General features: G+C 37.9%; 1 protein-coding gene and 1 pseudogene across 10 annotated transcripts; both read right to left on the bottom strand.

Moving 5' to 3' along the window:
- Nucleotides 1–27,134: 27,134 nt before the first annotated feature.
- Nucleotides 27,135–120,919, bottom strand: Cnot6l (CCR4-NOT transcription complex subunit 6 like). Of its 10 annotated transcripts, none has more exons than XM_052199570.1 (13): nucleotides 120,833–120,919; nucleotides 120,566–120,725; nucleotides 84,670–84,791; nucleotides 83,181–83,367; nucleotides 81,351–81,436; nucleotides 65,572–65,661; nucleotides 56,902–56,970; nucleotides 52,983–53,140; nucleotides 50,629–50,783; nucleotides 43,486–43,637; nucleotides 40,377–40,604; nucleotides 37,027–37,229; nucleotides 27,135–34,467 (listed from the first exon to the last, which is right to left on the bottom strand). In XM_052199570.1, the coding sequence occupies exons 3-13, from the start codon at nucleotides 84,779–84,781 to the stop codon at nucleotides 34,255–34,257; spliced, it is 1,653 nt and encodes a 550-aa protein (XP_052055530.1). In that variant the 5' UTR covers nucleotides 84,782–84,791; nucleotides 120,566–120,725; nucleotides 120,833–120,919; the 3' UTR covers nucleotides 27,135–34,254. The 10 variants fall into 10 exon arrangements, with proteins under 10 accessions (XP_052055530.1, XP_052055528.1, XP_052055529.1 ...); XM_052199568.1 differs by lacking the exon at nucleotides 120,833–120,919 and adding an exon at nucleotides 119,744–120,038 and having other exon boundaries at nucleotides 120,566–120,797; XM_052199569.1 differs by lacking the exon at nucleotides 120,833–120,919 and adding an exon at nucleotides 119,744–119,894 and having other exon boundaries at nucleotides 120,566–120,797.
- On the bottom strand, nucleotides 102,939–103,116 carry LOC127696946 (uncharacterized; annotated as a pseudogene).
- Nucleotides 120,920–144,179: the final 23,260 nt, after the last annotated feature.

Below are 144,179 nucleotides of genomic sequence, written 5' to 3'. Positions count from 1 at the left end.
AACATCTCCATGATGTCCCAAGACTGGAAAGCAATAATAGAAACACAGTGGACTGACTTAATCAGTTATGGTGTCACAAAGGAATACTTGGAAGCCGGGAGAGAAGCCCCTGATTCATGCAGCATGCCTGAAGTTCACAGATGTATTATCAGTAGAAAGAAGATAAAACTGAAAAAATGCACAATATTTGATGCTACGTAAAGGAAGCAGAAAACAGGTACTCCTGGAAGTTGGTGCCTAGGGTTGGCAACACCGCAGTTACTGCTGTGGGAAGAGGTGTGTTCCCAGTGGAGTGGACGGCTTACAAATGCTCTTCTGCTCTTGGGCCCCGGTGATTCATTGAACTTTCATGCGTTATCTACACATTTTTATAAGGTTGATGGTTTATATTCTAATAAAATGTTTACTAAAAATAAATATTTGGTGTTCCTAACCCCAAACGGTGAGTAGCTGTTATAGAGACTCTGTGCCCAAAGAAAGCAATTTTACATGAACCAGCAGTCATGCTAGTGCTGACCCATTAGCCAGGGAAGCGTAGCCTACAGTGCAAGCTGCCGAATTACGGTGCTGCTTTCCTTCCACACACTCAGAAAGCTCATTTTATTAACATTATAGTTTCCATTTTCATTTACAAAAAAAAATTGAATTTTTAGCCAGGCAGTGGTGGCGCACGCCTGTGATCCCAGCACTTGGGAGGCAGAGGCAGGCGGATTTCTGAGTTTGGGGCCAGCCTGGACTACAGAGTGAGTTCCAGGACAGCCAGAACTATACAGAGAAACCCTGTCTCAAAAAACAAAAAAATTTGAATTTTTGATCATGTATTTGTATATTAAAATTTAAAATTAGCTTATAAAGTAATGGGTTTCAATATAACATTTTTATACATGCGTGACTATATTGTGATTTGTTTTTCCTGATTCCTTTCCCAGAAAATTTCTTTTTTCTTTTTTGCTGTTGGTTTTGTTTCTGTTTTCCTTTCAGTGAGGCATGGGGTTGCCCAAGGAAGCCTGAGGAGGGCATGAGGTCCCCTGAGTCTGTAGCATTTGTAAACTGCCCAAGGTAGGTGCTGGGAACCAAGTGTCAGTCCTGTCAAAGAGCAATGAGTGCTCTGAAACAAGCCATCTCTTCAGCTCAAATAGACTTTCTTCTTTAAATTTGTTATCAATGTGTGTGTGTGTGTGTGTGTGTGTGTGTGTGTGTGTGTGTGTGTGTGTGTTTGATATGCATGTGCATGTATGGTGTGCATGTGTGTGTGATGTGCATGTGTGTGGGGTGTGTAATATGCATAGAGTATAATATATGTGTGATGTGCATGTGTGTGTGGTGTGCATGTGTGTGTGGTATGTGTGTGATATGCATAGTGTATGATATGTGTGTGATGTACATGTATGTGGTATGCATGTGTGTGATATGCATAGTGTATGATGCATTTGTGATGTGCATGTGTGCATGTGTGTGATATGTATGTGCATGTGTGTGTGGTGTGCATGTACATGTGAGATGCATTTGTGTGTGATATGCAGTGTGTGGTGTACATGTGTATGTGTGTGTGTGTGTGTGTGTGTGTAGTGTGTTGTGCATAAGTGTGCTTTCTCAGCAAGTTTATTATTGGTATATAGAAAAGCTTCTGGATTTTGTATATTGACTTTGTACTCTGCTACCTTTCTGAACATTCGTATCAGGTTTGAGCATTTTCTGGTGGAATCCTTAGAGTGTTGTAAGTACAAGATCATGTTGCCTGAAAATGTGAGTTTTTGACTTCTTCTTCCCCTGCACCCCCATGTCTTTTCTCTTATGCCCTATAAGCATTATACTCAGTGAGAGCAAGAAACCTGTATCATTCCTGATTTTAGAGGACATTCTTTCATTACCTCCCCCTACCAAGTAGTTTAATATAATATTGGCTACAGTTTGTCATACATATCTTGTCTTAGTTGAGATATGTTCCTATTTTTCCCCTGGAGCTTTTATTTTGAAAAGATGCTGAACTTTGTCAAAAGCTTCTGTTGAGATGACCATCTGATCTCTATCCTTAAGTCTATTTATGTATCAAATTACATTTATTGCTTGAAGCAAGAGGTTTTCATGCATTAGTCCTATTAACAGAAGAATGTCCCAATGTGCTAAATGATAACAATTGTGTATGAAAGTTTTCAGATGTTTCAAAGAGAAAGCTAGGGTAAGTCCAATAATAGCTCATTGTGCTCATCTGCAGGGAATCAAGGTTGGAAGTTCATTCTGACAAAAGCAAGACAGCTCTCATTATTGTGAATCCTATTAAAATTCAGTTTAGTTCCCACACTGGGGATAAATTGACTTGGCTTTTGTAGCTATACCATTTTTTTTGTTTAATGTATATAATCCTGTAATGTTTGTTTAAAATAGATTTTACTAAATTTGCAGTAGCACACCAAATAATGGCTTTCATTGTGGTATTTTTGCTTTCCACACAGATACACAGATATTTTGTTCTGTCTTGCCTCCTCCACTGCCACCCCTACAAATAGTTTATAAATGGAGCTACTTTGTAAAACTTCCAACAAAATAAAACAAATGTTACTTAACATATAAAACTACATATACCTATATAAAATTTTTATGACATTAGTTATTATTAATCAAACAGTCTCATGCCTTGATTAGGTGAATTAAGTTAGAAACTGTGCAAGAAGCAGCAGCTAATAGGCACAGCAGGGGTGCACAGGGTGTCTTTGCTGTATTTATGACATTTATTTTCTCAGAAAAGGATGGAATTATGTTAGAATTTGATAAAATCGCATGCACTGCTGCTTGTCACAGATGTATTCTGAGGATCTGGAAGTACTTTGCAATAAGAAATGTTAAGCAAGCCTTCACCTTCCATTCACTAAAGGCACTGAACAGAGGCCGAACTACATCTTTAACCCGAGTGGTCTCACATGCAGGAACCTACCGCCTTGATGCCCTGGGCAGATGGCTCTGCAGAGTGAATGCTTGTTTTGGTCTTGAACTTACTCTTTAAAGATTTTATTTTTAATCTTATGTGCATGATTGCTTCATGTATATATGTGCACTGTGTATGTGCAATGCCCATGAAAAGCCAAAGAGAGCATGGGATCCCTCTGGGTTCACTGAGTGAGCCAGCCGTCCTGGGGATGCTGGGAACTGAACCCAGGTCCTCTGAAGGAGCAACCAATGATCGTAACTGTCGAGCCATTTTTCTAGCCCCCTTGAAGAGGTTCATGTAATCTTGAGTGGATTATTTTATTATGGGTTTCAAGTCTTCCACCTGCTGAGAACTAGTCAACATAAGCTTGGATGACAAGAGATCTTAGAGACCTCTTAAAAATAGTAACTGAGCTCAGCAACTGTGGATGGCTATGCACTGGAGTTCCTGGGAGCACTGGAATGGAATTTGTTACTATTTCTAATCTACAGACCCAGAAACTGGGCATGAAGGAGGTTCAGTAGAGCTGAGATTTGAACTCACTTTCTGATCACTAAGCCCACATGTGGTCTTAACAAGACCTGAGGACTTCTGCTAGGCCGGGTTTTTTTTTTTTTTTTCCTCAACTGTTTCTTTAACTTTCATTCATTTATCAGACAAAGTCAGAAAACCTCAGTGTGTGTGCGTGTGTGTGTGTGTGTGTGTGTGTGTGTGTGTGTGTGTGTGTGAGTGTGTGTGTGTGTTCACCACTAGAAGCAGTCCTGAGGAACTTTTTGTGTCTCTCCTCCATCTTGGCTCCTTCAGAACAGTCATTCTTTAGTAATTGCAGGTCCAGCCTGCCAGCAAGCTGGCAATGCAGAGATCCTCATAGGCTCCACCCTGCTTGTAGAAAAAGGACATCAGGTGCCTCAGCCCCTCCTTTCCCGGCCTGCTAGTCCCCACATTCCTTTGAAGAGGTCAGCAGGGACCAGACTCCAGGAAGCAGAGAGAGGACCAAGACTGGTGACTGATATGAGCCCTGGGTTCATTCTGGAGAAGCACAGCGTGGTCCCCAAGAGGGCATCCACCCACCCAAACATGCTGAGTAAAACATACCCTGGACTCAAAGGATTCTGAAAGTAAAGGATGCTAGTAATGGTCACTCTAGGCTAGGGCCATAGGATGAGTCTAGAATGGTCTGAGGCAAGGCGAGGCCTCTTAAAGCAAAGACAAGCAGACTTCAGAACTGGCCTCCAGGGTCAGGGACTCCGTTAAGATTCTCAGGGAGGCTCTAGGTTCCATTAGCACCAAAAGCCTCCCTGACAGGGATGGCAAAGAAAGATTGCTAGAATGGGAGATTCACACACACACACACACACACACACACACACACACAGCTGCTGCCCACAGCAGTTTACCCCACAGTGGGTTACCCCTTACTGCCCTCCTTACCTTCTGCAACTCAAGGGGAGTTCCATCCCCTGCTCTCTTGCTCAAGTATTTCTAAAAGTTCTGTCTATAAGGACTTGACTGCTTCCAGGAAACCTTGGGTAGAAGAACGGGGTGATGTTGCCCTCTGCTGTTACCTAGAAAGCAATGAGTATCCACATGGCTGGTAAGGGCAAGGGGGCAAAGACAGAAAAGCAGAAAATCTAGCATGCAAGTGTGTTTAGTGTCTTCCTATTTAACCCTTTGAGCTTTGGAGAGCACACGCTTCAGTTCCTCACTTTTATAGGTAAGGACTCAGGCTGGATAGCTCATTTATGGTCATATAACAAGGAAGCAGGTAGAATTTTTTAACCTAAATTTTTAACCTAATTTTAACCTTTGTTGTTGCTGTTGTTGTTGCTGTTGTTGCATTTCTGTGCATGTGGCAGGAGGAGGCAGACCCTGAAATCAGTTCTCTCCTTCCACTATTTACATGGTTCCCTGGGTCCTCAGGCTTCACAGCAGGCACCTTTGCTTGATGAACCCCCTTGTCGGCTCCAAATTAAAATCTACCCAGTTGTCAAAAGTCCATGGCCTCTTTTTTTTTTCCGTATTGTTCTGTAAGCTTGTGTAAGTTTTCAAATATTCAAAACATTTGTTAGCCACAAATTTAAACTAGAAATTAAAACATAAAGGTAAATCTACTTACTCAGGAGACCTCAGCACATTTTATGTGGTGTGTATGCACCAGGACGGGACAGGCAGACCTTGGTTCATGTGTTTCAGTGATTTCTTTTACCAGTAAGGACCTCACACACCCTTCTCAAATTTTTCCTAAATTGTTTGTAAAAAAACATCTTCTTCACTGATCCCTGTGTTGCTCTCAATCTTCCTGACAGTTTCCTTGGAACAGTTTTCTTGGTTATCTTGAATTACAATCAGAGGTTCATCTGTTCGATTCCTGTCCATTTCCTTGTACAGTTGACTATCTGTGAGCTGAGACTGTCTTTCTATCATTTCAACCCTTCTGGAGCTCTTCCCACAGGGCTCCACCCTTGAGGCACATGAAGAAATTGAACTGTGACAGACACCAGCTGGTTTCCTCCCTGTAATTTGAAGGCTGGGGACAGAGCTCCAACACAGAGGGCTTGCCTAGAATGCCTTTGACTGCCAGCAGTGAGAAAGTACTAGGCAAGAGGGGGCTACAGGGCTATACTAACCATAGACAAACCAGGCTTTTGGATAGGATGGCTATTAGATGTTGTCATTTCAGTACGTTAGTCTCTTCCAACAGTATCCTTATACAGTGCGTAATGCCCTGGTAGGGTAGGAACTCTCCAATTCATATCCATACAATGCTCAAAGCATGAGACGCCAAACCATGTTCCTGGGAAGCAGGGAGGTACAATCTCTCTGGGGCTGGCATTCTCTACTTCCAGGGGTACATCTGTCTCTCTCACGCCTCCTTTCCATGTTTGTCGGTCTAGGGTTGCACCCTAGCTCCATCCACCCTCATGCAACTGAACCCTTCAGTAGACCCTTCCTGCTGTTTCCTTTTTCTAAAACACTTCAATAAGCTAGACTCAGGCGTGCAGCCTGTTTTAGGGAAATGTGACTAACCTTCTCACCTCTAATTCTGTTCCAGTTCAGCTGTCTTCCCACAGGCCATATATTAACCCTGTTTAGGCAACTCTAAATTCCTGGCATGCTCGGTTAGCAGCAGTATTCAAGGCCACACCATCTGTCAGGCGTTAAAGCCCTGGCTCACAGGACAGGCTTGGAGAAAGACGATTAGAAACTAAAGTTTGCACGTGCAGCCAAACTAGCAAGGTAAATTTCAATATCAGAATGCAAACGCTCTAGCGCACATTATCTTCACTCACAACAGGAAAACACTAGAATCAATTTAAATAAAAGCCAACTAGTATTCTAGCAAGTTGAAATGTTTTACAAGGCTTCATGTAATCCTGTTGTTTTGAAATGTATTTAGTAACCCAGAGATGTACTAATGTCCACCAGGAAAGGAACAGCCTATCTTTTCTACACATGTATTTAAAACCATGGATCTAGTTGGATCTGGTTAATGGGTGTGTGTGTGTGTGTGTGTGTGTGTGTGTGTGTACACGAAATTTTATTTCCATTTTTTATAATAAAGCTAATTTTAAAATGATTGTGAAACATAATAAAGGAAGTGTTAGTATAAAAAGCCACTGAAGGCCAACAAGACAGCTCAGCTAGTAAAGCACTTGCCAAGCACACCCTGAGTTCAAACCCTAGGACTACCACAAAGAAGAGCAACCCCACAAAATTGTTCTCTAACCCCCACATGAATGCACTCTCGCATGTGCATGCCCATGTGTACCTGATATATACATCATATACACACACAATAACAAAGTTAAAATAACATTTAAAAAATCAAGGGTATATATTTATAATAGTAACAAATACCAATATTCTAGCTCTGTTGTGGATACAGCATACTAAAAGCAAAAGCCTACAGCCAACAGGAGAAATAATCCATTTTATTCCAGTTCTTAGAACCTTTCTTCTACTGTTTATGATTCCTTTGCTCTATTATAGCAAACATGTCAGTGCGTGTGTATGTGTGCATGTGTGTGTATATGTGTGTGTATGTGTGTGCATGTGTGTGCATATGTGTGTGTGTGTGTATCTCACTCCATTCTTATATCCCCCTCCCCCTTTTTCTTTCTCAGACCCCCTCTCTTGGTACCTCTCTGGGTCACAAAGAGGAGAGTTAAGGAGTAGAACAGAGCTAATGATCCTACCCTCGGCTCTGTTGATCAAGACTTTTCTAAGGAAAAGGAAAACCAGAAAAGACACAGGACTCTGGTGGTCTGTGAGGACTTGATTCCCTGGAGAAAAACAGTTGTGATACTGTAGTTCTGGAAATGTTGTATAGTGGTTGAGTAATTCTGAAAAATGGATAAAATCTTGTAGTTGCTTTTAAAACTCACGATTCAGGGCACTCTCCAGTCTTTGGCACATATACTGAAAGGATTCCTTATCCCTCTCTTTGGCATCTGCTTTTGGGATGTGGCAAAAGTCACTGGGTTACCACATGACCCAGCATTTGTTCCTACAGACAGCTGAGTATGTCCGTGGCTGGACCACACAGTCTACTTGGAAGAGCTTCTTTGGTGTGTATTTAGACAGCAGATGTTCAAAACACTCACTCCTGGCAGACAAAGGGCTGTTTCTAGACATCCCAGGAGGATTTCAATTAAATTACACTCTTAAGCAATGAAGAAAATGGGGTGGTCATCATAGGCCATAGTTAAGCCCATATGCTGTGACTTGGAATTTGAAAAGGAGGTATAAAACTAACTATAGATGCACAGTAAGTACTTTGTTTTGCATAGTTTTTATAGTGTTAAGGCAGGAGTATTTGAGAGGAGGTTTTCTGTATTGTAGAGTGAGGGAATTTAAGAGGTCTTGGTAGGTAGACCTAGTTGACCTAGAACTCACTATTTAAACCAGACTAGCTTCAGACTTATGGGTTACCCATATGTTTCTCTGCCTTTTGGGTCATGGAGATCACAGGCATATATCACCATGCTGAGTTTCTTTATAAGTTTTCTAATTTTATGAGTTCTAATCCTTGATCATATATTACCTTCCTTATTTTACTCTCACAAACACACAAATACTCCCCCCTATCTCCCAACTATGGATTAAACTCCTAAGTATCCATAAGAAGGAAGAAGTTGAGTCTGAGAAACTGGAAACCCTAAATTATAAACTGGGTTGACTGGGCTTGAGTCTAACACTAAATTGATAGAAGCTCCTTACAAACAGTAAGTGTTAACAGCACACTATTGATTAGTAGTAACACTGGGTTTCTACCTAATAGAACGGAGGAGAAAGGTACAAGTTTTCAAGTCCTAGTCTTAGGTTCATACCTGAACATAATTTTCTGACCACAAACTAACAAATTCACATATTCAGAACACAAAGTCCTTTTCTCATAACCTCAAACTTTTCAAATTTAGGACTTTCACAAATGATTACAGACATAAGAAAAAAATTTAACAGGACTAATTTTTGGCTCAAACATGTGACACTTACAAAGAGGTTCCTTTCACACACAGAATATTTATAAATGTGAAAGTACCACAGTTTTTAAAATCATGATTTTAACAGAAATAAATATTTCAAAGGAAGAGTCAATCACCATCCTCTTTCCTAGACATATGGGGATATGTTTAGGAATTCATTTTCACAATTGTCTCTAGTCTACTAAATGTAGACAAATCATCTTGGCTATAGTTACACATTACTAATAAAAAGCAAGCTAATAGTAAGGAAAGTGTGCTGTGCTTTAGATCTCAGAATAAAAGAATATTTGAGCTAATTTTATTTTTTTAAAAATTTGCTGTTTTAACTTCAGGATTCATAAAAGATTATCTGTTATATATATATATATGTGTGTGTGTGTGTGTGTGTGTGTGTGTGTTACCAGAAATAAGCTAATATTAGATGAGATCTAAAATTCATGTTCCGACAAATGCTAACATACACTTCATACAGACAGTGAATGTTAAGAAGTGGGTTCCTTTCTTGTGCTGGTCATTTACCTGCTTCGTTTGCTTCCATCCCATCCTTCCCTAGTTTGTATCTCAGCCTCTACCATCCCCAAGCTACCTTGATGAATGACCTGTAAGTAGATCTGGCAGATGCTTCTTGGGTTGCATGGGGGATGGGGGATGAGTGTAGGAGGAGGTAGGAAAAGACAAAAGGTCAGAGTATTTTTTTGCTTTGGTGACATACAGGACATAGCTACCTCCTCTGTAACACCAGATCCCCTGAGATAATCCAATGTATTCCTATATCTCACCAAAGGAAGCTGAAGTGCTTCTAGCGTCTACTCTGGTAACTCTATGTCTTGTTCTTTCTCCCACAAGCTAAAATGGTGGTAGCGGTTTCTTAGTTTTTCTAACTTCAAATCTCCCCAGTATCTCCTTACAAGGCCTCTCAGCATTGTCTACATAATCAGTCCTCTGCACCAGGTGTCTTTTGTCTGTTGCTACTCCAGGCATTTTTGTTTTTTGAAAGGCTTCTTACTGCTCCTAAAGCTCTTCATACCAGCAATAGTCCCAGGAACAGATATTCAGCCTAGGCCCCTAAGATTGTATTATCCTCCTTTTGAATGTGATATGATTTCCTTAAAGGCATGAAGTGGAACAATAACTCATGGGGTGCAGGGGTGTCTTAGCTGTTGCAAGCCGAAGCTATGGATCCCTGAGTCATGCATGGTATGTACCTAAGAAGGCAAGGCTTTGGTGAGGTTACTGCTTCACTGACCATGATGACAGTAATCATGCTTGGTAAGGTTGAATGATCACATAAGGTAACGACTTCCGATGCTCTTGAGATTACACAAAGAAAAAGGCAAGCTTAAGGTCCTGAGCATCGTAAACTGTTTTAATTAGCATATATTAATTACATATGTATATAATTGCATTTCAATCATATTTAATCCCTATTACCTTCCCATATCCTCCTCTAACTTCTATTATTTCCATTCCTGTTTTTAAATTGCTCTCCTACTTTCAAGTCTTTGTGTGGGTGTGTGACTTATGAGTTCATTACGGTTGTTTATAGGACCATGAGTACCTTACCAGTGGTTCTGCTGTGGAAGAAAATGTCTCTCACCCTGCCCCCCAATAACCATTAACTGTTTATAAATCCTCAGGGAGACGTGGATCCCCCATGAGTCCCTCCCCCTCACTACTTCCATGACAGGATGTTGACTGTCAAAGAGTCTAATCTTGTGCAGACTGTGCACAGGTCAGTCACAGCTGCTGCGAGTTCAAGTGTACAAGAGCCCTGCCAGGGTTTAACACTTCCTTTTCCTTGTCCTTCAGTTACATCCCTTAGGCTGGGAACGAGTGATATCGCTGTCCCTTTAATAGCTTGGAATTCAGAAGTAATTTATTCTCATAACTTTGATATGTTATGTTACTGCCAACCACTTCAGAGAGAAGGTTCTCTAACCAAAGCTGACCACAGCATTCATCTCTGGCATAAACATAGCTACATGGAAAGCAATTTGAAAAGCACACCAGGCACATTTAGCAAAACAAGAGCAGTAGTTTCCTCACTAGGGCCTATGAACTCCCCAGCTTTTGATCGTGTTTACAGTATCAGACATGAATTTTCTCCTGTGGAGCAGGCCTCTAATCAAATCAAAAAGCAGCTGTTTACCCTATAACAGACCAGAACATAATCCTTTAATACATAATGAAACTATGTGGTTACATTCCAAAGCTCAGTAGCCACAGGGCAGACAGGCAGACAATTAGGCCCAAAGATTGATTGATAATACAGGTTTAAAAGTTGCTACCCCAGTGAAGTCTATTGGCTATGTTATGCTAAGTTAGGCACCCTGATTAGGAGGATTTGAATAGATCTATAGGGCCTACCCAGTTCTCTGGAACTTTCTGAGGAATGTACGGTTCTTAAGTTGTTTGTTTTGTTTTGTTTTTGTTTGTTTGTTTGTTTGAGGGTTGTTTTGTTTTGTCAATTTAGTTCCCCGTCTTCACTTTTATAAAAACCTTACCTGAACTATTTATGGCAAGTATCTTAGAAGATAATGCTTATTCTCCCAGAATCCACTTAGATAATACAGCATTGTTTCTATCCCAATAGCTGGAATCTGATCACAACACCACCCAGACTTTAGGAAAAAACATGGCCTGCTCCAATCTGAGACCATAAACACATAAGTTTGAAAAACATCTGGGCACTGTGTATTTTCTAAGATAGCTTGGAAGGATGAAGCAGATTAAAAATGGTTCATCTTATCTGGGATTCAGAGTTTAATGTGCTAGCTCAGCAGCAGTCATGGTGCTAATGATAACTGGTTAGTAAAGTAAGGACCAGACCATCTAGAGTGGGCAGAACTGGCATAGTAAAGACAGAAATATGAGACACATGTGTGACACCAAACTTCCTAGCATGTATTCTTAAACAAAGTATATTTCTTTTTTTTAAATTTTTTTATTTTTATTTATTTATTTTATGTATATGATTGCACTGTAGCTGGTTGTGATGCCATCGTGTGGAATTTGAATTCAAGACCTCTGCTTGCTCTGGTCAGCTTTGATTACTCTGGTTGGTTGGCCCAGCTTACTCTGGCCCAAAGATTTATTTATTATTATATCTAAGTACACTGTAGCTGTCTTCAGACACACCAGAAGAGGGCGTCAGATCTCTTCTATGGATGGTTGTGAGCCACCATGTGGTTGCTGGGATTTGAACTTAGGACCTCTGGAAGAGCAGTCAGTGCTCTTAACCGCTGAGCCACCTCTCCAGCCCACAAAGTATATTTCTTAATGGAGACATATTTGTGATCTCTATGGGTATGATATGGGAATTTGGTATCCGTATAGACTGTAATAAACAAGTGAGTGAAATATTTCTGCCTCTTTAAACAATAATCTTCTGTTTGTTGAGCATATCTTAATTATAATTGGTTACACTGTGGCATCTTCATATATATGATCATATTCACCCCTGATTCACCTCCAACTCCCACTGATCACCCTCCTCTTCTCAACCAGTCTCCCTTCTCCATTCATGCCTTTGTGTGATCCAATGAATCCAATTAGGTTTGCTCATTTGAACAAGGGTTATTTACAGGAGGATGGCCAACTTACCAGTGGTACACTCCTGAAGAAAATGTTGTTCCTTTGCCCAGCAAGAACTAACTGCCAATAGCTTCTTAGGATGTGTGGGGCCTAGTAAGCCCTTTCCCTACCCATGATGGATGATGGTTCAGAGTCCTAATCTTGTGGCAATAATCACAGCTGCTTTGTGGTGACCATGTTATGCCCAGACGACAACGCCCCGTAACATTGGTTCTTACATTCCTCTGGTTCTTATATTCCTTTTGGGCCCTCTTTCTATGGTGTTCCTGAGCCTTGAAGAGAGTGATGCAGATGTCTTATTTAGGTCAGATCATAAACACTTCTTCTCAGCATTTTGATTTGTTATCAGCCTATACGGTAATCAATGACCACTGCAATGAGAAGCTTCTTAGAAGTTGACAGCAACCCTGATGTACAGGCATAAACATAAACATTCAGAAAGCTGTCAGACCTCAGTCCTTTAACATATTGGAACTTTATACCTTTCAAGTCCTTTTGAAATACATCAGATACTGTTTTAGCAAAATAGTCACCCTACTGTATGTAGTACAGAGGGAAAAGTAAAACTGTCTTGTATATCCCCTACCCATTGCTCTTCCAGTCTCTAGAAATCACTATCTCATTCCATTTTTTAACTGAAACTGATTTACTAGTTTGCATAAATGAGTGTGAGCATGTACTTGTGTATTTCTGTCTTATTTCACTTTGAATAATAACTTGTAATTCCATTCACATTGCTGTAAATAATAGGATTTCATTTATTTTTGTGGCTGAATAATATTCGATTGTGAATGTATGCTACAGTTTCTTTATACACACATCTGCCAATAGGCATCTAGGCAATTCTCTGATTTGTTTATTGTGCATATGCTTTAATAAGCTTGAAAATATATCCCTGAAATACAAAAATTGATCAACATATGCAAGTAGGTGAATTTAAACCACCATAAATAAAGACAAAAATCTTCTCAAGAGATGCAGAAAAGCTTTTGACAAAATCCATCATGATAAAAGTCTTAGAGAATATAGAGCTAGAGGGAACATATGTCAACACAATACAAACTATATGTAAGAAACCCATAGCCAACATCATCCTAAATAGAGATAAGGTTGAAGTAATCCAACTGAAGTCAGATTCTAAACAAGAGATGTCCACTATTCCCTCCTTTTCAACACTGCTTGAAATACTAGCTAGCGCAATAAGACAAGAGGGGAAAATTAAAGGGAAACAAATAATGAAAGAAGTCAAACTAGACATACTTACAAATTATATGATGCTATACATTAGAGATCATAAAAATTACCAAAAAAAGTGTATAAATGATAAGCAAACTTAACAATGTGACAGGATACAGAATCATCTTGCACAATTCAATACCAACAACAAAAATGCAGAGGAGGAGATAATGGAGAGACTTCCATTAACAAATGACTCAAAGAAAATATCTAGAAATAAGCCTAACCAAAGGAGGGACTTCTACAGTGAAAATGTTAAACTTCTCAAGAAAGAGATAGGAAGAACTAGAAAATGGAAAGACATGCTCATGGATTGGTAGAATTAACATTGTGAAAATGATCATTGGACTAAAGGCTATTTACAGATTAAATGCAATCCCAAACAAAACTATCCTAAAATTCATATGAAATCACAAAAGCCCACAAAAATCCTGAGAAAGAAAGCAAACAGAAAAGCCAAAACAATGCTGGAGAGATTACAATTCCAGATCCTAAGATACATTACAAGACCATAATAATAAAAGCTATATAATATTGGCACAAAAACAGACATGTAGACAAACTGAACAAAATTGAAGATCTAAATATGAGCAAACATAACTTCATCCACTTAACATATGACAAAGATGCTAAAAACATATGCTGGAAAAAATGATAGTAATGCATTATCAACAAATGGTGCTGGGAAACTGGATGTCAGCATGCAGAAGACTGAAATTAGACCTGAATCTATCACCTTGCACAAAGACTAACTCCAAATGAATCAAAGACCGAAACCTGAAGCCCAAAACATTGAAACTGCTAGAAGAAAACATAGACAGTGCCTACATGATATAGGTGTAGGAAAGGACTTCCTGAATAGGACCCCATTTGCCCATGAATTAAGGACAACAAGAAACTTAAAAGCCTCTGCACAGCAATAGAAACAGTGAGTTGGAGAAGAGGAAGTCTACAGAATAGGAGAGAATCTTTGCCACCTACAAAACTGATAGAAGTGGTTTAATATCAAGAATATACAAACAACTAATAAAAAGAAGAGGAGGAGGAAGAGGAAAAAGAACAACAAAGACAACAGGAGAAGGAGAAAGGGGAAGAAGGGGAGGGAGTAGGTGGGAAGAGGAAGAAGGAAAAGACCCACTTGAAAATTGGACTAGAACACAAATATTTAAAAAAAAATGTTCAACATCTCCATCAATTAGGGAGAAATCAAAACAACTTTGCAGTTTCATCTTACTATAGTCAGAATGGGAAAAATCAACAGTGAACAACAAATGCTAGGCTGATTAAGAGAAATGGGAGCTGTTAGCCACTGTTGATGGGATTGCAAACCAATGTAGTCACTATGGAACAGAAAATGTGGTATATTTACACAATGGAATACTACTCAGCAATTAAAAACAATGAATTCATGAGATTTTTAGGCAAATGGTTAGAACTGGAAAATATCATCCTAAGTGAGGTAACTCAATGACAAAAGAATGCACATGGAATGCAATCTCTGATAAGTGGATATTAATTAGCCCAGAAGCTCTGAATACCCAAGGCACAATTAGCATAACAAATGACTCCCATGAAGAAGTAAGGAGAGGGCCCTGATCCTGGAAAGGCTTGATCTAGCATTGTAGGGGAGTACCAGGACAGAGAAAAAGGAGGGAGGTGATTGGAGAATGGGTGGAGAGAAGAAGGCTTATGGGACATATGGGGAGGGGGGAACTGGGAAAGGGGAAATCATTTGGAATGTAAACAAAAAAATATAGAAAAAAAAGTGAAAACTAAACCTACCATATTACCCACCTATAACTACTCCTAGCTACATGCCCAAAGGACTCATTAATACCCCAGATATTTACTTGCTTGGCCATGTTCATTGCTGTTCTATTCCCAATAGCTAGGAAGTAGAAGCAACCAAAATGTTCTTCAACTGATAAGTGGATGATGAAAATGTGGTACATATATACTATTACTGTTCAGTAATAAAACTGAAATCACGAACTTTGCAGGTGAATGGATGGAACTTGGAAAAAATCATACTGAGGGATGTAAGCCAGACCCAGAAAGACAAATAGCACAATTTCACTCTTACTGGAGGCTCTCAATTCCAAATACTTAAATATGAGTACATGGCTTGAAGTAACTACAGAAATCATGAAGATAAAACAGGACCACTGCCAGGACAGAGTGGGGAAAATAGTAAGAGGATGACAGGGAACAAATTATCTGATCAGAAAATGGGAAAGAGGGACACCTTAGGGAGGCGGAGGGAGGTAAACACAGAGGAGAGAGGTAGGTAAAATAACAGTACATATAGCTGAAAGGGATGCAAAGAATTATACTATTAACTATTCCCCAGATTCCTATAACACACATAATTCTGTATATAAATATACACACTTAGTTTTGATGAACTTTGCTCATCTGGCCTGACAGGGCTTTGTCCAAGAGCCAACAACCATCTAACAAAACCCCCAATACCAGACATGAGAAGTCCTCTTTGAGTTGTTGGCAATGGCAATCTAAGAGACTCTTAAAACCTACAGCCTATTTCTGTTGTTTTAGATTACCCCCCAGAGATAGAAGGCAAGTTCCTACTGCTGAAGACACTGTGCACTACAGAAACAGGGCCCAAAGACCCCTGAACTGGAACTGAACCAAATTCTCTGAGGACTAAGTATTATAGGAGTGGAAGGGAACATATAAGCTTCCAAAGGTGATTAGAAACTGTTAGTTCTACTGAGTTATAATGTTTATAAACTCTATCAACCATCATGGCACAATAACCCTCTGGGTGCAGGAGTAAAACACTTATCTTGGAGTTAACCAATAGCTCCTTAACACTTAGCAAGAAGGTACTGAAAACCTACCTAGCTAACCAGGGTTAGTGAAATCATGATCACTTGAGAAGAATCTACAATTATAATTTACTAAACCAGCATAATCCCTAACAACACTCTATAGACAATCATCTTTATACCCACAGCTAAGCCTACTCTTGACTCCTCACCAAGTGATCTTCTCTTGGCAACACAGACCACTCCAGAAAACTCAGCCCATTAGTATGCAGAGTTGTACAGCCTAGTATCAATGAGTACATCTACAAAGCACTCCCACACCTAAGGCTCAGGAAACATTTCAAAAGAAGAGACAAGAAGATTGTAAGAGCAGAAAATCAGGAACTTTGCTGTGAGATTGTGTCGCCTACTAACACCAGTAGCTACACCTGTTAAGTCTCCCCAATATGACTGCCCCAAAGTGAGCTAAACAAGGGCATCAATGAAAATTCCAAACTGCACAGGGAAAGGCCCCCAAGGTTTCAATCCTATACAAAGAACTAAAGGCAACTGAGTAAGGCTGGAAGGTGGAGGGTCTTTCTCAGAGAAGAACACACCGATTAGTTTCCCAAGGCCAAAAAGACAGCCTGGAAAACATACATACAAAAACATTATATGAACTCAGCAAATTATATTTATGAATATATATCTACATATAAGTATGTATGCACATGTATGTATATATGTATGCATGTATACAAGAACAAATATTGGGAAAAAAAGAGGCCATGAATTTGAAGGAGACCAAGGAGAGGTATTTGGGAGAATTTGGAGGGAGGAAGGTAAAGAAGAAAGATAATTAAAATAAAAATCTCAAAAATTAACAAAAAACCCACATTAACACTTTTTGCATATAAACATTAACATTTTCACCATAATTTCATTATTTAGATATATCCAGGAGACTGGTATAATACAATAGCTTTTAGTTTTCACCATACTGTTTTCCATAATTGTTACTCTAATTTACATTTCTACAGTGTAGAAGACTTTCTTTTCTCTGCATCTTAGCAGAGAAATCTTTTCTTTGTATGTGTGCGCATGCCCTCACATGAGCCTGTGGAAGTCAGAGGTTGACAGTGGTGTCTGATTGCTTTCCACTTTATATTTAGAGACAGGATGGCTCATCGGTTGACCTGGAGCTCATCAAGCCACTAGACTGGCTGTCCAGTGAGTGCTGTCCTTCCCAACTCCGAGTTTCTACTCCCCAGCAGTAAGGTTACAGAGACATACCACCTTACGTAGCTTCTTACATGTGTTCTGGGACTCTGATGTCAGAACCTCATGTGCGTGCAGCAAGTGCTTTTCCCACTGAGTCATCTCCCTAGCTCTATTTTCCTTTCACTGACAGCTACTCTGTGATGCAATATCTTATCACAGAGGTGAGGAGTTGATTTGCATTTCCTTAGTAACTTAGTAATGGTTTCACAAATGGTAAGATTTTGCATTTTCATATATTTATAGAATCAATCTTGTATGTCAAGAACTATCTAGTTCATTAGCCAATTATTTTTAAAGTACATTAAAGTTTTTTATTGGATATTTTCTTTATTTACGTTTCAAATGTTATTCCCTTTCCTGGTTTCCCCTCTGTAAACACTCTATGCCATTCCCCCCTTCCCCCTGCTCACCAACCCACCCACTCCCACTTCCCTGTCCTGGTATTCCCCTATACTGGGGCATCGAACCTTCTGAGGACAAAGTGCCTCTCCTCCCTTTGATGTCCAACAAAGCCATCCTCTACTACATATGTAGCTGGAGCCATGGGTCCCTTCATGTATACTCTTTGGTTGGTGGTTTAGTCCCTGGGTGCTCTGGAGGTACTGGTTGGTTCATATTGTTGTTCCTCCTATGGGGCTGTAAGCTCCTTTAGCTCCTTGGGTCCTTTCTCTAGCTTCTCCATTGGGGACCTTGTGCTCAGTCCAATGGTTGGCTGAGAGCACCCACCTCTGTATTTGTCAGGCACTGACAGAGCCTCTCAAGAGACGGCTATATCAGGCTCCTGTCAGCAAGCGCTTGTTAGCATCCACAATAGTGTCTTCGTTTGGTGAGTGTATATAGGATGGATCCCCAGGTGGTACAGTCTCTGGATGGTCTTTCTTTCTGTCTCTGCTCCACATTTTGTTTCTGCTACTGCTCCACATTTTGTTTCTGCCATGTCCTCCCATGGGTGTTTTGTTCCCCCTTCTAAGAAGAACCAAAGTATCCATACTTTGATCTTCCTTCTTCTTGAGCTTCATTTAGTCTGTGAACTGTATGTTGGGTATTCCAAGATTTTGGGCTAATATCCACTTGTCAATGAGTGCATATCGTGTGAGTTCTTTTGTGATTGGGTTAGCTTACTCAGGCTGACATTTTCTAGTTCCATCCATTTGCCTAAGAATTCCATGAATTCATTTGTTTTTAATAACTGAGTAGTATTCCATTGTGTAAATGTACCACATTTTCTGTATCCATTCCTCTGTTGAGGGACATCTGGGTTCTTTCCAGCTTCTGGCTATTATAAATAAGGCTGCTATGAACATAGTGGAGCATGTGTCCTTATTACGTGTTGGAGCATCTTCTGGGCATATGCCCAGGAGTGATATAGCTGGGTCGTGATAAAAACTGCCTGGTGTTGGTACAGTGACAGGCAATTAATCAACTGAATAAAATTGAAGACCCAGAAATGAACCCACATACCTGTGGTCAGTTGATCTTTGACAAAGGAGCTAAAACCATCCAGTAGAAAAAAGACAGCATTTTCAACAAATGGTGCTGGTTCAACTGGCAGTTAGCATGTAGAAGAATGCAAATCGATCCATTCTTATCTCCTTGTACAAAGCTCAAGTACAAGTGGATCAAGGACCTCCACATAAAACCAGATACACTGAAGCAAAGAAAGCAGGGAAGACCCTTGAGCACATGGGCACAGAGGAAAAGTTCCTGAACAGAACACCAATAGCTTATGCGCTAAGATCAAGAATTGACAAATGGGACCTCATGAAATTGGAAAGCTTCTGTATGGCAAATGGCACTGTCAATAGGACAAAATGGCAACCAACAGACTGGGAAAAGATCTTTACCAATCCTACATCCAATAGAGGACTAATATCTAATATATACAAAGAACTCAAGAAGTTAGACTCCAGAGAACCAAATAGCCCTATTAAAAATGGGGTACAGAGCTAAACAAAGAACTTTCAACTGAGGAATACTGAATGGTTGAGAAGCACCTAAAGAAATGTTCAGCATCCTTAGTCATCAGATAAATGCAAATCAAAACAACCTTGAGTATTCCACCTCACACCAGTCAGATCAGAAACTCAGATGACAACAGATGCTGGCAAGGATTGGACCTAGTATTATCATTAGCCATTTTTTTTAAATTTGATATATTTTTGATTTACATTTCAAGTGATTTCCCCTTTCCTGGATCCCCCTCCCCGAAAGTCCCATAAGCCCTCTTCCCTCCCCCTGTTCCCCCATCCACCCCCTCCCACTTCCCTGTTCTGGTATTCCCCTACACTGCTGCACTGAGCCTTTCCAGGATCAGGGACCACTCCTTCCTCCTTCTTGGGCATCATTTGATATGTGAATTGTGTCTTGGATATTCCAAGCTTCTAGGCTAATATCCATTTATCAGTGAGTGCACACCATGAGTGTTCTTTTGAAACTGGGTTACCTCACTTAGGATGTTCTCCAGTTTCATCCATTTGTCTAAGAATTTCATGAATTTATTGTTTCTAATGGCTGAATAGTACTCCGTTTTGGATATTTATCTAGTTTGATAAATAACTTAAAATATTGTCTCATTCTGTATGTTTTTAGTTTTTAATTTTCTGTTATGTGTGTGTATGGGTGTGTGTGTACTTTATAAATTCAGTTTCCTCTTTCCATATGTATCAGTGTGGGATGGATTCATATTACTAGCATATCACAAACAGGAAGTAACTTTATCTGCTGAGCTTTCTGAGCCATCTCAACAGTCTGTTAAATTGTTTAATTCTTTCTTGTACTGTGAAAAGCTTCTTAGCTTGACAGAACAACATGTCTGTTTTATGTTTGCTGCCTGTGCCTTTGATATACTCTCAAAACTCATCACGACCTCCATCAATGTTCTTAAGTGTTTCCCCTGTCAGAAATTGTCAACTCAGGTACATAATTACCACATAAACGAGTGGAATTGTATTGGGTAGCACAGCACAAAGGACTTTGGAGAATCTTAAGATATGGCAGCTTACTGAAGAGTCATATTCTGTTCAGCTACTCCAACTATATGCTTACTCAAGAGGACTGAAGAACATGCTTTTCAGACAAGTAATCATGCATTGCAGAACAAGGTTTCATCCAATTCCAGTTTATACTCCTGTACTCATAGGATAGTACTCCCTAGTGAGTTATGCTTATGCAACTACATTATATGAAGCCACGTGGTGATAAATTCAGTGAATGACACATTTCTTAGAAATTAACTCGTTAAGTGTGTATCAGCAAGGGAAGCATGTTCACACAAAGAATAATTGTATCCTATTATATACAGCAGCATTTGATTATGACTGAAGTAACACTGATTGAATTGTGAGAATGGATATTAAGTAGTAAAAACAGTCATATATACCTTCATTTGTTTGCATGCTATCATATGAATACCCCACCATTCCTTTCCTCTCAAAGGATCAAAGACTATCAGGCTTCTTTACCAATAAGTTCTGGTTAAGACCAGCCACTGGCTATCATGGAAGGAAATTAAAGAGGAGGAAAGCTAGGGGATTTTTCTTTTTTCTTTTCTTTTTAAAAAATTATTATTTTATTTATTTACAATCCAGCGGTTGCCCCACTCCCAGTCCCCCTTCCACAGTTCCTCATTCCATTCCTCCTTCCCCCTATCTCCAAGAGAATGCTTCCCCACCCCTCAGGCAGGCCTTAAGTCTCTCAAGGATTAAGCTAATCTTCTCTCACTGAGGCCTGACCAGGCAGACCTCTGCTATATTTGTGTCAAGGGCCTCAGACCAGCTCAGGTGTGATACCTGGTTGGTAACTCTGTGTCTGGGTCCTCCCAGGGGTTAGTTGAGACTGCTAGTTTTCCTATGGAGTTGACCTCCTCTTCTGCTTCTTCCATCATTCCCCTAATTCAATCATAGGGGTCCCCAACTTCAGTCCAATGGTTGGGTATAAGTATCCTTGTCTGTCTCAGTAAGCTGCTAGTTGGGCCTCTCAGAGGATAGTCATGCTAGACTCCTGTAATAACACTATAGCACCAGTAACAGTGACAGGCCTTGGTGTCTTCCCATGAGATGGATCTCCAGTTGGGCCAGTCAGTCGCTGGACCACCATAGTCTCTTCATTTTTGTTCTTATACTTCTTTTTTTTTTCTTTTTTTTTATTCGATATAATTTATTTACATTTCAAATGATTTCCCCTTTTCTAGCCCCCCCCTCCCTGAAAGTCCCGTAAGCCCCCTTCTCTTCCCCTGTCCTCCCTCCCACCCCTTCCCAGTTCCCCGTTCTGGTTTTGCCAAATACTGTTTCACTGAGTCTTTCCAGAACCAGGGACCACTCCTGCTTTCTTCTTGTATCTCATTTGATGTGTGGAGGAACACTTCTGGGTTAGAAATTTTGACTGTGGGTTGGCAACATCATCCCTCCTCTTGTGGCCCTGTTTATCTACTGGAGGTGGACTCTTCGAGTTCCTCATCCCTGCTGTTGGGCTTTTCACTCCCATTGAGTCCTGAGAGTATCTCAACTCCCAGGTTTCTGAGACTTTCTACAGGGTCTCCCTACCTCCTGCCTTCTGAAGCTGTCCCTGAATATTTCCATTCATTCTGCTGCCCCTCTGGGCTTCTCTCCTGTCCCCCATTGCATACCTGATCCTGTTCCCTGTTTCTCCTCCCCCACCTGTCTCCCACCATTCCCTCTGCCTCCTATGATTATTTTCTTCTCCCTTCTAAGTGGGATTGTTTGGTGTATATTGCTCTTATTATGTTTAGGTAAAAGCCTTGAATTCCTGGTCTCTCCAAGTGTTTTAACATAAAGAGGTGTTGCATTTTGTCAAATGCTTTTTCAGCATCTAATGAGATGATCATGTGATTTTTTTTTCTTGGAGTTTGTTTATATAGTGGATTATGTTAATGGATTTTTGTACTTTGAACCATACCTGCATCCCCGGAATGAAGTCTACTTGATCATGGTGAATGATGGTTTTGACGTGCTCTTGGATTCAGTTTGCTAGAACTGAATTATGTTTGCTTCAATATTCATAAGCAAAATTGGTCTGAAGTTCTCTTTCTTTGTTGGATCATATGGTTTTGGTCTCAGAGAAACTGTGGCTTCACTGAATGAATTATTCCTTCTGTTTCTATTGTATGGAATAGTTTGAGTAATCAACACTACTAGCTCCTCTTTGAAGGTCTCAGAAAAATCTGCATTAAAGCCATTGGCCCTTTTTTTGTTTATTGGTTGGGAGGTCTTTAACAACTTCTATTTCCTTGTGGGCCATTTTGTTCAATTTCTTTACTTGTTTGATTTTATTTTCCTGTATTTCCTTGAGGGTTTTGTTTCCTCTTTAAGGGCTTCTGCTTTAACTATTTTGCTGTTATTCCTTTAACTGAGTTATTTATATCCTCAAAGTTCTGCATTATCTTCATGAAATGAGATTTTAGGTCAGCATCATGCTTTTCAGGTGTGTTGGGGTATCTAGAGCTTGCTGTGTTAAAAGAGATGGGTTCTGATGGTGTCAAAGGCTTCCGTGTCTCTGCCTACCTGATGTGGGTTGCAGCAGATCTCTTGGGAGATATATGGTCCTAGCTAAAGCATATTTTCTAGATTTGTAGACCTTGTATTGAGAGGGGCAGACACGCAGATCTGCCCCAGTGGAGGTGCAGACCAGAAGGGAAATAGGGTTCTCACACGAAGGGGAGAAGGTCCTGTATCCACTGAGCTCTTCAGGGGTGCTAGCTGCTTCAGTTATTTGTGTGGGTGTTCTGTTACTCTGGCTGCTACAGATGCCCTGGGAGACCTGTAGTCTTGTATTGAGGGAAAGGTTAGACATGCTGGTCTATCCTGGCACAGGTGCAGACCAGAATGGGGATTTTTTCTTGTTCTTTAGTGCCTCAGGTATCACTTCCAATCAGCTCTGGGTCTTCTCTAAGATCAACCCCTACAGAGTTCTCTCCCTCTCAGCCACAGTCTCCTCTGGGAAGGTTCTTTCATGGTTCTACCTGCATGGCTCTAGGTAAATTCAACTTCTTGGAACTGATAAACCTCTCCCCAATTTCCAAGTTTAACCAAGTTTAAAAAATGGTTGTATCTTCTAAATGTTACGAATCTGTTTCTCTAACTGGTCTTACCACTATGACTTCATGCATATTGTTGCCTCAAAGTAAGCACACTAGTGTGGTGACTTTAATGAGAATGCCCCCATAGACTTATGTATTTGAATATTTGGTCCACAGTTGGTGAAACAAGTTAAGGAGGACTAGTGGCATCATCAAATCTGAGCTCTGAGGTTTTAGAAATCCACATCACTTCCCTTCCCTTCTCTCCCTCTCTCCAGCATACACCATGTCTGTGCCTTGATTATGGACTTCAATCCTCTGGAACTGCGAGCCCCCAAATTAAGTGCTTTTAAAAGTTGCCATGGTCACAGTGTCTTATCCCAGTACTTGACAACCACCTAAATGCAGATTTTTGTCTTACATTCCAAGCATTATGGCTTTCTATAGTTTTTTTTTTTTAATAATCCAAATATCAAGGATCTAGTATATGAAATTTCTTTTCCCTTGACAGATAGGGTCTCCAGAAAACAACTTTTTGAGATGGAAACTGACATCCAGAAAACTTTTATTATAATTCTCAGAATTAAATTTGTGGAGGAAATGATACTGCCATACAAGTGTTAAATGTTTTCACAGGGAGCTTTGAAGCCTTCACAATTGTCCAATTCAGACAAGAGAGCTAAACCTTAACTCCACTTTTTATCAGACAATGGTTGTAAGTGATCATGATCTTAAGCAAGACAGTGTTTCCTTCTTCCGTCAACTTCCTAAGCTCCCAGAAAAATTAGTGCTTTAGTCTTGAAGGGAAAAAGACAGTACACTACAGAACTGCCTCAAACTACTCAAGTCACTTAACATGTGTATCCTCATGTATCAAACATATTATAACAGCCTATATTATATTAAAGCATTAGACCGCTACAGCTGAAGCATTAGTGCAAGAGTTCTACAGATTGCATGGCCCAATAATGAGGCCTCTTGACTATAATTTGCATGTGCTTCACAGTCCTGTTTCCTTCATGCACCTGTGCCTAAGACCAAAACTGTTTCATCTGGAAGATCACCAGGGTTATTTTGAGAATTGAATGTGAAAAGTGGTACACTGTAAGTTCTTTAAAAGAAAACTGCATTGATATTCACCATTATCAACAAATAAGGGATAGCATTATTGATGATGTACTTTTAAAAACGTGGGGCTGTGCTTGATTTCACTAAGAACTTTATCATATACTGTTACAATTGAGTCTAGTCCCTTGATTTACTTCAACAGAAAATTTAAATCCCTATTCACTCAAAATTAGAAAAGTTAAAACTTTTGTATGTGTAGGAGTTAACATCTTAAAAAAAAAAAAAGCAATCTTTGACCAATGGGGTACATTTTTGAACCCATTGTCTATTGCCAAAGCATATTATCTGAAAAGATGGTCTCTTAGGTTCTGTTATTGTAGAAACTTAAGCTACTATACTATCAGAAATAGCTGATAAATACTAAAGGCCCAAGATGGAATTCTTGTCCTAGATCTCATCAGTCTATTTGGTTGAAGATTGCAGATGATCTCAGTGGTGATGGATTTGAAATGAAGTGCAAAGTTTACTTGGGAAGGAGTAGCATTTAAACAGTAAAGGGCAGTGGGGGGGGGCGGGGGGAACAGGGCTGTCCAGTTTTCAAAGTTAACTTCAGATACCTTCTGAAAAAACCTCAGAGTAGCCAGGTATAAGTCAAGGCATATTGTGAAAGTAAGAACGTATACAAAGGTAGTATAAAGGGACTATTCCTGTAGGTATTATTTCAGCACAAATATGAAAGATTAGATTCAGAAATCACACATTTAAAAACACCCACAACAAATACTGCCTTCACTTCCAAGGTATTGCACAAAACCATAAAATCTAGGATGGGAACATTTGGTTGTGCCAGGTGGAGAAATTTCAATGTCCTAACTATCCCTAACCCTCAAAGCATCCTCTCTTCCTAGAGAAAAGAAACCACTGCATAGATTACCTAAAGAGTTCTTACTGGTAGCAGATTACTTGTAAGAGTTTTTCTTTTCTTCATCTCCTCTCACCAAAGACCGACAATTATAGTGACATCAACATACAGTTGGAATAAAGGAATGTATTAATAGTATCTACCACACAAGAAAATAGTTGACTTACCCAAGGAATTGTTAAGACTTGGGCTAACATTTTAGGAACTGAAGAAACATATAGAAGTGGACCTTCATTGGTAGACGGTCCAAATAACTGCCTTAAATAACATGGTGGTCCTCCTTGATGAATCCAGACCAATGTTTTCGCAGAGTATCAGAAGTGAGATAGGCTAACACTGGACAATGAACCCAAACTTTTCAGGGGTAGATTCCCCTTGAATGCTCAGCCTCACACCATTTTATTCTGTTGCCTCAACTACACTGTTCCATTTTCAGCAACCCCATCTCCACTTCCTTGTCATCACTACATGAGACAAGTGAATATGATACAGGCATAAACATAGATACCCAGAGTTATCTTTTGTCTCATGTAGATAAGGGAAATTCTCTTCCCTATTCCTCCTAAAGCATTTTATTCAAGTCCTCAGAGTCCTAGTAAGGTTTGCTGTGAGTCCTAGGTAAGGTTTGTTGTGCTGTTGCCCAAGAGATGAGCTCAAAAATGTCCCACTACTTTGCTTCATTTTCCCTAGTTCTCCCCAGGTCTATTCTTTCCTAAGAACACTTAACACACCGTAACTACTTCAAATATTTGCCTTGGTCCATTTTTTAAAGAATTAGTTCAGATGCTTGAAAGATGGTTCAGGTGTTAAAGTGCCTGCTACACAGAAACAAGGACTGAATCCCCAGCACATCTAACTAATCCATGAAGATTATTGCCTCAACTTTACCAATAAGCCTGCTTCGCCAGGGTCATAAAGTCCACAAGCATGCAGCAAATGACTTCAATGCCCTTCTTCTTAATGAGGCACACTTTGAAACCTGGACTTCAAGACCCATTTCTCAAGTGTTTTAAAAAGACTTTATAAAGGCTGTCCAACATAATGGCTTCTGGGAAGAACCTTGGGGTCAATCCCAGGCTTGGATTAAATCCTTGTATCAAATGCCAAGGAAGTAGGCACTAAGCTCTAATAGGGATCACTAGAGATGCCAGCAATCTGTTCCCAGATAATCTTAAGTGTTCTTTCAAATACTAAGCTTGTTAGTCCAATTTCTTCTTGTGTCATATAGAATGAGTTATTTCTTGGAGGATAAGGAGTCTATCATCTTTATATCCTCTGGAGCAGCTTGCTCATCAAAGACATAAACACTGAATAAATTTATTCTGGGTCTTGGCAGGTCTAAGGTATCAAGCTTGCTCAGTACTGTTTAACTCAGTTTGTATGATGGTTGTCTTGTAGGTCAGACTAATGACACTAAGATCTGGCAGTTGTTTCATATTTGTAGTACATTCCCAAAGCTCAGCAGGTGTCTGTTCACCCCTACTCCAGGCCCAAGGATGACAAGTTTCATCTCAGCATAAATTTCCATGATCACCAAGAAATCAAGGTAAAAATCTGCAAAATGGCATATCACATATCATCATATGCACACTCAAGAGTAATACAAGTCTCTTAGCTTGGATTTCTTCTGACAAAGCACATCACATAACTTCAAAATGTATTCTATATGAAATCCTTAAGTAATTCACCAAACAAGAAAACAAAAAATACTCACGTTGTTTGAGTTTGTAATTGTTTTATGTAAATCACTTTGGTTTTTTTTTTAGTTTACAAGGTAAATACCAACCCAAAGCACAAATAATCAAAACCCAAGACAATGTATGCGGTTGCAAAATGGCCATTTATTGCCTACAGGGAAAGGAAAAGTGGGAGAGAAGGGGAAGAGTACACAGGTGCAAGGAAACAAGCATATATTTAGCCCTATACATCATGTGTGAGCAGTACCCAATCTCCAAAATGGAAAAAAAGTATTTTGTCATCTGACATAATAGTTAAGGTTCTTAAGCACCTCCCTTCTGAGCTGCCACAAGATTTAAAAGGCAGGACTGCTTTGTTTAGTCAATGTTCACATTAATGAAAAGAATACCACCACCCAACTGTGTCCTTTTGCACACACATTTTTCTACAGTGTCCACTATGAAAACATCTCAGCTGAGCAGTTCAGTCAAGATCCAGACTTTATCAACTGTATAATAAATAGAAAAATAAAGCAGCTGGTGATTTTATCAGAGAGAATGAGAGTAGAACCATCTTCTCCAGAGATGACAAGAAAGAGTTAAATGTTGAGAATATCACAGAACCAGTCTATCAAACATTAATTAGTAAGCTACAATTACATGGCACTTCATTAAATCCTCTAAGAAAAGAAGAAAGAGAAAAGCTTAGATTGTAAATGATTAGCAGAACACAAGCTGATTTAGTGCTTGGCTTTTTCTGAGGGGGAAAAATAAAAAATACACAACCTAAAACAATAGAATCTGCTTAGAATTAATAGAAATTAACTGCTTAGAATTAATAGAAATTATCAAGTGTTCATGGGGAAAATTACTAAAACAACTTGCTTAGTTTTAGGATCATGTGCTTTGCTTTTAGACCACTGTATAGTTATAGTTACAAAAACACTATATAGGCCACAGAATGACTCAAGTGTATGCAAAACAATAAATTAATCAACGTAATGCCAGGAAACAAAAAAAAAAAATCTTTTCCCTAATCAAATGGTAAAAAGTCCATGGACAATTACTTGGCACTTATACAGTTGAAAACTAGATACGACTTAATCTCTGGTCAATATAATCAAACATCCTGGCCTTTTAAGAGAGAAAGGGTGTGTGTGTGTGTGTGTGGGTGTGTGTGTGTACGTATGTATGTATATATATATTTCTCTTTAAAACCAGAGAGAGGGGGGTGGGGAGGGAGGGAGAGGGAGAAAGAGGGAGAGAGGGAGGGGAGAGGGGGAGAGGGGAGAGAGAAAGAGAGAGAGAGAGAGAGAGAGAGAGAGAGAGAGAGAGAGAGAGAGAGAGAGAGAGAGGCAAGGCTACTCTACTTCAGATACAAGAGTTCATCATTTGCCCTCCTTGAGATACTCAAAGTACTCCTATTGAACCCAACATACCTCAGCTTCTTTTGGGTGAAAGTACTGCTGCATTTGGACAACTAACTGTATGAATGCCTGTAGTGCACTTCTCAGTGCTGCTGGTGTTTAAGAATCTGCCACTCACAACACTGGACAATTCCAGATCCAGTGTGTAGTGACAGCCATCCAAACCCCTCCTCTCTCAAGTCAGCAGAGCACCGCTCGGGAATTACACAGGTAAGGGAATATACTTTTAGCAAGTTAAGCACAGAGAAAGGACAGTAGTTTCTGAATAAAGAGCAACCCCCACATTACAGCACTTACTGCATTAAAGTTGGAACAGTAAGGAGGACACTAAGTCTGTACCATAAGCAGCAGAGCCATTGCTTGGCACACCAATACTGAGCCAATATTCTGAGTTCAAGTAACTACACACAAATTAAATGAATGGAGTACACTGAACAATGCTAAGAAATACTCTCAAATAATGAGTAAGGATCATTTTTCAGAGGGCTGCTACCATGACTCCTATGCTTTTCCGATGGACAGATAAATAGGGAAATCTAACGCAGGGATCCTGCTGAAGAAAATAATGAGTTAACAGGTGTCATTTTGAAAGGTGCACCATGCCACCATGCCAAGCATCATGGCTTCTGATGGCACACTTCTAATTTCAGTTCAGTGCTATTAATTTTATAGGGTGCACTATAAAAACCAACATTTAATAGGCATGCCCTTAATTCATATCCTTTGAAAATGAGATTATCTTACTAAGAGTACTTTCAGTCTGTCCTTTGGATCCAAAAATAAATCAAGTTTAGAATAAACCAAGTTAACCAAACTTATGCCAAAATTACTGTATTAATAAAACTTTCCCTGGAATCTGCTTCTTCCTACAGGCCTTTTACCTGAGACATTTACATGAATGCATTTGGTCAGAACAAGCATACACACTCTTCCTTATCCTCTTCCTGAGCAGGCTCCTGCCTTTCTGCTTCTCTTCCTGGTTTTCTTTCTGTGGCTCTTGCTCAGAACACATAAGGGTTTTTCTTTTATCTTTTTAAGCATTCAGGTGGCAATTACGAAAGATGCTCTTGGGACCCTATTCTTAAACTTTGGTAAATAAGCAGGTTAAAGATGTGCTAGCATTTACTCGTGTTTGAATTTTAAATTTGGGAATCATGGTGCATTTATAAGAATTAAAATCTTCCAGAGCAATCATAAGCATAAATGCTCTCTTCTGTCTACAAATTCATAACTTCAGTTTAAGTTCCTGATTTATAAAAATAAGTCTAATGTCTCTACTTAATTTATCTACTTCTAATACACAAAAGTCATACAAAAAGGATACAAACCAAATAAAAGTCGGTAAACAAATTTTTAACACATTAGAAAGGTGTTACTTTGGGTTTTATGGGGGAGGGAACAAAACAACCTTACAAACATGACAGCTCACATTTCAGTCAAAATATTTGTTACTTTGAACATGTGACTAAGAATTCTTGCTTGCTACAGGACCATTACTGAAATACAATTTGTTTTCTGTGACTGAAGCTACGAACCAGTTAGCATACTTTGCGAAACTATTAAAATATTTCAAAAAACTCAAGAATTTAAAAGATGAAATTTTAAATCAGTATTAGGCTGACATAAAATTTTAACACTAGGAAATTTAGCCTTGTGTTAGAAATGACATTCTATGTTCCTGGTCCCTTCAAGGAGCTCACTCAACCTATTGTTCCTTGGTACTTCCCCTTCCCTTTACTATTTGCTATTGAGTATACAGGTGGTATGTGTGATTCTTGCTAATTCTTGGAAGTACAATACAGACTTAAAATTTCACCTATTGACAAGACATACTCAGGAGACAGAATTTTTAACAGCACAATATTGTCCATGTTCTAGCTTTAATTGCCACACCTTCAATTTTTAACATAATCTGCCACAGATTCAAGTGATATGAGTCTTGGATAGATTTTAACTTTCTCCCTTCTCAGTGATTTATGACTTTAAGACAACAAGAAAAAAGGGGGAGGAGGAGAAGTTTCATAATTCTACAAACTATAACACTAAAACATAGTGGCTTTTAAAGTACATTCACACAGGATGCTTATCAGTAAAATTAAATATCTGCCTATGAATACCAGAAATGTAATTTGAAAAGAAAGAGATTAGAACAAGGCAAATGGGAGGGGGTAGGGAAGCTGGTCTCGGAACCCATTGTGCCATACCTGACTTTAACATGTGATATTCGAATGAATGTTCACACGCCTTACATCAAATAAATCAAACAAAAATATCAGCTATGTTGTACAAAATTTTTTTTTACATAAAACATCATAAATCTTGAACAGATTTACTGTATCTGAAGTCTAAAAAGTTGCCTATAGAATGGTGCTGGGATTCTGTTCTCTGCTTGCTTTTAGGCAGTGCTGTTGCTTAAAAGTTGACACCAGGCACAATATTGTAAAACAAAGTCAACAAGCAAGGAGCAGTAAGTGATTTGAGCCTTTTCCAGATGTCAGTCCTGAGAATGCTGCAATCTTCCCCATCAAAGTGTGTAAAGCTATGAGGATACTGATGCTTGACAGTGGGTGACTTGACATGCACTTGTATTACTTTTATAATGGCAAACAGTGCAGTTTCCCCTTTTTCAAACAACACCATTTTAATAAATTTAACACTCCAGTTCTTAAGACAATTACCAGAAATCATATTTAACATTTAAAAAAATACATAGCATAATCTAAAAATGCCCAAATTTTCTCTTATCAGATAAAATATGCAGCAGCCCAAAGGCATAAAGCTTATTAACTTATTCTGAGAACTAAAAAGTATATGAGCATATATATTTCACTTTTATTGACTATATACCATGTCATTCACCTTGTTCTTTGGGCTTCTCACTGCCAAAGTTTCAAATGGCATGCATTTAACAAGACAATGCTGAGGACAGCAGCATTTCTGATCATCTGAACTGGCAGCTCAAAACAAGATACCACTCCTTTTACAAAGGGAACAAGGGGAAACAGTGTGTGAAATTTGGGCAAGAGGTTAAAGGGAAACCGTGCACATGAAATTTGGAATACCATGCCCTAGGTGTTTGCCACCCCAAACAAAACACAATCACCTACTTCAACATAGCTACTACCAACATTTACGAAAACCACATTAAAATACACAGGATAATGAATGGTTTGAAAGAGTGCATTTGGAAGCAGAGAGACCCAATTACACACCTTCTTGCAACAGAGTGCCTCAATCATACACAAAATAAACTTAAGCTGTTTACAATGTTTCCCAATTTTTTTTATTTTCCCCTCTACATTTAACTATTAAAAAAGATTTGTATTAATAAATGGGCTCCTCTGTGGTTCATATACAATCATAAGTGAACTTTAAATTTCATTTTATACAAACATCTCAAAAATATTGGGAGTGAAGTATGGTAGGAAATATTGCTCACATTGCTAATTAACATGCGTCTATGAACAAAGAAGAATGTTCTGTTAGTGCATATACCTCCAGAGCAGAAAACCCACCCCAACAAAAGATATAAACTAAACATACAGTAGCTGATTACAGAAAAAGGTAATGTCCACAAAGTTAAGTTTTTCATGCTATTCTACTTTCCAGTACTATGCTTCAGGTAATCAGTCTTCATGGCTAGATGTTGGATGCTTGAGGTATATAAGAAGGGACACCTGAACACTGAGGAAAATCTTTCAGCAAGGGATTCTTTTGTTTGTTTATTCAGGTACTTTAACATTTTTAAAAGAATATTTTATTTACATCAAACTTTGCTGAACTACAACGACATTCCAATTACAATAGATGGCACTGCCTCTGTCACTAGGCACTTTTAAAAGGGAGTTTAGGCTTTACAGAGCTCTTCTGGATGCAGTCCTGTGTGATATTATATCACCCCACCACCCTCATCCCACTAAAATTACCCTTTGGGAAAATATTCTTTTATATAGCCTGATCAGTGAACTATGGAAGAAATTAGTATAAAATGACCATAGGAAATGTATCATTTAAGACTAATAAAACAGCCTAAGATGTCAGGTTTGGAAGAGGAGACAATTTGTATATATTTAAAACTAATTAAATAATTTAAATTTGACTTGTACTTTATATATTAGTGAGACACAAATATAGGCTATTTTCTTTTAAAATTTCATCACATAATGGAAAATTTCTTGTTTATTAAAAATATCACACTTTGATACTAGAAACAGTAAAGTGCATGAAAAGTTTAAAATATAAATTTCAGAAAACTCTTATAGCAGCAAAAAAGCAGAATAAAGAAAAACTTAAAAACACAGACACAACCTTTTCCAATGTTACTGTGCCATAATTAACACTTTCTAATTTTGCCAACTAATTTTCTCCCCACAAAATGGTGTTTACGCTCTCTGCCTCTTAAGAAAGATTTTCAAGTGGTACCTCCTGGACAACAACAACAAATGGCGGGGGATTTCCAATACATCTAGAGGCATCAAACTTTGGGAATAAAACAGTAGCTAAATTCAAATCTACACAGAATGGCAACGAAGATTAAAAGCATATGATGGCCATTTGGCAGCTAGAGTCAGAAAATAAATGATCCAAGGTTTTCAATTACTTCCCCAAATCTGTCTTTTCTTCAAAATCATCTCTACTTTTATCTTAAAATGAAACAAAAAACCAAAACAACAAACACCCATTTTACTTTAGAAAACATGTATATTATCTGGCTTTCCTTTTCTGAAACTCTAACCATGGGCTTTTCATTCAGCAATTTTCCTTACATGTAGTGGTAAAGATATAGATCATATTTTTTCTAGTACAACCAGACAGAATAAAAAAGGGTGGGCATGAAAATGAAAAATACCAGACACTAATTTTGTGGGCATCCTAAAAACACCAAATTTTACTTTCAAGATGTATGGCAGTATTATCTGCTATTTCCTTATAAATGAACTTGAGAGACAGGCTTAGAGTTGATACTTTTACAAAGACTAGGACTAATAGGCAGACAAAGTAAAGAGAAGAAATGAGAGAGAAGAAGAGAAGAGAAGAGAAGAGAAGAGAAGAGAAGAGAAGAGAAGAGAAGAGAAGAGAAGAGAAGAGAAGAGAAGAGAAGAGAAGAGAAGAGAAGAGAAAAAAAAAGAAAACGAAAAAGAAAAAGAAAAAGAAAAGGAGAAAAGTGATTCCTCAAACAAAGCAACCAGCATTTGGCCAGCAACCTGTCACAAACTATGCTTGATTTTAAAGCACATTATGCAATTATCTTTCATTTGTCAAATTGTCTTGTTATAGCTAGTGGCTATCATAGTTAATGTACAAATCAAGCAAATTTAAGTGCTTTGTTAATGTGCAAATGACTTGAGAGCCAAAATTCAGCTTGTTATGAAAGAAAACAGAAACTCAAAAGTTTTTCCTATAAGGCATACCATCATTCAATTGAAAATCTTGTATTTGGAGTTTTTAAAAATCACCGTTTACAAAAATGATTGACTTACTTGAAAACATTCAAAAGAATGTATTTGTTTTTAGAGAACAACATTGGTGTGGGGTCTCAAATTAGTGATTTATCAATTGTGAATGTTGGTTCCTAATACAATAGGAAAATAAATCCAATTTTAAAGTATATTAAGCTTTTGGATAGATAGAGACAGACAGTAATACTTTGGTTCCAGCCCTAGTGCCAAATGATATCAGTATGCACAAAAATATACAAAGTCTTATAGCAAACACATAGTGAAAGGAACCTGAAAAAGCAGCGTTAAAGATGGCCATACTTCACTCCTACATACTTTGATTTACAACTGTACAGGTCCATAGCGACAAATCCCCGTCTCTGCGGGGCTGTACTCCACTACCTCCGATTAGGCAAGTGAACACCATTGACAAGAGGCAGGAGTGGAGGGTGGAGTTCAAGTTGTGTTAACAGTGAGAAGTGGTCTGAAGGGATGTGAGGGTGCGGACACCCAGTGATGTTGTTCTCAACCAGCCATTGAGGATCTAAAGGCCCCAGGACACCAAGCACGTTCATATGAGTCTTGGAATAGAAAATGTAGTCAATCACACCCTGGAAAGAGATTAGGGATAACAGAAAGGAGAAAGAAAAATATGTTTAAAAAGAGAAAAACTCCATGAAAAGAACAATTCTTTATTTGGAAAAACTAAGAAATCTGTATTCCTGGTACCTGTTATCCTGACTGTACATTCAACAAGCCTCTAATCTTTGATGGGTTATTATATGAATAAAGGTTGCTCAGTAGAAAAACACAGCATCTTACTGCATCATAAAGTTTTACACTTGTACTTAAATTATAAAACAAAAATGCTAAATACACAAATTTATGTCTAGGCACCTCTTAGAATAGACCTTCTTGGTTTAGTAAACTCTAACATATTTTTACAGTTACATACAGTTAGCTGTCTAAATTTGCTTACTTTAAAATACCCATTTCTACAAGTTCTGGACTGAAGCAAAGTATCAATTAGCAGGAAGAGACATGCACACACAGACATACACTTGTATATATAACATCTGTTCTATTTCCCAGAGCTAGATGATTTAATTCATGTGATTAGTAAATAGCAAAACTAATGTGCCTTCACTGCCCCAAGCTGCGTAGGTTTCACTTAACCTAGTGTTGACCTATAGCAAAGAGCCCACACTCAAGTAGAAAGCATTTCTACATGTGAAATCCATGTATTTATCATTTACTATAACGAAGCCTTGTTATATTACTCAGGTGGGCTTGACTTTGAGACCCTCAACCTTCACATGCTGACATTACAGGTATGTGCTAAACACTTGACGCACTGAAGATATGTTAAAGAACATCTTAAAGTGATTTTAACCAGTTCAGAAGATCAAGGTAAATGGCTTAAGCTAATATGCCAAATTTTGTTTTTTTTATTTTATAGTTTATGGACATGTTAAAAAGTAAGATTCTAAAAAGTATGGATTTTCTCTTAAACTATTCATATACAAAGGCAATGATAACAGTATTAGTTCTTCTGGGGTACATTTACAATTATATTATTTATTATAAATATAAACATAGGATTTAAACTATATATCACTAAGTTCAGAAGAATTTCTTTGAACTTCTACAAAAAAACAGTACTATACTAGAGCTGGTAATTTCTAACCTTAACAATACCTTTCACAACAATGTGAACAAAACTATCACATTAAATTGAAAAAGTACATAATCCACAAAAAACACTAAAAATCAAGGCTTATTTACCCCCAGAAAGCTAGTTCTTAAATATTTAGCTGCACATTACCATATATGGGTGATCAAAACAATGTAAGCTATCAATGCGTAGATTTGTGTACTAGTAAAACTATATTAACTTTTAAGCAGTTTTTGTCTCATTTCTATGAAAGCTGACTAATATCAACATACAGATATTTCTTCCTCCTTTTTTGGTTTCAAAAGGAGTAAACAAACATCAAAAAATGAAAAAAGGAGGCTGAGCAGGGTGGCATCAACCTTTAACCTTTAATCCTAGCACACAGGTGGCAGAGCCAGGTTTATTTCTATGATTTCAAAGCCAGCCTGGTCTCAAAAGTCAATTCCAGGTCAGCCAGGGCTCACAGAGAAACCCACTCTCAAAAGATAAAACAAAACTAAAAAGGAAAACTGTTATTGAAGATGGGAATGAGCCTATTTAATATTTCCCCTTTGTATTATAATACAATATATATTTATCTATATGTGTATTTTTAGGATAGAAGATGTACAACTCATCCTGAAAATGACAGGAAGTCAAACAGAGGTAAAGAGAAGAGCTACAAGTACACAAAAGGATCAGGAAATGCACAGAGGGAGTAACCACGTGAGCCAGTGCTATTGGTTTATCAAGGAGTATCTTGTTCGTCCTGAACACGAACAGCAAGCAGACTCCTGTTTTTAAGACTTGCTTTTCCTTAAAAAATTGAATTGTTCCATCGATGACATGGGAATATAGTAATACAACTATGTAGATAAGACTGACATTAAGTACAACCTATAACTCTACCCCTACAAGAAACTTGAGAAATCATAAGATAAATAAGATATTCAAAAAAAACTTTTAACAGAATAGTGGATGAGTTCAATTCCAGGAAAGCTTAGCTATACCAGGTGTTTAAATTCTTGCTAAGCACAGGTGGGAACAAACAAATGAAGACTGACTGAATTTCAACAGTACCTGATACATAGTAAAAAAAAAATTAGAAATATGAGCTATTACCACTATTATCTGAAATGTGAATAAAAGTTTAAAAAGAATTTAAGTGATATCAGTTATGATCATGAAACCCAACAAAATTCCTTGTTTAGTTGTATATTTAAGCCAGACATTTTTGAAACTGGTTTTTGTTTGTTGGTTTGCTTGTTTTTGAATCTTTGCTAATTTTTCTTTTATTTTATGTCTATGAGTATTTTGCCTGCATGTATGTATGTATGTCAAACATTTGCGTGTCTAGTGCTGGCAGAGGCCAGAGTCCTACAAACTCTTTAGCAAATCCTATAGGTATGTGTCACCACAACTGGCAGTCCTGAAAACTCTTAATCATAAGGGTTAATTTTATTTACATGCTTTTATTTAAAATAGTTCAGATGCTAGTCCATAGACTGCTACTTACTTTGAAATCAAAGGTGTAATTGGTATAAGGCATCAAGTTATTTTCATAGGCGCTCTTAAGTTGGAAGCCATGTGTGATTCTCCCTTCTGAGCTTCCATTCTTTCCACTACAGCTGAAATTCATAAGACACTCATTGTACCGTAGTTCCTTGAAGTCTTTATGGTTGTCAGCTACTCCTCCATTGCTTAAATATTCCACAACACCTAGCAGAATAAAGAAAGAACACTACCCTTTAATGTTTAGAGCAAAGCTGAAGTACTACAGACACACCAAGGTTAGAGTTTGCTTAAAGCCTATGACACTCTTAGCTGGGCTTGGTGGTATAGTCTTTAATCCCAGTACCCAAGAAGCAGAAAGACAGGCTGTCTTCTCTGAGGTCCAGGACAGCTTGGTCTACACAGGAAGCTCCAGCCAAGCCTGGTCTGCATAATGAGATACCATCTCAAAAACAAAACAAAACAAAGAAAAAAATGTGTTCCTGTTGCTGGTGTTTACATTCTTAAACACTAGCAATTTCATATAACTTAACCTCATTAAAAGGCATTTTCCTATTTCAGAAGAAAGTTATCAAGATCACTAGGAATACTGTCAACTTTAATAATTCTTTAGGTTCAGATAACTTCTAGAATCTAGAGAGCATTCACCAGAAAGCTCATCTTAAGTGCTTTGGTAATATTACTCTAAACTACTATATCTTTAGCAGTACTCAAAATAATCAATCAACAACAAAAGAAAATATACAAAGAACACTTATAAAAAATATTATTTGCAATAAACAGGTTTGCCATCCTCAGCAATACAATGTCCAAGGTTAGCTTAGAAAATCACTATTTTTTTTTATTGTTATTTTGCTATTTTATGTATATGAGTGTTTCAGTTGCAAGTCTGTCTCCATAGGCCAACAGAGAGTATCAGGTTCCCTGGAATTAATACTGATTACTGATGGTTGTGAACCACCATGTGGGTGCTAGGAATCAAACCACATCCCTCTAGAAGAACAGCCAGTGCTCTTAGTCATTGAGCCATCTCTTCAACCCCTCATTTGAGTTAACATAAGTCTCTGACACCTATGAAAAACATCTTATGTCTAAGTAATATTATATGCTAGAGACCAAAAATATTAGATGTGTATAAAAAGTTGAAAGTGGTATCAGCTTCAAAAAGTTTCCAAACAAAAGTCTCTCACCCCTTTTATAATTACTTAGCAAAAGTGTTAAATTCATCTATTAATGATTAAGGATGACAAACGAATATGAAGTAAAATGAATATCAGTGTTGTGAATAACTGAAAAGAAACCACAATTTTTCAAGCATTTATATTATGCTGGGTATACAAACAATTTAATGAGGCCATTATCCATAATGAATAACACATATAGCTGCTAAAAAATAGAATCAGGGTCCAACTCTGACAGTCTGATTTGAGTCAGTGAGCTATGCTATGCTATGCTATGGTAACAGTGATAATAATAGCTATCATGAATGGTTTCAGGAAATCATGTGAAATAATATAAGAAAAACTTGTACTTTCAGAGAAACTTAAATAATTATTTTTTGTAAAGAACTAAGAAAGAGGGATGTGGAATGGAGAGACAATTTGGTCAGTAAAGTAACTGCCATGTAAGCATGAACATGAGTCCAAGCCTCGGAACCAGTGAAAACAGAGCTGATTATGGTGGCGAGTCCTGTTAACACCTGCACTGGGGTGCACAGGCAGACAATCCCTTTAATACCAGCACTAGGGTGCACAGGCAGACAATCCCTTTAATACCAGCACTAGGGTGCACAGGCAGACAATCCCTTTAATACCAGCACTAGGGTGCACAGGCAGACAATCCCTGTAACACCTGCACTGGGGTGCACAGGCAGACAACCCTTGTAACACCAGCACTAGGGTGCACAGGCAGACAATCCCTTTAATACCAGCACTAGGGTGCACAGGCAGACAATCCCTGTAACACCTGCACTGGGGTGCACAGGCAGACAATCCCTGTAACACCAGCACTAGGGTGCACAGGCAGACAATCCCTGTAACACCAGCACTAGGGTGCACAGGCAGACAATCCCTGTAACACCAGCACTAGGGTGCACAGGCAGACAATCCTTGTAACACCAGCACTGGGGTGCACAGGCAGACAATCCTTGTAACACCAGCACTGGAGTGCACAGGCAGACAATCCATGAGGCTCATTGGTCAGCTAGGTAGGCCTAACCTACTTGGTGATCCCTACGCTGGCAGGGACCCAGTCTGACAAACAAGGAAGGGCACCTAAAGACTGACTTCTGTTGAGTAGGTGAGCATACATACTTGCACATACCACGATGCATACATGGGTAGTTAGGAGGGGCAAACTGGCCTAGGGGTCAAAACCAAATATTTGCAAAAATCTCATCATTTACTTACTATGAACAAGGTATTTTCTAAATTTGGTGACTATAATTTCCAAATATAGGTATTTAAGTTATCTTATATTTGTACTATTGATGGCTAGGAATGCTTGCCTAACATGCAAAAAGCTTGCATTTGAGTAAGGTAAGGATTAAACAGTTTAATAATAATAATTAAACAGTTTAATAATAATAATAATAATAATAATATGCAATATTTGTAATATGTTTTGCTAATAGTACAAACGCTTTTGTTTTGCATTTGAAATTCAAGATCTAAGATGGAGAATTAAGTTTTACAAAGATGATGATAAAGTAGTCCAGTGGTGTGATTCTTGCTAGAATTATGATCTTTCTACTATACCTAGTAGTAAGTACAGAAAGATCGCGGAGAACCTGCCAATATTAAGTGAGACAGCTATCTGTGATGAATATTCTCTAAAGCGTGTCCATCTTTGCTTTAACTCTGTGCCTCGGGAAGCTGATTTTGCATTGATGCAAACATTTCCTTACCCCTATAGCTTCTAGCTGGACTTGGTTAATGGGCAACCCTGGCAGAAGATGGAAAGGTGAGAGCAGAGTTAGAGCATCCTCTTCCCCCAGCTCCCTTTTTATAATTTGGCAGGCACTGACCGTACAATTCAATTCCAAGTCATCACACCAATGATTGACTATCGCCTATAACTATACTTCCAACATCTGAGGACAGTTCCCACCATTCTTCCAGTTAAGAGCAAGAGTAGGAGTGGTTAAAGTACAAAAGTATTCACTGTTTTGTTTCACGTAAGCCTGAACCCTCCTTTGGAAGCAGTTTCCTTACTAATATTTTTTCAACTAGTCGCTGTCTTATCTCTCAAATTCCAACTGCTATGTTCCTTAATTTAGAAGAGCCCTTTTAGGAGCTGGATGGTCTTCCAAACAAGACTAAATGTGAAACTGAAAGCAAAGAAAAAAGTAAATACCTGACTCTGGCAATGAGTTAAGATCTGCACATAGCACCAGCGGGATGGAATTGGGATCTGCAGTTGGGCTGCCAGGCCTACTTGAGGCTTTCTCCAGAATGTTTTTAACCTCTGAGACAAACATCATGGTCTGAATCAGTTTCACATCAGAATACTCTGGGTCCCAATGCATGTGAGCATTTGCCACTATAAGCAGCTGTTTGTCTGCAGCATGAATAGGCTTCATACCTAAATTTAAACAGCATAAAAAAGATGTAGAATGTTATAATCATATTTTTGTAAAAGAGCACTTTAAATGTTTCTGAATAAGATCCATAGCTACTTCATTATTCTTTTCTATATGTACTGATTTTCATCTCATACTTATCTGAGAAGCTGAAGGGTAATTCTGGAAACCATGATACATTCATTAGTTATTCATCTTAATCATGTTAACAAATGGTAGCTGATGGAATACACTTTGTCTACCATGTATTTTTCTTTATAGCCTTGGTGAGCTAAGTTCACTTTTACATTTTCAAAGAGACTCTTTGTCCCACAGAGCCAAAAATATTTAGTATCTAGAACATTACAGACAGTGTTGCTGATTCCTACTGTATATCCTTAAGGTAGAAATTATCACATGATATAATCAATATTTGTTTGGGTTATAGTACTTTTCATCTGCTGTGTTGTTGGTTTAAACAAGCATGTTTTTTTTTTGTTTTAGGTTTCTTTTGTTTGTTTTAATTTTAAGTGATGTGTGCATGTGTACCACAGTATGGGGTTTGTGCATGAGTGTAGAGGCCAAGAAGAGGGCATTTGATCTCATGGAACTGAAGTTAAATTAAAGGTGTTGGGAACCACCCAAAGTAGGTATTGAGAACCAAATTCCTGCATCCAAATTCTGGGAAAACAATGCATGCTCTTAACTGTTGAGGCATCTCTCCAACATGAAACAAGCACTTTTAAGTGACTCTTATTTAAATAGCATAATATCTAGTGAAAGATGTTTCCAGGTGAATTAACCAATACTTAATTTCTTGCCACTGTACAACAAATCATTATTCATCTTGCATTTCACAAGCTTAATAGTAACAGTCAATAGCAAAAATCAGTAACAGTGTATGAACCTACAGAAAATGAAAATAAGGAAATTTGCTACCCAAGTAAATTCCCAAATAAAATTAATTTTAAAATGAAAATTGTGGGACTGGATAATGGCTCAGCACTTATTGCTCTTGAAGAGGACAAGGGTTTGGTTTCCAGCACTCATATCAGACTGCTCACCACTACCTGGTAACTCTACTTCCAAGGGATCCAACACACTTTCAGACTGTTATGGGTAGTAGGCGTGCATATGTGTGTGTGTGTGCGTATGTGTGTAGGCATTACTCTCAAAACAAACATTAGAAAATTGGTGCTTCAAAACTCTGGATACTTACTTTGTGTGGATTCGGTCTATTTGCCACTTAGTGTTTTTGATACTCGGGTTAATTTGAAAAAAGATAACCAGCTAGACAATTTTAAATTATTTTTTTCACTAAAATTCTGTTAAACATGGTATTTTCCTAATGTGGGCATGGTAATTAATACAATATAAAGTATAAGAAGTAAACTTAATAGGCAGTGGCAGAAAGATGACGAAAAAAACCTATCTAGTCTCATAATTTTCATTGTAAAATTAACTTTACTTGGGGTAGCAAATTTATGTCCTTATTTCATTTTCTGTAGGTTCATACACTGTTAGTGATTTTTGCTACAGAGTTTTACTATTAAGCTTGTGAAATGCAAGATGGATAAGGATTATGCAGTAGCAAGAAATGAAGTTCAAGGCAGAAAACTCAATGCTACTTAGCATTTCTAAAATGTGAACAAGAATTTCTCGTTTTTTAAAGTTTATTTACTTTTGGGCTGTTGAAGCATCAAGTGAACACTCAAAATTAAAATTTCTATTGAAATGTGCATAAAAATAGATCAGATTTTTCCATTGAAATACATACAAACTCTAAAGAAAAAGCCTACTTTCTAAGTCTAATATTTAGGTAAAATTATGTTTCCTTCTTATCTTACCAAATTGTAATTTTTTTCAATGTTGAGAAAATAAATTACAACTTTTTGTACACTGTCAAAATTTCTTGGAAGTTTTAGTGTCATTTCTGTTTATAAATGCATGTTCATTATGTTAAAAATTTAAAATGTGTCCCAAAAAACCATTTGCTCCTACCCACTAAATTTTCCTTTTATAAGGAAAGGGACATGTTTTAGGAGGTAGAAGTATGTATTATATAATTTAGAATCACTCTTCTACAAATTAAAAAGGGGTAAAACTCCAAAAAAAAGTCATCGTAATAAACAGAACAAAACCCTCCAGAAGAACAATGTAATGGGAAAAGACAAAAAATTTGAAAAGGCTAAAAAAGAAGTAAACACAAAATCTCACATTAATGATGGGCAATTTAATGATAAACTGAAGAACTGTAAGAAAAAAGAAATCTGGCACTATGTGTTGTCTGAGTAATTAAACTAGTACTCAAGACAAAGTAGCACAGGAAGAGAAGTGTACTGATGTGGGCTTATCACCTTGTTCTGCTTGAGACATTAAACATAATAGTGTTCCAAGGTAGGCAGGAGAGAGGCCAAAGAAAGACCTTGATTATGCCAAGTACACAATGAATTTCTGACTCTCTGGGAAGCTATAAATAATCTAAAAACCCTGAAAAGTATCACATAGATAAAAGATATTGTTCTTACCCTAACAAAGACTTGAGATTTAACAAAGAAATTAAAGAAAACATGCCAACTATTTAACCTTAAAAAACAAAGGGTACACACTCATGAGGCTAAAAGTATACAAGAGAGGACTAAGTATAATTCTAATTCAGCCTAACCAAACCATACCCTAGTCCAAAGAATTTTTTCAATGAATGGTATGTTAAAAGGGCAGATATTACCTGTTAAGTAAAAATGCTGACAGAAACTATAGAATAAGTCAAGAAATATGCAATACTTTATATAATTAATGCTATTTTCTTTTTCCATCTCCTTTAATAGTTCAAGACAAGAAAATAATTCTTGTAATAATACTAAGATTCTCTTCTCTTAGGAAATCTATTTACATGGCACTCACCTGTTCCAAAGAGCTCCTTGTGGACCTCTAAAACCACAGCAACGCCAATGTTATCTTTTGTCATTACTCTGTTTAGCATTGCTTCAGATCCATCTGAATTTGCCATTGCTACCTGGTTGAATTCCACTGTATGCTTCTGCACCAATGTAAATCTAAAAGACACATATATTCAGATAAGTTGGGTAGTTATACTGTCATGCTAAGACATTAAAAGTAGAGGGGGGCATGGCATGAGTATAAACACTACTTATAATCTATAGCTATAAATGGTCAAGTTATATAATTCTGGCCAGTGAGAAATAAGAAATATGGTTTCTATAAACAATTTGTGAAGGTCCATCTAACAAAGATAAAATATATATCCTCTTCATTCTTTTATGTTTTTGCCCCTTCGAGCTATCTAGTAGGGGAAATTTAGTACCTAAAGGACTAATACCAAATGTGAACTAAGCAGAAGGGTATAAGAATGGGGAAGCAACTGAGCCAGTTCTATCTAGACTGCTTCTTGTGTATAAAAACCTCATGATCTTAAGCTACTGTTCAGATTTTCCTGACATTTAAAGGTACATACAATCTTAAATGAGTGAGCAGCTTAAAAGAAAAATAAAGACTACTTGCAGATTTTTAAATACCACATCAAGATAACAGTCAAGGAAATACAGGAATGCGGTCTTTTCCCCAGCTAAAAATTATCACATTCTTGACTAGTTTTTACAGAAAGACTGTAATTAGGTGTAAGTGTTCAGACAAATAAATTATATTATATGAAAAAAATGGGTCTCTGTGATTATGGCAAATTATAGTAGAATTGTAGGATGTAATAAAAATTCATCTAATGCTAACATTTAATAATTATGAACTTGGCCAGGACACCTGTACTGGTTGTCCTGTCAGCTTGACACAAGCAAGACTTATCTGAGAAAAGGAACCCTGATCTTAAAAAAAAAAAAAAAAAAGCCTCTATCAGACTGCCTGTAGGCAAGCTGAGGTGAGAAGGCGCAGCTCGCTCCTGCAGGTGGGGCTGAGTGGTACAAGCAAGCAGACTTGGAAAGCATAGCTGGAAAACACCAGTAAGCAGCATTCCTCCAGGGCCTCTGCTTCAGATCCTGCCCTGACTTCCCTCAATGATGAAGTATCACTTCTAAGTTTAAGATGAATTAAACCTTTTCTCCAAGTTTCTTTTGATTATGGTCTTAGAGTGTTAGAGATCAAAGTAAAATACTATTGAACATCATTTACCCAATTTTATTAACTTTTTGAAATATTTACAGAGAACCAAAATAGTTCTTTGGGGTAAGCAGGACCCCCTTGACTTAAACTTGCAGCTAATTCTCTCTTCCTGCCTTTAATCCTTACAAATGAGACTAGAACATGCTCTATCAGACAGGGCTTAACATACTAATTTTTACTAGACTTTCAAAGACTTTTTTTGTTTTCATGCCACTTTATATCATTTCTAGAGTTGAAAATTAAGCCACATACATCCCTTTAAAATAGTGACTATAAAGCTCACAATGCTGTATTATACCATGCTAGATAAAATAATATTCTTCCCATCAAGTTCTTATTCCAATTTTGAATGTCTCAGATGTGCTCAGAAAATGTAAAGTGTAATGTATCTAGACACATGGCCTATTTCAAACCCAGAGTCCTTAAAGAAAGCAGTTTTCACCCTGTTCTGGTAAAGAGGTGGTCCTTAAGCTGAAAAAAGCTATCAGTGTGAATAATGAAGTTAAGAGCATTTCAAGTAAAAGTAGGGGAAAATCCCAAGACAGCAAATAGCTTTCTAAAAATACATACATACATACATACATACATACATAGGGAAGGGAGGGGTGGGAGGGAGGAAGGGAGGGAGGGAGAGAGGGAGGGAGGGAGGGAGGGAGAGAGGGAGAGAGGGAGGGAGGTACGGAGGGAGGGAGGGAGGGAGGGAGGGAGGGAGAGAGAATGAGAATGGCAGAGTAGGAAATGGTATTGGACAGAAAATAAACAGGGACAGTTAAGTAGATTATAAGTAAAGAGCCCTTGCTGCAATTCCAAATGGACAGAGCTTTGGTTTCCAGCATGCACATCAGGCAACAACACAACCAACTGTAACTCTAGCTCTACAGAACCTGATACTCTCTTCTGGTCTCCATAGATACCCACACATACATGACATACACATTAAAAATAAGAGACAGGTGCAGTGGCACATGACTTTAATCTAGGTCCTGAGAGACAGAAACAATTAGTTCTAAGTTCAAAGCTAGCCTGGTCTACACAGCCAGTTCCAGACCAGCCAATGCTACATAGTGACACTCAGTCTCTAAATAAATAAATAAAATCTTTTTATAGTCTACCAACACTAACTTAACACAGTCACTTCTCCAACTACCACATACCAAATATGTTCCATATGGCTTCTACTTTCTGTTGCAGAGTGCCATACAGGAAATTTTAAAATATACCATTCTTCCTCTATTCTATTGAAATTTTTTTCTGACTAACATGCAATGGTTTACAGTTAGTTTCCAGTTACTAATTTTAGTTAGCAATCTTTGGTAATATGTAAAATGTCAAATTTGCCATTGTTTTCAGTACTTAAGATTCACTTGGTATTTCTATTCTGGTTAGTGTAGTCTGCTTTATAAGCATCATTCCTGATGCTATTTTATCATATTTATTTCTGTACTTTTTTCTGTATGTTCACCTTTTTGAAAAATTTAAGCAGAAGCTCAAGTGGGTATATAAAGGACGTATATAATCAAGACTGATATGACTAAAAATCTGAAACTATAACAACAGCATAAAAAAACATATATTTTATATATATAAAATTATAAAGAATCTCATGTGTAGGAGAACATGTCCAAAACAAGCTTTCAAACAAAGAAGTAACAATTTCTCAACAGTATGCAGTCTAAAAGTAATTTGCTATGTTGCCATGTTGACTGCACCTAAAACTAGAGAGACAACACTGAGCAGCAACTGTGAATAACCAACAGGGACTTAAATAGTATTCATCCTCATATTTATTTACAAGTAAAAAGCACACAGAACACCATCAAGGAGATAGTAAGAGCCAGTGAGATGGCTCTGTGCCGTAAAGGTCCTTGCCATGAATAACCTGAGTCCAAACCTTGAAATCCATACTGTAGAGGAAAGCACAGGCTGCCCTCTAACTCCTATGTATAGGTTACTGGTGCATGTGCTAACATCAAGCACCCGCACATTTATACAAAGAAATGTGAAAAGAGGAAGAAGAGCAGCAGGGGAAGGAGAAAAGTAAGGTACCAAAAGTTAACCAGAGTCTTCCTTTCTGTATCATTTCTCTTAAAAACAAACCACAGAAATTTTCTTAATGTATACTCAGAATAAAATATATAAAAGATAATCTTGGATTTTATTAATCATTGGAATGTAAGAAAAAATGTTGTACATGCAAATTACAGGCTAGAAATAAATATGGAAGAAAAATAGGATTATATGATTCTGTGTCTATACAGCATTTAACTGTCTTTATTTGATTTTTGATGGGTCTCTCTTTTAGCCTTGTATTGCCTGGAACTAACTATGTAAAACAGGTTGGTCTCAAACTAACAGAGATCTGCCAGCCTCTGCCTCCTGAGTGCTAAGAACTCTGGAAGGCACTTCTACATCCTTTATCATTTCAGTCCCATAATAAACCTTAGGTAGTAAACAGATTTCATTAATTCCATTAGAAAAGTAGAAGAACTTTAGCATAAAGCCATTTTCCTGTCAACTTTAAAATAGCGTAAAGATGAGATGTAATAAATCTTTAAATAAATATTTTTTTAAAATTTATGTACGTACGTACGTGTGTGTGTGTGTGTGTGTGTGTGTGCGCGCGCGCGCGCGCGCACCTGTGTGAGTTTATGTGTGCTACATGTGCACAGTGTCTATAGAGACTAGAAGACATCATCCTCTAGAACTGGTAGCTGTGAACTGCCTAATGGGTGCTGTGAAACCAACCCAGGTCCTCAGCAATAGCTGAAGACACTCTTAACATAAGCCATCTCTTCAGCCCCACATTTAACTGATAGTAACTTATCATTACAAGCCAGAAATAAAGCTCTTATTTTAAAGAATTAAAACCGCACATTACTAAATGCAATCAAAGAAAGCAGTAAGCCAGAGGCCAATGAGAAAGGATTATCACCGTATACATATACATATAGCAGTTTAAAATGGCACTACAACTTCTGAATTACTTTTCCCAAGCAGAAAATTATATTTAATAATACAAAAAAAAAAAGTACCAGGCCTTTCCTCAATAAAATATAAAGGACACCTCATTCAGAAAAAAATGCCTTGAATTTATCATTTATTAGCGATGTTCATAGAAAGTTTTCTTTGAAACAATAAGCTTGCATGTATGTGTTTTATGTTTACCTACTGTAGGACATATTTGACATAAAAGACAAACCAAAACTCACTTCTGTCATTCAATCAAAATATAATTTCACAATATCTTTAACTAAGAAAAAATGATGTTTATGATGATGCCTAAAAGGTCCTGATGAACCTGTCACAGTATGGCTCAGTGGAAGAGTGCCTACTTGAAGTGCTTGAGGCCTTAAACTCAGCAATTAGTGACCCCCCCTCCCATCTTAAAAAGAAATCACTAGAATATTTTATTATATTCTAATTCTTTACATGTCATTAATGTGTCCAAGGTTTTACAAAAAAAAATAATACTCCATCCATTCACCATATGGATAAGCATTTTGATAAAAATTACTGTCTCTTCTGATTTAAGAAACTTTGAAAGTGAAAAGGAAGTTAAAATACCTTTCTTCAGCTATCATTTTTACTTTGATAATTTTGTAAACATAAAATGTTGTTTCCTACAAGTTAAGAATAAGCAAGTAAAGGAACTAATGTGAAAAATGTTACTCAAGATTATACAGCTAATTAAATACTAAAGCTGTGATTTCCTACTCTTGATACTATTACCTCTTCCATGAGGAAAGAGAGTAAAAGTGGGGGCCCTGAAGCCTCATCCCCAGATGAAGAACTACAGTTAACTAAGGAATTAAAGAGAAGGAGAAACAGCCTTCAAAAGTAGGGACCTTGGATTGTTAGCAAATGGTTTAATGAATGTGTCACACTCAAAATTCTTCATTGTTATGGAATCGTCCATTGTTATGGATACTATACTATCTATTTAGGAAAGAAACAGCTAAGGAGGGAAAGAAAAAGAAAGCAACAAAGTATTTCCTATATACTTTAAAAAAAAAAAGTTCACTGTACTTTAATAATCCAAGAATGAATCTGCAACTATACAATGCTTAAAGATTCCTATATTGCAGTTGTAATTGTTCTTCAAAATAATAACCACGTCTACTAAATTATCAAGGAATTTAATTTCTTCTTTCAAAACTCTAAAAAGAGTTATCACACAAAAAGCCATCCACATTATCCAGAAAGTATCAGGAGGAAGTGGACCCGATGCTGTGACACACCCCAGCACCCCAGCACTTGAACAATAAGGTCAAGGCCAGAGAAAGAGACAGACAGGAGAGAAAGAGTTGGGGGGGGGGGGGGAGGTGGAGATGGAGGAAGGGAGGGAAGCAAGTAGGACAACAGCTTGATCCTAATTAAACATTTTACTGTTATCACATTTTTTTTAAAACTTACAATGCTTCAAATTAATTTTTCTATGAACACTGGTAATGTCAAATTTAAGCCAAATTTTCCAAATGAGGTAACCTTCTAAGAAGTAAAAGTAGAATCAGAGGTATAATGAAAAGCCTAAAAGATACTGTACATAGAAGTTGGTGTGAATTATGAAGTGTGACCTCATGTAGCCTTCTTCAGGGAACCTGTCTGCCTGTGTCTTGATTTCATTATCTATTTAAAAAATTAAGAAAATGCTTGTCTACCTACCTTTGAGAGTCACTTTAAAATTTAAACAAGACAAGCTGCATAATTAATTGAAAGGGCTTTTTAATCTAATAAAATAAAACTTGCAAAACAGGAAGGAACTGAGTATACTCCCCATTAAATAGTGTATAGCTCTACACTTTTATCAAGAAAAATTATTACAAATTCATGAAAAAGACATTAGATACATACAAGTGAGAAGAAGGCCAAATATTTTTTAAATTCACTGATAATGTTCACACAAATTAGTAAGCTATGATGGAACAATGTGTTATAAAAAAAACTAGCTGTTTTTATTAAAATGGGGCTTAAATAGGGAAATATTAGAAAACAGGCATAAACATGTATATAGCTATCCTGTATGTAGATAAATGTCTAGCATATCAAGTCCAAAGTATTAAGAATGAAATTCAACTTGTCACAGATCTGTGCATGTTGGCTTTTCACTATGTAGTGTGAATCTTTTCACTCCCTGCTCCCCTAAGCCCTATGCTTAGCTTCTGCTCTCTCCTTATTCTATAACTATTACTTTATGGAAATACATTAAAAACTGTTATCTTCAAATCCATCTCAAATTTTCAGAGTAATCTACCAATAACAATATGAAGAATAACACGATAAATATCTTCATTTCTTGTATACTACCTAAGAAAAACAGTATTGCAATTTCTAGCTTTACCCTTTTAGAGTCAAATGAAAGACTATTTTCAATGAAAGTCCCAGATGCCAGGAAAGCAAGAGGCTCTCAGGACCCAACAAGAAAGACATTAGCTGAAAGACCCAACAAAGGGGAGAGAGAACCTATAGAGACCATATCCAGAGGTTAGGCATGGCCCCCGGTTGAGGTATGAGGCCATCCATCAACCAACCAGAGCCCCCTAGAGCTCCCAGGGACTAAACCACCAACCAAAGAGTACATAGTGAGGGACCCATGGCTTCAGCTGCATATGTAGCAGAGGGTGGCCTTATCCATTTGAGGGGAGGCCCTTGGTTCTGTGATGCCCCAGTGTCGAGGAATGCTAGGGTGGTGAGGCTGGAGTGAGTGTATGAGTGAGTGAGTGAGTAGGTGGGTGGGTGAGCACCTTCATAAAAGTAGGGGGTAGGGGGCAGGGAGAGGGTGTTTGTGAAAGGGAAACTGGGAAGGGGCCTAACATTTGAAATGTAAATAAATAAAATAACCAATAAAAAAAATTCCAATAAAAGAAAGTTAAAAGTAATTAAGTGTACATTGCTGTGCTTTATTTCTTGACTCACTTTTCTGTTTTGAAGAATATTGCACAACCATCCACATGCTTTCTTTCCTGCTCAGACATGATTTTGGCACGTGACTTTGGAGAAAAAAATCCGTCATATCCACGATCTTTCAATGCTGGCAGAAAGAGAGTAAAGTATTGCTCTGTTTCCACTTCCTAAGATGAAGAAAAAATTGTTATCTACATGACAGAATGAAAATAGTTAAGACATAAAAATATTCCATAATGAGTAAGAACTGATTACAACAAAGCACTTTATGTAACATATTATCCAGCAATCTTATCACAAGCAGTTGTGTTTGACATGTGCAGTATTTTAAACATGAAGGCACAAGAAAGGTGGCATGACTTTCTCATGTTCACTGTACTGGTTAATAACAGGAGTAAGATTACATCTCAGCTTTCTTGACTTCCAAATTAGGGTTCGCACCAATATAACTCACTTCCTCCAGACTGCTAATTAAACAAATTATATTTGACAGGTTAAGTGATAGGAAATAGTGAATCATTCCTGTAAAAAGAAAAATGATTATTCTTTAAAATTGTGGTACCAAAAAAATTGATACGTGTAGAGTGTGAAAGATACTCTTTCAACAATAACCAAAAAAATCTAAAATTTTGGAACAGTCATAAAATGGACTCTTAATTTAATAATTAGGTTGGAGATTTTATTATTTGATCCATAGAATACTTTAAATAAACCTTTCCAGAAAATGTAGATATGATATTCGCACATAAATATCATCTCAACATGTGCTCTCAACAGCATGATTTAAAAAGTCCCAAGTGACTCTTCTACAATTTAAAAATTGTATTCAGTTATTTGTATTCATCTGCTGATTGTAAGAGCTTGAGTAACATGAAAAATGAATTAAGTGGATAAAGAAAATATGCCAGTACTAGAATCTCTTTTCATTTAAAAAATTTACATTTTATTGAAAAGAACAAAAAAGTAAACAAAAAATTTCAGGTCTTTCATGTTTTCCTTGGTCATTTTTCTAATTTTTCAACTTTTCCAGAGTACTCTCTAACATACATTTCAATTACAGAGGCGGGAGCGTGTTGCTGTAATACTGAGGTCAGAGCTGGACAGTGAAGCACAGCCTAACTCCAGTTGCTTCCTTCTCCCCAATTCAGGTTGTACTTATTATGTCTCAGAAAATGCAAAATACAAAAACAAACAACTACCAAGCCATTTCATTTAAAAAAAAAAATGGTTTCCGTGCTTCTGTTTCTTTTTTGACCTGGGGCCTTGCTATGTAGCCATGGCTGGATTGGGGCATACTATGTAGCCAAAAACAAAAAACAAAACAAGACAAAAAGAAAAAGAAAAAGAAAAAAAAAAGTCATCAGTTTTCTTCCCAGGATGTACTTAAAATGTGTAAAATACTACGATGGTTTTAAAACATCCTTAAGAAATGGAAACTATTTGAGGTGATGGATATTTGAACAACCCACACCACACTGTACAAATGTATTAACATATGCTGTATTTAATTAAATAAACATAATTGCCTATTTAAATTTTTTCTAATAAAACATTTAATATGCTTTGAAATTAATAAAATTACTAACAAAAACAAAAAAACCTACTCAAAAATTTGGGCTAAGTATTTGCTTAATGTTGAAAAGATATTTCAATTTCCAAAGAATACCTATTTCTTCTTCAGTTAAATTAAATATATAGTGTTTTAAATAGAAGGCTCTAAATTCAAGTCTATGTAAGTAACTTCTACAACTGAGCCCCTTTTCTGTGAGTGGTCTACCTCCTGAGAGATCTGAACCCTTAACAAGTATTTAAACGAACTGAAAAGGAATTTTAAGACTTTAGAGAAGTCAAACAGATATAAAAATTTACCAATATAGATCTGTTTAAAAAGGAGAAACAAATTAAGACAGCTCTAAATTTTAGAAATAGTTCATCAAGTAAAATAAATTTTATGAATTAATTGTGCAGTTTTTTTTAAATGTTTAAGAAACATCTTTAAGAAAATATTTTTTTCTTCTGAACTCAACTCTAAAATTTATATTCCTGAAAGACTGGTATACTTTTTGCAATTTTCTCTTTCAGTAATTCCAATAAATTGCTCACAGGGGGAACTGTTAACATGGATAGGAAGTAAGATTTAATTTCAGAAAACAATAAATGAAAATATAAATACACGTATCATCAATCAGCAATATAGTTACACTATGGAAATTGCTATCATTTTTACTAAAATTATTGCCCTTTTAAAGGAGAAAAAATACTCTTTCAGTTTTGCTTTGAACACGGGCTTTTTCTCAGAGGTACAATTTTCTACTATTTTTTAGTTCATCTTTAAGTTAAACACAATTTAAACTCTATAGTGTTACCTGAAGACTAATGATATCTGCATCCCAGTTAACAATTTCTTCCATAATTCCCTTTTTCCTGTATTCCCAGTTTAATGCCCAGGACGGACAATAGCCATATAGCTGCCTGGTAGCATATTTATCACATAACACATTGTAACACATAACCGTGAATGATGCTAAGAAGGGGAAGAAAAAAACAGACAAAAGGAGGAAATTAGGCAACTTTTTCTTACTCAGTATCAAGAATATACATGCATAAGCACACAAAACAGTTCATATACGATTATGGCGAAATGCCAGAAGAAGCAAATTATGATAAAGTATTTTCTTTTGTTTAACTTGGAATGCAGGATTTCTCAAAAATATAGTATCTTCTATGACTTTTACGTTCACATTTCAAGTTAAAGATAATTTCACTTACAGTGCTACCTTATGATTACATTGAAGTACAATGTACCAATGTATAACAATCTAAATTTAACTATCACATTAAAAATTTTGAAGAAAATTTAATAAATTCAATTTTTGAAAATCAAAGTATTATTTGCATGTGATTTATGGGGAAAGGGTTTGGTTTAATTAAAACAAATGCAAATTTTAGTTTAATTTAGGTTAAAGGGCTCCAATTTCCTTACTTTTTATCAAAATGTTGATAGTTAACATTTTGGGGACCTATTATTATTCCTACTAATTTAAGCCAGAAAGGGTGAAGAAAATTTAGCCATAAGAGAATCCTTTCTGCCAATCTAATATCATTTCTAAAGTAGTTATTATTTTGTAAGTTGTGACTTATTAAAACAACAAAAACAATAACAACTGTAGCAAACTAATAATCCAGATTCCCTCACTACTCTAAATTATGCTCTAAGAGTCAACACCATTAATGATCATCTCAATACTTGGAAACCCACCATTTCTGGCCCCTAAGTATCTATGAAACAGAAATTAAAGTTTAACAAAACTCTGAATTGACTCAAATTAACAATTATGCTAAACAATAAAAAGGCCTAAATTTTCTCAACAATTCTCCATCTTAGGTGCCCATTTTAGTCACTGTGTAGATAGATGGTTTTCAAAAACAAAAACAACAAAAAATGTCAAACAACAACAAAGAAACCCTGATACAAAGGATATCTGTATGCTAGAACATTAGGTTTTTTGGCATACATTTTGTCAAGAAGATACCACTTAGGTATTAATAAACCTGCATGGTGAAAAACCATCAATTTCATAAATTTCTAAGGTACTTCAGTTGAAGAAACTTTGTTGAAGCTGGGTTCACTTTCAATAATTTTGTATTTGTAATTGTAATTGGCCATTTTGTATACTGAAGGCTACCTTTCAGTTGGAGTTATTTATACCCTTTGTATTTACTTTGGAAATGACCTTAAACCATTCCATAAGCCACAATACTGTGAAAGTTAGTACCCTGAGTTTAGCATGTTCTGCCTCTCCAGATTTGGAGTACCACACTCTAAAAAGGAAAAAGAGGTAGACTGTAGTTATTGGCTTTGTTAATATCAGAGACTTTTTGATGTAAGATTTTTCTAGAAAAGTCTAGGAGTGAAAATCTCTAAGACTAAATTCGGCATTAATGCAATTTTTACAAGCTTTAAAGTGAAAATTAATTAGGCTGCAGATATTATTTCTATTTTCCATTTCTATCTGGAAGATTTTTCTCTAACTGGGTCTGATTATTGCACAGTCAATGGTTGCAATAATTTCAGTATACAACAATCTTCACTACCTCAGTTATTACACACATCTCTCTATTCAGCAAAAGAAAAGGGCATTTTTCAATGTTGACACTCAATAGTCTATTCAGTCAGTACCAAACTAAGAAAAATCTTTACTAGGTTTTTCATCACAATTAACCCTAAGAATACATTACTTTAGGAATCACTGACTACTTAATATTTAGCTGTATGTACTGTTCCTTTTCTTAATAGATATGTGGCTGTGTAACAGTAGAAGCCTTTCAAGTTATGCTCACTTGTGTTCAAGAACAGATTAAAGAGCTCAAAAAAATATTCATCTTTAATGTAGAAAATTCACTTTTACACTGTTTTTAAATTTAATTAGTATCTGTTCATTGTACAAAAAATCCCAGCAAGTTTTATTCTAAAATTTTCGTACATCAGATAACTTGGTTCATAACCCACCATCTGACTAGACCCTTGTTAAATCCCTTCCTATAGGGTTGCCTTCTTCCCTCTTCCCAAAGAGTTCACTCCCTTTCTCTCTTCATATCTTCTGTGCATTTTTTCCATAAATCTAAATTTCAAATACAAAAGACAAGATATTTGTATTTCAGCATCTGGCTTAATTTCATATAACAGAAAATGAAAATCTAACCAAGGAAGAAAGAGACTTCCATTTTTCAGAAAGATGGGGGAGGGCAGAGGTGAAAGGATATAAACTACACTACAGAAAACCAATCCATCTAATTCAAGGCACTCTAAAAACCTAGTGTTTCCTTTACTTAGATCATTTAATATGTATTATGCTAAAACAAGTGTCATTTGTGGTAATTTTGAAACAATGTCTATTTAACAGGCTGTTTTCCTATAGTTGTTGTGATTTTAAAATCATAAGTCTGTGAAAGACACAGAACTATATCATGAGAGGTATTTCTCAGCACCATTAAAACACAAAGAGAAACATGAAGAAGTAATACACTGCACACAATACTGAAAATATTCTGTTCTGAATGTTCTAGAACAATCAAAATAAAAGTAAAAAGCCAGGTGTGTTGGCATACACTTTTAATATCAGCACTTGGGAGGCAGAAGAAGGTAGATTTCTGTGAGACCACCCTGGTTTACACAGTAAGTTCCAGGACAGTCAGACCTAAATAAAGAGACCCTGTCTTTAAAAACAAAATAATGACGACAACAACAACAACAACAACAACAACAACCCTAATCAAACAAACAACTCAGTAACAGAAGGGTCTATACTGTTGAAAATGTCGATAGTAACTTCTAACCCTTAAAAACCATTAAAATAGTAGTATTCAATAATTGGTCTAACCTATGAAAGTTAAAATGCTTATTTAATTTTAAAATGAAATTAAGTATCATAAAAATATTTGTGGATGTCATTTAAAAAGCACTTAAACAATAATTTAACAATTATTTAACAATAATTCACAATTTTGTTTAAAAAAAAAAAGATTTTATTTATGTGTATGCATGAATTCCTGCACGTCTGTAATACCCTAAGAAGGCCAGAAGGAGAACCAGAGCCCCTGGAACCAGAGTTACCGATGACTATGTGCTGCCACGTGGGCCCTAGGCCTTTTTCAAGAGCAACAAATGCTCTCAACCACTAAGCCATTTCTATAGCCCCTTCACAACTTATTTTAAGTAGCATTTCCAAACCTAAAATGTCTTAACATGCAGTTAAAAGTCCTACAAAAAAATAAAACTGTTACTCATCTGCAACAAGACATAATGGCTTAAATTTCACATATTACTATTTTAGATATGCCAAGTTTGTCCTTAGAGTTATGAACCATTTCTACAATCAGTTCTGCTGACATTTCCACACGCTATCTTAAACATTAAGTCTCTTGCCAATTTTCCTCTCAAGGAAGATAAAATACCTAAGAAACTCAAAACCTTTAAGAAGCAAGTTCATTATTGCTCATTAGATAATTTAAGAACCATGTAAGAGCTCTAAAAAGCTGCATCACAAGGAATAATTTTCTAGCCCAGTGTACCAATGTGAAAGACAAGAGGTGTTTACTTGTATAACAGGCCTATCTTGATGTTGTCTAAGTGTTTACTTGTGTAATAGACCTAACTTGATGTTGTTTAAATCTATCCTATCAACATTTTTGGGCACATCTAAACCCATGGTAGATAAAATGAAAGCCTGTAATCACAAGCTCAAATAAAGCTTTACTTTAAAAGTCAAAGATGAGAAAAGCTACCTGATGGCAGAATTTGGTCTCGTTCTTTTAATGTAATCCATGGCCTCGGAGGAAGCTGCTCTGGATGAACTGAAAGAAAAAGTTACAAACAAAATAATCCTCTATGTGTGTGAAATCAGTACCATTTAGCTTCTAGTACCAAATCAACCTATTTATTAAGCCCACAAGTGGGCTTAAAAATCTAAAGAATTCAACATAGATTTCAAAACTAAAAAAGATCAAAAAACAAAAAAGATATGCAGGAAGCAGTGGGTAAAAATTCCTGTTGCTCCAGCTTGAATTAATTTGATCTGCATCCTTGGAACCTATGTAAAAAGCCTTACTCTCTAGCATGTTCCAGCACTCTCCTAAGATGAGAGAGGAGGCAAGAGATAGGCTGGGAGCTCCAACCCAGCTGGCATAGAGTACACAGAGCAGTGACAGCAACAGGACACAAATGAAAGAAGTCTTCTGAAAGCTGTCCTCTGATCTCACGCAGAGCACTTACAAACACAATCAGTAAATTCATTTAATTAAATTTCTAAAAGGATCTATGCAGAGAACATAAAACTAGTATTAGAAAAGAACATTAAGAAACTCATTAATGATATTTCCACAAGTGTGATTTTATGAAAAGTGCCTTCAACTTAAAACCTTAGGCAAAATCTTTTGTTTTAATTACATAGGTAGGTTGTTGTGATTTATCTTTGTTCCCTTCTGCAAAATCTAAGCAATGTGAAAATTTAACATACTGGTAAAGCAAGTATCTTATAACAGAAAAAGGAAATGACTATATAAAAAAAGAATTTTCTAATGAGACTTTCATTACCTGCTCTTTCACTGTTTTTATGTTTTTTCAGACACAATTTCTCTGTGTAGCTCTGGTGGTCCTGGAACTAAGACTTCAAAGTAGACCAGGCTGGCCTTAAACATACCTATCTGCCTTCCTCTGCCTCTGCCTCTGTCTCTGCCTCCCATAAATGCTGGGAATAAAGGTGTGCATCACTAACTGCTGACTTCTTTCACTGTATTATAATGTCAATTCCACTCAAGAGTAGCTAGCTCATTCTCTTCAGAGTTGACAAAACAAAGACAGAAGTTGAGGTACTTCACTGGCAACTTTCTGTAATGTCCTATTCCAGAGTTCCCAAAGGTCTCTAGACATTTATCCTAAACCCGTTATCACCTTGGTTTCCAGGAAAATACAGCCTTCCAGAATATAATACACCTGCCCCCAAGACGAAGCAATTATCTATGATGTTGTGCTACATTTGTAGCAGGGCTATTCATTCCCTCAGAATTCTACTGCCATAAAGCAGTAAGGACATTTTTAAACATACCTTATTCAACCAGAACTGAGACCACTGAAATGATTAAAAAAAGAAAAAAAAAATCACTGACTTTTAGAATGAATGTACATTAAAAATAATAATAAAAAAAACCAGAAAAACAGTATTTGAAAACATGAAAATACCCTGGATAGTGGTGACACATGCCTTTAATCCCAGTAGTCGGGAGGCAGAGGCAGGCAGCTTTGTGAGTTTAAGGCCAGCCTGGTCTACAGAGCAAGTTCTAGGAGGACGGCAAGGGCTACACAAAGAAACCCTGGCTCAAAAAAGCTGAAAAATAAAAGAAATTGTGAAAATACTTATAGAATTATAAAAATGTCTAAATTCCTATCATTAATAGTCTAGAACAAAGAATATAAGGCTGAAAAGGTTTTCTAAGAGATAATGGATAAAAATTTCCATCCAACTAGGAATCAAAGAAACTAAATAAAGTCCAATAAATTTGATGAATTCCTAACTAAACTTCTGAGAACTAGAGAAATAACTTCAGAACCAAAGACCTAACAGATTACCTATAGGAAAACACCAATTTATATTACATTGGAAGCCTAAGGAAACACTACATTTTTAATGGCTACGACAAAAGAACTATCCTTTAGAAATGAAGAAGCTGGTCATTGGTGCATGCATGTAATCCTAGATACTACAAACTGTGTAGCTGAGATTAGTAGAAAGGAGGATCAAGAGGAAATAAAAGTCAGAATGTAATGAAAAACTACAAGATAGATCACTAAAAGATCTACTTTTAAAGAATGGCCCAGTGCTAAAGGAAGCTCTCCAAAGAGAAAGAAAAAACTAAAATATCATAAAAAAAAAAAAGAGTGGATAAACTAGGAGCATTAACATTACCACCTCACTATCAGTTCTTAAATAGTATTTGATGGTCAAAGAAAAAATTATAAAAACTATTATGTTACCAATAAGGATACCTAGACTTTAGTTAAATTAAAAGGCAAAATAAAAATCTTAGTAAGGTGAATAAAAAATATGACTCAACTATTATACATACCTTCAAATACAACAATATAGAAAATTAGAAAATAACTTTTCAACAACCAAGAATGGCTATGTTAATATGTGATAAAGTAGTTTTCAAAAGTAAAAAATAAAATAGAGCAGTAACAATCCTAAACATGCATGTGCCAATCAATAGCTTAAAATGTCAGAAAAAGGGGCTGCAGAGAAAGCTCAGGAGTTAAAATCATTTAGTATACTAAAACCCAAACAGTGGCTCACAACTTTCTGTAGCTCTAGTTTCAGGGTATTGGATGGCCTACTCTAGCCTCCTCAGTCATCAGGAATGCTCATGATACACATATATAACATACAAGCAAATTTTCATACACATAAAATAAAAATATATCTTGAAAAAAACACTAGAAGCAAAAGTTGACAGTAGGATAAACGAAAAAAAACATGCATGACAGCTGACGATTTTTAACTCCTTCAAATCACCATCTGATAGGATTACCAGATGGGAATTAGAAGAAAAAAGAAGAACTGCATACCACCACCAAATACTCTCATTTACAGTTTTACACTATTAGCCAACTATACAAAGTGTTCAAAAGCCCATGGAATACACACTATGACAACCAATTCATGGATCATATAGAAATAAACAATTAAAAAAAAAACAACTGGAGAAAATCTGAACTATGTTTTCCAATTTTTCCTATATAGAATCAAACTAGGAATCAACAGGAAAACTGTACATACACTTCTAAATATGTCACTGATCCAAGAAGTCACAAAGGAAATCAAACACACAGAACTGAACGAAAATGAAAACACAACACATATATTTATGTTAAAAAAGGCTAGATTTTGTTAATTTATTACTTCTAACTGCAAAAAGGAACAAAATAAATATAACCCAAGCAGAAGAAGCACTAAGTTAAAAAGATACAAAAAAGATTAAAAATGAATGAAATACACAAAAATGTATCCTTAGCACACATAATTAAACTACTGAGTTAGATAAGAAACATTTGCAATTTTAAAGTCTTACAATCAGTAAAACCAAAGTAATTACTAAGTATGTATTAATCACACCAGTACAGTATCACCAACAAACATAAACTGGTATATATAGAACGCTGCCATTAATCAACTGCAGAAACATATTCTTTTGAAGTGTATGCTTACCATCTACAAAAAGTAAGAATGTGTTGGCTCGTAAGATTTTAAATTTTTTAATAAGAGTATGTTCTTGGGGCTGGAGAGATGGCTCAGAGGTTAAGAGCACTGACTGATCTTCCGAAGGTCCTGAGTTCAAATCCTGAGTTCAAATCCCAGCAACTACATGGTGGCTCACAACCATCTTGTAACGAGATCTGATGCCCTCTTCTGGAGTATCTGAAGACAGCTACAGTGTACTTACATATAATAAATAAATAAACCATTAAAAAAAAAAAAAAAGAGTATGTTCTCTAACCACAATACAATCAAGGTAAAGAGAAGTTTGTAGGCTTCCATGTAGGTATGGAAATTAAACCTCAGTCCTCTGGAAAACTCAACCAGTGCTTTTAATGGCTAAGTCATTCTCCAGTTCCTATCACAGTTTATCACATTGTGAAAAAGATATTTGAAATCAATTAAAAAACAAAAAACCATACAGTCAAATACAATCAGATCAAGGGAGATGTTTTACTGTCTTTGATCTCAAGACTTTATACTATGACCATCAATCCATCATCCATATACATTGGCACATTTTTCCCCTTGGAGTCATATACCATCTGTGGTTACTAAAACTTCTCCACTCCTTTTTCTGCATAGATCCAAGAGTGTCAAGAGAAGAAATCTGAGAAAGACACCCCTTTCGGGGCTGAGTGCTACAATGTCTCTCACTCTGCACAATGTCTATGTGTTTGCAGCTGATGCCTGCTGGAAAGAGAACACCCATTTTTTTCCAATGAAGTGTCACTGAATATATCATCCACATCCCTGAGCCATGTGCTCACAAGCAGCTACTGGCCAACACAAAAAGGATGCTTCTTTTTCTTTTTTGGATATTTTATGTATTTATGTTCCAAATGTTATCCCCTTTCCTGATATCCCCTCCAGAACCTCCCTCTCCTATCCCGCCACCTCTGCTTCTATGAGGGTGCTCACCCAACCACCCACTCACACCTCATACTGCCCTGACATTCCCCTACACTAGGAAATCAAGCCTTTACAGGACCAAGGGCTTTTCCTCCTACTGATGCCAGACAATGCCATCCTCTGCTACATATGCAGCTGGAGCCATGGGTTCTTCCATGTGTACTCTTTGGTTGGTGGTGTAGTCCAATGACAGCAGATGCCAGCAAAGATGTGGAGAAAGAGGAACACTCCTCCACTGTTGATGGGATTGCAAGCTGGTACAACCACTCTGGAAATCAACCTGGCAGTTCCTCAAAAAACTGGACATAGTACTACCTGAGAATCCAGCTATACCACTCCTGGGCATATACCCAGAAGATGCTCTAACATATAACAATGACACATGCTCTGCTATGTTCATAGCAGCCTTATTTATGGCTAGAAAGAACCCAGATGTCTATGGATATAGAAAATGTGGTACATTTACACAACGGATTACTACTTAGCTATTAAAAACAATGACTGCATGAAATTTTTAGGCAAATGGGTGGGACTAGAAAATATCATCCTGAGTGAGGTAACCCAATCACAAAAGAGCATACATGGTATGCACTCACTGATAAGTGGATATTAGCCCAAAAGCTCCTAATACCCAAGATACAATTCACAGACCATATGAAGCTCAAGTAGAAGGCCAAAATGTGGATGCTTTAGTCCTTCTTAAAAGGGGTAATAAAATATTCACAGGATGTAGAGGGTGAGAGGGACTTGTGAGGAAAAGAGGCGGTAGAGGGAGAAAAGGAGGGCAGGATCAGCTATGAGAGGAGATGGGGATGATATACAGAAGGGCAGGAATTTTAACAGACCTGTGTAGCAATGGGGGATGGGAAGCTGGGGGTAGCCACAGCAAGCCTCACCAGGAAAGCAAGAAGCTCCCAGGACCCAAAGGGATGAGATTAGCTGAAATACCCAACAAAGGGGAGGGAGAATGTATAGAGAGCATATCCAGAGGTTAGGCAGAGCTCCCGTTTGGGGGTTAGGGCCACCCACTCATCACCAAATTCTTTTTTTTTTATTAGATCTATTCTTTATTTACATTTCAAATGTTGTCCCCTTTCCTGGTTCCCATATACACACACAGAAATCCCCTAACCCATCTCCCCTCCCCCTGTTCACCAATCCACCCACTCACACTTCCCTGTCCTGGCATTCCCCTACACTGGGGCATCTAGCCTTCTTAGGATCAAGGGCCTCTCCTCCCTTTGATGTCCAACATCAAACAAGGACATCCTCTGGATCCATGGGTCTCTACATGTGTACTTTGTGGTTAGTGGCTTAGTCCCTGGGAGCTCTGGGGGTGGTTCAAATTTTTCTTCCTACTATGGTGTTGCAAACCCCTTCAGCTCTTTGGGTCCTTTCTCTAGTTCCTCCACTGGAGACCCTGTGCTCAGTTCAATGGTTGGCTGAGAGAAGAAATATGGATACTCTGGTCCTTCTTAGAAGGGGGAACAAAATCTCCAAATTCTTAACCCAGAAGGACTCCTGTCTAAAGGAAATACCAGGACAAAGTATGGAGAGGAGACTGAAGGAAAGGCCATCTAATGACTGCCCCACCTGAGGATCCATACCATATACAGACACCAAAACCAGTCACTATTGGAGATGCCAAGAAGTACTTGCTAACAGGAGCCTAATATAGTTATCTCTTGAGAGGCCCTATCAGAGCCTGACAAATACAGAGGCAAATACTTGCAGTCAACCATTAGACTTAGCACGGGGTCCCCAAAGAAGAGAAAGGACTGAAGGAACTGAAGAAGTTTGCAACCCCAAAGGAAGAACAATATCAACCAACTAGACACCCCAGAGCTCCCAGGGACTAAACCACCAACCAAAGAGTACACATGGAGAGACCCATGGCTTTATTTTTTTATCATATTTTTGTATGTTTGTTAGCTGTTTTTGTTAGACAGAAAAACCATTTATCTATGTGGGTGGATAGAATTTGGGAGGAGTCAAGTAAGAAGAAAGAATATGACCCAAATATAGTGTATGAAAAATTTTTAAGTAAGAAATATTGTTTACTTTTGTTTCCATATATTTCAGGCTAAGCTTCAAATGTAATTGAGGATGACTTTAGGCTTCTGATCACCCCTTGTCCACCTCCCAAGTACTGAGATTACAGTACATGCTGCCACCACACCCAGATTATACAGTACTAGGGATCCAGCAGAGCTCTCTGTAAATCCCAGGCAGCCCATTACTGAGTTACATCAGTTGCTCCACACTTGATTCCTGATGCAGCATTAAAAACCAGCAATGAAACAACAGAATAACCAACAGTTCAGAGTAAAAATAAAGCAACATACACATATGGGACTATAATGTAACTTTACTCCAACCTAACACCTAGGAGACAGAAGAAACAAGTGGATCAATGTGAGTTCGTGGCCAGCTTGGTCCACATAGTGTGCTCTAGGACAGCCAAGGCTATAGTAAATCTCTGTCAAATAAATAAATAAATAAATAAATAAATAAATAAATAAATAAATACGGTTTTTAATTTTTTGAGGTGCCAGGTGTGTGGACGAAGAAGATAGTTAAGTGGGTAAAAAATGCAAGCCGGGCAGTGGTGGTGCACGCCTGTAATCCCAGCACTCTGGGAGGCAGAGGCAGGCAGATTTCTGAGTTCGAGGCCAGCCTGGTCTACAGAGTGAGTTCCAGGACAGTCAGGGATATACAAAGAAACCCTGTCTTGGGGAAAAAAAACAAATCCAAAAAACCAAGCCCCTCCCCCAAAAGCATGTTCTGCAAGTATGAGGGTCTAAACTCAAATTCTCAGTACCACATAAAAACACAGGTTTTATCTGTATATACTAGTGTTAGAGAACAAAAACAGGCATATCCCCAGAGACTGCTGGTCAGTCAGCATAACTGAAAAAAGCTAATTCTGGTTCAATGACTGACTCTGTCTCCAGGTAATCAGTAAGGGCAGACTAAGACAACTCAGCATGTGTGCACACCCAGGCACTCATACCCATACATTCAGGTTCATGGACCCCATATATACAAAAACCCAAACACAGCCAAAATATGTTACTCAAAAAATGTAAATTAGAATTAATCTACATACTTATACTCACAATTTGAATGCTTAAGTCAATAAAAAGTTATAATATCAAATTTTTTTAAAAGTTATTATACACAGAATAGCCTTTTTATGTAAAACAAATTTGTATATGGACTACAACCATTATAATGTTCTGCAATTCTTAAAGACTCCTCACAAATTTTCCACATATGTACAAAGAGTTGAACTATAAATGAGCCTTGATTTATAATGGGATTGTGTTCTAATTAAACCCCCTGGACTAAATCAAGAGAGTATTTAAAACACTTAACCTGCATCATACCTTAACATAGCTTATCTAAACATGGTCAGAATATTTGTTAACTTATAGTTAAAAAAATTATTTAACAGAAAGCCAATTTTATAATAAAGTACTGTTTATCTCATTTAATTTACTGACCACTAAACTAAAAGTAAAAACAAAACCAAACAAAAACAAAACAAAAAAACGAGAATTGTTGTATGGATAAACTTTTACATAAAATCTGTACCAAATTCAGGTAACCATTAATCTTAGTGATTAATACACTCTTGAGTTCATAAGCCATGGAATTTTACTAGCCATTTTTATCTCAATGTTTATACTATAAAATGTAAAGATCCTGAAGATAGAGAGATAGTTCTACAGTTAAGAGCACTTGCTACTCTTGCACTTTAAGACAGCTTATAACCATCTATAACTCCAGCTCCAGAGACTCTGACACCCTCTTTTGGTCTCCTCTGACACCTCTACATATGTAGCATATATGAATTATCTTGTATCTTTAATTCCAACACTCAGAGGCAGAGACAAGTGAATATCCTGTGAATCTGAAGCCAGGCAGGTCTATATTATAATGCCCAGAGCACTTCAGGGCTAGTAGTAAGTAGTAGTAGTAATATTAGTAGTAGCCATAGTCGTAGTAAAATGTAAAAATTCCTACACGATAGTATAATTAAAACTCTCATCACATTGCTTCAAACAGAAAGTACTCATACATGGAAAAAATCTCATAAATTTCATAATTACTGCTTATTTCATTAATTACTGCATAAGCTAGAAATTCCAAATCAGCTATATAAGTAATGTGTGGTACATCAGCTACTGATAGAATCTATAGAGTTCAATGCTTTGTCATTAAATGTTACCTGCAAGATTGTCAAGCATGAAGTTCAGTAGCTTTCGGGTTCCATCTGGGTCCTGGTATAAGCTCATAATATCCTGTGATAAAGGATTGCCTTAAACAGAAAACAAGAATAAAACATGACAATTTCAATTTCAAGGCAAACATCATAGAACAACATACTAATTCCCTAAACCGAATTTTATTGCTTTATCTCTGACACACATATAAAAAAATTACATAAATATAAAGAAAATACGTCAAGACAGCTATCAATAGTAACTTCAAAAAAGTTATTTCCAGATTTCAATGTATGATCCTAAAATCAACACTTGTCAAAAAGAAATACATACATGCATATTCATAAACACATATACAGTAATCATGGTTTATTTAGAAATTACCTTATAGAGTCTACATTACCTTTAAAAATAGACTGCTAACCAAAAGATAACAATTCTATCTAAGAAGGAATGAGTGATTTCATATAAAAAGAGATCTCAGGCCAGAGAAATGATTAAGAATAAAGTTGTTTGCTGCCAAACCTGATGACCTGAGTTTTACTGCCAGGAACCACATGATAGGAGAATCAATAACTATTATTTTTGTCCTGTGACTAAAACATGTGCCTCTTACACAAATAGATAAATGTATAATAAAAACAAATTGTTTTACATAGAGAAGTCGTCTCCTTGGAATTTTTGTATTATACACTAGGAAATACAACTATTTCAAGTGAGAAGAAAATTGTTGTCAAGATAACAGCAAAATGTAAAAGGAAAACTTTGTTATGGCAGTGATCAAAAATATCTTGAGTATTAAGAAAAAAGGCATATTAAATAAGAAGATCTCTATAACAAATTGTTATAGGAATATTTAATGAATGAAGAAAAATTGATTGATGTAAACATGCAACAATTATCTAGAGTTCAGATGCAGAAAAGCAAAGCTCATCAAAGGTCTAAACGAGTTTCCCAATTGTAAGAAAAACCCTGATAAATGAGGTAGGCAGTAGATTAGACATACTGAAAAGAAAACTCAGTAAACAGGGAAAACAGATTCAGGAAAATTACCGAAAAGTATAAACAGATCTCAAAAATGCTGAATATTGAATAGGAAAAGACACAAATTTTAAAATAAGAGAGTTTATACATTAGAACTCTAGAAAAAATTTTCAGGTGTTTTATCCCCCTTAAAAAATGGGGTACAGAGCTAAACAAAAACTTTCTACCTGAAGAACTTCGGATGGCTGAGAAGTTCCTTAAAAAATGTTCAACATCATTAGTCATTAGGGAAATGGAAACCAAAACAACCCTGAGATTTCACCTCACACCAGTCAGAATGACTAAGATCAAAAACTCAGGAGACAGCAGGTGTTGGTGAGGATGTGGAGAAAGAGGAACACTCCTCTACTGCTGGTGGGGTTGCAAGATGGTACAACCACTCTGGAAGTCAGTTTGGAGGTTCCTCAGAAAACTGGGCACAACACTTCCAGAGGCACTATACCACTCCTGGGCATATACCCAGAGAATTCCCCAGCATGTAATAAGGATCCATGCTCCACTATGTTCATAGCAGCCCTATTTATAATAGCCAGAAGCTGGAAAGAACCCAGATGTCCCTCAAAGGAGGAATGGATACAGAAAATGTGGTATAGTTACACAATGGAGTACTACTCTTTTCCCTTCATATTTTAAATACATCAACAATGTACTTTCATAGTAACAGAAATAATAATAATAACTGAAAGAGCCTTTGGCCTCAGACATTGCTTAATGAGTCTTTAGACAAACAGAAAAACAGAAGAGATAAGAGAAGGCTATTTATTTGAAGCAGTTCTAGCCTCATATATAACAAATTAAGAAAGTAATAAACAAACTTAACCCTATACCAAAAGACAGGGGGTTGGCCAATATATAAATAGGAAAAATTAAAAAGTATTGACAACCAGTTTTTAAAAATTGGCCTAAAAGGAGGACCACTTGAGAGGAGCAGGAGATAAGAGACCAGCAAAAGAGCACAGATGCTCCCCATCCCAAGGGACCCTTGCTCAACTATGTTAGTGGCAGCTTTATTCATAACAGACAGAACATGGAAACAACCTGAATGCCCTTCAACCAAAGAATGGTCTTTTAAAAATGTGGTTAAATTACACAATGGAATACAACTCAGCTGTTAAAAATAAGGACATCATGAATTCTGTAGGCAAATGGATGAACCTAAAAAAATACCTTCCCAAACCCAAAAGAACATGAATGGTATATACTCACTTGTAAGTGGCTATCAGCCATAAAATACAGGATACACACACTATACTCTATACTCCAAAAGAAGCCAAATAACAAGGAGGGTAGTTGAATCTTTCTCAGAAGGGAAAATACAATATGTAACATTTATATTAGAGGTGGATGGAGGGAGAAAACTGGGTAGGAAAGGGGATGTAGAGGGGAAAAGGGTATGTGTGTGGTGGAACAGATATAAGGACAACAGGGGAGAGAAAAGGAAACTTGGCACTTGGTGGGGAGTTAGAGGTTGGGGACTCTCTAAGACATGACAGAGACCTGTGATGCAGGGAGGCCACAGGGTGACTAAGGGGGCAACTCTAGCTGAGACTCCTAGCAGTGAGGAATATGATCCTAAATTAGCCACTTTCTGTAGCCAGGCAGGAATCTGGGAGGAGGGACTTGGACAACAACCCGCCCAAAAAACCTTTGACCCAAAATGTGTCCTGCCTACAAGATATGCAGGGACAAAGAAAGAACAGAGACTGAGAGAATGGCCAACCAATGACTCCCCAAATTGAGACCCATTCCATGGGCAAGAACTAATCCCCAATACAACTAATAATGCTGTTATGTATGCAGACAGGAACCTACCATAACAGTCCTCTGTGAGGCTCTACCCAGCAGCCAATGGAAAAAGATGCAAAGACCCACAGCCAAATATTACATAGAGCTCGGGGAAGAGTTGGGAAGAGTTATGGAAGAGTTGGGAGAAGGATTGAGGGATCCGAAAAGGGCAGGGACTCCATAGGAAGACCAACAGAGTCAACTAACCTGGACTCTTGGGGGCTCCCAGAGACTCAATCACCAACCAAAGAGCAAGCAGGGTCTGGACCTAGGCCTCCTGCATATTATGTAGCATATGAGCAGCTTGGTCTTCATGAGGGTCCTTCGAAAAAAGGAGCAGGAGCTGTCCCTGAATCCACTGCCTGCCTGCCTGTGAATCCTGTTCCCTTGGTTGCACTGTCTTATCTGGCCTCAGTGGGAGAGGGTGTGTGTGTGTGTGTGTGTGTGTGTGTGTGTGTGTGTGTGTGTGGAGGGGGGTGATGGATACCTAGAGAGGGGCTCCCCCTTCTCAAAGGAGAAGGAGAGAGCAGAGTGGGAGGATGATCTGCATCGGGGAGTACTGGAGAAGGGGACAGATATTGTGATGTCAAGTAAATAAATATACTTAACGTGTGTGTGTGTGTGTGTGTGTGTGTGAGAGAGAGAGAGAGAGAGAGAGAGAGAGAGAGAGAGAGAGAGAGAGAGAGAGAATACGCCTAGGGTGTGTGGGGGAGGGACTGTGGAAGAGGAAGATTAAATAAGAACAAAGTAAAATTATGTACATATATGTGAAAAGGCTATAATCAAACCCTTAACTTTGTATACTAACTTAAGAAAAAAAAGTAATGAGTAAGCTGATACAGGACACAATATAATCAAAGAAGTTTACAAAAGGATATCACTTAACAAAATATATTGTAGTATAAACTAGGCCATGATAATAACAAACAGAAGACCTTAAATAAAAGAAACAAACACATCAGAAGATAAACAAGAATGGGGACAACTTTCAAAAGCTAAAAATAAAAAAACAGAATATATTCCCAAGATGTGATATAAAATATATTGGAGATTTCAAATCTTATTCTCACCTATCAACAGGAAATTTATCCCCCACGAAAAAATTATGAATATAGCACCAATCAAAACCAGAAAAACAAACTATCAAAACAAAAAACCTAGCTAACATAGAACTCAATGGAAAATTGCTTTAAGAAATTGATAAATTTCTTTTTGTGTGTGTTGTTTTGTTTTTTATTTTATTTATTCACTTTATATCCTGCTTACTGCCTCTCCTCCAGGTCACCCTCTCCATCCTTCCTCCCCCCACTCCTCTTAGGGGGTGGGGCTGAGTATCCCTCTACCCTGGCACATCAAGTCTCTGCATCCTCTCCCACTGAGGCCAGACAAGGCAGTCCAGCTAGAAGAACATATCTCTCATACAGGCAATAGCTTTTGGAATAGTCCTGGCTCCAATTGCTTGATACCCACGACCAAACTGCAAATCTGCTACATATGAGCTGGGAAGTCTAGATCCATCCTGTATATGCTCTTTGGTTGGTAGTTCAGTCTCTGAGACCCCCATGGGTCCAGGTTAGTTAACTTTTTTGGTCTTCCTGTGGAGTTCCTGTCCCCTTGGACCTGCAATCCTTCCCCCAACTCTTGTGTAAAGAACCCAAGCTCCATCCACTCTTCGGCTGTTGGTGCCTGCATTCTTCTGAATCAGCTGCTGGATGAAACCTCACAGAGGACAGCCATGCTAAGCATTCATTCAAGGAAAAAAAAATTTTAAAAAGTAGTCAAAAGTGGCAGAGTAAATAAAGGCCCTCCAAATAAACCTGCAACTCCATAAAAGCAAGAACAAGACTAATAAAAATAAAAGTGGTTCTACTATCAACTTAGATCAGTAACATGGCTACATCTGTGTTGAAGATTCAGGAGAATTACTTATTAAAACATAACTGTAGGGACAGAATGTTACAAATCAACAGACAAAATTATCCTCGGCTATCTTTATTGCTCTTTGATAGTTATTTATTACCAATCCCTGTATCAGATCTAACATGGTTGCAACTAATAGCAGAACTTTTAGGATATACTATTTTAAGTAAACTAACAGTTTCCATAGTCCCAAAGCTAAGAATAAGGTAGCATCTTATAAAATATACCATTATGTAGGGTACGTAATATGTAATGACAATAAAACTGTTACTTCTTCATGCATTACAAAATACTAGGACATATTATTCCCACACAATAAAAAGAAATTATTGTGAATTACATTCCCTGTTACATCATAGCAACTTCGCCATCTCATATTTATCATATGGACTGGATTGCATCAAGAGATGAGATAGGGTGCCTATCTCATCTATCTAGGTTTACATAAATATATTCTATAATATTCACACAAAGGTAAAGTTCCTAAAAGTGTATTTCTAAGACTATGGTCCTGTCTTTAAGTAATACATTACTCTATTTGAGATCTTGAAATTTTTCCCAAATGACTGCAACACCCAGAGAGGACTCATTTAAGGAAAAAGACAAATTAGACTAAGAAAAAAGATTTCTTAAGTTTTTACTTGTAATCCACACTATCAGAGCAGGCCCGCTAGAGCTCTTTCTGATTCATCTGGTAAAGACTAAGTCACTATCTGGTCAGCACAGTATTCATCTGACTTGTCTGAAGCTGAAGGATCTCTTCTCCACACTCCCCACATGCTTGAATAAGAGGAAATAGAGTACTGAGAACTACTACTGGCAAGTTTTAGCTATGTGGAAGTAGGGAACATAGTAAGAGGTAGAACAAACAACAGGCTGAACAAATGAAAACCTTGAGAATTCAGTATCCATAGGGCTTGACCATCCACTTGCAAAGGGCTATATAGAGGAAAGACTAAAACACAGCTCAGGTTTCACCTCTGACCTTGAAACTATGCCCAGGCAGGAAGCAAACAAAACAGAAGCTGTAAAGTTCCTGCTTAGTAGTGAATATATGTTCCAAACAAAACCACAAAGCAAAGAGGAAAGATTTACCATTCCAGACATTTAAAGACAATCTCAGACAAATCTTTAGCTGACCAATACCCTGAGTGAAGATTTTAGTGGCCACAATACAGTATTGCTTCTGAAAATTCACTAAAACAAGAAGAAAAATGGCAAATAACATTAACGCATATAACAAAGAACAAGGTAAAAGTCTGATTTCTGAATTGTCACCTTTACTTAAAAGTACAGTTCGAAGAAACAAATATAAACCTATATTTAAAAAAAAACACTATGAGCAAAACTAAGGAAGGAGAAAAAAAAACCTGCCCATCAGTTACTTACAACACCAACAGTCGTGGTTCAATGTAACAGCTCTTAAGCTTTAGAACAGTTCAAAAGCAGTATGTATTTAGAAGAAACCATACTTCAATTCTAGTATTTTATCAGGCTACCAAAAATGTAGTAAACTATCGTGTGTTGATAGGCAATAGTAACAAGTTGCAGGTTCCAGGTAGGCACAAGATCAAAGGGATCTTCAGTGTACTCTTTGTGGCTGACTTTGGTGACTTTTCCAATTACAATGGATCTATTAGGATATAATTCCATCATAATCAGAGAACTAGCTGCATATGTAATGAGCTTTTAAAAATGTCTGAAATTGTTTACATTTCAGGCATACAATCCCTCAAATTAGAAAGCTGAGATAGGAAGATCACAAAATCAAGGCCATCATAAGCCAAACAATGAGAAATTATCTCAAAAACAAAGATCAAAGGATAGTTTCAAATTGCTATTTCAACCACATGAAAAACAGATATATCAAAAACGAACAAAAAACAATCTATAGAAAGAAGCCAAAGAAAATAAGAGAGATAGAAAACAATGAGCAGCACAACTCTCTAGAATCTACAACAACTCTTGAACAGCCAGGAGCAAAGGACCAAAGGTGCAGACATAGGAGATTATAAGTCTTTTAAAAAAGTAATGATGAAAGGCTCCTCAGATACATACCATGAAGGATACTCATGATACGAGTCCCAGAAGAACAGAAGAAAAAAAAGAAGTTAAAGAGTTAGTGGCCAAAACCATCTTAAATATGACGAAAACCATTAGGATAGACATCCATCAACCTTACCAAAATTCCGAGTAGAGCAAATTGCAAAAGTTGAACAACTACATACAGTCTAAAAAAACTATGAGAAATCCAATATAAAGATAATTGTCAAAAGAGGAAGAAAGGTAAAGTATCATGGGCACATCTTCAATTAGCTTACTAGTTGAACTGCATACAAGAAACTGGCCTCACCATACAAATGGATTAAAAGTAGGCTTCAACTCTCCACCCCTGCACACAGCACCATATGGAGATTGTTGGATCCATGGCTACTTCAGAACTTCACCTCTATTTACTCACAAAAACTTATCAGTAAGCATTCTTTTTATTTACTTTCTATTATTTAATCTCACTCTTGTACTTACAGTCATGATGGTTTTGCTTGATTGCTCAGTTAGGTCTCAGGACTGTTTTTGTGTTTCTCTTCCCAGTTTACTATAAACCACTGTTTACTATACTCTTTAGCCACATCCTCAATACTCCTTATTCCTACAAGTTTTCTTCTCTCTCTCCTCCTTAGACTCTTTGGACCATCACAGCTTTAACAACCTCTAAAATCTATAAACCCTAACAGTAAAACCAACCCCCAGCTACTTCACCCACCTCAATTTTCTTTTCTTTTCCAAGATTAATATTTAATCCTTATCCTTACCCTCCAACTCCTTATTTTATTATCTAAAACATGAGGTTTCTCTATACCATCCTTGGTTGTTTATCCTCCCATAGTTACTAAATTCAAATGGAGCTATTACTATTAATTGACTAGTATAACATCTGTAATACCAAGAAGCTGTGGTTGCTCTAGCAGTTAATATCCTATCCAGGGAATAATACAGAGTTTACTCCAAGTACCTTGAGCTCCTAGACTGAGGAACTAAGGTCTTCACTATACACTCAACTCTACCACATCCAAGGCCCACATGAATACTGCAAATACTTCAAATGAATGAATGAAAACTGATAAGTAAGTAAAACCAAGCAAAAATAACTCTTTTCAAAATCACTGAACCTACAGTCATGGCATCTAGTTAGATAATAAGTTGAGATGAAATCTCAGAGAACTAAGTGTGTTAAATCAAAGAACAAAGTTACAGATCGAGGACACAAACAGCTGAATGAAATAAGCAGGGCAAAGCCAGATACAGAAGAATTCTACATAAATTTAAAAAAAAAAAGAAAGGAAGGAAGAAAGGAACGAAGGAAGAAAGGAAGGAAGGAAGGAAGGAAGGAAGGAAGGAAGGAAGGAAGGAAGGAAGGAAGGAAGGAGCGAGCCAAAATGCCAAATTTCTGGATATTAAAAAGCATAGTAAGTCAAGTAAAGCAAAAAGCTCTTAGGTCTCAACCAATAGCATAGATCAAAGAGACACAATTATCTGGGCATGAAAAAAAGTAGAACTAGAACAATCAGACAGAGACAAAGCTCTAACAGTAAGAAAGTTATAGTGGAAATAAGTAATAAAATTCTGAAAGTACCAAATTTATCATTGTAGGGATAAAAGAAAGAGAACCTAGCTCATTCTAAAGGTAAAACATGCCTTAAATAATCCTAAGAGAATTCCCCAGATGTAGGAGGCGAGCTTGAGGCCGAAGTTGGGGTTGTGGAATGAACTAGGACAGATGGAAAATACACTAGTGGGAAGGTACAAGCTGACACACTCTGTTAAACAGACCAAACCTATGGATAATGAACATAGAAAAGTATGAAAGGCAAAGAAAACATTGTTAAAATGAATCATGATGGAAAATTTCCCAAAATTAGGGGAAGAGGTGCTAATTCAAACACAGGAGTCATTTAGGGGTGGGAGAGAAAGAAACAAAGCAAAGAGAACCTCCCTTGATCATGTGATAACTAAAACACTAAACATATAAAATAAAGTTTGAAAATAGTAAAAGAGAAATCCAAGTCATGCACAGGCCCATCAGAATAAAAGCAGATTATTCAACTGAACATTTAAAAGTCAAGCAGCATATAACTGCCAGACAGGTATAACTAATAAAACTGTCAGTCATCATTGAAGAAAAGAGTAAAACTTTATGTAATAAAAATATTTTTAAAAGGCTAAAAAAAATTCATGACTACTAAGCTATACAGAAAAAACTTGAAGGAATCCTTTGGACTAAAGAGGAAAAACAAAATTATCTGTAAGGCCACAGGACATAAATAAAGCTAGAATAATAGTTAAGCAAGACAGGAAGAAGGATAAAAACCAAATGCTACAAAATCAACAAAATAACAGGAATCAATACATACCTTTTAAGATTAACTGTGATTATTAATGGTCTCTGACACTGCTAGAAAAAAAAGTAGGGAGCACATGTCAAGATATAGGTATCGGTAAGAACTTCCTGAATAGGACTCCAACTGCTCAAGAATAATCAACAAACCTGAGCTTGTAAAATTAAATGTAAAAAGCATTTGTATAGCAAATGAAACTGTCAAGTGAAGAGCCTCAAAATGGAAAAATGTTTGCCAGCTATGTATCCAACACAGGATTAGTATTTAGAATATACAAAGAACTCAAGTAAACAAGAAAACAAAACAAAAAAAATGTAAAAATGGACCATGGCACCAAGCAAAGTTCTTAAAGAAAAAAAATGGCTAATAACATTTGAAAAAGTGTTCAATACACCAAACAGCAGGAAAATGTAAATTTAAACTACTTCAAAATTCCATTTTACCCCAGTCAGAATGGCTAAGATTAATAAAGCAAATGGTAAAAAACACTGGCAAGAGTGTGGGGAAAGAGAATTCTTCTTGGTGGTAGGAATGTAAACTAGTGTAGCCACTATAGAAATGGTTTCTCAAAATCTGAAAAAAAGATACATTATTCCTGGGCATATATACCCAAAGGACTCCATATACACCTACAGAAATACATCCACATCCATATTCATTGTTGCCCTATTCACAACAGTTACTCAGTAAATGTCTATTAATTAATGAATGGATAATGAAAATGTAGATAGAACATATATACACAATGGAATTTAATTCAGTTATAAAAACAGAGATGGGAAGATTATAGAATTTGCAGGGAAATGAATGGAACTGGAATACATAGTAAGTGGAATAACCCAGGCCCAGCAAAAACATCACATTTTACTCCTCATATATGGGTCTTAGATGTGAAGAGCTGTATATCTAAACAGGTGTCTGTAGTTGTCAAGAAGCCAGAAAGTGCTCATGAGAGGTAAAAGGGAAGAGACCTTCAATGCTGAAGGGACAGAACACACTTAATAAGCTTTAAGTGGGGATAGGGAAAGGGGACAAGGAAGGAGTGCCAAGAGGTGGATTAAGCAAACTAAGGTTAGACGGAAAGTCCTTACAGAAACCTACTACTTTGTAAGCTAATTAAAAGATTAAATTCAAAAGAAATTGTTGAACATAGTTACCCTGCTAGGGTGGACAATGCTTCTCAGAAGACATGGGTTATTAAAATCTCAGGGGATAACTTCCTGCAAGTTAATGGTCAGAGGACCAGTGGCCCCCAAACAACACAATCTACTGCCATTGTTCTTAGTTGCCAAAGATGGTAAGAACCTGCTAAACACATAAAACATTGATTGCAGAACAAAGAGAAATCAAGCTGGAACTGGCCTGAAAATATTTTCTCTGGTTTCTGGTGTTCAGAGCACTGGATGGTACCACTGGAGGAGAAAGAGTCATTAATGGTATTACTCAACAAAGCATACTGAATGCTACAATACCTATATGCCAGGAAAGATGTGCCCACTGGTATGACAGAAGCATGAAGACTATGGAGGTAACCAACTGCTTTCTGATTGGATCAGAAGTCTACTCTACAGGAGAAAATTCATGCCAGGCACAGTAAATCTTAGTCAAATGTTACTTATGCTTTGTTATGCAGACTTTCCATCAGTCTACCTTCTAAACTTCTGTTTATGCCCACATATTAGTGCTGCTCACAGCCTTGGACAGTAACACTCTCCATGCAGTTGCCAACCACTTATTATACAGAGACTCAGAACTGGTCAAAGAGTGGAGAATAAGTAATTGTTGAGTGACCAGCCTTAAATTGGACATATTTAATCAATCCTCTGACCCCTAAGGCTCAGAATATAGACTTGGGAGCAGAAAGAATGTAACAGCTGAAAGGAGTGCTGTGAAATGTTGTCACCTAAACATGACATCATGGTTGCACTACATAAGTAATTATAGGTTACCTACATAAGACCTATACAGATCAAGCCAGCATTTCAAAGATGCCACTAATTAGAACCAACGGATTCCCCTCCCTAAAGAAAGGAAGAGTACGTGAATGTAGGATGAGGACACACTGGGATGGGTCCAAGGAGAGACAGAGAGGGACGCTGGGGGCAAATATAATTAATTGTATACATGTATGAAACTGTCAAAGAAATATTATTTTTTAAAATGAAAGTATTGGGGGTGAGAACTGATAGAAATGGAACCCAGAAGTGCCTGGCTGTATTCATATCAAAATTTAAAATCATAAAAGTTATAATAAAATGAGATCATTATATAATGATAAGATAAAGAATATGAAACAATTATAAAATACACGCATATCAAACACCAACTTCACTATTCCATGTTCACTAATGACCAGAACTGCCAGAAAGAAAGCAGAAGCATTGAGAGAGAGCTGAAGCATGCTGTAGACCAAGGGCCCCTGACAGACTACAGAATACCATTCTGCTCATCAGCACAGAGAACACTCACCAGGATAGCCCATAACATATTCACCACAAAACACAGTTCAACAAAGTTGAAAAACACAAAATAATGTATGTTTTCTGACCACACGAATTTTTAAAGAACTATAGAAATTATGAATATAAAAAATTAAATAACATGACCCCAAAGTCTTCTAGTTTAAAGAACTTATTGAAATTTATGCATTCCTTGAATTAAAATGGAAATATAACATTACCAAAACTTATGTGATACAGCAAAAGAAGTATTTTATCAAAAAAGTAAAAACATTTTACATAAGCAACCTATTGATGAACCAGAAAACACAAACAAGCTCAAACCTAGTAGGTTAAAAGAATAAAGATGAGATTTAAAATAAGACTCACAAAACACTTTAAAATGTAAACAGACTAAATTTTATGTGTACTAAAGAAATAGAAGATCTCAGTAAATGAAAAGATATGAAAAAGGTGATATTATAACCAATACCACAGAAACATCAATGGATCATTAGGAATTATTATGAACTACTATATGGGGAAAAAAAGCAAACAAACTGTAAAATCAACATGAACAAACTCCTGAACACATATAACCCATGAATAATAATCTGATAGTAAGCAACAAAATTGACTCAGAATGAGTCAAAGATAGATCTCTATCTTTGAACAATCAGAAAAACAATTCAAAAGAATTACTATATGAAACTATGATACTATGTGAAAATACAGGGTAATTGCTTTGGGATAAAAATATACACAAAGACTTTTGTTGACATTAAAATCACAAATAAGAATAAAACATAATTACATCTTTATGAAAACAATCAGTACAGTAAAGAGGCAGTCTACAAAATAAGATTTCCAAACTGTTCATCCAATAAGGAATATCTAGGCAAAAGTATCACTTAAGCCAAGGTATTTGAAGCAAGCCTGCTAACATCAACAGACACTATCTCAAAAGGAAAAAGGAGAAAGAAAAATATTTCCAATTATAGCTATGACGTGCAAAAGAAAAAATAAGATAATATATGGCCTTAAATGTATATATTTAAAAATAATAGTCAAATGTGAATGATACAACATAAGATAGAAGAAAAACTTAAAAACTACCTAAAATGATAGGTTATACAGGTACAAATAGACTCAAAATATATCAAGATTACAGTCACTTTTAACAAATACACCTTTTTTTCCTCTCTTTTAATTCAATACACAAGTAAAAATTGAAAACAAAACAAACAAACAAAAAACAGCTGGGTGTTGTAATACCCTGGTAATTTTAACCAACTGCAATGGACAATGCAGGAGAATTTAAAGCCAAGTTCAGTTTGATTCCACTTTGTAGTGCTGGAACAGCCTAACAAAACTGGGTCATTAACTACTAGAAATCCTCAGTCATGATGCTGGAGAGATGGATCAGCTGTTAAGAGTGTATAATGCTCTTGCAGAGAACCCATGTTCACTTCCTAATACCCAACATGGGACACTTGACAACCACCGGTGACTTTAGACACAAAGGCTTCAGTACCTCCTCTGGCCTCCATGCATTCACAAGCACAATAGTATACACAGTGACATGCAAATACACATAATTAAAACTTTTTAATTTCCAATAATTATTTCATTACTATAAATATATTGAGAAAGTATTTTCCAAAAGGTTATATACAAGTAATGATAGTTTTACCTAACTATACAGCCACTTTCAAAGAACAAAATCACTCAATTATATTATAAATTATATGAAAAATACAGAATTTGCCCAATGGTTGTTTTCCTTTGCTGTTGTTTGGTTTATTTATTATTGTTGTTGATACTGTTTTTCTGGAAGGCAATCTCACTATATAGCCTTGGCTGGTCTGCAACTTTCCATGTCACAGTACAAGGCTGTCTTGGAACTCACTGAGACAGATCAGCCTACCTCTGTCTTCCAAGTACAGGGAGAGTAAGTGCATAAAGCACCATACCCTTAAGTAAGAATAATGAACAGAACAAGTTCAACTTTAGTCTCAAAAACTAAAGAAAAAAATCCTTAAAAGGTGTTTTGGGGAGGCAAGTCCTATGCTTTCTTAGTGCACTGCCCTGGTTTAGACCTTTATCTAATTGTTTCTACTAGAAAGTTCCTGTAACTGTTTATGTAGGCAACTAAGTAGGTCAAAGCAATCACAGTGTAACTATCATGTAACTGGTTCCCAAGGAAAACATAACTAGCTTTATGGAGCTTGCTACAGTATTTGATACTTACTCGAAACATGGTAAGCCCTAGCCAAGACTAGCAATTACTCAATTCCACTATTTCAGCCACTATGCATGAAAATAGGAAAACAAAAAAGTAGCTCTTTAGTAGCATAAACTCAACTTGAACTCAGAGATGCCTCCCTCTGCCTCTGAGTGCTGGAATTAAAGGCTTCTACTAGCTCTCTCTTCATAGTTAACAAACACCACCAATCAGAGGGGCTACTCGTTCATGCTGTTTCTCACAGTGCCATTAAAATACCTCAGCCACTTTTCTTTCTTTCATTATATGTAAAATACTACAATACATCCCAAAAATGACTTAGAAATCATTTCAATTTTATGTTCCTATGTATATAAAGCTGTCATTTGTTAAGGACATTTCATTCCATCATCTGCTTAAGAAAAAATGTTAAAAGGCAGGAAAGGCTCTAGCTGTCTTTTCTAAATTTCCTTGCCCTTCTATATATAATGAGTTAAAAAAGATGGAACTGAATGAAAATTAAGCAGATCCTCAAAAGAGAAAACTACTGCGTACAGGTTGAACATTCCAAATAAAATTGAAAATTCATAAATGCAGCTAGAAATGGTGACACATACCTATAATCTTAGCACTTGAGAGTTTGAGATGTTAACCCTAGCTACATTAAAAAAAAAAAGAAAGAATAAAGAAAGAAATGTATACTGTTACTGTCAAGCTATGTGTATAGGGGGAAAAAAATGCAACTACAACAAAGACCAGCCAAAGATTAGTTACTTTGGTTTTCTGTTTTGTTTTTGATGTTGAAGATCAAACCCAAATCCTTTGTATGCAAAAACCATAAATGAATTATACCCTCAAAAAACCTTGTTAATCATGTATAAATACTAAAAACTCAAAAAGAGAAAAAAATACTATTTAAATTTACCACGTAACTAACTGAAGTTTAGGGAAAAAAAAGTTTCCATAGATAAGAACAGTTGGTGAAGAACAGTTAACAACAAACAGATCAGATACCAGAGATGTTTTTGAATTACCAATTTAATTCAAATTGTAATTTGTGTAATTAGCACATAACTGAGTATTGTTTTTCTTTAATCTAGTCTGACAATCTTGATCATCTGGTCAAAGAAAACTGAATGAGTTTGTGTTAGTAGGGGGAAAAAAATGCAACTACAACAAAGACCAGCCAAAGATTAGTTACTTTGGTTTTCTGTTTTGTTTTTGATGTTGAAGATCAAACCCAAATCCTTGTACATGTTAGGCAAGCACTTCACCACTGAGTTAAATGCTCAGTCCTAGAACCACTAGTTTTAATACCTAGTTTTATAGACTGTAATAAAATAAAGAACAGTAAAATTTACAAATAATCAGAATAGCCCATTTTATTGGTAATATAACATATCTTTGGAGATGTGAAGGTAACATGAAAAGTCATATAAATATTAACATTTGTTATTTCAGGAATGCTACTTGGTTCTAGGTTTAATATTAAATTGCTAATTTATCATTAATGGGTTCTTTATCAATAAATCAGAATGTAGAAATTGGTTGTTCTGCAATTAGAATTATTCTTATTAAAAATTTTATATAAATTATATAAATGTGTACATAAATTATATGAAAATAATTATCCTTATTACAAACAATTATAAATAGGTTAAAAATTCATGTATCTAATATTATAAAACTGATAAACATTCCTTAACTTTTCAATCAAGAACAGACTTGCTCCATTATCCTACCTCTGTCTAAATAGCTTTTTTAACTATGTAAGATTTAGCATATCATATACAAAATAAAATGAAGCTGGAAGTGGCTCCTATCTGTGATCTATCTCAACTATTACATTTCCAGTACCTTTAACAAATCCTCCTCACATTCTCAGTCATACTAAAACTGACCTGTACTCTTAACAAAAATAATCTTTAAAGGCATCATTATACTTTAACTTTTTTATTTTTTTTTAAGTCACTTACCTGTTAAACCTAGAGTTTGTAGCTGGAAGAGCCGGCCAAGTTCATAAGGCAAAACCCGTAAATAATTGTCATTTAAAAGCAATTCCCTGTTTAAAAATAAAATTTAAAAAGATCTGAGTGTAATATAACATGCTTTATTAATGCCTGCATTTATCATCCTTTGTTCTTTCTTCTAACATCTTTCTTCTAACACATGGTAAGTGATATTTATATTCAAGGCATTTCTTCACATTAATCTCAAAATGTTATACACTATTATTAAAGTGCTATCTTTACTAAATATTTCTATGACTCACTCATTCTATAGCACAGATTAAATTCAGAGGTATGAATTGCACATAATGCAAATCAGAGTGTTATTAGTGTTATATGTATTATTAGTATATAAACCTGTAAGACCCTGAACCAAGCTTATAGAAGAAATTAATTATTTTTTCAACACAGGGTTTCTCTTTGTAGCTCTGATTATCCTAGAACTTGCTCTGCAGATCAGGCGGGCCTTGAAGTCACAGTGATCCTCCTGCCTCTGCCTCTTGAGCACTGATATTAAAAGTATATGCCATAACCACTCATCATGAAGAAAGTAAATTCTTAAACAAACTTGACAACTAAACTACAATTAGCAGTCAACTGCCTACATGATGACTATAAGTTGTCAAAATACTATGAGAAAAAAATAAAAAAAAAGAGAAATTCAAAACAAGACAGTGTTTCACAGAAGCTAGTGATAAATAGAAAACAAAGAGTGGGCTGTCAAGAGGGCTCAGTAGGTAAAGACATCTGATGCCAAGCCAAACAACCCAAGCCTGATCATCAAGACCCACAGTGAAAGGAGAGAATCAACTCCCACAAAGGTGCCCTCTGACTTCCACATGCAGATAGTTGACTTGTGCACACCCACACACATAATCAGTGTTATTAAAAAAAGTGAGAGAGAAAATATGAAAAGATAAAACATTCTCTGGAGATCACTAGCATAGTATATATATCCTAAAGGGCAAAATAAAGAAAAGATAGGAACAAATCATCAAAGACAAAAAACAAAACAAAACAAAATCTATGTTTGTAACTGAAAAAAAAAAAACCACCTTCATTAATAAAAGGACAAAAAAGTAAGAATTCATATAACCACTTAGGGAAGTGGTAAAAGAACATATAAGTAACACAATCATTATTAATTTTAACCATGTAAAAGCAACTTTTAAAAAACCCTTATTACTCAATAGGTAAGATTTAAAAAAAAAAAAAAAAAAGCAATTCTTGTTTTGAAAACAGTTAATAAGATCCTAAAATGTTTCCTCCTGTAGGAAATGCTGTGGCACATGCCTGCTGTCCCCAAACTTGGGAGGCAAGAACAGGACTGCTACAAGCTGAGGCCAACTAGGACAAGACCTGTCTCGAGAACGAATGTCTTAAAGATTTTCAAACTATAAATCCATTTTAAACAAGTCTTTAGGCTTCAATAAAGAGTTGCAATATAAAAATATAAACATTCATTTGGTAACAAGTTTGTTCCTAAACATCTCATTCATAAGTAAATCATATATTCTGAAGTATTTCTGATTAATTTTATCAGATTTGACTCTACTGTAAGATTTTTTGACTCCTTCTATTTCAAGTTTGTTAAAAGAAATGTGTAACAGGAAGCTACAACTCAAAGGAAAAGAACTATTAAATGGAGGCCAACTCACACACTGTGCTTAACACCATTTCTATCTTTTGATCTTCAGACACAGAAATCCCACCATAAAATAGCATCTCATAACTTTTATATTTGATAAATTTATAATTTTATATAACACATCATCTCTCTCTTTAATGTTTCCTCACCTGAGAGACACCATGTTTCCTAGTTCTGCTGGTAAACTTCTGAGTTTATTGGATGACAGATCCAGGTAAACCAGATTGTGAAGCTTGGCAATGTCAGGCGGAATGCGAGCAAGGTTATTGTCATTTAGGTGCAGTGCTGTCAAGTGTGTCAGTGACCAGAGCGATGTACTTAAGCTCCGCACTCTACCTAAAAGGCAAAACACTAAAGCATAAACTCTAGACCCAAGACAAAATCTGAATCCCAAGAACTGGTAAGTGCTAGAAAAGGTGGCAAATACACACAGATACCATCTTATCTTTGACATTTTTAACTTTGTATTCAAAGTTATACAACTGCTGAAATATCTAGCCTCCTTTAATTTCATCCCACTTTGAACAGTCATTCTTTACCTGGGAGAGAGGAAAGGAGGGAGGGAAAAGCTAAGTATACTACTAACCATCCTATACTAAACACAAAACCCCTCCACCACAAGGAATTATATACAAGGGCCAAACTGTCAGTAAGCCAAGGCTGAGAAATTGTAACGTAACGGGATGTGAACTGCTCCCATCAGAATGATGAGCTTTCCAGTTTCCTTTCAAGGAATGTACAAGTCAAGTCTTGCTGCTGGTACTGAAATATCAATGGAGGCAGGGTACTGACCACAGTCTACATAAAATCTGTTCTGTGTCAATTCATAAAAGAAAAAGTGATTTTTCTACTTCTAATAAACTTAATTTTATAATAATATTAGTTGCCAAGATAATGTGGGGTTCTTACATGTACTTTGCTTAAATTCCCTAACATTAGAGTCTTATATTCCATGGTGTATTTATTAAAAGAAGCCAACATTGATACAGTAATAATAACAAAATTTCAGACTTTATTCAGAATTTACCTGTTCTTACATCTTTTTGTTCTATAATTCAAATCAGACTTTTAATTAGCATGTCTTAACATTATTTTGACTTAAGGCACATTTTGTCTTTGTTCTTCACAATGTTGGTAACTTTGAAGTGTATCAGTTAGGTATTTTATACAATGTCTTCAGTTTTAGTTTTATGTGTTTTTTTTTATTTTCAGACAGGGGTTCCAGATTTTTCAAATCATATTTATTCTGAACATGTTCTATTCATAGCTTAGCAGGTGTCTGTTATACAAACAGAATCATCTAGGTTTCCTTCTTTGCCAGCACTGAGATAAAAGTAGGATAGTAAAGATTTTCATTTGCAAAAATTACTCTGGGAAAGCCAACAAGACTTATTTGTATTATAGAACCTAATTTTATTCAGAAACTAAACTTGGAATATCTTTAAACATAAATGGCTACCCTTGCTCAAGACAATCTCAAAAATTAAGAAAAAGATTTTAAAATATCTAACAAGAAGTGCCTCGGGATTCTTACATATTTCCTATTAGTTCTTTCAGTTAAAAGACAATACTATATAATACAGCCATACTCTTTACAATTGTAGCTATTCTAGATAAAATGCTTCAGATTCCACTCACCCGAGATTTCTAATTCTGCCCAGTGAGATTTCTTCCCATTGGCTACCTCCTCTGCTGACATGATGGTGTAAATTCTGCGAGGATCTGGAGGATCATATTTTTCCTTTGGCATCCCTATTAGTCTGTGGAGGGAAAGGGATCATTAATTATTAGAGTCAGGGCCAGCAAGATTGCTCAGGCAGTTATAGTACCTATTGCATAATTCTAAAGATCTGAGTTCAAGGCCAGGAACCACAGTGAAAGATTATCAAATCTGGAAAGTTGTCTTCTGACAACCCTCCCCAACACACACACACACACACACACACACACACACACTGCTTTTTATTAAAAATTATTACTATTATTTTAGTTACTTGAGGAAATTAGTCATTTTGGAGGAAAGGGGAATCAGTGTGTGTGTGTGAATATGAGCAAACAAAAATTAAATTAAAAATAATATTGACTAAAAAAAGAAAACATACTAAGTTTTCTTTTTCTCTCCTTTTGCTGTAAGACTCTCACAAATACTCACAAGTACTCTACTAGAACTTCATTTGTGAGTCTAGGGCAAACAGACTTGCCATTTCCAGGACCTCTCACCTGAGAAATGACTTTATATCAAAGGGGTGTCATAGCCTGTTCTGTTCTCCCTTTCCTGTCTTAAAGTTTGGTCCAGAAGATAAGAGGAAGTTTCAAGATAGTGTGATGCTAAGTTTTCAAAGCTAGAAAAGTCATTTGGGATTAGTACTGATTAAAAAGGAGAGCAAATCTTCATTTAGTAATTAAGAAGTCATTTTAAAAGACATTTGTTCAGTAGCCTGCCAGGGAATCTGAGAACCCAGCTATAGCTGAACCCCATTCTCAGAAGGTCTATGAATCTCTCCTCTGATAAGGGGACTCTGATTCTCTTCAGAGATCCGACCAGAGTCTCAGTTACTGTGTCCCGAACTCACTCAAAGCCTCCACCATGCTGCTGCCCCTCCATCAGTGGCATTAAAAACTCTAAGAAACGCTTTGTTCCCACAGTATCTGTCTTGGTATAATCTTGAATGGCCCTATCAAGTTAGTTAAGCCATTTTATATTCTCATTTGAAGAAAAACACTACATTATTCTAGGCTTTTGGAGAAACTCATTAACAGATGCCTAAGGGAAAATGCAAATAAGCAACCATACTATATTCTTCAGAGAACATTGTGTTGCTCCCCAGTTCCTCCCCCTGTGCTAAACAGCACTACTTTCCTAGAAAAGCTGAACTTACACCTAGTTTCCATTTAATGAAACTCCAACTAGTCTAAGAGACTCACGTAATTCTAACCTCCCATTTGAGTAATAATCTCATACCTACAACTAACAACACATGATTTTCCCCTTGACACTGGTATTAATTTAGACAACACTCAAGATTCATTCTATGATCGTGGATAAAACAGGGTCCTCGTTTCTGCTGATCATAAACAAAGTATAACATAGTCCAGATTGTTCCACATAGCCTTCCAACTACAAGAAAAGTCAACTCCATAAGGTAGTCTAGAAAGACAAAAAGAAAGACAGATTTCTCAATAAATCATACATGCAATACCTGCACACAGCAAACTGAGTTTTGTCTTCTGTTACTTGCCATCAACATATCAATTAAGTGCATAACTTGATTTGCCATAGTCACTCTTAATTTAAACCTGTTGTTCTGAGGTAATTATTGTCACTCCCTCTCACTCTCAAAAGTACTTAACTAGATAAATACAGAGCCATGCAACTGAAACAAAAAAATAATGCAACTTTTCATAATCACAGCACAATATCAATGGTGACTAAATCAATCATAAAACAACTTCAAATATGCTAAATATGGAAAAGCCCTAAAAATAACTTTATTCCAGAGGTCTAAAACTACTTACTGCTTTGATAGCAAACAGAAGACAAAATCCGCTTCAAATCATTCAGATCAAACAACAAATGATAAAGTCATGTGTATCAAATTAAGCATCTACATGTTATCCTTATCACAAATTATAGATATAGTTACAGTGGACATAATGTTTTGTCAGTAAAAGATCTAATTCAGGGACCTGGCACATGCCACATAAGATTTCTACTACTAGGCTGCAGCCTCAGCCCTATAGTTGATTCTTTGCTCATATACTTTGTTCTTTCTCACATGTGCCCTTAAACCAAGTATGTGGATCTGTATTTATTTCTAAGTTAAGAAATAGTATTCAAAATATAAGAGTTACTTTCAGGAGGTTTTTGCATATCAAAAATAAAATAAAGTAGTATTCCATCATGTACCAAGAAATCAAAGCTAGTTTATAAGAGCATATCAAAATTTTTCATGTCAGTTTCCCTTTACTTAGAGGAGAGCAAGTTTTCCTCATATGTTTATTTATTAACAGTAAAGCTCCCCAGTCCCTGTTAACTTTTCAAATGTAATCTCATCATATTGTACTATTTGGAGTTAAAATGTTAAAGCAGAAAAAAAAAATCCTTCCAGTGAAGAATCTCTGGCCTATGAGATCTAACATTCCAGTTGCAACAAACCAAGAAAACATGCCGACAAAGGAAGGCTCAACTTATTCTAAAGAGATAGAGAAGTAGATGGAATAAATTAAACTATGAATTAAAATAAACTATACTTGTCAATTCTTGCTCCCCACCACTTGTAGTGCTATAAGCTACCAAAGGTTTGACTGGTCTGCCTAATTTCCTTAGGCTGAGTTAGAAAGGCATAACTGCCATATTTTTCCTCTTGGATGTTGCCCAGAATGTAAATATGCTTTCTGATACTTTGAATTTCCTTACTCTTTTCCCTAAAGCTTTCCTCTCTGCCATGTGGCCGCTTGGGATGTGTTTGATATCTTATGGCAGCTTTAAGGACATAGCTTTTTCCCTTCCTTTCTGTGGGCAATAGCAGAGGATTTGCAGCTTGCCTGCCCTGGGATGTTTTCCCTTTATACTCTATTAAATTGCCCTTGAGCTTCCATTTACATTCATCTTTAAATTCTTTTATTTATGAACTCAAAAGGGGCTCCTGATTTCCTTTGTATTATCTGGCAACCCAGCTGGAACCCAAAACTCTTCTACTACTACTACTACTACTACTACTACTACTACTACTACTACTACTAAGCCCTATTTTTTCAACAAATGTAATATTATTTATAAAACACAAGGAAGTAACACTTTTTACCAAGTGAAAAACTTGATTATCTACCACATTTGCCTTATTTTAAATACTTCTCAATTAATGAAAAGCTTCATTTTCTATATACTCTAACATAAGTGAATCCTGTGGGTATTTTTCCATTCTGAGATTACTCAAAAGTAAATATGAAGTAAACAAAGAGATCCAGATCCAAACACAGGATCCTTATCTATAGTAAGTGAAGGAGGCTTAAAAAGGAGAGGATTGGGGGTTAAGGGAGTGTGGCTCGGCGGCGTGGGGAAGGGGATGCCCAGGCAGGCCCTTTCCTGGGCACCTCTGTCCCCTGAGGGACCAGAGAGAGAGAGAGAGAGAGAGAGAGAGAGAGAGAGAGAGAGAGAGAGAAGAAGAAGGAGGAGGAGGAGGAGGAGGAGGAGGAGGAGGAGGAGGAGGAGGAGGAGGAGAGGAGTGGAGGCCCGGCCATGACCACATGGAGAGAAGGGGGAAGGAGAGCCCAAGGGGCAGAGAGGTGAGAGTATGTGGGAGAGTGGAGAGCAAAGAGGGAGAGGAGGGGCAAGCAGCCCCTCTTATAGTGGGCCAGATCTCTGGGGCAGGGCATACCTGGCTATTGGGTGTGGGGTGGAGCTCAGACAAAACACCAACAGTAAGGATGAATGAAAAGCATGTTTCATTAATGTTATATCATTGTAATAAAACTTAACAGGAGGGGAATATGATCAATGTTATGTATTACGCAGATTAGATTTGTACCAATTTGACATAACCTAGGTAGTCATCTGAAATGAAGAAACCTCAATTGAGAAAATGGTTCTGTGCTGGTTGGTTTTTACGAACTTGACACAAACCTAGACATACTTGGGAAAAGAAAAATCTTAATTGAGAACGTACTTCCTTAAGACTGTTCTGTAGGGAGCAATTATGGAAACAAAGTATGGGGAAGAGACTGAAGGAAAGGCCATCCAGAGACTGTCCTACCTGGGGATTCATTCTATAAACAGTCACCAAACTCGGAAACTTTTGAGAATGCTAAGAAGTGCTTGCCAAAAGAAGCCTGATATGGCTGTCACCTGAAGGGCCCTGCCAGAGCCTTACAGATACAGAGGCAGATGCTAGCAGCCAACCATTGGACTGAGCTCGAGGTCCCCAATGGAGGAGTTGGAGCAAGGACTGAAGGAGCCGAAGGGGTTTGCAGCCCCATGGGAAGAATGATGATGTGGGCCAACCAGACCCTCCAGGGCTCCCAGGGACTAAGCCACGTGGTTCCAGACACAATTATGGCAGAGGAATGCCTTCTCAGGTATCAATGGATGGAGAGGTCCTTGGTCCTGTGAAGGCTCCATAGATGCCCCAGTGTGGGGAAACTGAGGGGGGATAGGTGAGAGTGGGTTGGGTGGAGGGCTAACCTCATGGAGGTAGGGGGAGAAAGGATGAGTTGGGGTTTGTCTGGGAGAGGGGAAACTGAGAAAGGGAATAACATTTGAAATGTAAATGAATATATTAAATAAATAAATAAATAAATAAATAAATAAAGTCTTGTAGGTGGGCTTGAGAGATGGCTCAGGGGTTAAGAGCCCTGACTGCTCTTCTGAGGGTTCTGAGTTCAAATCCCAGCAACCACATGGTGGCCCACAGCCATCTGTAATGAGATCTGATGCCCTCTTCTGGTGCTGTCTGAAGACAAAGCTACAGTGTACTTAAAAATAATAATAAACAAATCTTAAAAAAAAAAAAAAAAAAGATTGTCCTGTAGGCAAGTTTGTAGGGCATTTTCCTAATTAATGACTGATGTGGAAAGGTCCAGCCCATTGTGAATAGAGTGGTGCCATCACTCCTGGTTCTGGGGTATATAAAAACCAAACTGAGCAAGCCCAGTAAGCAGTACTACTCTGGTTTCCACTTCAGTCAATGCCTCCAGATTCCTTCCTTGAATGCATGACCCAACTTCCTTCAATAATGGACTGTGATGTATGAAATAAACTCTTTCCCTGCCAAGCTGCTTTTTCATTCATGGCATTTTATCGCATCAGTAGCAACCCTAAGACAGCCTCCATGAGATTTCCTGTATGTAAGTCTGTAGTGAGTATTTTCTTGATTAATGATTGATGTGGAAGGATCCAACTCATGAGAGCATGCCACTCTTGGGCTGGTAGCAGAAAGCAGGCTGAGTAAGCCAAAGAGAGCAAGCCAGTAAACAACATTCCTCCTGGTCTATGCTCTAGTTCCTGCCTCCAGGTTTCTCGTTGAGCTCCAGCCCTGGATTCCCTTAATAATGGGAGGTGGAAGTATATAATCAGATAAACTTTTTTCTCCCAAGTTGCTTTTGGTCTTTAATCAGTATTTCATCTTGTAAACATGCCATTAAACAAAAATGCTAATAACTAAAAATTATTAAAATAATCATTCAAGCATAATTTAAATCCCTAAATATGATGCTGGTTACGTTTTTTAGTAACTGTGCATACAAGCCAGTCTAAAGGTTTACTGAGTGATGAGTTGCTTCCATCCAAAGAAAGAGAAATGGTTTATTTTAGAAAACATTAACAGCTAATTCTTCATATTTTCTTCTTAAGATGAGGAGGAATTGTTTTTAGTGTTGTTTTAGGGAGTTGTTTTACACGAGCTTTTACTATCTCAGACTAGCCTCAATTACATTACAGTCCTGGAAGCCTTATGTGCATAACCCATCTGACTGAGCCTTCCAAATGCAGGGATTATAGACATTGACATCATACCTAGCGGCATGGGGTTTTGCTTTGTTGATATTTGTTGTTGTTGCTGTTGTTTTGTATACTTTGTTCTTATAGTGATACACATTAAACCCACAGTCTCATGCATGTGAGGCAAGAGCTTTTACCTCTTGAGTAAATGTTAAGTTGGTTTTCCCAAATTTCCAATTTTTACAATATCTTACATCAATTTCCAAAGGATAATAACATTAGGACAATCTGGAGGCCCTGAGTACGTAACAAAATAAACTAAAAGCTCCTTAACAACAATTTATCTTAACTCTTTAAACCTTATAAGACACTAGGAAAAATCCTGTGTATGGTTCTCTAAACATTAACTACACAAGCTGTTTTGAATGTCACCTATTTTGTCCTTTACTACACTACCTGTGCAGCCTTTGGACACTCCCTATAAAAGTTCTGAAATTAATCATTATTCTGAATAATAAAGTTTATTACTGCTTCTTAATTCTCATGTGAACTATGCTAAAGTAAACAAGTTTGAATCTCTATCACTGTTAGCTAACTAAACAACACTATATAGTGAAGATATACAAACACACAGAGGGGAGGGAGGGAGGGAGGGAGAGAAGGAGGGAGGGAGGGACGGGGGAGGGAGAAAAAGGTGGAGGGGAGACCAGCCTCAAATATATGTAAACATCTAAGTCTTATGATATTAAACTACAGCTGCCCCCTCACCAGTTGAAATTTATTTTGTCTCTGTAGTTTAGCATAATTTTGTTGGAGATTAATAGAAAATGCTACAAATCATCAAAAGAGTAATTCACAATGAAAAGACTTCTAACAATACAAATCTAAAATACAAATCATTAAACTCATACTGTTTCTACAGGGCTATTAAATGATGGCGTCAGATAGAAAAGCTAGCAAAAACTATATGCCTGTATGTCTGCTTACATTTTAGAGAAATTTCAATAGCTTATTATAGTACTGAATACATTTCTCAAACAAAACTGTCATATAATGGCATCTATTCTCAATGGTTAAAGAAGGCAAAACACCAAAAACAGTAAAATATTACTGTAATCCCAGTATTTAGGTGGATACAGGAGGATCAGAAGTTCAAGGTCAGCCTCTGCTACACAGCAAGACTTGACTCCAAAAAAAAAAAATGGTGAGTGAAGGGGGGTAAACACATAAATGAATTATTCTTTACTTGATTCTCACTTTGATCCTTTGTATCTGACAGTACAAGGATTCTTTCTGAGAAAATAAGTAAGTACATGCTTATCTTATTTATCTAAAAAAAAAAAATTGCATTACAACATTTTTGAAGTTTCTATTTCCTAATCAATACCTATCTTAACCACTAGTCATTTTGATACCATATATAAAATATGTAATACATAAAATAAATTTACACCTTACCTGATAAAAGCACTTTACCAACTATTATCTTTAGACCTGCTGATACTTTAAAAAAAAAAAAAGTACTTAACAAATGACACTGCATATAGTTGGACCAATTAGAGATTGATAGTGATCCACTCCTGAACCAATGGTCTATGGATGGCACTGGTCACTGTGATAAACTTAACAATATCTACATAATACAACCACTCAAGTTTTGATGTCTCTAACTACATGACCACTTTAAACAAAGCAAAACCCTCATTATGAAGAAAATAACCTTTCAACTTTTGAAGTCCCATATTTCTAATCAATTGAATTTATTCAAGAGATATTTAGTTGCTGAATATAGGAGTACATGTCTGTTATCCCAGAACCCAGGAGACTGAAAAGTTTGAAGCTAGTCCTGACTAAATAGACCTTGTCTAAAAATTAATTAAGTAATTGGTTTTAACAGGTTAGGATTGAACATGCCAGTGCACATCCTTAATTCTAACACTCAAGAGGCAGAGGCAGGCAGATCTGAGTCTGAGGCCAGCTTAGTCAACAAAGGGAGTTTCAAGGCTTGCCAAGGCTTCATGAGACATTGCTTGAGAAAGAAGGAAAAGGAAGAGGGGAGGAATATTCAGTGTATACCAACTGCTGTCATTCAGTGTACCATGTCCTAGTGCTTCAATATCTGATTACTTGAAAAGATATTTTACTTTTATATAATCCTTTAAATGAATTTTTATTAAATGACATTTCTTTTTATTAATATTTCCCCTTAATCAAATAGCAGTATTGTGTTATACTATCATTATATTCAAATAAAAACAGCTAAAATGGAAACCATCTTTATCATAAAGAGTAAAAGTGATGAATAATAGATAACCTATAGAATAGTCAAGGAGGTAAAAAGGATAGAGTTCCCAGAACAGGAATAACAAATATCCTATAGTGGAAATGAGACTAAGATAATCAGGTTAACATAACAAGTATATTTAACTTAAAGTGATAGCAAATGGTTTTCTATGGTAGAAGTATTACTTCTACAATTTTTATTGACAAAGGAAATAATTAGTTAACATCTACCATAATGGGAATTCTTTGGTCTTTAGGAATAACTGAATTCAATGTCTTGTTTTTATTTCATTTATTCTTAGGGCTCTACCTCATATTCCAAGTATACCTAATCAAAACACATAGGGATACAGGGCAATGAAGACTAAGAAAAGATATTGCATGGCTTTCCAAAGGTATTCCAGATATTTATGTCAATACAGAGAGATCTGGAGGAAAGTTTTGTTTCTGGAAAATGATGAGATTATCTCACAGTATTAATGGAAGAAAAAAATAAGGAGAAATCAGATCTGGCTCACTGAATAAATGCATCTATTTGCTAATGAGTCTAGGAACCTGAGTTCAATCCCTGGGAACTGCAACGGTAGAAGGAAAGAACTGAATCCTGCAAGTAGTCCTCTAACCTCCTGTTCATATATATACTGTGGCACACCACCCCCATGTATATTAAGTACATTAAATAAATTTACTAACAAAAATAAATTTAAAAATAGATTATAAATTTATTTATAATTTTAAAAATAAATTATAAAAAATCAGGACACGATTCCTTTGGTACATGTTCATGATCTTTCTATTGTATTTATGATAATAAAAAATAAGTGACAAAAAGCACAAATAATAAAAAAAAGGACACAAGACCTAAAGTTATCTAATTCTACCCATCAGTAACACTCCTATCAGATAAAAATCGATCTGAAAAACCAAACCTCATGATTTTTCTACCATCCTAATTAGATCTTAGTCTCCTAACAACCATTATGCTTCACTGTCTCTTATTTTTTCTAATTATCCTCCAGAAAGTGAATATTACTAAAATCTTCATAAATCAATTCTTCCAGAATTATGACTTCTGACATTTCCCTTTGATTGTCCCCTTCACTAAACTGAGAAGTATCTCCATTAATAAAGCATGTCCATGATGCATCTGTGAAAATGCTTTTCAAAAGTATTGGATTCATAAGGGACCTGACCTAAGAAATGTTTTGTTCTGCTGATGGATTCAGAATCTAAACAGATTCCTAAAAGTGTGTGGAACTGTGAGGGCTGGGATGTACTTGGAGGAAGAAGGTCACTGAGGCCATGTCGGTAGAGTTTTATATATATTCCTAGGATGCCTTCCTTTAACTGCTTCCTGTCAGCTTTAACAGACTCCCCTGTCACACTTTTTCTCCACCATAATGTTCTGCCTAAATTCAAGGGTTCATAATTGATGGAATGATTCCTTTGAAAATAGTTCCCCCTTAAGCTATTTGTGGCAAGTGTTTGGTCACAACAAGAAAAACAACCACCATACTGGCTTTCTGCCTTCTCCTTCATACATGTTTTCTATTATTTCATAAGACACACCACCTCTCACTTCTTTCCATGGGTCTCAAGTAAGCATTCTTCTTGGCTTAATTCATCTATTCATCTTGACAGTATATCACTTTGTAGCTATTGTGTACTGTGTAAAGATTATCCTTGTATTATTCATGCTGATTTCTCTGCCTACATATCTGATTGCAATCCTTATTCTGAGAATCTCCTGCCTCAATGTTGTATAAACATTGCTCCCCAACCATTCTCTGATTTGTCAAAAGCTGATCAGCCAAATGACTGAGCAGGGGAGAGACTAGGGCTAGACTTCCTTCCAGTCAGGGGAAAAGGAAATGAAATAGTGAAAGTGAGGATTCACCCCAGGGAGAATCCAGGAGACACCATGAGAAAACACCTGGAGTCCAAAGAGCCAGATCAGTGCTAAAATACAAGTATCACCAGGATTTTGACTGGGAGGTAGCCAGACTAGTATAAAGGATTAAATTAGAATAATATTGCTCAGTTATTGTGCCCTTAAAGCTTGTTAAATAAATAAACTAGTCCAGTCTCAATTGTTTGGGAGCTAGCCAAGTAAAAAGAAAACAGCAACATTTATAAATTACCACTAATACATTATTTTTTTTAAAGCTGATTCTAAAATATATGGGAAAAGGATTTATGGTGTCCAAAACTATTTCTTCTCAAAGACTTTTTCTTAAAAAAAAAAAAAAATCAGATAAATTTACAAATTTTTTTTCAAGGTTTATCAGAAACTAGTTTCCTAGATAGTTTGGTACTAATAATACAACAGAACCTAAAAATTCCAAACATACTCACACACATATCACCAACGTATTTTCAACAAAGGTGGAAATTTCAATAAAGAATAGAATTTTCAACAAATGCTAAATGAGATACTCACATGCAAAACTAAACACTGACCCATACCTTTCATCAAAGCAAACTTAAAAGACTATGAACATAAATGTAAAAGCCAAGCAGTATAAAATTTCTAAAAGAGAAGCAGGAGAAATAACTCAGTGGTTGAGAGGAACTGGCTGTTCTTCCAAAGGACCAGAGTTCAAGTCAGCACCCACATGGCAGTTCACAATTGTAATTCCAGTTCCAGGAGATTGACACCCTCACACAGACATCCATGGAGGCAGAACACCAATGTAAATTTTAAAAAAGAAGAGTTCTAAAAGAAACTAAAAAAATAAAATAAAATAAAATCTTTAAACAAAGATTTGAACGAAACAAAATTATCTATACAAAAAAACTACTAAGAAGCCAATACATTCCATAAACAATTAAAACATCTGCTATTTGAAAAGTTAAATCATGTTATTAGGAATGTTTTCAAAATATGTATCAGAAAAAAGCACTCCAAAAAACTCACAAAATACAGCAATCTAATTTTTAAAAAGGTACTACAGGTGTATCTCAGGGTAGAATATATGCCTTGAATGTGAGTCTGATCTCCCACACAGACTTTAAAAGATTCTTCACTAAAGATACATGTAAAACAAATAAGTTTATATTAGGAATAAAGCAAATAAGCATATAAGGTGTTAAACTTTAAGCATCAAGGAAATGTAAAGAAGCTGACTGGACACCTAGTAAAATGATTAAGTTTTAAAGCTCACATGTGATGGGGACAAGACACTGAGATAAATCTGAATGAAAAGGAATCAGTAGTTGTGGATAGGATGTGACAGACAAAAGCAAACAAACCTAGATAAAACACAATAAGAAAGAAGAAAGGGCTTATAAAGTAAGCTTATAAATACTTATAAAGCTTTTAAGTAAGCTTTTTGTTTGTTTGTTTTTGTTTTTCGAGACAGGGGTTTCCCTGTGTAGTCCTGGCTGTCCTGGAACTAACTCAGGCTGGCCTCGAACTCAGAAATCCGCCTGCCTCTGCCTCCCAAGTGCTAGGATTACAGGCGTGTGCCACCACGCCCAGCTATAAGTAAGCTTATAAAGTAAGACCTATAAGTTCAATGTAGCATTGTGATTTGTGATGCTCTTTGAATCCCAGCATTCTGCTACATAGTGAGACCCTACCTAGACACATGAACAAATGGTTGGATTTCTCTCTCTCTCTCTCTCTCTCTCTCTCTCTCTCTCTCTCTCTCTCTCCTTTCTCGGCTCTCTCCTAAAAGAGCTAATAAGTTATACACACAGAAAATACCACTAGCAGTATAGAAAATCCATCAGTAGTACAATCTGGGAAATTAGCAAACAATCCCTACAGCACCAATGTTTTTTCTTCAGATAATCCTAGAAATAAAAACATCCCTGCTTCTATAAACAAAATGAGACAAACTAAATGAATGACATATATCCTATAGACAAGTCCACTGAAAGAATTACATTTGAAAGGTAGACACATGAATCTCATTGTGAAGGGAAAACAGAACAGATATCACAGGTGAATGGGGACATGAGCTTGGATGGGAATGAGGATAGAAACAAGAGGAATCAATGAAGAGAGGGAGAGTACTGGGAGAGACAACTAAAATGGGGGTGGGGGGATGGGCATCTCTGGAATGAGCTAGGAACTTAGGGCAATGAAAACTCCCAGAAATTGATGAGGGTGACCCTAGCCAAGACTTCTAGCAATAGGGGATACAGAGCTTGAACTGGCCATCTTCTATAACTAGGAAAGACTTCCAGTGGAGGGACTGGGGAACCAACCTAGCCACAAAATCTCTGATCTACAATTTGTCTTGTTTACAAGATATGCTGGGTAAAGGGGACACAGAAATTGTGGGAATGCCCAAACAATGACAGGTCTAACTTGAAACTCATGCCATGAGTAGGAGCTCACCCCAGACACTACTTAAAAGGGGCCAGGAACCAAAGTTGGATAGCCCAGAGACCTACAATAGAACCAAACACAAGTGACCCCGCCCCACAAAATAAAAGGCAATAAAATGATTCCTAATAATATTCTGCTATACTCGTAGAGTAATGCCTAGACCAATTATCATCAAAGAAGCTTTACCCAGCAACTGATGGAAACAAATGCAGAGATCCACAGCCACACTAGGCAGAACTTGGGATCCTGCTGAAGAGGGAGAGAAAGGGTTAGAGGAGACAGGAGGGTCAAGGACACCACCAAAAAATTCACAGAATCACAGAGATGGAACTGTAAAACCAGGGAGCCTGCATGGGACTAACCTAGGCCTCTCTGCACATATACTGTAATTATATATATAACTTGCTCTTCTTGTGGGACTCCTAACAGTAGGAGCAGGAGCTGTCTCTGACTGTTACCTGCCTTTAAGATCCTTTTCTCCTACTGGGTTGCCTCCTCTAACCTTAATAGGAGAGGAGATACCTAGTCTTTCTGCAACTTGGCTGACTGATATCCATGGGAAACCTGCACTTTTCTGAAGAAGGGAATTGGGGTGAAAGGGAGGGACTGGGAAGAGTGGAAGGAGAAACTTCAGTGGGGAGGGAGGGAAAGAAGGAGGGAAGAAGGAATATCATAAAATAATTACATTTGGTCTAACATCTTTAAATGGAGAAGGGAGGTATACCAAATATCTGAAGCAACAAATTCATACAAAATCTTTTTCCAATTTCAAGCTTTGTCTCAGATCATATATATAATCAATGACAAGTAATACTTCACAAAAGTTTAGATAAAAACTTCACTTTTGTTAGGATAAACAATTACCTATGGTAGGTGTGTGATAGCACATGCCTTTGATCCCAACACTCAGAAGGCAGAGGTAGATGGTCTCTGTGAGTTCCAAGCTAGCCTGTACTACATACAGAATTCTAAGTCAGCCAGGACCACACACAAAAATCCTGCCTAAAAACAACAATCACTTATATAAGCTAAGAAGGTTACATTGTATCCAAAAATATATTGTTTGTTCAATTCCTAGAAAAAAAGCATAAAAACTAAAAGTTTAACAAATAAACCCTTTTCATGATACATAACCTTTTCCATCACTTTAATTTTCTGATAAAATATTTTAAGTTATATTGAACACAAAATTCTAATATGAAAATCTAAGGATAATCTGTAATGACTGTCCCATACTTTTGACATTAACCAAATTACACAAAGCTCCAGTATTAGATGAAAACAGTAATATTTAAAAAGGTGATAAATACTACTTTTCTGAGAACCAAAGTATAGAAGATGGGAAAGCATTAGCTAAATCTGTAAGTTTCCATTAAAAACAGTGGAGTAAAACAGAAAATCTCAATAGCAAAACTACACAGGATAAAATTCAGCAAGCATAAAGGAAAATGTTTCAGGGTACCCATATCTTATTTGAAAGGATTCAAAGGAAAGGTGTATCTGATGCTGATCCATAATCATCCAAAACAACATTAAACAAAGAAATCAAGCTTAGATGATGGTGAAGCAGGAAGCATGAGTAATTTCTCACCAAAATATCTATTCTACTCATAGAAACACCTATCAAAAGGTGTCAAGCCTTTTTGAAAGGAAGGGGAGTTAACCTTATAATAGTTCCTAAAATGAATAAACAAAGGCCCCTAAGTCAAGAGTGATCCTATGCCATGGTCCAAATTTAAAACAAAAGCCAGCCACTGAAGGAGAAATCTGTATATTACTGGAAGAAAATTAATTTATTTGTTCATTTCCTACAAAGGCCCAGGAACCTGACCTCAGTTCCTGTTTTCTTGGCAGGTAGACACTGTACAGAAGCAACAAAACACACAAAATGTAATATTCTTCCAAACTGTATTCCTGGAGAAGAAATGCCCCCCAAAAAAACTCATGGAAGAGCCAGGCAGTGGTGGCGCATGCCTGTAACCCAGCACTTGGGAGGCAGTGGCAGGCTGTTTTCTGAGTTTGAGGCCAGTCTGGTCTACAGAGTGAGTTCCAGGACAGCCAGGGCTATACGGAGAAACCCTGTCTGGGGGGTGGGAGTGGGGGGAAGGGACTCATAGAAGGTCTTAGGGGAGCAATTGTCTAGTTCTGTTGCTTAAAAAGCTTTTGTTCCATTAGCTAGACAATACAAAATAGTAACAGTACACACATATAACATATTAGGAATAACACTAGCTATAGTCAAAGAATAGTATTCATTAACAATTTTTGAAACATAATTACATACAATCCATAACCACTGTAACTGAGAAAATGCTACATTTTTTCTTAAACTTATTTTGAAGTTATTTTTGACAAAAGGCATAATAATGTAACACTGTAGAAACATTTAGATAAAACCCATGACAGAATTGTTTCCCTTGTCCTAAAAATGACCAAAAAAATAATCAATACTAACCATGAGAAGCCCTAAGTTGTTTGCCAGGGCTGCCTCTAAGACACTCACAAAACTTATTGCCTACTGCTGTTGTCCTTGGTAAACCCCCAGAGATAGAAGGTAAGTCCCTACTGCAGAAGACACTTGAGAAGCAGGGCACAGAGACCCTACACTGGAACTGACCTGAACTCCCAGTCCCTTATGAAACCACTAGGTTCATAAGCTTCTACCCAGTTCCAATGCCTATGAACCGCATCAGCAATCTAGTACTGAAAACCTAGTTCAACTCAGTTCTAGTGAAATTACGGTTACTGGAGGAGAACCTACAATCAATGTACTAAACCAGCACAATCCTAACAACAATCTATAAACCATTGTCCTTATACCCCCAGACAAGTACTGGTCTTTGCCTCCTAATCAAGGAAACGTTTTTTGCAACAGAGACCACTGCAGAAAACCACAACCAATCAGTACGCAGAGTTGTGCAGCTCAGGACCAAAGTTCTACAAGACACTCCCACACCTAAGTATCAGGAAACACTGTAGAAGTCAGGCTGGCAGTGGTGGCACACGCCTTTAGTCCCAGCACTTGGGAGGCAGAGACAGGCGGAATTCTGCGTTCGAGGCCAGCATGGTCTACAGAGTGAGTTCCAGGACAGCCAGGCTACATAGAGAAACCCTGTTTCAAAAAAACAAAACAAAACAAAACAAAACAAAACAAAACAAAAAAGGAAGCACTATAGAAGAGCAGGCAAAATATTTTTTAAAAAAATATTTTTATTTATTCTTTGTTTACATTCCAAATGATTTCCCCTTCCCCGGATCCCCCCTCCCCATATATCCCATAAACCTTCTTCTCTCCATCCATTCTCCAATCACCTCCCTCCTTTTTTTCTCTGTCCTTATATTCCCCTCCAATGCTAGATCAATCCTTTCCAGGATCAGGACCTTCTCCATACTTCTTCATTGGAGTCATTTGTTATGTGATTTGTGCCTTGGGTATTCAGGGCTTCTGGGCTAATTAATATCCACTTATCAGAGATTGCATTCCATGTGTATTCTTTTGTGACTGGGTTACCTCCTTTAGGATGATATTTTCCAGATCAAACCATTTGCCTAAAAATTTTGTGAATTCATTGTTTCTAATTGCTGAGTAGTATTCCATTGTGTAAATATACCACATTTTCTGTATCCATTCCTCCTTTGAGGGCCATCTGGGTTCTTTCCAGCTTCTGGCTATTATAAATAATGCTGCTATGAACATAATGGAGCATGTGTCTTTATTGCATGCCAGGGAATCCTTTGGGTATATGCCCAGGAGAGGTATAGCAGGATCCTCAGGAAGTGTCATGTCCAGTTTTCTGAGGAACCACCAGACTGATTTCCAAAGTGGTTGTACCATCTTACAGCCCCACCAGCAGTGGAGGAGTATTCCTCTTTCTCCACATCCTCGCCAACACCTGCTGTCTCCTGAGTTTTTGACCTTAGCCATTCTGACTGGTGTAAGGTGAAATCTCAGGGTTGTTTTGATTTGCATTTCCCTAATGACTAATGATGTTGAGCACTTCTTAAGGTGCCTCTCGGCCATCCAAATTTCTTCAGGTGAAAATTCTTTGTTTAGATCTGTACCCCATTTTTAATAGGGTTATTTGGTTCCCTAGGGTCTAACTTCTTGAGTTCTTTGTATATATTGGATCCCAGGATAGCTAAAACTATTCTCAACAACAAAAGAAATTCTGGGGGAATCAGTATCCCTGACTTCAAGCAATACTACAGAGCAATAGTGTTAAAAACTGCATGGTATTGGCACAGTGACAGACAAGTGGACCAATGGAATAGAATTGAAGATCCAGAAATGAACCCACACACCTCTAGTCACTTGATCTTCGACAAAGGAGCAGAAAACATCCAGTGGAAAAAAGATAGCCTTTTCAGCAAATGGTGCTGGTTCAATTGGAGGTCAGCATGCAGAAGAATGCGAATTGATCCATTCTTATCTCCATGTATAAACTTCACTCCAAGTGGATCAAGGACCTCCATGTAAAACCAGACACACTGAAACTAATAGAAAAGAAACTGGGGAAGACCCTAGAGGACATGGGCACGGGGGAAAAGTTTCTGAACAGATCACCAATAGCTTATGCTCTAAGATCAAGAATTGACAAATGGGACCTCAAAAAATTACAAAGTTTCTGTAAGGCAAAGGACACTGTTAAAAGGACAAAACTGCAACCATCAAATTGGGAACGGATATTCACCAACCCTACATCTGATAGAGGGCTAATATCCAATATATACAGGCAAAATATTCTAAGAACCATAAGATAAGGTACTTTGCTTTAAAACTCTATTTCCTAGTAACAACAGAAGCTATACTTTGGTACGTCTCACCAATCTGACTGCCCAAACAAAAAAGATACCAACAAACATGCCCAACTGGGCCAGAAAAAGCACACAAGTCCTCAACCCTACACAAAGAACTCCAGGCAACTAAGTAAAGCTGAGAGCAGGAAGGATGTCTCCCCAGGGAAGACCACACCCATTGATTTTTCCAGTGCCTGAAAACATACACACAAGTGGCACTATGTAAAGTCAACATGTTATGTTTAGGAATATGTATGTATACAAACACATATATGCATGTAGTAACAATGAAAAAAGAGTCCATGAAATTGAAGAACTGGGAAAGATATATGGGAGTGTTCGAAGGGATGAAAATAAAGACAGAAATGTTGCCAACTAAATTATAATCTCAAAACTATAAATAAAATTTTAAACTCTGTTTTGGAACTATGACAAATATACTACATCTTCCTATTTTGCATTTCTTTACAAAAGATTTTATTACTTTCCACAAAAAAAATAAAACATTTCAAAAATCAATGTAATATAATGAATGTTTATAAATATCAAAAAGGAGTTACTGAGAACTAAATCTGGATTGAGTAATTCTTAATCAACTTGATGAATAAAAATTCCCTAAGTGTATACACATGCATACATTCTTTATATATATATATTACACAGCTTAAATTAACCCTTATCCTATTAAAATGTGGCCACTGAACATATGTCTTTTAAAATGACTTCTTAATTACTAAATGAAGATTTGTTCTCCTTTTTAATCAGTACTAATCCCAAATAACTTTTCTAGCTTTGAAAACTGAGCATCACACTATCTTGAAACTTCCTCTTATCTTCTGGACCAAACTTTTAAGTAGGATCAAGAAACATGGGATTATGAATTGGAAAAAGAAAACATGCACTAAATGCCCAGACAGCATGAATTCTCATATATCAAGTCACTAAAGTTATGAGTTATATATTAACTGTCAATTTACAGATAAGGAAATTGAAATACAAAAAAGTTGTGAAAACAATCAGATGACACGTAAATAGAATTTCTTTTAAGTCACCACAGGATGCACTATTCTTCCAAAACCCAGTCTATACATAGAATGAATGTATAGCATGTTCCTATCCATCTCCTTACTCCAAAAACATATATATTGTTCTTGGAGAGAGAACACATCAGATAGCAAACTGGTAAGAACAGATGCTACACTTGATTTTGGCCAAAAGCCTAAAAAGCAGTTAATAGAATTTAAACATAGATTAAGTGCTTGAGATATGGCTCAGTAGTATAATATTTGCTTAACATATCATTTGATCCTTAATTTGAAAAAAAAACAAAATAAACCCAAAACTATGAAATATAAGTCCAGCTATAAAATCTAAGCTCTAAGCCATCCCAAGCTTAGTTCTATGCATTACTAGAAAAAAATGCAGAAAAACAAGTTTTACAGTCTTAATGTAGAGAGAACTTTTCAGCAGGGGAAAGACCAGTATAAATTAAAAAGGAAGGAAGCTCAGTGACAGATACCTTGAATTCCAGTACTCAGGAGACAGGCAGACAGATCTCTGAGTTCAAACCTCACCTGGTCTACATACAGGGTTTCAGGATAGCCAAGCCTATATACAGTAAGAGCCTGTCTTTAAATGAATAAATGAAGCAAAAAGTTTAATATTGATAAAGCAAGAGTGGTCAAAAACATCCCAGAAATTGTAACAAAAACTCTCTAAAATATTTATAAGTATTGATACAATGGGTTTTTGTTGTTGTTGTTGTTGTTGTTGTTGTTGTTACTATAAAACAAGATTTTTTTTTTTCAGTTAAAAAAAAGTATAAATCCCAATAGAAATATTTAGGGTGAATGTCATGATCAGGCAAGTCACAAAACAATGTAAAAGAATTAAAATACACAAGTGAGACAAAAAACAATCCTCACTAGCAAAAATCTAAATATTTTTTAAAATATGACTATTCTCAGGATGGCAATGATTAGTAACATGACAGCTTAGAGAAAGAAGCAGCTTTTAAAAAAACTGATGATTAAATTTTTTCAGGAATATTGTGAACAGAAGTCAGGACCTCATGCTTGCTAAGCCAAACATTCTACTACTGAGTTTTGTATTTTCAGCTCCCAGCACTCATGGTAGTAAAATTTTATGCATTTCTAAAGAGTAATATGACAGGATGTATCAAAATTAAATACTTATTTGATTCTGCAAGCCCACTTGTAGAAATTTATCCTTTAAAAACAAGGACTGGTAAGATGGTCAGTGCTTAATAACACTGCTCTTCAAGAGGTCCTGAGTTCAATTCCCGACAATCACGTGGTTATCTCATGATCATCTATAAAGAGATCTGATGGCCTCTTATGACATGTAGATATACAAGTAGACAGGGTATTCCTACATTAAAATATATATACATAAATAATTTTTTTAAAAGCATTCAATATGGGAGCTACAGGGGTGACTTATGTAAAGTGCTTGCTGAGAAAACATGAGGGTCTATGTGCAGAGCCAAAGAACCCATGTGGGCTCTACAAACATGACTGAGAAAGACATCCCAGTATTCTGGCCTACACACACACCCCAAGTGAGCATTCCCAGACACAAGCAAACAACAGACACACACACACACACAAAAGTATTCAAGACATTTATATTTTTACTTTGTTTTGATAATCATGAATTATCAACTGATTGAATAAGTGGTATAGCAACAAATTAAAGTGAAGCCAATAAAAATGACTTATAGAAACATGTCAATTATTTCCAAACTCAGTTACCATATAAGCAAGTCTATTTTTAAGTATATATTCAAAAATTAAAACATATGTCCCAACAAATTCTACACACTAATATTATAGCTAATATATTTAGAATAGTCCAAAAATATACAGATGCAAAAACAAACATGTTAACCACATGCTAACCATAACAAAGAATGAGAACTAGGAATGTAGTCATAGAAAGACTGCCAAGTATCTACAAAGCCCTAAGCTTAATCCCCAGCCCTGCATAAACTGGCATGGTGATACACATGTCTGTATTGGCAACACTTACAAAGTAAAGGCAGGAGGATACAGAGTTTGAGGTCATATTTTGTTATACATCCTACATAACATCCTTGGCATGTTGGAATTAGCTTATGATACAGGAGATACTGTCTCAAAAAAACAAATGAAGTACTATTACACGTTATCAACTAGCTTTTTCTTGAAAATTTATGCTAAATGAAAAAAAAGTTGGGTACAGAAGTGTAGACTGCTGTCTATATGCAGGTGAGGGTACAAGATAAGGCTAGAGCCTGTGATTGGGCAGCAGAAAAAGAAGGTAGGCTGAGAGTTTTAGAGACAGGACAGATAGGGACAGAGAAGGAAGGAGAGAAGACGGAGAAAGGAGAAGATGAACCCAATCCATGTGGCTTTAAACAGTCACAGGTAGCTATGAATATCATAGAAGGGATAGAAAAATATAGGACAATTTGTACAATTCAGGTGGGAAGCCTGTATCAATATCAATTGGCTCTGAGTTCATTATGCACCTGGGTATTTTATGGGTTGAGAATTTACTGATTTAAATCTGACTGATAAATTACAAGCCTCTAGAGTTATGATTTCACTGGGTTACAGGGATTTTTGACAGCTAACCACTGGGGGCAGATGGCTGAGAATGTGAGCAGGTTCCCCAGCAAGTGAACCACAAGTTGGGCGGCTGCCACATGGGGCTAGCATGGAGGCCAGAGAGTAGCCCACAATAGCATAGGTTGTTTTTTAATATTTCATGCTACCCAGAAGAACATATATGTGATTCTACTTTTATTAAATGCCTAGAACAGGCAATCCATTAAAAATCACAAGTATGAATCCCAGCGCTTGGGAGGCAAATACAGGCAGTTCTCTGTGAGTTCTAAGGCAGCTAGAGCTACATGGTAAAACCCTGTCTCAAAAAAATAAATAAATAAAAATGTTTTAAACAACAAAGCAACCAGAAAGTAGTTGATAGCTGCCAGCAGAAAGGGGAAATTGAGTTAATCTTACATATCAGGTTTCTTTTAGGACTGATGGATATTCTGTGCATAGATGATATAGTCACAATAATGTGGATATACTAAAATCATTGAGATACACTTTAAAATAGGAATTTAGCATTTATTGAAGCACATAAAAATTTAAATGCATAAAATACACCTCTAGATAAAAATATTAAAGGGATGGTGTTCCAATTAAAAACAGCATATGTAACACAATTCTTTTATTTATATGAAATATTCTGATGGTTATATAAAAGCATATTGCCCAGGTAATATTTCTATATACTATACTAATAATCTTACTATAAAAGAAAATAACCAGGAAATTATCCTCTATTATCATTTCAATTTTTTCTTTTTAAAAGAGCACATATTACTTGCAAAAAGATAAAAAGTAAAATTACTATCATCTGTAATTATGAAAAAATACATAAAGTTGAGAGAACCTAGGAGACAATAAGCATACGTTGTTATTCTGGGGCACACGAAATGTCAGAGAATCTGGGAATCTGTATAGGAAAAAACTATCACAGTTTTCACTGAAAGACAGTACTTTTTTCATATAGACATAGACAACCTACAGAGTAGTGACGAAAACTATTTTTGTCAAAAAAAAAACAGAATTTACTGTTCATATCATATGATTGTTATAAAAAAATCTCAGAATATTTTTACTACTTCATAATTATAGTTATTAGACTCACTATATCTTCTTAAATACACTAAGAAAGAAGTACTTTTTTACCACATGTATTTTAATAGTTGTGTTAGAAATTTTTAGAGGGAAGAACTAATTTTGTTTTTGTTTTTGAAACCAGGTCCCATGTATGGTATCACAGAGTATCCTTGAACTCACTAAGTAGCCAAGAATAACCTTGAACTTCTGATCATCTTGCCTCTACCTCTACGGTGCTGGAATTACAGGAGCATGCCAATACAACCCAAAATCTTGTGATGCTAAATTGCACTCTAACAAATCAACTAAATACTCAGCCCAACAGGTTCCTTTTTATTCAATTTATTTTCTTATATTTACCTTCAATTATACAAATAAACCACAGCTTTCTCCAGGCTACCAGTGGAGTTCTCAGAACCCAGCAGAAGTTAAGCATCTCTGAAGTCCACAGGCCAGGAATACATTCAATCAAGAATTAAGTAGAGTCTAAATTCAGGAACCACAAGTCATTCCAGTAGAGAACGCATCAACCTATTTCTCTAACCCATTTTTAAATTTATTTATTTACTTATTTATTTTTGTCTTTTGAGGCAGAATCTCACCATGTAGTTCCAGCTGGCCTGAATGAAACTAGGCTTATTAACCAGGCTGGGCTCAAACTCAGCGATCTGGATGATCAGGTTCTTCAAATGCTGAGGTTACATGCATGTGCCACTGCTAAGAAAAGAAGTGGAAACTTAAGTGTTCTTTGGAAAGCCGGATGGATGGTATTTTGCTGGTGCAAACACATGAAGGAACATTTCTCTGAAGCAGACACAAGAAAGAGGATGGTCTGCTAAAGCAGGCACATGAAAGGACATGTGATGAAGGATTCTTTGCTAATAACACACATGTATTGGTCCACCATACATTATGAAGTTGAGCTCCATTTGTTGGACTCCATAAAGAAGAAACACACCAAAAATGTTCTGGTGGTGTGCTGAAGTTTCTTGCTGCTTCCAAGAACTGAGGCTGATTGGCAGAGTGAAATCAGCTGAGACAGGTGCACATGCTGAGGAAAGACCCCTTTGAGAACATGGGATGTTTGGAGGGTATAAATAGGACTCACTTCCCTAAGAGAGGCACAGCTGAGGGCTCTGGTGCTCCTGCTAACTTGTGCTGAGGCTAAGGCCTGAATGTCTCTGCTAAGTAGTGCCACCACTGCTGATTCTACCAAGTGGACTGCTGGTGTATCTGCCAGTGATAGAGCTGTCACTGCTGACCTGTAAACTGAACTGCCAATTTCCAGACAACACAGAAGGAAGTCATTCCAAAGAACCTTTCTAAACAAGTCCACTTCTCTCATATCCCTTCTTTCCCACTACCTCTTGTAGGTAGTGGGCTAAAAGGGGGGCTAAAGTATTTAAGAACCATCATTAAAAATAGGTTTGGAAAAGATTAAAGTTACAAAAAAAAATTCTTAATTTCCTTCTCTGAACTGACTCTTCATCATGTTCTGACTTGGCTCTTAGTTTTCTCTATCATATAAAATAGTTGATGGGCCTTGAAAATTTCTTTTTTCATCCCAACATAAATCTTATTGAGAATTTCATACATTTTGATCATATCTACCACCACACCTTTAAAACCTATCTTGACTCAACCATTTATATTGTAATTCTAAACATTAAAAGAAATTCTCTTCCCATTCTCATTTCAACTGATTTCTTTTGTCTACCAGACTAATATTTTAACTTAAATTTTCAATTTACTGAAATTTAATTTATTTTAAGTACTGTATTTACATTATTTCTACTCTTTCTCTCCAATCCAACTCCTCCAATGTCCAACTCCATGTGCCCAACTCCCAAATTCAAAAGTTATCACTTACATATGTAATGTATGTATGTATGTATGTATATGTACCTGGACTCTGCAGGTACTACACATACACATACACACACCATTAGGTCCATTATTAATATTACTCAAATGAACATGTGATTGGGGCTAATCACTCAGGACTGGGTATTAAGATTCCTGACACTTGGTAAAACTCAACTCTCCCTTTCTCAGCAGCCATAGATTACCTAAAGCTCCTATATAGGAGTGGGATTTTGTAAGATTAACCCACGCACAATGGCATGCTGAATGGTGTCATTATACAGGTCTTGTTTAGGTAATCATACTGTTGATGTCATGGTTCAGCTTCTCGGTCATGTCCTTACAGCAGGCAATCTGGTTCTCTTGGCTCTTATCTTTCTGACCTTCATCTGCGATCTTTCCCTGAGCCTTAAATGTAGGGTATTGAGCCTTAAATGTTTGTATTGCAGACAGACCAACTGGGGTTAGGCACTCCAGTCACTCACTTTTTGATTTTGAACAGCTGTGGCTCTCTGTAGTGGCCTCCACATGCTGCAAAATTAAGCTTCTCTGCTGAGGAATGAAAGCTACACCTCTCAGGCTTGGCTGGTGCTCAGGCTATACAACCCATATAAAGACCTCTTCAAGGGTCCAGGTTATAATATTCTTAAAAAATTTTCAGAAATCAGGGTGTTCACCTGTCCTGAGCAAGTCAATCCCTAGCACAGCAAAAAGAATGAGTAAACTTAAACTTTTTTACTAACCTGCTCAAAATCATCCAATTGCTTCCAATGTCTTTAATAATATAGCTAAATAGAGATTTCAAAGCTATATAGTATCTACTAGTAAAAGTATGTGGTTAACTAATAAATGTCCTCTGAAATAAAGCCACATTATAACTTTTAAGTATTAGTAAGAAACCTCAATTTATGTATTTAAAAATGCTTGCTTTGTTGAAATCTGTGTGTCAATGATGTAAGGACAAAACTAATTAATATTCCTAATTAGGCACATATCCCACTTATAATCATGCTTTAATTTGGCCAATCAACTTCATGTTCCTATTCAAGTCATGAAATCTAACCAGAAGTTAAACTGCCTTTCTAAAAACTTAACATTTATCCGCAAGTAAATATTTGTTGATGTAATTTCTACTTATAATAATGGCACTTATTAATTTAATACACATTTCCTAAGTTCTTACTATATACCAAGCATTTCATGTTCCCTATTATGTTTCAAACACTTGAGCCATAAAGATGAAGTATACATCATCTGCACTCTTCAAAATGACATACTGTATTAGAAAAGCCAAGACATAAACCAGGTAATTATAAAACCCTGTGGCAAATTTTATCAAAAAGGAACACAAAGAATGTTGAGGGCATACAAGAAAAATCATAAAGCAAAGCCTGGAAGTGTCAGATAAGGTTTCCCAGAGTAAGTAACACCTGAGGTGAATTATTAAAGATGGGGTCATAAAGCATAAGGTACTATAGGCACATTTAAAGCATCGACAAGACCTTAAGTCACTCACTTTGGCTAATCTAGAGAATATATAAGAAAGAGCAATAAGTAATAAAACCGGAAAGGTAAGCAAAGACAAGATCTTGATGGGCCCTCCTTATAATGCCATGAAATGTGCTTCTATTTCTGGAAGACTATACAACAGAAAGGCATCCTGGGAATCACACAGGTATAAAAATTCCAACAACATAATTGTCAATCTGCCACTTAATATGAGACCTTCATGAAATCTGTTAAACTTCAGTATTTTCATATACTATAAGCATTAGTAATATCAATTTCACCAATTCTATAAAAAGACATATTATTTCACTTAAATCTAGCATAGGGATATCAAACTGCTTATACCCTGACTTGATAGTAGTTATTAATATTTATCTTCAAATAATAATTAAAAACAAAAACCTTAAACTGAATATTGTTGCTCACATTTATATTTCCAAAACTAGATAGACGGAGGCAGGAGGAAATGTCTTGAATTATAGGCTAGCCTGGGCTGTAAAGTAAAATCCTGCCTCAAAGGAAAGAATTAAATTACAAGAAAAAAAGATAATAAAACAAAGAACTTACATGATCCACAAAATCAAAATATTTACATCTCTTCACTGAAAGTTTATTGATTCAACCTAGCACATACTATATAACAAGAAAATAGTAACTATTTTTATAATTGAAGCATTTTACATATGAAATAAAAGATGTAATGAAATTTATGTAAATCTTCCCAGTAATAGTATGTATAAAGGAGCAAAGGGGACAATGATGGAAATTGATAGAAAGATGTCGCTGTAACCTATTTTCTTGCCTTCCTTTCCTCTCATCATTAAGGGGAAAAAGTCCTCTGCTTACTCATCCGGTAAATTAAAACCTATTATATACTCTGTCTGTAGCAGCACTAAATGTTATTGTCAGCTAGCATATTCACTTGTTTGCTGTAACCAAACTTAAATTCCCTCTTAATAAGGTAAGCACTCTGGAGTCAAACATGCCTCAGTATAATCAGGAAATGTCAAATATCTTATAAGTTTACTAATAGTAAGAAGTTGTAATAGCAAGCATATACATTTTAACTGTAATAAAAGTTAAAGCTTTTATTACAGATCTGTTAGGTACTATTCTAAACACTTTAGGAGAATTAGATCATTAAATCATTATTCAACTCTGAGATAAGTGCTATTACTATCTCCCTATTACAGATGAAGAAACTGAAACAGAAATTAAATGAATTTCTGACAGCTCCAAAATGGAAGATCTAAAGCGCAAATTCTTAACCTACTAGAAAATGTGAATCATACTGTCTATCTCACGGTATTTTCAGAAAGATTAATTTAGATTACATGTGTAACAGCTATGAGTCTGAATTTTATTAGTCCTTGGTACTTAGGAATCTAAAAAGTATTAGTTCCATTCCACAGTAAAGACTTGATCCAATAGAAGAGGGAGGGAGGGAGGAAGAAGGCAAACTGAATATAGGACTCGGTGATAGGACACACAGAGAGCAAGCCTAAGTTCCATCTTGTCTTAAGTCCTTTAAATGCTAAAATTTCAGGTATGCCACCATACCAGTGTGCTGGTTTGAACCAGAATGGCTCCCATAGGCTAATACACTTGACTGTTTAATTCCTACACTTGAATGTTAGGGAAGAGCTAGGAGGTGTGGCCTTGGAGGAGGTGATTCACTGGAGGCTGGCTTTGAGGTTTCAAAACCCTCATCACTCCCAGGTAGCTTCTCTTTAACTTGCAGATCAAATGGGTTTTGGTTGGTTGGTTGTTGCTGGATTGGGTTGAGTTGGGTTGGTTTTTCCAGACCAGGTCTCTCTGTGTAGCCCTGGCTGTCCTGGAACTCTGTAGAATAGGCTGTCCTCAAAGGCAGATCTGCCTACCTCTACCACCTGAATGCACCACCATGCCTGGTTTTTTAAGTTGTTTTGGAAATGTGAGAAGGATTTCTTCACAGCAATTGAAAAGTAAACTAAGACAACCAGCTAGATAATACTTTGCCTGATTCAAAATTTTTAAACCTGAAACAACTTTACCATTTCAAGGTTTATTATTATGTTCTGAATCTGAAATGTCCTCTGCAGGCTCTGTATGAAAGGCTTAGTTAGCAGCTGTGGGCTCCAGAAGATGTCATGAAGACTTTCAACTCATCCGTAGATTAATCTACTAATAGATTCTACTAATAATTTGATGGTATTATTGGGATGGGAAGTGATAGAAATTAGGAAATGGGTCCAAGTGTTGTAAGTGGGTCATTGAGGGCATGCCTGGAAGGATATGTCTTATTCCCACCTCATCTCAGCTTCCTAGATACTATAAAGTGAACAGCTTTTCTCTTCCTTGCCATGGTCCAAAAATATGGAGCCAGCCAACTATGGATTGAAAGGTTTGAAATCATGAGCTAAAATAAACCTTCCCTCCTTTGTTTCTCTTGGCTATTTTATAATAGTCACCAAATGACAAGCAATTTCCATTCTGTACAGAAGTCACTATTTTCATAGATTTACACTAGATGTTGCATTAAATATGAACCTACAGAATGTATACTGTAAGCAATTTTAGGGGTCTGATTTGCTTAAGTATAACAAAGTATGATTACAAAGTAACATACATGCACGCACAGGTCTCAATATGCTTTACAATGTCTCCTCTATATCTTCCATGATTCACTTTAGAACTGGGTACACTAATGGGTACAAAATGGGTCCTCAAATAGGGTTTTTAATTTTCAAAATGCAAAACATTAGAAATATTTACCATGAAGAAGTTAACCAAACTACTCAAAAAACTTCCTCGGAGGGGAGAGAGGCAGAGAAGGAGGGGGAAGGAAGGACAGACTGAAGAGGAAAGGAAGAAAAAAAGATAGGAAAGGAATGGAGAGGATAGGGAGAACTTAGACCCATAACCAAGCTAAGTAACACACAGAGATACATAGTCAAGTTCTTAGGGAAAAGGTACGTAAAGGTACATCAGGTTTCACATTGTAAGATTCCTGGGCAATAGAAGAATGAACTATAATTCGACTAAAACTGAAGTTGTCCAGAGATAAAATCCATCTCTAGAAGGTGTTGTTGCAGCTAGTAAAACAAAGATGTAGTATTTTTATCATGAAGCACATGATTAATAATTATTGGGGGGGGGGAGTATTTGATGATTTTACTGTTGTTTCTATATTAAGATTCACATGTATTAATGACTTTAAAATTACAAAATAGCAAAAGCAAACAATAGAACTTGACAAGGTTCACCTAAATAATGTTTCTTTGGAGTGTAAATAGTAACTGTAGAAGAAATTTTTAAAAATATTTTCTGTAAAATTAAACTCCAGAAACTAAAATTTAGAGTTCAGGTTCACAGATTCCAATTGATTTCAAAATACAGGAAACACATTAAACAGCCATAACCCAGTAAACCACAATGACCAATTATTGCACAGTAAAGAACATGCCTACCAAATTCACAAAATTATAAGTTCTCATAAAATTGCAAACTTTTAAATAGTTGCTAAAATTAATTTGCCATTCAAGCTTTTCACATATTAGAGTTGTGGTCCCATTTCTTTTATTTCTCCCCTTCCTCCCCTCTCCTTTCCTCCAACTTTTCCCTCAAACTTTTATGCTGAAAATGGAAAGCAATTCTTAAGTATCATAATTCAACTGTCAAACATGATTTTACAAATATGTAATATCATCTAAAATAATACCCTGAAGCCCTTTGCAGTGAAGAAAACAATCTGTCCAGGGCTACTTCTCACTCATTATATTTAAATAGTACTCTATGAAAAATTCTTGCCATGAAATTTGAAAAAATGTCCCTTTCAGTTCTTAAAAAATGGTTTGTGTGCAGTAAACAGAATACCAAGATCCTAGGAATTGGGAGTCACAAAATTTAAGGAGCTCTAAAGTAGATAGCCACACAGAAATCAGCCATGCTATCCAGAAGGACACGCAAATTTCTGTGCATTAAGGTACTAAACTTTTGTAGTGAATTTATTATCATATCATTAGCAATAAATACAGAAGTTCCTAATATTCCAATCCCTCTTAATCAAAGGCATTTATAATGAATATTCTGGAAAGGTTACTTAAAGCTCTTTTAAAGTCCTAAGGGACTTTAAAAACAGGACTATTAAATCTCAAACCCTAAACAATATTCCATTTTGACTTTATTATAATTTCTTTACTTTAAATAAAAATGAGTATTTCCAGTGTTAAAAATAAGCTATCCAAATACTTCACTTTTTTGTTTGCCTGAAGTAGGGGGCTGGCTTTTTTTTTGTTTAGGGACAGGGGTTGTTTGGTTTGGTTTCTGTAACACGGTTTCAATATGCACTATAGGGTTCTACCTCTGTTTCACAAGGGCTGAAAGTTATAGGCATGCACCAGAAGGTTAAAGAGGATGTAGGGAAAGGGGAATCCCTACTTATTGCTGGTGGGATTGTAAACTAATGCAGCCGTTAAAGAAAATAAAAACAGGACTATCATATAGCCCAGCTATATCACTCCTGGATCTATAACTCAATAGACTCTATATCGTACAACAGTGATAAACATGCTTATTGATGCTGTATTCCTGATAGCAAGGGAAATGGAATCAGCATAGATGCCATGATAACAAGGAAAATGGAATCAATCTAGATGCCTATAATGAAAATGTAGTAATATACACAGTCAAATTTTACTTGGCTGTAAAGAAAAGTGAAATCTGCAGGAAAAAAGATAAGCCTGAAAAGCATTGTATTAAGCCAAGTGCAGAAAGACAAACCAATATTCTCTCTTTATATGCAGATCCTAGCTTGTATAGACGTATGTAAGTGGGAATAAATATGGGTAATGCCTAAAATACTAGAATGGACACCAATAACAAGTAAAGGGATCATGAGGAGGGAAAAGGGACAGTACAACAAAGAACATACATGACATGAAACCAGAGAGAGGGGCACGATAAAAACAAAGGGCATTGAAGTGTAGGAGAAATGGGGGAAATCAAATCAAATTTTGTTTGAAAATGCCATAGTGATACCTAAAACGCTGTATGTTAACTTCTTAGATAAAAGAAAGTATATTTGCCTTCTAACAAAGCTGTCTCCCTACAAGTGTGTGCACGCACATACTCATGTATAAAATTTTCCAGTGGATATTTATATATTAAAACGTTCACCAAATATTTTGAAACTTTAGAAAATCTCACTGTGTTACTTAAAAAATTTAGAAAATACTAACATCATTGTTAAAAACAAAGATAAGACCTAACTAGGAAAACTGAGTGTTTGAAGATTCATTTTCCTATTTTTTATTATATGCATATATATCTATACGTGGTTAATGTGCACTTAATGTAGGTACCTTCTGTAGCCAGAAGGGGGTGCCAGATCCCCTACAACTGTCAGTTGTGATCTTAACGTGGGTGCTGGGAACCCAAATCTGGTCCTCTGCGAAAGTACAATGTTCCCTTAATTGCTCATCTACCTCTCCAAGCCCCAAAAGAAAACTGGTATTTTAAAGGGACATGAACTTAATGAAAGTATTCCTACATTCTCCCTATTGTCTTTATCACCACCCCCTAAAACATAAAACAAGCAAGCAAGCGAGCAAACAAACCAACCAACCTCTTAAATTAGAACCAAATGAAACAGCAACTGCCTACAATTGCAGTAAGGAAGCTGAGGCAAGAGGACTGTAGTCTGTGGTAAACCTGCCCTATAGGACAAGACTCTCAAAAATAAACAAATACCTAAGTTTAAAAAGTGTAATTCTTTTACCTTTCCATCGGTTTTACTTTATACCCCTTACCATTATGGTTTTCCAAAAACATAAATTTAAATTTAAAAAAAATTAAATTTCAATAAATAGCACATTTACTACCCACTCTAGAAACGCTCTGAAAGATACTCCCAAAGGTTTTATTTACAAAAATCAGTCAACCTGAACTAAAAGAATTATGTAACAGTTTTGTAACATTTATTGTTTGTGACTGTATATAAAATCTGCTTCTATCATCCATTCTGATGTTTGATTGTATTCAATCTTACAGAACTTAGAATCCTCCCCCAAGGGCTATGTTATAAAATTTATTAAAAAGTAATGAAACTAAAGCTATTCAAAAATAATAAATATATCAAGTTTGGTTATTTTCTATAAACTAACATGCAAAGCTACACTAACAATTTTATTTCTTAAAAAAAAAAAAGGTCATCTCATATGCTTATACTGACTTTATGTATGTGAAAGGCCTCTGAAATACTTTTTCACCTCAGTGTTGAGAGCCAAACCCAGGACTCACACAAGTTGTACACAAAGCTTCATCCCCAGCTCTATGTTCTTGATCCCGGACTCGCAATATTGCTCCAGGTAATTAATGAGTATTTGTACTTAAAAACAATTTTCGATACTTATAATCAAAGCAGTAGCAGGCAATAGTAAAAGATAGCATCTACTATATACCAAACATGTTTTTCTCATCCTCTTCTCACAAGCTTACTGAAAGAGTATCATCTTCTTGATACAAGAAAACAGATATACAAGTTCTAGACATCAAGAGAATAGGAGAATGTGCATTAATGGCATGGCTGTGGTTCTAACGGGTCTGTAAAAGTTAAGACCCTTTTCCATCGGCTGTTCCTCGAGTAGTGTTAATAGGAAACAGCTTTTTACCTCTCCTCTCCCCACCCCCACCTTCCCACTAAAGAACATACTGTTTCTCTGTGAGACTAGGTTCAGAAAAGAGCAATCTCTGGCCATTACAGTGACCAGGGCCTAAAAGCTTCAGAGGATACTGTATTGTGACTCCACCCACAGTCAAGGTCTAGCTGTGTGGGCTAACTAAGCCCAAATGTACAAAATGAGGTAAGTCTGCAACTAAAATACCATTTACACATCGTCCTGAAATGCACTGTACACTCAGTAGCAGATTTACCTTTATTTCCGCTTTTTGTTTTGACTCTTCTAAAACAGCTTTCCAGGAGCACACAATAAACTGACCATAGAAGCTAGGTTAGGAAACACGTTTGGTTGTACATGACGATCTTCATGGAGAACTGAGATAAGGAGAATCAGTAAGGTAGCATCTAAAACAGCTGTAGTGTGCTTCCACTGTGTACAAACAGCTCAGCTAAACTCCTGAACACAATCCGCCTAAACAGTCTAAGCTAAATAAGCCGGTTGGGTTAAGATGACAGCTCCCGGTAACTTCCTCTTCCTCACTGACCTCCTCAGTTCTCTGTGTCCACGCCTTTCCCTCTAGGAGGCAGGATGTAAGCAATTTCAAATTCGCAAAATTGATCCAATCCCACCAACACCACAGGCCAGCCAGGCCGGTTTCCCTTTCTTCCTCTGCCTCTCCATGGTGATTTCCAGGGGGTTGAAAATCTTACCAACGATAAAGTATCTGCAGCAACAACAGCAACAACAAAGAACGTATTTACTCATGGCTCTCCTCGCACAGCCGTAAAGGACGGACGGAAAGAGGAGATCCGAACTCCACGGATTCCGAGATTGACTGTTTTGATTCACTTTCCCTCGGGTTCCCCACGCCAGCCTGGGAAGGCCTGCAGTTAGAACGCCAGAATATGCCTCCGTCTCCCCTTGGGAGACGCGGAGGCGGCACAGGCGACCGCGACCCGCGTGTCCCGCCCCCGACCCTCACCTGGCCAGGCCCGGGGCAGCGCCCAGGGCCCGCGCGAGCACGGAGTCCCGGGAGCGTCTGGGGAGGCCGGCGGGCGGGAGGGCGAGCGAGCGAGCGAGAGAGCGGGCGAGCCAGCGAGCGAGCGGGCGGGCGGGCGGGCGCGAAGACGGTTAGGCCGCGCTGCAGGCCGGCGCGCTTCCTGCCGCGGCCCCGGCCTCGGGAACCGCGGCCCGAGCCCCCGCCGCCGTGGGGGCCGCGCTGCCTCCCGCGTCCACGGCGTGGGTCCCCGCCGAGCAGTTCTCACCTGCGAGGCTCCGAGCCCCGGCCTCGAAGCGGGAGGGCCACGCCGCTCTGGGGTCTCCCCGACGCGGGCCCCCTCCCCACACGCACACGGCCCGGAACCCGCGCCCCCTGAGGCGACGCGGGCCGGCTCCCGCCGCCCTACACACACAGACACACACACACAGACACACACTCACACACGCGACACACACGCACACCCACTCGCCGCGGGGCCGCCTCCCGCCCGCCAAAGTCCCAACTCACACACCCACACACGTTCGTCCCTCGCCCACCTCACTTCCCGGGGGGACGCGCTCCCCCTCGCTCCACTCCCGGTCCGACTCCGAAGCACAGAAACACTACCTCATTCTCCTCCGCGGGCCCAGAACGAGCACCCGCAGCCATTTCCCCGCGGCGCACTCACACACACACACACACACACACACAAACACACAAACGCGCGCGCACCAGGCCCCCACAAATGCTCCCCTCCAGACCTCAGACGCAAACACAAACACCCACGCCCGCCCGCTCGCTCGCTCACCCCGAGGGGCCGCGGCGGCGGGAGGCCGGGCCCCCGGAAGGCGAGCGCGCTGGGCTGGGAGCCGAGGCCCGCGCCCCTTCCTCACCTGCATTCAGCGCGCCAGGGTCCGGGCGGCGGCGACGACGGCGGCGGCGAGGCGGCTGCTGCTGCTTCTGCTGGGGCTGCGGCGGCGGGGGAGGCGGCGGCGGCGGTGGCGGCGGGGCTGAGGGCAGTAAAGACATGCAGGCAGCCCGCCGGGGGGAGAGGCACCGGCCGGAGGGGACGCGGGGCGGGCGGGCCGGGCCGGGCCGCCTGAGGAACCACCGAGGCGGCGGAGGGCGGCCGAAGGGAGCGCAGAGCAGACGGATCGGGGGGCGGGGAGGGGGAACGCGGGCCGCGCCGCGCCGCGCCGCGGGGCGCAGGACCGGGGCGCGCAGGAGAGGGCCCGCGGTCGCCGGAGACGCCGCTGCCGCTGCTGCGAAAACCTCGCGGAGCCCGCCCTTGGCCTTGGCCTCCTGGCGCTGAGGCTGCTGCCGCTGCGGGGGTTGCTGCCGAGCCGGGTAGCTGCCGAGCGAGGCCGGGGCCGAGCAGCGAGAGAAAGAGGGAGAGACAGAGAGACGCGAGCTTTCGGTGCCTTCGCTCTAATTCACACACGCTCACAACCCCGAGGGCCGGGGAGAGGAGTCCGGGCGCTATCGCTTTAGAGATTAATAACAAGGTGCAGAGAGTGCGAGGAGGAGGAGGAGGAGGAGAGTTGATTGACGTGGAGGGGCTGGCGGGAGTCAGTCACTCCCCGGCGCCGAGGGGTGGGGTGAGGGAAGGGGGCGGGGCTCCGGAGCCGCGCTTCGGGAGGTGCGCGTGCGCGTGCGCGTGCGCATGGGGCATCCAAGCGCCTGGCTCGCTTCCTACCTCGCCCTCGCTGGTGTTTTGCAGAAAAATTCTGCTTCGTTAGAATGAGCGGGGAGTAGAGCGGAGAAGACTTGTACGATTAGCAAAACCTGGGTGCTTACGGGGATGGGGAAGGGACACGCGTGTGCTTGCACTGTTCCCGGACGCTGGCCCACGCAGGCCCACGGCCGAGCTCAGGGCATTCAGGGTGGTTAAGGAGACCTCAGGTGAGGTGAAACGACCCGAGGAAATGTTTCCTGACATCCTCAGTGGGTTTCTTTTTCTTTCTGATTCTTTTTTTTTTTAACAGCATGTGTAAGTTGCGTGGCGGGAGGTGCATTTAAAAACCTATGACGCTCTGCGATCACCCTGTCCTATTTTTAATTCTCCCTTCTCGCGATAAAATTGTATTTGGCAGTTTGCGGCGGTTACGGAATGAAAACATTTAAGTGTAAACTAGAAATATTATTGGTTACCGTGTGAATGGAGCTTGCTATTTTAAGCCCGGAGGATTGATTTCTGCCACCTGAAGCTTCTTCTTCCACCAGCAGAGCTAGAAGCAAATTTGTGCTCTGCCAGGCAGAATGCTGCCTTGGATTTTGCACTTTCAGTCTCTGGTGCGCGGCTCTGGATTGGGTCAGAGTAGATTACACCGTTCAATACGTTTTATCCTCAAATATACGTTGTTTTCAGCACTCTTAACGGCACCGTGGCACGGTGTTGGTTGCCTTTCTCTCTGGCCTTGTTATTGAATGTTTAAAGCCTTTATCTCTTGAGAGGGGAGAAAGGGGGTGCAATTAAAATGCAAATTATTTATAGAGAACTGCACTGCACTTTCATCTTGTAACCAGGAAGTGTGAATGAGTGAAAAAGCCCCTCTGGGTTAAAAAAAAAAAAAAAAAAAACTACCAGCTACCTGTTTTTCCATTCTGCTTCAGTTTCTATTTCCTGCTAGCTACCTTCCCCCATCCCACTCTCCACCCCCACACACAAACACACACCAACAACACTTTTTGTAAAAGGTGTTAAGATGGCCTTAATCATGCAAGAAGTCTATTCAATCCCAACTGTTCTGGTCTAGGCTGACAAGATACTAATAATAATTAGTAATCTCTGGCTTTGTAAACAACAAAGCCAACAAGTCACCTCAGGAGGCCAGGATAGTGAGGCTGCCTACATGGCACCTGACTTACCAAATTTCTTGACACATACTCCCAAAATAGAAAGGAAGACTAGCAAATTTTGAAAGGGGGAAAATAAATACTTCAAAATTTAAGTCAGATAAATGTGATACTTACATGTCTCACATGTCTTCAAATACCTCTAGGTAAATTTCTAGCTTGTACACAACAAGCACACATAGATGCCAGGTGTGTTACGTTCTCTCACAGCACGGGAAAGTCAGTCAGACGGGTACAGTCCTTACACCCGTGTCCTGCACAGTGCTCACAGAGGAAGCTGACGCATAAACAGGAAGTTCTCAGAGAAGGAGCCAAAAATGAAAAGTGACACAAATCAGATGAACAATGCCTAGAAGGACAGATGGAAACCGCTGGCGTTCTTACCTCAGCCACCTGATATCCCCCACCATCCACTGCCTAATAACAGGAAGAGAGGCAGCAGCTGCAGATAGAGTACTGATAACGGATGAGGATGAGGTTTGCTCCTCTGGAGGCCCAGATTTACATAGGCAAACGTTCACTGATGGTGTCTATGTTTTAAGTAGTAAATGTTTCACAGTCATTGAAGACAGGGGAGGGGTAATTAGAACATTTAGAATACAGAATGTGGACGTTTATAAAAAAGTTCAGTAGGGTTGGGGGAGCTGTGGAGATAGCCCAGTGGTTACGTCGCAGGTCTCCTAGAGGTGGGTTTGATACCCACCACCTATGTGGAGGCTCACAAACATCCATAAGTTCTGTTCCAAGGGATCTAATATCCTCTTCTGACATCCTTAGGCACCAGGCACGTGTGTAGTACACAGACATACACGCAGGCAAAACGTACATGAAAGTCCATAATTTCCAAAAGCTCAGTTGAATCCAGGTTGTGCTCAATCTCTACTCAGAAAAGTTTTCTGTATGATACCAAGTATATTGACTTGCAACAAACAAAGGTGAAGGACTAATTTGCACTAATTTCCCCCTTAGCATATTGGGGACGATACCCAGGGTTTCAATGTACACGGCCTCCAGGGTCTTTAATACGTGCTGTACTACTGAGCACTACGCACTACAGCTGAGCTACAGCTCTAGCTCTAGCCGGGGTTTTGTATGTTTGGTTAGCTTGGTTTGGGGAGTTGCTTTGTTGGAGAGGCAGTCTCTATTACAGTCCAGGCCGTCTTTACACACCCCTCTTGCCACCATGCGTGCTGGGATTCCACGCTCACACCACCATTGGTCTCCCTGAACATTTTTAAAAGTCAGTTTTGTAGAACAAGGAACGGTGTTGCATGATCATAATCCCAGAACTCAAGAGGCAGGCTGGGCAAAGGTCAACCTGGCTAACATCTAGGCCTGCTGTGAGGACAGAGAAAGATCCTGTCTCAATAAAAGAAAACAATCGAGCCAAAACCTGTGTTTTAATATCTCATTTCTGGGTATTTTTCTCGTCCGTCAGATTTCGCCCTTTTTAAAGTATAAATTAAAATAAAGAAGAAAACCTCTGCCTCGACAGTTGGGAGTGGCGCTGAAATGCACACGGCAGTACAAATCTTTCTTTGGCACACTGAGTTTGTTGGTGATGGCTCTTTTGTTTTTAGTTTGTATTTCCTTGACAGACTACTCAACTTTCTGGTGGATACACCAACTTTCTAGAATTGATCATTATACCAATGTACACATTTAAAGAAATATATTCTGTAAATAAGTACAACTATACATCAAAGCATTAAAACAAACCTTACCGGGCTGGAGAGATGGCTCAGCGGTTAAGAGCACTGATTGCTCTTCTGAAGGTCCTGAGTTCAAATCCCAGCAACCACATGGTGGCTCACAACTATCTGTAATAAGATCTGACACCCTCTTCTGGAGTGTCTGGAGACAGCTACAGTGTGCTTATATATAGTAAATAAAATAAATCTTGAAAGAAAGAAAGAACAAACTAGAGAGAGAGAGAGAGAGAGAGCTTATCCTCTTAAAGAAGTAACTTGGAACTGCAGACACTCATGGCTCAGTTATTAAGTTCCCTGCCTACACTTGTTCCTGACACCCACATCAGGCATCTCACAAATGCCTGTCACTCAGGCTCCAAGAGATCCAACACCCTCTTTTGGCCTCCAAGGACAGCCGCACACATGTGGCGAACATACACAGAACCAAACACATAAATAAAAATAAATCTTAAAAAAATATTAGATCATTCAATACATTTTACTCCATCTTATGAATATAAATATAACTTGGTCTGGAATGTAGTTCATTGGCATATCATTTTGTAGCATACACACAAGGCCCTAGTTTTGATCCCCAGCACCATAAATGCGTGAACCAAAAAACTTTAACTTGGAAATAAATAGTGTCCTTGATCATAGTTCAGCCAGTAAAGTGCTCGCCTTGCAAGAAAGAGGGCTCGAATTTGATCCTGCTGAACCCACAAAAAAGAGCTGGGTGTGGGGACACAATCTCATAGAGCCGGGGTGACTGGAAGGTAGACAGATCCCTAGAACTCACTAGACAGCCTCCTTGGTGAGTTTGGAGGCAGTAAGATACCCTATTTCAAAAATAAACAGAAAACAAGCAAAATAAAGACGAAACAAAGCGGCTAGAACCTCAGAAACAACAACTCAAGTGTCTTCTTGCCTCCACTCATATCACACAAATGCTGTGCCCACTCATATATAAACATGGCATATCAATGTACACAGAAACACATTGAGAATATCTTTATTGGTTTTGCTTTCCAGGTCTGCTTTTAGGACCTCTAAACTACATTTCTATGAACTGACACAGTCTACATCTCAACCAACTACATTTTCTATGCCCTTGTCCTTGATATCTCTCCCTCTCCTTTCTCTATTCTTTATGTACTTTTTGTTGTGTTTTTTTTTTATTGTGGATTTTATGTTTGTTTGCATGTGTGCATTTCCTGCAAGTATCAGCCTGCACCTGTCTGCGGTGCACATGTGTATGTGTATTTGGAAGCTAAAGTACAACCTCAGCATTGGGTGTCATTCATTCCTCAATAGCTATGCGCCTGATTTGTTTGGTTGTTTTGGAAGGTTTGGCTTCTAAGGGGGTTTTTTGTTAGTGGTTGCTTGGTTGGTTGGGTTGGGTTGGGTTGGGTGTTTTGAACTATACTTCACCAAGTAGGCTAAGGTAACATACAAGTAAGCCAAGAGGTACACCTGTCTACGCCCAAGTGCTGGGGTCACAAAAATACACTATCACTGCTGACATGCTTTTTTATTTTATTAAAAATAGACTTCTTTACCTGTACAATATATCCTGGTTATGGCTTCCCCTTTCTCTAACTCTTCCCAGTTCATCCTTAAATCCTGACTTTTTTTTTTTTTTTTTTTTTTTTTTTTGGATTTGGTTCTTTCGAGACAGGGTTTCTCTGTATAGCCCTGGCTGTCCTGGAACTCACTCTGTCGACCAGGCTGGCCTCGAACTCAGAAATCTGCCTGCCTCTGCCTCCCAGAGTGCTGGGATTACAGGCTTGCGCCACCACCGCCCGGCTCTGACATTTTTTAAAAATATTTATTTATTTATTCTATGTAAGTACACTGTAGCTGTCTTCAGAAACTCTAGAAGAGAGGGCATCAGAGCTTATCACGGATGTTTGTGAGCCACCATGTGGTTGCTGGGATTTGAACTCAGGACCTTTGGAAGGGCAGTCAGTGCTCTCAACCGCTGAGCTATCTCCCCAGCCCCAAATCCTAACTTTTTAATATGAATTCTGAGTTGTTGTTTTGAAATAGAATCTAGTGACCCCCAGGCCGGCCTTGAACTCACTATGCAGTAAGGATGACCTCGAACTTCTGATCATCCTGCTTCCCAGTGCTTTGACTTTAGGACTGGGCTCCCAGGCCTGATTTTATGTGGTGCTGACCACATAATGAAACCAAGCAAGGACTCGGCGCACGCTAAGCAAGCACCCTGCCAACTGAGCTAGTCTTCCAGGCCCTCGGGTTCGTTGTTGTTTGCGTGTTTGGTTGTGAGCCGAGGTCTCACATTATGGTGCACAGTGGCCTGCGGTGCAGCTCCAGCTAACCCGGAACTTGTGGTAATTCCCCTACCTCGTCCTCCCAAGGGTTCAGATTACAACCGTGCACCATGCCAAGCCACTTATTTATCTTGAGGATGTCAACCGCCATCGGCACACACTTCCAAGATTGGTGACTTAAGGCTGCTTCTCCTGGCCTATCTAGCCTTTCCGTTGCCCTTCCCCTTGTTCCTGTCTCCAGATTGGCTGTGGATTTATTTCATCAAGGATGAAAACAACTGTCTCAGTGTATTAGTTACTTTTCTTGTCGCCATGACAAAATGTGTGACAAGCAGCAATTAAGGGAGGACGAGTGTGTTCTGGCTTACAGTCCGTCGTGTCAGCAGGAGCAGAAAGCAGCCAGTCACATGGCGTCCACAGCCAGCGTGAAGGAAGTAGGCCTGAGCATCCCACAGCGATCCACTTCCTCCAGCGAAGCTCCACCTCCTAAAGGTCCCACGACCTTCTCACAGGGCAGCACCAGCAGGGCAGTAAGGGTTCGAATCCGTGAGCCTAAGGGTCAGTTCACATTCAAACCACAACTCTTAATAGATGAATACATTTCAGATGTTATTATTATATCATATGATATGTCACCCGCCAAGAAACGGTAAGCAAAGTTCTTCATAGTCCTTATCCATTTTCTTTATGAACTATCTATTTCAAGCCCTCTTTTACTTTGTATTTAGGTTCTGCACCTCAGTCCCATCAATGTCGTTATCATTCTTTCTAGTACTTACTTATATTCCACAAATCTCCTAGCCGGACCATCATTACTAGCAAAATAAATATCATGCCTCGATTCATCAGTCTGGGAGGTGGATGACATGCTCTCCAATCAATAAAATTGATTACTGTACCCTGCAGGTCTTTGTAGGATTTTCAAAGCCGTGCTTCAGAAGCTACCTATAGTACCCAGGGGCAAGCAAGCACGTAAAACCTGAACTAGCTAGCTGGGCATGATGATGCATCCTTTAATCACAGAACTCAGAGACAGACAGGTCTCTGTTAGTTCCAGGCCAGTTGGCGCTACATAGTTAAACCTTGTCTAAAATAAATTAATTAATTAAAAAACTAAACTAGTAAGCTAGAATGTGTCATATATTTGTCTTCTATATTGCCATCCCAGTAATTTCAGTTCTCTTCAGTGTTCCTTCTCTTTGAGGAAAATAGTTCTGCCTTTAAAACAGGTTGTTATAGTAGCAAGCACTGCTCAAGCATCACTTTCTCTGTGAAGCTTTATGTAAAAACCTTACTGAAACTCTCATCACATCGTGTGTGGGACCATATTGGCCCAGGGTTAAGGAGAAATGGTCAAAGGAGCTTCAATCCTGATACCTCAAACATGAGGACAAGAGGAGTTGGTTATTTCTCCCCTCCTAACCTGGCACCATAAAGCTGGCTCCCCCACTGTCAGCCCTAGTAAGAATTTATTATCCTAACAGTCTTCACACGTAGTTTGACCTCATAAGTCCCTACACACACACACACACACACACCTGAGTATGTTGATGAAGCATCTTCTGACACCTCTGCCCTGGTCAATGGTACATGGCCACACAAACCTTGCCCCAGAGACCCTGGCCACCTCCCCGGGGGCTTAAATACCATCCCCAACAATAACAAAACCAGTTCTCCAAAGCTGTTCCAGGAGTGTTCATGCCAGTGCAAACCAAGATCCTGTTCTGCACTCACTCACGCCCAGCTAAGCTTCCTTCCCTCCAGTCCAGCTCGGTACCAACAGGCCTGGTACCCTGATTGGGAAGCAGCTACAAGGGCAGCAATCAAGACCAACTCTGCTATAGAAAGCATCATTAAATTGACCATTATATTGGCTTTATTTAGAATGTATAGAAAGAATATCTTGTATATTATATGGATGCATCACCTGTCAGTTAAAAGAGTATGGCCTATGGCTTAAGCAGGAAGTAGAAGATGGGACATCCGAGAGGCAGAGAGTATTGTGGGATAGAGCCAGGCACAGGAAGAGCCACCCAGGAAGATGTGAGGAGACAGACACATAATACCCAAGCACAGGTAACCAGCCACATGGCAGAATGTAGGCTAAAATAAATGAGTTACCTAAGTTATGATCTAGTCAGAGTACAGCCTTGCTATATGGCCCAGGTATTTGCAAATATATTTTGTGTCTGAGCCTTGTTACTGGGAGCATGGGACAGGGAGGAAGAACTCGGACCTAACTTCTTCAAGAGTGTCACCAGAACTGATTTCTGAAACCAAAACTTCTGAATTGTTTTTTTGTATAACCACAAGTTCTTTCAAAGAAGACTAACTGCTACAAAATACATTAGGAACTCAAACAAAGGCATAATAAGGCCCTACCATTGTCACCACCATTATGGATTGAATCACTGTCTATAAACAAAGCAGACAGCCCATCTATGAAGATTAATTAAGTAAGAGTCTCTGTGTACATGATCTATCAAAGCACAGTGCCTATTTGCCATTTGGCCAACTGTCTCTATATAATATGTGAATGAACAACCATGGGACAGTATCCTTTAATTACTTATGTGTGTATATATTTGCCTGACATTCTTTTCTGTGAGTTCTATCCTTAGCAGATAATAAAATTTGAGATTCCTTATCTATGAATGTTTGATTCATTTGATCAGTGGTAACCCTGCTCAAACCATACCGTCAGTATTTTTGGTTTGTTTCTTATTTTTCAAGACAAGTTCTCATTATGTGGCTTAGGCTTCTCTGGGACTCATAGACTGCTGTGTAGATCAGCTCAGGCTAGCCTCAAACTCAAGGACCCTCCTGCCTCTGTCTTCCAACTGCCAATTACAGATGTGGTACATCATCTAGCCCATGCTGTCTTCATTTACTAGGAAGCATCTGCTAGTAAAATAAGTCAGAAATAACTTTTTTATCACACACACATACATTAAAAGGTCTGCTATGGCCAATTCAGGGACAGTTGTGGATAACAGGACCATGTTATCTGTAAAGTAAGACTTCCTCTCCTGGTTCATGGGCTAGTACTTCTGTTAGGGCCCACCCACGACACCTAGTTATGCAACCTATGACGGTTTATACTCAGGATGGAAGAAGAAGACCTGTAGTCTAAAGGGTTGCTTGTACTCAGAGGAGGAAGTTCTAACTCATCTACAAGGATGGGGCTGCCTTCTGCTCAAAGACAGGGAAAGATACTATGGAGGTTGGAATTCTAACTATCGGATTTATTTTCTTGACAATGCAAAAGTTTATTTCCTCTGTAAGCACTTTTCTGGAAAGTCTGCCTAAAATACTTGCTTAGATTTCATTAGCCATAAACTTAATGAAAGATCATTAAGTAGCTGAGAAGTGAGCTGAGAAACTGTTTCTGGTAAATACATAAGTAAACCTCGAAGCAGCATAGACAGGATCTGCCACAGTACAACACTGAATGGCGCAGGGTCCAGAGGAATAAAGTGAAGATGGCGTATTTAATTTTATAACCAAAACTTTTAATGCTAGTCAAGCAAGCATACTATTCTGCTCATCTAAATTAAAGTAAGGCCTTTTCAACAGGACATTCAGAGTCTGTTTTTAGAATCGCACAATTAATTACTCCCTTTTCTACTTTGTTTCTTTATCTCTCCAAAAGGTCAGTTGAGTTTGTTTTGGGTATCCTCAAGAACATCTATATTTAAATTCTGAGATGTCAAATAGATGGATTCCCTTATTCTGTAAGGGAATAAAAAATTTAAAAAAGAAAAACTGCTTTGTCCTAAGAGTAAGATCTTTTTCTTGTCCCAGATACCATTGGACTTTTAGGAACATGCACATTTTATGCTCACAAATCTGTTTCCTAGCCTGTAAATAGTACAGGACTCCCCACTGCCTTTCAAGGATGCTTATAACCTGGACCTCCACATTTTCAAACTTAGCACATTTCTCTGTCTTTCTCCCTAGGTTTTATCCAAACTTATCACACATGCCCGACTTTCCCAGTCTTTTGTTGTTGTTGTTGTTGTTGTTGTTGTTGTTGTTGACATTGTTGACGTTGTTCTTGGCTTCCATTATTTGACCTTCCATTTGTCTCCAAAGAGTTCTTTCAAGCCTCTGTCCCTAGTGTTTCCTACAGCCTTCCTTGATGCTCTCACAACCCCGCATATCCTCATCTCTATTTGAAAGCCCACAGCACAGAGGAGCAGTGCTCTGACATGTAAACTAGGTGTCTTGGATCCCAATGGCTGTAGAAAAGGATACAGTTGAATACAGATTTTTGACTCTGTCACTTATTATACAATCTTTGGGAAACTGCTTCTCTTCATCTGAAACATAAATGTCCACTTGCAGAGCAAGAGCGTTTCCCTTACTGGGAGTAGAAGGCTGAACTGGCTGGCTATACTGCTATTTCGAGGCCTCAGTAGGGGATCCTTCCTACAAGAATGAGGAAACCCAGGTTAGCTGATCTATCACCGTCATGTATAAGAAGTTGGAAGAGCATTAGCAAAGTTTATCAAGAGACAGCTGCAGGAAGGAGAAACAATGGTAGGCCTTATCTACATGATGAGAGGTGCTTCCTTCAGATATAAAAATGGTCTCCAAAGCTTCTCAACCATTCTCCAATCTAGAATCCCATAGTGCATCTCATTAATAAGGCTCTTAAGTCTGACTTTATCTGACCGTCCCTGACTTTTAATCCTGACTAATTGAAGGAACCAGTCATCCTACTTGAAGGAATATTCCACACAACGTTGAACTTCTGAATGGCTGATTATTTAGACAAGCATATTAGCATTGGTTTTGATCCATTGTCTCCTCTGTTTTCTGGAAACTAAATGTTATAGCTAAGGATTTACTGGATTAAAATTAAACATTTTTTGTTACAATACATCATAGGTATGTTCTGTACTTCATGTTTACCCAGTTAAATAATACAGAATCTTGCTTAGTACACTAAATAAATTTAATCCTAGATTGAATGGTGATGTTCCACTCCCACCCCTAGAAATCAACCTCAATGAATTACACATGTAAGGGTAAAGTATAGAACTCAATATTGGTTTTCCCTCAGGAACTTGATGTGTTGTGAAAGAATCCTTGACCTGGGTGGTGATAACTTATTAGTAGACCATATGCTTAACATAGTCAAGGCCCTGATTTCAATCCCCAACCCACAGCAAAGAAGGAAGTGAGGGAGTAGCAGGGAAAGGAGAGGAGGGAAGATGGAACCAAGTGCTAATACACCCACATCAAATGAATCAGGAAAGCTTCCAACAGCTGACCTTTACAGTGATCTTAATCAAAGGACTAGGCTCTTCCTGTGTATGGATAATCTTGTCATTGTGTGCTTTCAGAACTGTATTCTACTTCTTTGGGTAGCCAGTCTCTATTGCTGGGCCATTCCCCCAAAAGATCCAGGAAAGAACAGTATTTCTAATATCACAAAGTTTCTTTCTTTTTTAAGATTTATTTATTTATTTATTTATTTATTTATTTTTGAATATATATATGGCTTTATTACAGTAAAGATATATGACAAAATTCTCCACGCAGTAAAGTTCAGAGATAACAATAATCTCAGAATGCTATGCATACAAGACTCATTTAAATGTCCTGTATGTACACTTATACACCATTGCAATAACACATACAAGAGGTACAAGGAACACTCAGGACTAAACTAAACACATATCTTCATCATTCAGAACTATCATTCACCCACCAAAAATGCTCAAACAAGGAGCCGGCAACAGCATCATCTCCTTATTTATTTATTTATTTATTTATTTTATGTATTTGAGTACATTGTCACTCTCTTCCGACACAGCAGAAGAGGACATCCAATCCCATTACAGATGGTTGTGAGCCACCCACGTGGTTGCTAGGAATTGAACTCAGAACCTCTGGAAGAGCAGTCAGTGCTCCTAATCACTGAGCCATCTCTCCAGCCCCTATCATAAAATTTCCAATGCTGTGTTGTTACTCTTCCGCATATAATAACACATTCTTTCTATATCTGCATTTGCGGCTCCAAATCTCAGTATTTGAACTGAATGAACCAAGTACACATTTCTCACGTTTATCCAATATAGCAGATTTTTGCTATGAAGCCTGTATTTTACTTTAGTTCTGAAATGACTCATGCTCCTCACACATTCTAATTTGTGTTCTCCAGTTGACCTTCTCGGTTCCTTCTTTTTATGAAGATGAAGTTACAAGTCTGAATACCGTCATATGACATGAGTTAGGAGAAGCACTACACAAAACCCTTTCCCCTTTGCATGCTACAATGCTTGGGGGAAAAAACACCATGGGAACTGTCATTTGAAGATAAAAACGTCTGAAATACCCCGCATTACCTTAATTAGTCAGCTCCCACACCTGCTGTGCTAACCATCATTTTCCCAGAGATTCTCAGTGTGTAGGGAGAGGGAAGATTATGTGCAAAAATAATCCTGACATGCTATCAACTGCATTTTTTTCACACTCTCCAAAACCGAGAATACTCCAGTTAAATAATATTAAGAAGTCTTGGGTCTGTGACTTTAGCTTAGTGACATAGTATTTGCTCAAAATGCATGAGGCCCTAGTTTGATCCTAAGAACTACACACACACACACACACACACACAGACACATACATACACATACACACACGTGTTTTAGTTTTACTAAAACAACATGCTTCCTTTGTTTACCCCTAATAAATTGTCTTGGCTAACTTCCATTGTCATCTAGACTGGGGTTTGATTGACCTATGTAATGGGCATCTAGGAGTGTCTTCCATCTATGGAAGACATAGCCTGAGTATGGTAAGCACTACTTCATAGACTGGCATCCTGGACTGAATGAAATGCAAAGGAGAAAGCCAATCAAACACTTACATTCCTTTTCTCTTTTTCGGTGGTTTGTTTAGCTGTGAGCTTCTACAATGCCTTCTCCCACTCCCCAAACACTCTCATACCATGAGCTAGAATATTGTCTCCTTCCTTAAGTTGTTTTGATTCTGGTTAGGTATTTAACAACAGCAACTATCAAAGTAATTAGAATCTATACTGACCATAGATAACTATTAACACCCATATGTGTTGTCATACTGATGTTTATTGGCACATTGTTAGGAAACACATGTAAACTTACACTCAGCAGTGGGTTTTTTGTTTGTTTTTTGTTTTTGTTTTTTGTTGTTCTCTACTTGCTTACTTAGGATGGTTTTAAGTTTATTTGTAGATTTTTTCTTTTATTGAAAATAGATTTTTTTCATACAATATGTCTTGATTATGACTTCCCCTCCTCTTCTTCCTCCTCCTCCTCTCTGTTCCTCTCCACCCCCTTCTCATTTTGGTAGCCCTTTAGAATCACATGTCACTGTAATAGTATGAATCAGGAATGTTACTTACAAGCTTATGTTTTGAGCAGTGGATTTCCAGCTTGTAGCACAGCATGATTTTGAAGGTTGTTGAGCCATTAGAAGGTGAATTCCAGCTGATAGAATTAGGCCAGTAGGCGTGGGTCTTTTGAAGGTTATACTCCGATCTAGGACCTCTACCTTCTGGTCTACCATGATGTGAAACTATGCCTCCACCATGACCTGAGATTCTCTGTCTCTTCTACTATAAATGGACTAGAATCTTTCAGGAACCACAAACCAAAATAAAGCTTTTCTCCTTTGTTTATATGGTCAAGGTAGCAGTGATTCAAAAGTAACTAATCTATAGTATGAATCTCTGGCTTTTCACATTGAGGGAATACTGGAAACTAATGATTGCCAGGCAGGGGTGGTAGAATAAGGGGGTAAGAGTGTGGGATCATGGCATATGTGTCATTTTCTTCAAGAGTGTAGCCACTGAAAAGTTTATACATTCCTCACTAGTGACTCCACACACACACACACACAGACACACTGCTCATGCTAGCAACTCTAGCTAAATTCAGTGGCAGTCTCTTTCTCACACTTAGATAGACAAACACACACACACACACACACACACACACACATACACACACACACCAAGGCATGAAACCAGGAGTGGGGCTCTGGAAGAAGTGTTCCAGTAGGAGGAAAGAGATGAGAGAAGGTAATAATTGAAAGTGAAAATTACTAAAAATCATCATATACATCATATATGAAAATCAAATAATTTAAAAGAAAAATGGTGGGGGCAGGATAAATGGGTTGGCCAGGATTAGAACTTAAATTTTCTTTCCCATCTGACTCCCAGAAATCTAAACACTCCACCACCATCATTCTCCGCTAGAAGCGAATAAGATGAATTAAAATACTACAGGAGAACAGAGAAGAGGCCTCTTTAGTAAGAATTGCTCTCTCTCTCTCTCTCTCTCTCTCTCTCTCTGTCTCTTTCCTTCTCTTATAGTCTGTAAGATATTATCAAAGGACTGTAGGTTTTTTTGGTGTGTTTCTGTTTATACATCTCTTTGTGTACATGTTTGAGAATGAACTATAGCTGATTCTGTGGAATTTACTTTTTCCACTCATTGTTACAGTGTTAATGTAATGTAATGCCCTTAAGTATAATGCTCAATCCCTTCAGATCCAATGTTCTCATTTAATAACAAATATTTTGTAATATTTCTGTATTATCCCGACCTGTTCTGACCTGATTTGCATGAATAGTATGTTTTATATACATAAATGATTTCTTTAAAAATAATATAATGCCTTAGTTATAAGCTATAGGGTAATTAAAAGCAAAGTAATTTATCGTTAAATACTATAATGCAGTGCTCAGACTTGACTACAATGGATGCCAAAATAAAGATGTTAGAAGCTTGTACCTACATGTAGCTTTAATGTGAATCCATGACTATACATGATAGATAGGTGTGGTAGGTCATAAAGGTGACATGATATTTCTAAAATGGTGAATTACTCTTGGGAAAATTCCAAGCAAAACATTCTTTTTTAAAATTATATAATAGCTGCATATCTATAAAAAATTGTATTAACCTTCTTCCTCAAAATCCCAGCTCCTTTATAAGTGAAATAGAGTTTACTCTAGGTTCAGACCATGGTACACATGCTTTTCCTGTTTGTCCAGAGGGGATTTTTCCTCTCAGTGCTGAGTATTGAACCCATGGCCTTAGATATTCTGGGTAAGTGATCTAACACTAAACTATAGCACCAGGCCTCATGGGTGACTTTTGATGGCAAGGGCTTGTCATCTTTCCTAGTGACATTTAAAAGTCTTACATGGGACATCCTGCCAAGTGTAGGACTTGACTGAGAATTTTTGGATCTTCCCCTCTTAAATATTATTTCCTTATCAGGAGAGAGATAGATCTCTCTCTCTCTCTCTCTCTCTCTCTCTCTCTCTCTCTCTCTCTCTCTCTCTCCTGACTGTGGTATCTAAAATCTAAAAACCTACCTTATTACTTCTCAGTATTCTCTTCATAAGTAGGGATATGCCAGTCACAAACTATAATTACAGAAAATATTTTACAGATCACCTAATAACATTCCTGTTGTTTAATATGACATTAGAGGTTACCAACTAATTAGATATTTCCCGAACCCAACACCATTTCCTTAAATCATGGAATCATGACAATAGATCCTGTTTACTTTCTATACATTCTCTGCTTGAAGTGCAGTTACTGGCTTTTTTTTTTGAAAAAATAATAATTTGTAAGATATTATCAAAGGAGTATAAATTCTTTTCACGTGTGTCTGTTTGTACATCTGTGTGTGTCTGTGTTGTGTATGTGTGTGTGTCTGCTTGACCTTTACAAGCACCATATAAGGTAAGTATTATTGTCAGTTCCCCTCAAAAATGTCAAGTAACTTTCTTCAGGAACCCCACATCCAAACCAGGTGATTTTACTGTTAGAATGCATATGCTTAGCCACTACAGTTTATCGTTAAATATAGTCTTAGAGTGTCCGGCCCCTTGCTTCATCTCTGTTTACCTTCTGATAAAATGTCTCCCTGTGAACGCCTTTCCTTTTTGATCTCTGTAGAACAATTCTTGTCGGTAAGCCTGGGAGGTTGTTCCCCGCCCCTTCTTCCTCCAGCCTTTTAAGTGCTCTGCGCTGTATTTGGATCTGCTACAATTGGTTTTAATTAATGTCTCTACCCTAAGGCTATCCCTGAATAAATGACTCAATATAACAGAGCAAATTCAATTTTTAAAGGAGCTTGGGAATTTTAAACCTGCACCAACACGCTGAGGGAGTACACGGTTTCATATTCATCCTCTCTTCCTCCTCGTCGGTTTGCTTTTTAAGATATGAGAATCCTGTATCTCAAAATGTTTTTCCCTCATTCTGAGTGACCTCATTTTAAGAGTCAATCCTACTCTACCACCATCACCGTGTGTGTGTGTGTGTGTGTGTGTGTGTGTGTGTGTGTTTGTGTGTGTGTGTCTAGAACAGAAGCAATCTGAGGGAATATATACTGCTTTATTTCTTCTATAATGCCTTGTAATGCTTATACATAACAAATCCATAGTGACTACAGACAGATTTACATGACAGTGAGTTCAATGGTTCAATGTAATTAGCACAAAAAATCTAACCATGTTTAAGAAAACAGTCTTCTCTATGGTTTGGACCTATAAACTTCTCCAAAGGCTCATGTGTAAAAGCTTGGCTCCAGTCTACTCCCACTTAAGGACTGTTGGACAGTTTAAGAGGTGAGGCATATAAAAAGCAGGCCACTGGGCGCATGCTCTCAAAGGGGATGTGGGAGGAGGGAAGTTCACCGGTAGAATGCCTGCTTAGCTTGTGTGAGGTCCTGACTCCAGCAATCGCCAGTGCACAGTTCCAATACAAATACAAAAACCAAATAAGCAAGAACAATCAAACAACATACAGAAGAGGAAGGGTGAGTGGAGGAACACTAAGAGAAGGAAGAGGACGGCGGGGGCAGTCGCTTCCTCTTTCTGTCCTTTAAGTTTGGGCTCTGAGTAAGCACGTTTGTTCTGCCCCATGTTCCTGTAATAGTACACTGTCATAGGCTCAAACCAACAGGGACGACTGATCACGGACTGATGCTTTCAAGATGATGGGCCCAACAATCGTTGGTTCTTTCTAAGCTGGTTGTATTGGACCAGCAGTGGAAGATGATTAGGAGGCTCACCTACATCTCACAGGGAAATTCTTGTCCTTCCCAGCCTCCAACTCACGCCAAGCTGATCCTCAAACATTTATGGTAATGTTTTTAAGATGGTGAACACTTGATCTGACTATGGTGTTTAGAGGTGGAACATACAGAAAGTGACAGGTTATAGTTGGCTAATTGAGTGGAGCCCTTTTAATTGAACTCTGATTTTATAAGTAGAGAACATAATTGAATTTTCATGCCGTGTGTATACACACACACACACACACACACACACACACACACAGTCAGCCCTGCTCAGAGCTTTTAGGACTTCTAACTTCCCAAACTGTGAGCTGAAACACTTCTTAATCAAATTGCCCTACTTTAGGTATTTTGTTTTAATAACAAAAGGTTGACTAACGCATGTTTTCAGCCAGAGAGCAGGGAGTCAGTTTTGAAGCTATATACATAAATTTTTTCTTAGACTATATGAATATGGAATATGGAGGGGCTCCCAGAAATGACCTTTTTAGGTTTTTATAATTATTATTTTTGGAATATATCCAGCTCATTTATCTAACGAGGAATGAAAGAAGAAATTAAAGAATTATGCTTCATGGTAGAGAGCGCTAACTTTCCCACTTCTATTACTGTACATATGTGTGCGTGTCTTTGAAGGAATGTTCAGCTCATTGGGCTATGATGCAATTATCATCAAGTATCTGCAACCAGCAAGTAGAGTTTTGTCTGAAGAACTGTATTTTTCTTGTGGATAGTTTCCGAGGGAAAAGGGTAGTCTCCAGACAGAGAAACTTTACTGAGTGACCCTAACATGAGCTGATATCCAAAGGTCAAGGAATCCAAATGCTTGGGAATATACCATCAAATAATTGTTGTTAATGATGAATTCCCTCCAGTGACGCTCTTCCCCACCCGCCCCCACCTGCTGTAATTACAAAAGGCATGAGAGCTTTAGACTGGTCCTGCTCCCTCACTGCCTGTAGTACTCTGGAAAGTAGCCCTGTACCTCACCTGGCAGTGGGGTCTGGCCTTGATGGTGAGGGCACAGTGAGCCAGCCCAAGGGTTTGAGAACTGGGAGAGATGGCCCAGGCCCTCACAGGCTGCAGCACTTGGGAGAGTGGGTCCCGGGCCTTGACTGGGCAGCACAGTGGCAAAGGCTCTGGAGGTCTGGGTATTGGTAAGTCGGCCCTGAAGTCATGAGAGCAGGAGAGCTGACCCCACCTCCTGCCTATAGCAGCTTTGGATGGCCTGGCCAGAGCTGTGCTGGAGAGCTCGCTTTCGTGGTGAGGATAAGGGAGAGCCAGTGTGCTGAGCAATTAAATTACCACCCATGTCCAGATCCAGGGCTCTGAGTTGTCCCACCCCAAAATAGATCATGTATGAACTGGTGGAGCATGTGAAAGGGCTGGTCCTGAGCTGCAGGAACTCCATGACACAGGGCAACAGCAGGATAACCAGGAGGGGTGCTGGCGAAGATTCAGTATTGATGGTGTCATAGAAGCAGAGTCCTGGAACCAGACCAATGACTCATTGCAATGAACATTTGCAAGTGACACACTACAGCTTCCACGATGGGATATTTTCTGTGGTGTGTGTACGTGTGTACGTGTGTGTGTGTGTGTGTGTGTGTGTGTGTTTTACTGGTTGTAAGAGGGAAGAGTGGATATGAGAGGACAGGATGAGGAGGAGGACTAGGGTGCATGATATGAAACTCACAAAGAATCAATAAAAAGGTTTTAAAAAATTAAGAGCAAAAGATGATTCCCCTCATTCACAGTATGATACTAAACAGGGAAAAGGAAGTCAAAAACTAAGGCTGCAGATAATATATTTGTATTTCCCAACTGCCGTTTTTCCCACCTGTAATCTTCTACTGGAGTTTTTCACAAACTCTGCAAAATTGTATAACTTCAGCACAGACTCTGGAAATTTGTGATATTATTTAGGCTTATTGAGAGAGACAGAGACACAGAGACAGAGACAGAGACAGAGACAGCTCAACATGAAGCCTGGTATAGACCAGGTTGGCCTTGAACTTATGACCTTACTGTTTCATGCAAGCCAGGATTACAGAGATGAACCAGTACACACCACACTCAGAGGATCTTTTGTCTGTTTGTGTTTTCGAGTCTCATTGTATTGCTCAAACTGGCCTCAAATTCCTGGGCTCAAGAAACTGTCTTGATTCAACCTTTTAAGTAGTTAGTGAGTTTTCAGACAGGATCTCACTATGTGGCCCAAGCCAATGTCAAATTCCTGAGCTCAAGCAGTCCTCCTGCTTCAGTCAAACAAGCGCTGGCATCACAGGGACTTGTCTTAGCTTCTTGTCATGTTGCTGAGATAAAATGCCCTGACAAAAACAACTTAAAGGAGACAGGATTTGTTCCTCTAGGCTCACATTTCATGAGTCCAGTTCATTCCAGCAGGGAAGTCAAGGCCAAGGGCTTCTGCAGTCAGGATGCAGAACGCGATGACTGTGGGCTGCTACTCAGCACGCATTCTAAGTTAAACAGTCGGAACCCCAGCCAGGAGCACTGCTGCTCACCGTGGGTGGGGCTTGGGTTGGTCTTTCTACCTCAGTTAAAGCAATACCTCTCCACAGGCATTTCCGGAGGCCTGTGTCCCAGATGATCTGCGTCCTGTCCTGTCCTGTTGACAGTTAACACTAAGCATCATCCACCTCCCCTGTCCACCCCCTGTTGCCCACCCAATTACTACCCTGCCTCCTAATGCCCCACCCCCTAATACCCCACCCCTAACACCCCACCCCCTATGGCCCACCCCATTACTACCCCACCCTCTAATACCTCACCCCATAATACCCCATCCCCCCAATACCCCACCCCCATAATACCCTATCCCCCTAATATCCCACCCCCTATTGCCCACCCCATTACTACCCCACCCCCCAAATACCCTGTATCCCTAATACCCCACCTCCCACCCCGTCTATAGTAAACTATTTTAGCTGTAATTTGGGAAAACAGGAGAAAGTCATTTATCCATAATGCTTTGTCCAGAATTTCTTTCTGTCCTGCATGTTTGTTCCAATATCATTCCATTTAGAGACCTTTATGGAAAGGAAAGCAGGAGGAATGGCATGCCTGTGTGGTACAGCTGTCTCCCAAACATCAGGACTTTCTAACTCTATAATTGGAATGTATGGGTTATAGCTTCATAAAGGAAAACAAATTTGTTTGCTACGTCCTCAGAGCCTTCCTAGCTCAGGGTACCCTGGAAGAGTGTGTGGGGTGACTAAAGGAGCCAGTGTGCAATTATAAAGCTTTGTCTCTGGTCTTTTTGTTGTATGAACTTCAGGTTACTTCTATTTATGTTCAACTCAACACCCACAGAGTACTCTATAAGTTAGGAACAGAGTTAGCAGCTCTGGAGGACACAAAGATTATTAAGATGTGGCAGCTGGCTTGAGGGAGTCAAATGACACAGAAATAGACACAGACAGACAAAGACACAGAGACACAGACACAGAGACACAGACAGACAAAGACACAGAGACACAGACACAGAGACACAGGCACAAACACAGACATAGACACAGGCATAGACATAGGCACAGACATAGACACAACACAGACACAAACATAGGCACAGACACAGAGACACGGGCACAGACACAAAGACACAAGCACAAACACAGATATAGACACAGACACAGACAGGCACAGAGACACAGAGACACAGACACAGAGACACAGGCACAAACACAGAGAGAGACACAGACACAGAGACACAGGTACAAACAGACACAGGCATAGACACAGACACAGACATAGGCATAGACACAGACATAGAGACATAGGCACAAACACAGACATAGACAAAGACATAAACACAGATACAAGCTTAGACACAGGCACAGACACCCAGACACAAAGACACAAGCACAAACACAGACATAGGCACAGGCACAGGTACAGGCACAGGCACAGGCACAGGCACAGGCACAGGCACAGGCACAGGCACAGACACAGACACAGGCATAGACATAGACATCTCTTTCCTGTGTCACCTCTGGATGTTCTGAACTTATTGTCTTTCTCTTCCTTTGAAGCATTTTTCAGATTTTCTCTCCACTAAGAATATTTGTACTTCTTGGCCTGGTCTTCCCTGCCTGATTCCTTCCCTTGAAACTCTTCTTATATTCTTTTTTATCAACTCTTCTTATTACAGTAATAGCTCTTTTCTCTCTCTTTTAAATAAGCTTTGAGAACATCCTTCTTGGCAAGAAAAGAGTTTTCCCTTCCCGGGAGATCTCTCTTTGATTATCTTTTTTTTTTTTTATTTTATTTCAAGTTTTATGTATTTCAAGTTGGCTATTCTTAACTTTTGGTAGCATAATCTTTTAGAGCTTTATATTTTCCCAGAAGATATTTTTTTCCTCCTTCTTTTCCTCTCTTCTCCCCTCTTCTTCCTCCTCCTTCTTCTCTTCCTTTCTCTCCTCCTCTTCTCTCCTAGCCTCTTTACATGTATGCTGCTAGGTATTGAACCCAGGATAGCTCATATGCTAAGCCTGAGATTTACCATTGAATTATGTTCCTAACCAACTCCCTTAAGATATTAATAGTAAACCATTTATAAGTGAAGATAAAAGTCTGTCCCTAATGTGTTGGTATATTTTCGCTCTGAAACATATTACACAAACTGGTTAAAATTACTAAGGATAAAAATATGCATATATCTTATAGGCAATATACATAGAATTTTCTCATTAAAACCACAGGGACAATAGTTATTTCAGATCTGAACTATATAGCAAAAGTTCAATAAAATGAATTAAAACAAAAAGGGAAATGCCATTCCAAATCTCCCCAGTTATCATGTTATAAAAATAAATGAAATAGTACTTTGAATTTTGACAGATATTTCATTACTATATTTCTGATTTTTGTCTGCTGGTTTACAATTGAAATGCTTCTATGTTTAATCAGCTGAGTTGATATTCATAACAATATTGTATCATGAACTCATCTATCATTTTCATTAGAAAATGTAGAGATGGCTGGGAGGGGAGCTGAGTGGTGCAGGGTGCAATTGGCAAGTGTGAGTCCCTGGGTCCGTGCTGCCGTGCCCCTCCCCAGTGACCAGAGGGACCAAATGAGGTCTCCGAGTCACAAAAGCTCTTTGTATGTGGCTGCTTTGGTTCCAAGTTCAAGTATTCTGACTTTTAGGACATAAGCCTTCTGTTTTCTCACATGGTACGTTTTTCCAAGTCATGAATATTTGCATTTAAATATGCTTTTGATTGGGAGTGGTCACACATGGCTAAAGTCTCTTCATTTGGGGAAACAAAGCAGCAAGATTTCAGTGAGTTCAAGCCAGCCTCGGCTTCACACAGAGTTCCAGGCATGTACAAGACACAAGCTAAACCCAAGGAACAGCAGAGTAAGGTAAAACAGAAAGGTACTTATTTGAAATATTTGAACCACAGTTTCTACTGTAGAGATGATACTTTTCACTAAACCTTTGTATTAAAAAATTAATACGAGTTATTTCTATGATAATCAAGAGGCCTAGATTTTTCATCTGATAGAACTCAAGCCTTACTATTACTGCAGACAGTGTTACACAAAGCATGGGAACTAGAAAAAAAAATGAAAAGTGACACTAATATCTAAATAGTGGTTTTAGATCCAAAGACATTAGCTGCAAAGGCTAGATTAATGGACATTTAAATTGTCTACGCCAATACTAAAATAAAAACTTAGAGGGTGAAGGGAATATACCAGTAATATGTACACACACACACACATACACACACACACATGTACACACATACTGAACTCAGGACCCTACATATGCTAGGCAAGTACTCCACCACTGCAATACATACCTAAAATCTTTAAGCTTTCTAATTTTGAGTCAGGGCCTCTCTAAATTATCTGAGTAGGATCCTCTTGCCTCAGCCTCCCAAGGATTACAAGGATGTGCCACCATTCCTGGCTGAACTGATTCTTTATTTTCAGTCATAGTTTTGTGGGATAAGGTATTTGTCTCAGCGGAATAACATATGAGAAACGGTTTGACAGTTTTCTCTCTCCTTTCCTCCCTCCCTCCCTCTCTCCCTCTCTCCCTCCCTTCCTTCCTTCCTCCCTCTTTCCCTGTTTCCCTCCCTCCCTCCCTCCCTCCCTCCCTCCCTTCCTTCTGTTGATGTATGTACTGCTGGAGATTAAACCCAGAACCTTGCCCATGTCTCTCCCACTGAGCTTCCGTGGGAGAGCTTCCCATGCCTCACAACTTCCCTGAACTCTGAGTGAATTTGAAGTGTTACTTTTCAAACTGAAATATTAGATGGGAATTACAAAGCACAAGCGAAATAAAAATGAAAAATTTATACTGCGTTATTTCCGAATGTGTTCAGTCGCTGCGCACATGTCTTCGTTACAGACGGCTGATGCTCAGACCCATCTTGCTGCCTTGCTGTGCTGATAAACTGCAAACCAGCTAATGGCGAAGAAAAACATGAACATCTTTCCTTTACTATAACTTTCACATAAAAGCAGCCTCCAGCCAAAAATATTTGTAGTGAAAATTCATTGTTTTCTTAGGCAGGCTCTCACTATTTACTCACAACCTTTGTGTCTCTGCTTCACAAGTTCTTGGATTATCAGCATGCGCCACCATGCCTGTTTCATTTTTTTTTTGCATGTATGAGAGCATGTTTGTATGTGTGTGGTTATATGCATATGCATATATACACGTGTGCAAATGGAAGCCCAAAGTTGAGTGCCTGTGTGCACATGAGAGTGCACAAGTGTTCTGTGTATGTGCAGGCGTGTGTGCATGAGTGCCCGGAGAGGTCTGATGTTGACATTGGTGTTCTCCTGGATTATTTTTCAATGTATTTATCGAGGTGTGGTCTCTCAAGATGAACCTAGAGCTCACCGTCAGCACTTGGCTAGTTTAGCTAGGCAGTTTGCTCCAGGGATCCCATTTCTGCCTCCTGGGTGCTGGAATAACAAGTGGGTACCACATCTCCCCGGCTTCCCTGTGAGTTCTGGAACCTGAACTGCAGCCCTCACATTTGCAGAACAAGCACTTTTCCACGGAGCCATCTTCCCAGCCCTTCTAGATTGTATTTCATTTTTGTATTTTAGGTACTTGTGAACTGTTTGTCCTTCTAAGGGTATGAAATTGTCCAAGTCAGGTTTAAAAAGTCAGCAAGTCTCTTCAGATGTGGATCAGGGGCTTAAAGGGATTGTTTTGTGATTTAGAACCATTCCTGCTCTTCCAGAGGACCTGAGTTAGATCCCTGTCCAAGTGACATGGCTTCTAAGCACCTGGAACTCCAGCTTCTGGGGAATCCAGTGCCTCTGGCTTCCACAGGCACCCGCATCTAAAATTAAAAATAATAGTTTTCAAAGATATGGATTAAAATTCCAAGGTGCTCCTATTTCTATCAAATTGTATTTCTACAGCATCAATTTTCAGAGTAGTGCGATCATTCAGACAAACACGTGTCAGTCTCCTTCACAGAACAGAATGTAATGTCTAAGATGCTTAGGCAATGCAGCAGGCTCTTCTTGTGCTCCTACAATTCTGTGCTATTACTGTTTTCTTTCTGGTATTTAGAAAATCTTTTAAGGTAAAAAAAAAATCCTCTTAGGAGTAGTTTTCATAGAGAATTTAGAATGTTTTTCTCAGAAAAGAGAGTAATTGTTCATTATGCCTTGGATGTTTCTTGAACATTACTCTATTTTTTTATTCTTGGGAGTAATTTCTTGGAAGCCACAAAAGATTATTAGGCATCTAATCACACTCTCCTTAATATATTTTTCTTTTAAAGTTTTTGCTTTTTTTTCTTGGAGAGATTATACTTGTTCCTAGAAATGTTTTTCCTAGATATGATCTCTCCTGTGATGATTTCCTAGATCCTAAATCTCTATGATGATTTCCTAGATATGATACAGACCCACGGGGTCCTGGTTGATTGTCTCTACCAAAACAGCTGTCTGATTTTGGAAATGTCCTTTACCTTTCAGCCTAGATGAAAAGTTTAACTTTAGTGTCCTCTGATTGCATTTGTTTTTAGTATAAAGCAATGCAGAGAGAATCTGTTATAAGCAATGGCTGTCAGTATAAAAGCCCATGGCCAATGAACTGAGGCAGGAAACAGGTAGGACACCGGCAGGAAGAGGATGGTGTCCCACCTCCTATTTCCTGCCTCAATTCATTGGACAGAGGCTTTTATACTGAGAGGCGTTGCTTATAAGAGATCATCTCTAAACAAATATCCAAAACAATCACCAATAAAATAAGTATTAGCATTTATTGATATGCAGTGCCAGACCAGACTTTTAAATAGCCTCTCACATTCAGTAGCATTAGTAGGCTGGCTGGGAATGGGGACATGTTGAGTGCCTTCCTGCTGGAAAGATATAATGTGGTATCGTGAAGTTCAAATGCAGGAATTGTTAACAGGTGGATACAACACACTACCAAGAATAGTGACCAAGCTTCACCTGTTTTGAAGTTTCCAACTCTTCTTTTATGGACATATATACTGATAAAGAAGCACAATAGATTACAGATCACTTGGAAAAGGCAGAAACTGGTGGTAATCTTTGATAAGCTTAAGGCTCTCTGCTGTGTCCTTGTCTGGTTCCAGGGTTTGACATAATTAGGGTGGTAAACGACACACAGACGCA

The sequence above is a fragment of the Apodemus sylvaticus genome, chromosome 11, assembly GCF_947179515.1.
Source record: "Apodemus sylvaticus chromosome 11, mApoSyl1.1, whole genome shotgun sequence".
Lineage (NCBI taxonomy): Eukaryota > Metazoa > Chordata > Mammalia > Rodentia > Muridae > Apodemus > Apodemus sylvaticus.
Note: the sequence above shows the minus strand (reverse complement) of the source record. Positions and strands in the feature narration are given on the sequence as shown.

Bases quoted from the DNA above. Each gene is read 5' to 3' on its own strand.
- Cnot6l (XM_052199566.1), bottom strand. The intron at 81,437-83,180 runs GTGAGGAAACAT...ATTTTTAAACAG, and splicing joins GGAAACATGGTGTCTCTCAG to GGAATTGCTTTTAAATGACA. The intron at 50,784-52,982 runs GTAACACTATAG...TCTTCATCTTAG, and splicing joins CAGATATCATTAGTCTTCAG to GAAGTGGAAACAGAGCAATA.